Source organism: Carcharhinus amblyrhynchos, chromosome 6, assembly GCF_965287045.1.
Source record: "Carcharhinus amblyrhynchos chromosome 6, sCarAmb.v2.hapA, whole genome shotgun sequence".
NCBI classification, from domain to species: domain Eukaryota; kingdom Metazoa; phylum Chordata; class Chondrichthyes; order Carcharhiniformes; family Carcharhinidae; genus Carcharhinus; species Carcharhinus amblyrhynchos.
The window spans coordinates 27,307,731-27,421,452 of NC_137329.1; the positions used below are offsets into that span (position 1 = coordinate 27,307,731).

The 113,722-nt window shown below is 42.3% G+C and overlaps 1 protein-coding gene across 4 annotated transcripts; it reads left to right on the forward strand.

Moving 5' to 3' along the window:
- The first annotated feature begins 24,282 nt into the window (after positions 1–24,282).
- Positions 24,283–106,987, forward strand: phrf1 (PHD and ring finger domains 1). 4 transcript variants are annotated; one of them, XM_080190099.1, is made up of 18 exons: positions 24,283–24,394; positions 43,248–43,368; positions 52,799–52,939; positions 55,914–56,110; positions 61,570–61,653; positions 62,176–62,297; positions 72,271–72,362; positions 73,361–73,542; positions 76,652–76,790; positions 77,813–77,946; positions 78,027–78,214; positions 78,901–79,011; positions 84,993–85,150; positions 85,884–89,300; positions 93,192–93,346; positions 101,052–101,393; positions 105,389–105,517; positions 106,238–106,987. In XM_080190099.1, exons 2-18 carry the CDS (start codon positions 43,263–43,265, stop codon positions 106,388–106,390), a joined length of 5,850 nt encoding a protein of 1,949 aa, XP_080046225.1. In that variant the 5' UTR covers positions 24,283–24,394; positions 43,248–43,262; the 3' UTR covers positions 106,391–106,987. The 4 variants fall into 4 exon arrangements, 3 of the variants coding, with proteins under 3 accessions (XP_080046225.1, XP_080046226.1, XP_080046227.1); XM_080190100.1 differs by having other exon boundaries at positions 76,652–76,775; XR_013886795.1 differs by lacking the exons at positions 105,389–105,517; positions 106,238–106,987 and adding an exon at positions 97,392–97,477 and having other exon boundaries at positions 101,052–101,161.
- Positions 106,988–113,722: the final 6,735 nt, after the last annotated feature.

Genomic DNA, 113,722 nt, shown 5'->3' on the forward strand with positions numbered 1-113,722 from the left:
AGGAATCAGAACAGAGGCAGGCCATTCAACCCAACTGGTCCACGCTGGTGTTTCTGCACCACACAAGCCTTCCACATCTCAGCATATTCTTCCAATCCTTTCATCTTTGAGCATTTCTCCCGCTTCCCCTTAAATGTAATACTCACGTCACCACACACAGTGGTAGCGGGTTCCACATTCTCACTTCTCTCTGGGTAAATAAGTTTCTCCTGAATTCACTATTGGATCTATTAATGACCACGTTAGAGTTATGGTTCTTAATTCTCCCTGCATAAGTGCAAAGGTCTTCTCTACACCCAGCTGATAAAGCACTTTGATAATCTAAATGATCTCAATCAGATCACCTCTCAATCTTCTCTTTCATGGAGAAATATTCCTGATAGTTATAATAACCTCTCAGATCTGGTAACTTTTCAAATTGATGATCTTCCAATTGAAATGCTCTTAAGCTTCTCTGCTCTAAGCGCAAATCTAAATTCTCTAGTCATACAAACATACAAATTAGGAGCAGGAGGATACAATTCGGCCCCTCAAACCTTCAATGAAGTCATGATTCATCTGATGGGGCAGTAACTCCACTTCCCTGCCCACTTCCAATAACCTTTGACTCTCGTTATTCATGAATCTATCTACCTCTGCCTTAAAACTATTTAATGACACTGCCTCCACTGCTCCCGGGGCAAGAGAATTCTACAGACTCATGACCTTTAGAGAAGAAAATCTCTGTTTTTGATGGGAGACCCCTTATTCTTAAAACTGTGTTCCCCTAGTCCTAGTCTCTCCCACCATCCTTTCGGCATCCGTCATGATCTTATATATCTTATGCTTATGCACAAGATATTCAGCTAAATGGCCTGTAGTCGCCTACTTTCGGCCTCCCTCCTTCTTGAATAGTGATATTTTCCAGTCTGATGGGACCTTTCCAAAATCTAGGGAATTTTGGAAAATTAAAATCCTTTACATCTCAGTAACTGCAATTTTTGAAGTCCATCAGAATCTGGGGACTTGTCAATTTTTGGTTTGAATTATTTTCTCAGTACCATTTCCCTAGTGATTGGAATTGTTTTAAATTCCTCCCTCCCTCCCTTTTGCCTCTTGATTCACAATTATTTCTGGGATGGTATTTGCATTCTCTACAATGAAGCCTTGTGCAATATATCTGTTCAATTCATCTATTTCCTTATGTCCCATGATTAATTCTCCGGGCTCACTCTTCTTCAGAGAACCAATGCTTACTTTAGTTACTCTTTTCTTTTTTAAATACCTCTAGGAAATTTTACCATCTGATTTTATATTGTAAGTTTTCTTTCATATTCTGATTTCTCTCTCATTGTTCTTTTTGTCTTTTTTGCTGTTTTTTATATTCTGTCTATTCTTCTGACTTGCCACTAATCTTCAAGAACATTTTTTTGATACTATCTTCATCCCCCTCAATTAGCCACAGATGGGGTATCCCTGTCCTGAGAGCTTTTCTTTGTCACCAGAATGTATCACCCCGAATGGGTGACACAATGGTCAGTACTGCTCCCTCACAGCGCCCAGGACCCGGGTTCGATCCCTGCCTTGAGTCACTGCCTGTGCAGAGTCTGCACATCCTCCCTATATCTGTGTGGGTTTCCTCCGGATGCTCTGGCTTCCTCCCGTAGTCCGACAGATGTGTGGGTTAGGTGCATTGGCCATGCGAAATTCTCCCTAGTGTACCTCATTGCAACGTTAATGTAAGCCTACTTGTGACACTGATAAATAAGCTAACTAAACTAGAAATATCTTTGCTGAGTGTTTTGAAGTATCTCCTTAAATGTCTGTCACTGCATTTCCACTGATCTATCCTTTAATCTAATTTTCTAGCTCACTTCATACCCTCATAATATCCTTATTTAAGTTTAAAACATTAGTTTTAGACCCATTTTTCTGTCGTGAAAACTGTTTGCTTACGAGCCTCCCTGCATTCTTGAGTGTCTCATTACTAGAATCATTTGATTGAATCTCCTCTGCAACAGTCCCAAAGCATGGAAATCAAACTTAAATTATGGCGTGCCAAGAATTGATCATAATACCCCAGCTGTGCCTAATTGATGTTTTATACCATAACTTCCTTGATTTTGAACTCCGTTTATCTCCTATTAAACCCAAAGACCTATATCTTTTTAGCGGCCTTCTCAACTTGGTCTGTCACCCTCAGATATTTGTGCCTACATCTCCAATCTCTCAGTTCCTCCACCTCCTTTATAATTGCATCTCTTCATTCTTCCTTCCAAAATCTCATCACATTTTTCTGTGTTAAATTGCATGTCAGATTTCTGTCCATTTCAACAGTATACTATGTCCTCCTGGACTCTGTTATTATCTTCCTTATTACTTACTACATATCCAAGTTTCATGTCATTTGCTAACTTTGTAATTATATCTTGTATACTCAAGCGGCACACACATGCAGTCACACAATCACACAAAGTACACATGCAAACATGTCCAAATACACACAAATACATTCAGATTGACTGGCACATACATACACATGCACACGTAAACATGAAAATGTAGACAATTATTTTTCCAGTACCTTTGCAAGACTACGAATCATTGACAAACTTCCTCTCAAACTTCCAAAACTTCCTCCACTCACCTGAGGAAGGAGCAGTGTTCCAAAAGCTCGTGATTTTGAATAAACCTGCTGGACTTTAACCTGGTGTTGTGAGACTTCTTACTGTTCCTCTCAATAGAGAAGACAGAAGGTTCATGGTGTTGTTCATTGTTACAGGACCCTTTGCCTGAACGCTAAGGAATATCTGGACTCATGAATGACAATTCCACAAGGAAATGTTCAAAATTCCGATCTCCAGATGGGAATCCCGACTCCTGTCCAGCCTATCGTGCCCAGTTCTGTATGGTCTCAATTTCACAGCAGCAATATTTTCCTGCTGTATGCTCATCAAACATCGCTGTTGTTGCTGCTGGATATTCCAATTCTGTCTTGCCATCTTGCAACCCCTGTGGGTCATCCAAAGCTTCTGCTGCCTTCGTCTTAACTCGCATCCAATCCCATTCACACACAATTCTTGCTGCTCGCTGACGCACATTTGCTCCTGGTCAGACGAAGCTTTGGTTTTAAAATTCTCATCATTGTTTTCAAACCCCTCCCTCCTCCAGCCCTACGTACCTCTCAAATTGGTGTTCCTCCAAATCTGGACGCTCGCACACCCTGATTTTAATGTCTTCACGGTTGGTCAGCTGCAAGTTTTGGAATTACGTCCCTAAACTTCTCCCCTCTCTGCTGCTCTCTTCTTTAAGATTTCCCCATTAAAGATCTACATCTTTAATCAAGTTTTTGGTCACTTGTTCTAATAATATCTCCTTACGTGGCTTGGTGTCAAATTTTATTTTTTAATGCCCCTCTAAGGTGCCTTGGGATGTTTTAACACATTAAAGAGGTGCTATACAAAGGCAAGTTGTTTTTTTGCTGCTGTCGGTGCCTTATCCTCGAATCTCTGAATTGCTGTTGTCCTAAAAGCAAGTTAGCCGCTGTCACACGCACAGTGGATCAGAGAAAGCGCAATGTGCATGAGTCAGTGGCTCACCTACCCCTGGAGTGAGTGAGTCTGTAGTCCAGGCTCCGACATTGAGTTTCCCCTCCCTGCCCGTGAACTCCTCACTACAACCACCTTGCCAAGGATCTCCACCCCACCTCTCTTTCTCTCTCTGCCCCATGCCCTTTCTCTTTCTCCCCCTCTCTCCTTCTCTCTGCCCCTGCTCCCTGCCCCACACACACACTCTAATCTTTGGCCAGGCTCTCTCTCTTTTCCCTTCCCATTCTCCCTCACCCATTCTTCCTCCCTCTCTCGCCCTTGCCCACACCTTCCTCTCCTCACTCCACCTTCTTTTCAATCTTTACACATTCTCCCTCTCCTATACAAAACCGCTTTGCTCCCTCTGCCTTCACATCCTACCACTTCACTTGCCCCTTTCTCTCAGCACCAATCACTGCCTGGCCTTACTTTCTTATCCTACAGCTTCCTGGCTCTCATTGTTTTGTTTTGCATTCTTTTATTTCCCCCCACTCTCCTCTCTCAGCTTTTCTGTTTCTCCCCATCTTGTTTGTCAGCCCCATTGTACTTTCCCTCTTTGGTTCTGTCTTTCACCCTATTTGAAATACTGGGGGCGATTCTCCCATCCTGACCCGCAACTTTTCTAGTGTGAATAGCCGGCCTTGTTCCGGGATTTGCACATGCGCCAGGAATGCATGCACATCTCCCAAAGCTGGAGAACAGTTGGAGTCCATCGGTTGAGGGAGCTAGGTCTTTTCTCCCTGGAGAGACAAAGGATGAGAGGCGACCTGATAGAGGTTTATAAGATGTTGAGAGGAATAGATAGGGTGGATTCTCAGAGGCTTTTTCCCAGGGCTGAAATGGTTGCTATGAGAGGACACAGGTTTGAGGTGCTGGGGAGTAGGTACAGAGGAGATGTCAGGGGTAAGTTTTTCACTCAGAGGGTGGTGAGTGAGTGGAATGGGCTGCTGTTGGTGGTGGTGGAGGCGAACTCGTTGGGGTCTTTTAAGAGACTTCTGGATGAGTACATGGGGTTTAATGGGATTGAGAGTTATAGATAGGCCTGGTTGGTAGGGGTATGATTGGCGCAACTTGTGGGCCGAAGGGCCTGTTTGTGCTGTAGTGTTCTATGTCCAGACCAGCTGGAAACTGGCAGGAGGACAGGGAAGTCATTTGAATGTTTTTTTTAATGTATTTTATACTTCATTATCAGGGACTTACCGTTCCCAATTGAATCGCCCACTCGACCAGAAATACTTCCTTCTGGCGGGATTTAGAGTAACTCCCCACGTTCGGGGAACTAGCGGGAGATCCCGCTGGAATGAAGGGGGGGTACTTAGGGCCCTCCAGGCTGTCAGGAGCCGGGGAGGTGCTGGTGCCCCCTGGGCATGGGCACTCTGGCACTGCCCAAGAGGCAAAGTACCCATGCCCAGGGGGCACACTGGCACTGCCCACCAGACATCAGGCACTGCCAAGGGGGCAGGAGTCCCGCTGCCACTTTACATGGCAATCAGTCTGGGATGGAGGGAGGGCAGCAACTGGGGAGGGCCATGGGAAGGTGGGGTGGGGGGAGGTCAGTGGGAGTGGGAAGGGGAGGCGCTCCGGGGGGTGGGGGGGGGGAGGGGATGGTGTCAGGGCTGGCCCGGGAATTGTTCTGGGGGCCGTGATCAGACCATGGGGTGGATGGGGTACCGAAGGGGCAGTACTGTGGGAGTCCTGGACTGGCCAACAATCAAGTGGGCCAGCAAACGGGGGACACTAACAGATCGAGACCACTGCGCATGTGCTGAGTTCCAGAACTGTCAAACTCTGCCACGAATAGGCCCTGCCCCCTGGGTTTTTAATGGTACCCATGACTGGGACCTCTGCAGTGCATAGAGTGGGGAGATTAGAGAGGTAGAGAGTGTTGGGGACAGAGGAGGGATAGAGAATGTCGGGGGACAGAGAGGGATAGAGAGTGTCGGGGGACAGAGAGGGATAGAGAGTGTCGGGGGACAGAGAGGGATAGAGAGTGTTGGTGAACAGAAAGGGATAGAGAGTGTTGGGGGGGACAGAGAGGGATAGAGAGTGTTGGGAGAGTGAGAGGGATAGAGAGTGTTGGGAGAGTGAGAGGGATAGAGAGTGTTGGGAGAGTGAGAGGGATAGAGAGTGTTGGGAGAGTGAGAGGGATAGAGAGTGTTGGGAGAGTGAGAGGGATAGAGAGTGTTGGGAGAGTGAGAGGGATAGAGAGTGTTGGGAGAGTGAGAGGGATAGAGAGTGTTGGGAGAGTGAGAGGGATAGAGAGTGTTGGGAGAGTGAGAGGGATAGAGAGTGTTGGGAGAGTGAGAGGGATAGAGAGTGTTGGGAGAGTGAGAGGGATAGAGAGTGTTGGGAGAGTGAGAGGGATAGAGAGTGTAGGGAGAGTGAGAGGGATAGAGAGTGTTGGGAGAGTGAGAGGGATAGAGAGTGTTGGGAGAGTGAGAGGGATAGAGAGTGTTGGGAGAGTGAGAGGGATAGAGAGTGTTGGGAGAGTGAGAGGGATAGAGAGTGTTGGGAGAGTGAGAGGGATAGAGAGTGTTGGGAGAGTGAGAGGGATAGAGAGTGTTGGGAGAGTGAGAGGGATAGAGAGTGTTGGGAGACAGAGAGGGATAGAGAGTGTTGGGGGACAGAGAGGGATAGAGAGTGTTGGGAGACACAGAGGGATAGAGAGTGTTGGGAAACAGGGAGGGATAGAGAGTGTTGGGAGACACAGAGGGATAGAGAGTGTTGGGAAACAGGGAGGGATAGGGTGTTGAGGGACAGAGAGGGATAGAAATTGTTGGGGGGATAGAGAGTGTTGGGGAGAGAGGAGGATAGAGAGTGTTGGGAGAGACAGTGATAGATTGATAGGGGAATAAGGTTAGTGGGAAATAGGACGTATACAAACTGTACTTGCGGCACGGTATCCGCTCTTCCTGCCTCTTGTCCCTAAAGGAAGCTGCGGTCAGTGGCCGTTCCGGCCGCTTGTTCTCTCCCCACAGTTTTTCGGAGTAATCCTGGGAGCTGGTCCGGGATGCCTGTGATAGATACAGAGGGAAAGGGGTAGAGAAGCCTCCCCTCTGTCCCGATGTTTCACTTTGGGGCGGGCAGGCGGCTGGAGCAGTTGCCCAGAGAGCCGCCTGCCTCCCGCTCGCTGCATTACTGGGGGAGTGTTTGATCAAATTGACCCAATGCCAGTGCAGTGACATGCTGCACGTAAACCTCGGATTACACAACAGCAGGCAATGTGGCGTGGTCACCACTCTGTGCAGGGAGTGAGTCGAAACTCATTGCTTCTGTCCGCTACACATCATCCAGTCTGTGCAGAGTACACAGGAGGATCCCAAATACAGCCCCTCCCCATGAACAGTTCCTATATGGTCTGCATAAATTACTGTCTCAATATCTCGGCCTCATTGGTATATCTGTAGGAATACAAGATCATTTCTACTTGGTTCATTCTCTCACACCCATCTTGTTTTATAATAAAACTAATAGCTTCAGACAGGAGTAAGACTTACATTTATATAGCACCTTTCACAACCTTGGGACATTCCCAAAGCTTCCCAAGCAATACCTTTAGAAGTGCAGCGACTGTTATAATGTAGGAAACACACCATAGAATCATAGAATCGTAGAACTGCTAATGTGCAGAAGGAGGCCATTTGGCCCATCAAGTCTGCACCAAGTACAATCCCATCCAGGCCCTATTCCCGTAATCCCATATGTTTGCTGTGCTAATCCCTCTGACAGGGTCAATTTAGCATGGCCAATCAACCTAACCCGCACCTTTTGGACTGTGGGAGGAAATCAGAGCATCCAGAAGAAACGCACGCAGGCAGAATGTGCAAAGTCCACACAGAGAGACACCCAAGGCCAGAACTGAACCCGGGTCCCTGGCGTTGTGAGGCAGCAGTGTTAACCACTGCGCCACTGTGCCGCCTCAAAACCCTCCCTCAGAATTACCCCTCTGACAGTGCAACCCTCCCTCAGAATTACCCTCTGACAGTGCAACCCTCCCTCAGAATTACCCTCTAACAGTGCAACCCTCCCTCAGAATTACCCTCTGACAGTGCAACCCTCCCTCAGAATTACCCTCTGACAGTGCAACCCTCCCTCAGAATTACCCTCTGACAGTGCAACCCTCCCTCAGAATTACCCTCTGACAGTGCAACCCTCCCTCAGAATTACTCTCTGACAGTGCAACCCTCCCTCAGAATTACCCTCTGACAGTGCAACCCTCCCTCAGAATTACCCTCTGACAGTGCAACCTTCCCTCAGAATTACCCTCTGACAGTGCAACCTTCCCTTCACTCTGATATCACAGAGCACCCTCAGAACTGTCCCTCCAAGCAGTAGCTCCTTAGTACTGACCCTTCAGCAGTGCAGCATTCCTTCAGTACTCCACTTGGAGTATTGTCTTTGATCTTGTCCTAAAACCTTTGGGATAGAATTAAAACTCCGAACCATCTGAGCCAGAGGCGAGAGTTCTATCCACTTAGCCATGGTTGACACCTTCGGTCACCTATTGTTCCTAAGCCAGTTTTGAATAATCTAAGACACTGAACCCCATCTGGCTCCTTTTGAAACTCACCGCTGCTGTTAATATGTTCCAAAGACTATGTGAAAAAACAGCCGGTCCTCCTTCATTTTCTGAGAATTGTGCTGATGATATGAAATTTAATTGTGTGTTCAAGGGTTAATGTGTGGGTGAGTCGGTGAGTTCTGCTCCTGCATTGGTAGTTTCCCTAGGTCATCACATTCAGATATAGAAAGCTCAGCTCCTGTTCCTTGTTTCTGTTTGGTTACCGGATGGCCACTCCCAGATTTATAGTTCAACGGCTTCCGTGCAACTTCAACACAGGCTGATTGTTTTAAAAAAATCCTCAGCCTGGTTTCCTTAACCTGCAAACAGCAGCTGCGAGCATGTCCTCCGTTGGCTGAGACACATATTGGGATGTGCTGAGGTCATGGATGGCTGTCTATATAAACACAAGGAATATGTGACAAACTTTATTCCCAAGTGTGGAATTAGTCAGTAACTCTGTTCCAGAGTTATTCTGGTGACAGAAACTCTGGATCATGAGAGCTCTGAGCTGGGCACGCTGCCAGCACTTACTTGAACCCAACTGATCATTTGTATCCCACACGGGTTCTGTTTTCAGAGTGTTGCTTGTATCTTTTTCTCGTACTTTAATACACTCCAAAGATCATACCCTCCTACTGCCTCACAGCGCTAGGGGCCTGGATTCGATTCCCAGCTTGGGTCACCGTCTGTGCAGTGTGTGCATGTCCTCCCTGCATCTGCATGGGTTTCCTCCGGGTCCTCCGGTTTCCTCCCACAGTCTGAAAGACATGCTGGTTCGGTGCATTGACCCAAACAGGTGCCTGAATGTCGCAACTAGGGGAATTTCATAGTAATTTCATTGCAGTGTTAATGTAAGCTTTACTTGTAACTAATGTAACACTTTAAAACTTATCTCCTTTGCTTGGATGACAATTTTTGTCTGATTACTCTGCTGAAGTGCCTTGGAATTTTGTTTTAACAGTAATTTTTACATTCACAATGTAAACTCAAGTTGTTGCTGAGTCATTTTAATAATGTTTTGAGGTGTTAAATCAATGCAAATATTACTGTCTCTAATATTGCTGAAAAATTTTTAAAATCAGCAGTCTCTTCTCATACAATATAAATTGTTGTTCGCACATTACTGCTAGAGAATTCTTGTCAGCTATCTGATGATTGCAAACTGAAAGCTTTGATAGTATGTCTATTTTTTCAGTACTATCAAATGACTATTCATCTCAACATGTGAAAAAGAGCAAGCTTTGTTTACAAAACTTCACACTTCAGACATCACACTTTGTTTTAGCGCTGGGCGATTCTGAATCACAGCTAGAATCTGACCTGAATTTTCCAAGGAAAGAAAGGGAGAAACTTGCATTTATGAAACCTCTCCCACAACTGCAGGACATCCCAAAGTGCTTTTACAGAGAAAATGAAGCTGTTATGTAATGTAGTTAATGGTGTAATACATGAAATGGGAAATCAATTTGTGCACAGCAAGACCCCACAAACAGAAATGAAATAAATGGCCAAAGCATCTATTTTTAGGCATGGATTAAGGGATAAATATTGTCCAGGACACTGGGGAGAACTTTACTGTTCTTACTCAAATGGATCTTTAGACCCACTATAGAGGATTAACTTTTCAACGGACCATTTGGCATTCCCTCATCACTCAGGTATTGCTTAGATTGTGTGCTGAAGTTTCCTAACTTGCACTTGATCTCACAATATTCTGATTCTGAGATGAGAGCGGTATGTACTGAGCTGTGGCTGTGATTGCAATTAGCAACTATCTCCAAACAAACCATAGCCCCTGAGACTACATTTACAATCTGACATGGTGGCTTTCAAAGGACATCATTCCGCCTTCGAAAAAAGTGTGTTATGCACTAGATGACAAAATTTTTGTCCTTTTAAAACAGAGCTTCATCTAATTTATGGTGACCGACCAGAGATGGTATAAATATGACTAGACTACACCTCGTGCACATTCATAAAATCTGTCTGTCCATTAAATTTACATATTAGGTTCAATGAACCATTTACTTGGGAGCAGTAACTGAGTTATTTCCCATTCCTCCCTCATGGTTTTAGCTTCTCCAGAAGAGTAGGGATTTTAGTTCACAGGGGCAGTATGGTTGGTGCAGGTTTGGAGGGCCAAAGGGCCTATTCCTGTGCTGTAATTCTCTTTGTTCTTTGTTAGATTGGCTGTAACCGAATGCGTCTCACAGAATGTTCCTCCATACTCTGTATCAGAAATATTACTCTGAACCATAGAAGCCATACGATGCAGAAAGAGGCCATTTGACCCATTGAACCTCACCAACATCAATGCCTCCCCAGGCCCTACCCTGTAACACCATCTATTTACCCTGCTTGTCCCCCTGACACTAAGGGGCAATTTAGCATGGCCAATCAACCTAACCTGCACGTTTGACTGTGGGAGGAAACCAGAGCACTCGGAGGAAACCCACGCAGAAGTAGGGAGGACATGCAAACTCCACACAGACAATCGTTCGAGGCTAGAATTGAACCCAGACCTCTGGCACTGTGAGGCAGCGCCGCTAACTATTGTGCCACCATGCCACCCTAAATGGTCACTCTGTCCAGATGTGAGTTCCTTGGTGGGCCTCCAACCAATCTTCACATACCGGAGATACCTAGGGTGGGGAAGAGACACTACTAGAATGATCCCTGTGACAATCAGCCTTTGACGGCGAGCTGAGGAGAAAAGTAACATCCCATTAGTGTGGATGGGGTACAATTCCAGATCCCAGCAGTTTGATTCTGTTGTAAGGTCCCACCCTTGGAACGTTGACTCTCATTTTTCTCTCTCCACCGATGCTGTCTAACCTGCAAAGCATTTCCAGCATTTCTTGTTTTTAATTTCAGATTTTGAGCATCCATCGTATTTTACTTTTGTTCCAGCAGATTATACTGAATACGATAGTATTGTACTTCTATTACTGGACTAATGATCCAAAGAACATGAGATTAAGACTCACCATGACAGTTTCAGAATTTTAAATGGGTGGCATGGTGGCAGGGTGGTTAGCACTGCTGCCTCACAGCTCCAAGGACCTGAGTTCAATTCCCAGCTTTGCTCCTGTTTCCACCCACAGTCCAAAGATGTGCAGGTTAGGTGCAGTGCCATGCTCAGTTGCCCCTTAGTGTCCTGGGATGCATAAGTTAGAGAGATTAGCGGGGCAAATATGTGGGGTTATGGGGATAGGGTCTAGGTGGGATTGTTGTCGGTGCAAACTTGATGGACCGAATGGCCTCCTTCTGCACTGTAGGGATTCTATCATTGACTCAATTTTAAAAATCTGGTCAGGTGACCATGAAGCTGTGAGATTGTTGCAAAAACCCAACCCAAAATCCTTCATCCAGGAAGGAAATCTCATATCCTGACCTACTCTGGGTCTAATTGTGACTCAAGTCTCATGCCAAGATGCTTGACTCTTAACTGACCTTTGACAAGGCTCAGAAAGACACTCAGCTACACAAACCGGCTAACAGTGCTTTAAGATGAAGACACACTCCCATCTTTTTTCAAGATGAATAGAATGGGCAAATGTCACCTTTACCTGTGATACCCAAATGCTGATAATTTTTTTAAATGAAAGAGCAAAATACAAGGAAATTGGTCCCCATTGCCCCACCCATAGTCCACATACAATGGCCAATATTTAATGGGGTCTATAATTGTGGGAAATGTGGCAGGTGGTGGTGGTGGTGGCAGAGGTGGATCTTAACTGAGCGGGAGGAGCTGAAATCTCCCAATGATTTCCCCATGAGATGTGAAGGTTAGGTTAGCGGCACGTCAGTGGTGGGTCAGGCCTCGACATATTTACATCTCATCATTTTAAAAATTTTTCAAATTAACTCCTGCCTTGAAGATTAAGTCAGTGGAACATGGGAATCTCAAACCACCTGTTTCATGGCCGTTCAAAGGTGGCGTGCACTAGTTGAGTTTTGGATCTGAAATGAGCGATTGTTTCTGTGGAAATCTGCAGCTCAGGGAGAGGAGCATGAGATTGCCAGCTTGGTTGGAGGGTCAGGGGGACAGATTGTACGGTGTTTAATGTTGGGTCCTGGGTGTCAAATTGAGAAAGTTATCTGTCATGGGAAAGGTCCAATTCCAGCAGGAAGGCTGATGTGGCATGGAGAAGGTCCACTTGAAGGTAGCAATAATGGAAGATCTCAAAGAACTGGTCAAGGGATTGTAAGGACACATCAAGGACAATGCATTGGGATTGGGGTGGGGAGCTAGTCTAGAATGAGAGGAGAAATTGACAGAAAACAGAGGGTCAGGATAAATAGGCCCTTCTCTGGATGGCAAACTGTAACTATTGGGGTGCCGCAGTGTTTAGTTCTTGGACCTCAACTATTTGCATTCTGTAGAAATGATCTGCCAGCAGGGACAGAGTGTAACATAACAAAATTCATGGGCGATAGGTGGGAAAATAGGTGGGCAAGCAGGATGTGATGAGGAGATAGAATTTACAGATTAACATGGATAGGCAAGAAAATGGGCCAGAATCTGGCAGATGGAATTTCATGTGGATAGGTGCAAGGTTATTCATTTTGGCCGGAGAAAGTAACAGGGTGAATTATTATTTAAATGGGAAACAGATTAAAGTGTGTCAGTGCAAACGGATCTGAGAGTCCTTGTGCACAAATCTCAGAAAGTGGATATGGAAGTGCAGCACATAATAAGAAAGGCAAACAAAATCTTGGCATTTATTGCAAAAGGACTGGAATTTAAAAATAAAGAAGTGTTGTTACAATTGTATCAGGTGTTGACACCACACTTGGAGTATTCTGTCCAGTTTTGATCTCCTAATTTGAGGAAGGATGTGGTGGCACTGGAGGCAGTTCAGAGGAGGTTCACCAGATTGATTCCAGGGATGAAAGGGCTGTTGTACGAGGAACAGTTGAACAGCTTGGGCTTGTACTGGAGTTCAGAAGAATGAGGAGGCATCTGATTGAGGTATATAAAATGCTAAAAGAAATTGATAAGATGAACGTTGAAGAGATGTTCCCCTAGTGAGATAGCCTAGAACAAGGAGTCATAAATATAAAGTGAGAGGAAGTTCAAAACTGAAATAAAGAGAAACTGCTTCTTTCAGAGGGTTGTGAATCTGTGGACCTCACTGCCCTAGAGTGCAGTGAAGGCAGAATCAATCAACAGATTCAAGAAAGAGGTAGGTATGTTTCTGATGAAAAGCAGGATAAAGGGCTATGGGGAGCAGACAGGAAAGTGGTTTTGAGATCAGGATAAAATCAAACATGAAAGCGGGTGGCCTACTCCCACCCCTAGTTCCTATGTTCCTGTTAATGTATATAGTGAGGGGTGGGGAGGTGGGGAGAATAGGGTCAAAGGAGATAGATTCATATCTACTGCCATAGGGTCAGGAGTGGTAGTGAGAGGTTCAATGGGGATAGAAGGATGGTGGAGGGGTTTCAGGGGCAGAGGGTGATTCTTGTTCCATGGCTGGCCATTGCTTCAAACTTATTTTTGAGTTAACAGGAGTCCAGGTGCAAGTGGGAGGAGGTGGGAAAGTGAGTGAGAACACAGAAGTGCTCATGTCGTTGCCTACCTTCTTGACAAGTTTAATTTGGTGATCCACTATAGACATTCGCTTATCTTTTGATTTTATTTGATTTGATATATTATTGTCACAGGTATTTTTATAAAGTGAAAGGCATTTTTTCTTGCACATTATACTGAAAAAGCATACCATCCATAGAGAAGGAAATGAGAGGGTGCAGAATGCAGTTTTACAGTCATAGCTAGTGTGCAGAGAAAGATCAACTTAATCCGAAGTAGGTCCATTCAAAAGTCTGATGGCAGCAGGGAAGAAGCTGTTCTTGATTTGGTTGGTATGTGACCTCAGGCTTTTGTATCTTTTTCCCAATGGAAAAAGGTGGAAGAGAGAATGTCCAGGGTCCATGGGGTCCTTAATTATGCTGGCTGCTTTTCTGAGGCAGCAGGTAGTGTAGACAGAATCAATGGATGAGAGGCTGGTTTGCATGATAGGTTGGGCTACATTCACGACCTTTTGTAGTTCCTTGAGGTCTTGGACAGAGCAGAGCCATACCCAAGCTGTGATAAAGAATGTTTTCTCTGTTGCATCTGTAAAAGTTGGTGAGAGCAATAGCTGACATGCCAAATTTCCTTCGTCTTCTGAGAAAGTACAGGCGGATTGGTGCAGGTCATTGACCTTTCTCCTTCACTGGACCCCAGTGTTGCTCACCCTCTCTGTGATACCCATCCAACCTTGGTGTTCTGTTGGAGAGAACACCTCCCATCCTTCCCAGGCACCCTGGTGAATCTGCAGGAAGGTGCTGTCAAATCACTGAGGCAAGACTCTGACTAGGTTGAGACACATGTGAAGCTAAAGGGGCTTGGATGTGAAGTGGGACAGCCCAGATTGGGAGAGGTGCACCCTCGCGGAAGTGATGGGGGGGGGGGCAGGGGGAGTAAGGGTGTTGACGAGTTGCAGCAAGAAATTGAACACATTGACAGAACGGAATTGAGCATAGTAGCTGTGGCCGTGACTCGCTGTATAGTCAGGACGCTCTTTACCCTATCTGCACTGTCACCTTATGGGGTGACCACCAATGACACCCGCCTTCTCTGCATAATCACATGTCTCCCATACTAGATATCCAATCTTTCCATTTTAATTGTGTTATGTATCAGCTTCCGAAATGCAAGCAAAAGTGGTTCCCACTTCCCTTCACCATCGGGACCCACGTTCCCCTTATTAAATTCCGCCCTGGGTAACAATACTACATGACAAAGCAAAAAAAAATCCACTTTGTTCGGATGGTGCCAGAGTTGACATCAGTTTGAGACACTCTTTTGGAGCCTTACATGTGATAATTAAAGATAGAATATTAACATCTCCCGCAGTGAAATGTCTGTAAATAGATTAACTTCGGCCCGTTGCTGTTTATTTGTCTCTTCGATAAGTTACAAGTCATTTGCAATTTGTTTGAAGGCAGGGCGGAGCTGGTAGTACTTAGGGACTTGACTGGGAATTGTCAGCGAGTCTCATCATGTGGGAATGTTGATGAAACACCACTCACTGAATTGTCCACCTCTCCCATGTCTCCTCGATGAATTATTGCCATAACTCTTGCTCGCTTGCTGTTCCAAAGTTGTTCAGTCAGTGGTAGCCAGAAAGAGGGATTTCACTGATGACAAATATTTAAAACAGCAGGAAACCAGGAGTCAGAAAAGGGAGCCAGAGTTGATCACAGAAAGTGCAGGATTGAGCGAAAATAAGTTACAGTGCAGGAAATTCACCACGAATTTTTTTTCAACATCACACTGCGGAATGTAGAAAATATCTCAATGATTTGAGGCATTTGAAACACATCGTTGGGTTCAAAATAGCTCTGCATTGAAACAATTACTCTGACACAGCAGTCATTCTCCCATGGGGAAGAAAAAACTTCCGAGGGGGCTGGACAACCTTGCATCACTAGAATGAACTAATAATACAGACAGGATGTTCCCAAAATGTTGATCGCCTATACTCAGAAAGGCACATGGGGTCATGAAGAGGCCATTCAGCACCTCGAGGCTGTTTTATGGTTCAGTCAGCTCTGCATCTTAACTCCTACCCGCTGCAGTTGTTGTACATATTTAATTGTGTTTTTTTCATTCCTTGACGAAGCAAACAGCATCATGTTTATCTCCCACGGGCGGCACCCATGTTATACAGAGGATAGTTGAATATAGCGAGTGTGGTTATCAGTTAATTGGTTGATTTAAAAGCGAAATACTGCGGATGCCAGAAACAAAAACAAAAACAGGAAAATGCTGGAAAATCTCAGCAGGGTCTGACAGCATCTGTGGGGAGAGAATAGAGCCAGCGTTTCGAGTCTGGGTGACCCTTAGTCAGAGCTGGAGTGGAGAATTAGTTCATTGACTTTGTGCTGCTTAGGGAAAGTGCAGTTCTGGGACTGAACAAAATCATCTACTTTGCCATTCAGCTGCCGTCCTCACTGTTCCACACTGCGGAAATGGTCAGATATGTTTATGTGGAAAACATTTTGCTTTTGTCCTTTGATTAGAGACAATTGGTACAAGCTGCACTGATGTAGTGCCTTGAATATAAAAAAAACTCAAGGCTCTTCAGAGGGAAAGACAAACAGGGATAGGAAACAGAGAGGGGGTGCCTGAAGGCACGCTAGGAGGGTAAAATCTGTTAATAAGATGGGAGAGACTTGAGCAATAGGAACATTTAAAAATAGTTTAAAAATAGTATTCCAGCGTAGGCGGAGTGGGAAGTATGGAACAGATTTCTAAACTTCACCACCTTTTGCCTTTAGAGATGTTTCCTAATTTGCCTCCTGAAAGGTCCTTGACTCTCAAACAGCAGTCAGTCTATCTACCCTACCTGTTCCCATTAATATCTTGAAAACGTCAATCAAATCACCTCTAACCCTTATTCATTCAGAGCAACATTTTTACTCAGAAAGTGGTGAGAAAATGAAACTTGCCACCACAGGGCAAATGGTGGCACGGTGGCACAGTGGTTAACACTGCTGCCTCACAGTGCCAGCGATCCAGGTTCAATTCCTGGCCTGGGTCACAGTCTGTGCAAAGTCTGCACATTATCCCCTTGTCTGCATGGGCTCCCTCTGGGTGCTCTGGTTTCCTCTCACAGTCTGAAAGATGCACAGTTAGGTGCATTGGCCATGCTAAATTCTTTCTTGTTGTACCCAAATAGGTGCTGGAGTGTGGCGACTAGTGGATTTTCAAATAACTTCATTGCAGTGTTAATGTAAGCCTACTTGTGACACTAATAAATAAATGTTAAAAATAGCATCAGAGGTGCCAACCCCATTGCCTCCTAACTCAAGGACAATCTCTTAAAAGATTGAGAGATTTGATACAAAAATCATGTGTTGCAAGCTTTTTTTTCAACAATAAACATATAAAGCAATATAGATTGACAGTCAGTTTATTAACCTCATTAGAGGATTATTCAATCTCTCATAGGTTAGAGATCTTAACAAAAGCTAGATTACTGCATCTAAAATGCCTCATAATACACTTTAAAACCTACCTGTTAACCCCACATGTGTCCCTCACCATTTCCCGCCTACTCAACCAGCCAAGAAAATTGCCAGTTATGTCAGGATTGTAATATGTATCCAACCCTACCAGGAACTGAGGCTCCAAAAACTCCACAGCTAATGTATCTTGGATTAATGCCCATATTACAAAGGTAAACAACCAATGCCTAACTCATTGTAAAAACCTGCTCTCCAACTCTCACTCTTTAGGAATTCTGCTCTCTGCATGGATTTAGGTCCCCAAACTGCAGAAAAGTTGGATATCCAGACTCTATGGACTCCATCCTCTGTGTTGATGGATCCCACACTTTAAAGTAAACACAGCTATGAAGGATTAGTTGGACCTTGCTCTCTTTAACCAGAACTCTCTATAATATTTATTTTTATTCGTTTGCGGGACATGCTGGCTGGCCAGCATTTTATTGCCCATCCCTAGTTTGCCTGAGGGCAGTTGAGAGTCAACCACATTACTGTAGCTCTGAAATCACATGTAGGCCAGATGGGGTAAAGATGGCAGGTTTCCTTCCCTAAAGGACATTAATGAAACAGATAAATTTTTCCGACAATTGACAATGATTTCACAATGATTCCCGCTTTGACAAAGGGTCATCTGGACTTGAAATGTCAGCTCTTTTCTCTCCATATAGATGTTGCCAGACTTGCTGAGATTTTCCAGCATTTTCCTTTTTGAACAATGACTTCATAGTCGTCATTAGATTCTTAATTCCAGATATTTTATATTGAATTCAAATTCCACCATCTGCCATGGTGGGATTTGAACTCAAATCCCCTGAACATTAGCTGAGTTTCTGGATAAATAGCCTTGTGATAATACCACTAGACCATTAGCAACTGAACATGGGCTATAATTTCTTGGCTGAGACTGTGCTCTCTCTCTCTCTCCATAGGCACAATGTGGTAATTGTTTCCTTCTGAACTGCATTCAGAATAACCCTGACCTGTGGAAAAGCAAAATACTTCAGATGTCAGCAACCTGAACTGACAATGGTGCTGCACAAAGATGTTAGTGATGCTCAAGAGATCAGAATTGGTGGAGTGCAGATATCCCAGAGGGTTCTGGGCCTGGGTGAAATTACAAAGATAGGGAGGGGCTAGGTGCATGGTGAAGGGATTTCAAAATGAGATTTAAGAATTTAAAATTGAGGCATTGGTTATTGGAGGTCATAAGAATCACAAAGTAAAAGGAAACCACTTGGGTCTAACATGGAAAACTATGCTTTGATGATTGGATTATGAAATCAGTCAGTCAATAGAGGTACTTGGCCATCACTATTAATTATTGAGTGTGTATCAGGACAAGGTCTAGACAGTCCAGAATTAGTATTTTGTGATGCTTTATAGTATCTCTTGTTTATTTACAAGAACAAATGGTAAATTTTGTAGTAAAACAGTTTATTAAATAAGGAATGAAGTATTTCAGCAAACAGATGTGGCAGACAAAATTGAGGTTTGTGGGTGAGACCATGCCTGGATGTTACCGACATGACACTAATTTATGCTAATTTGACAGCACAGGCTGTTATTGGAATATAATCATTGAATGGTGACAACACAGGAATAGGCCATTTACCCCATCTTATTTTTGTTTATTCTCTTTAAGAGCAATTCAGCTAGTCCCATGCACCTATGAATTGCCTCTGCTGCCATTTGGTCACTTGCACCTTAGGAACAGATGATGGAGAGATGATATCACTTCTTACCCATATTAGGACAACATAGTGGTTAGCGCTGCTACCCCACAGCTCCGGGGAACTGGGTTCAATTCCTGGATTGGGTCACTGTCTGTGCAGAGTCTGCATATTCTTCTGCGTGGTTTTCCTCCGGGTGCTCTGGTTTCCTCCCACAGCCCAAAGATGTGCTGGTTAGGTGCACTGGCCATGCTAAATTCTCCCTCAGTATATCTGAACAGGTGCCAGAGTGTGGCAACTAGGGGATGTTCTCAGTAACTTTATTTCAGTGTTAATGTACACCTACTTGTGACACTAATAAATAAACTTTGAAAACAACGTTTTTCTAAACTCCCGAGATTGTGATAAAAGAAGGAATGGTCTTATGATGTGGAATTTGACACCACATCCCATTAGCACAGATGACCAAAATCAATCAAAGAGATAGATTTTAAGAAGGATCCAAAAGGAGAGAGAAAGGTTTAAGAGGGGGAATTCCAGAATTTTGAGCCTAGGAAGATGAAGGTACAGCTACCAACAGTGCAGCGTTTAGAATCAGAATTGGAGACATACTGAGATTGAAGAGTGTTGTAAGGCTGGAAGAAGTTACAGAGAAAAGGAGGAATGAAGCATGGGCAGACTGAAACCTCAAGGATTGCATAAGCTTTCATCCACTAATTTAGGGAGGAGTGTTGCTTTGGAAGCAGTGCAGAGAAAGTTCACTAAATTGATTCCTGGAATGAAAGGTTTGTCTTATGAGGAAATGTTATGTAGGTTGATCCTTTACATCTTGGAGAATGCAAGGTAGATGCTGAAGGAATGTTTCCCCTTGTGGGGAATCTAGAACTAGGAGGATCAGTTTTAGAATCAGGGATTGCACAATTTGAAGAAGGCTTTCTTCTCTCAGAGGATTGTTAATTTTTGGAATTCTTGAACCCTGAGAGTGATGGAGGTTGGATCATTGAATATATTCAAAGCTGAGTTAGCCAGATTTTTGATCTATGAGAGAGTCAAGAGTTATAACGAACAAGCAGTCAAGGCAGAAAAGTGAATCAGCCACAGTCTTACTGAATGGTGAAGCAGGCTCAAAGGGCCGAATGGTCTACTCCTGCTCCTATTTATTATGTTCGTATGAATCATAGAAACCCTACAGCGTGGAAGGAGGCTATTTGGCCCATCGAGTCTGCACTGACAACAGTCCTACCCAGGCCCTATCCCTGTAACCCCTCACATTTACTCTGTTAATCCCCCGACACTAAGAGACAATTTAGCATGACTAATCAACCTAACCCGCACATCTTTGGACTGTGGGAATACCCATACAGACACGGGGAGAATGTGCAAACTCCACACAGTCGCCCGAGGCCAGAATTGAACCCGGGTCCCTGGCGTTGTGAGGCCGCAGTGCTGACTGTTGCGCCACCATGTCTTAAGAATTTTAAAATTGAGGCATTGAGTGGAAGTTATTGCACATCAGCAAGAACGGGGTGATGGGTGAAAAATACTTTGTGCAGTTTGGAAATGGGCAGAAGAAATTTGGAGGACCTCAAGTTTACAAAATCTGGAATATGGGAGGTCAGCCAGGAGTGAACAGCAATAATCAAATGTAGAGGTGAAACAAAGGTCACCTTAGTCCCAGAGGACCATAGGCTGCTCTCCACTTTTGAAGGAGAGAGCTGACTGGTGGTGATTTAACCTGAGGGTCACCGCATCTCAGATGAGAGGTAAGGTTGAGAAAGTGGGGCCTTCATGAATAACCTCAGCCAGTACCCATTGGCATCACTCTGCATCACTAATCAGCCGTCCAGTCAATGGAGCTAACCGATCCTGACACAAACATGACGCAAATTTTGTATAATTCAGCCTGACAGTAACCAGGGAAAGGGATGGTGTGTGTGGCACAGGCATGCAGTTTGTGGTGGGTACAGATGACAATGGCTTCTGTCATTCCCATCTTTAATTGGAAGAAATTTCTGTTCATACAATACTGACTATCAGATTAGGAATCTGATAATTTAGAGACAGTGAAGACTTTATTATTAATTCAGGTGTTTAAATTGCTAAGATAATTCTGTGTGAGTTGGCATGTCTGATCTTAGGTACTTTTAAGGAGAAGCAAGATAAATGCATAGGGAAGAAAGTAATAGAAGGATATTCATAATTTCAGTTACCTAAACCCTAATTTCTGGATTTCCCTATACTTCTCCTGTCTACGACAACACAAAAATTATTCATATTCTCAAAATCTCACCATCAAAAATTGGAAAGCGGCTGCAAACACAACATCCAACTCTACAACAAACACTGCAACCTAATATTACCACAGATGATTGTGAGAAATTTGGGAAAAATGGGAAGCAACAGTTTCTCCTAATTTTAACTTCAGGAATAGTGCACAAGGCTTGAAAGTACTTCAACCCGGGGAAATAGGTCGGATACAAGAGCACTGGAAAGAAGGCATTGTAATAGAAAGGGTTCCACAACTAAGATCTTATAGAATTGAGACAGACCAGGGAAAAAGTAAAGTAAAATAGTAAAGTTTATTTATTATCACAAGTAAGGCTTACATTCACACTGTAATGAATTTATTGTGAAATTCCCCTAGGTGCCACACTCTGATTCCTGTTTGGGTCAATGCAGCTACCCAGCAGTGTTTCAGACTGGGGAGGGAACCGGAGCACACGGAGGAAACCCCCACAGACATGGGGAGAATGTGCAAACTCCACACAGACAGTGCCCCACTGGGAATTGAACCCAGGTCTCTGCCTCACAATGCCAATTGCTCGTTCTCCCTGTAATGTCAGAAAGAACCAAAGAGCCTGCATTTCATTGGGAAGGAAACCAACAGAACCTTGGACATGCTTTTTTTTATTTATTAGTGTCACAAGTAGGCTTACATTAACACTGCAAAAACGTTACTGTGAAAATCCCCTAGTTGCCACACTCTAGTGCCTATTCAGGTACATTGAGGGAGAATTAAGCATGGCCAGTGTATCTAACCAGCACACTTTACGAACTGTGGGAGTAAACCAGAGCACCTGGAGGAAACACACGCAGAGACAGGGAGAATATGCAGATTCTGCACTGACAGTTACCCAAGCCAGGAATCAAACACAGGTTCCTGGCACTGTGAGGCAGCAGCGCTAACCACTGTGCCACAATGGTTATTTAGATTCAGATGGGGACAAGGAACAAGCAGGAATACTGCAGCCAATCAGGTGGAAGACACTCCCAATCAAACAACATGAGTGCAGTTTGTCCTTAACCTCAAAATGAAATGAGGGCTAGATCATAGACATTGTTCAATGCAGCACAGAGATTGAGGCTAAAACATTGTCTGATTTCAAGAAGAAATTAGATATAGCTCTTGTGCTAAAGGGATCAAGGGATATGGGAGGAAGTGGGATATTGAACTTGATGATCAGCCATGAGCAAGGTGGATAGCGGAGCAGGCTGAAAGGGCCAAATGGCCTAATCCTACTTCATGTTTCTATGTCACCAGTGCCTGTACAGTTGCAGCAGGACCTCCCTGCTTTTATATTCTATCCCCCTCGCTATAAAGGCCAGCATCCCATTCGCCTTCTTGATCACCTGCTGCACCTGCAGACTGGGTTTTTAGGTGCAGCAGGTGATCAAGAAGGCAAATGGGATGCTGGCCTTTATAGCGAGGGGGATAGAATATAAAAGCAGGGAGGTCTTGCTGCAACTGTACAGGGCACTGGTGAGGCCGCAGCTGGAGTACTGTGTGCAGTTTTGGTCGCCGCACTTGCGCAAGGATATTTTGGCCTTGGAGGGAGTGCAGAGGAGGTTCACTAGGCTGATACCGGAGATGAGGGGGTTGGACTATGAAGAGAGACTAAATAGACTGGGTCTGTACTCAGAGTTTAGAAGGATGAGGGGGGATCTTATAGAGACGTATAAGATAATGAAGGGGATGGATAGGGTAGAGGTAGAGAGATTCTTCCCGCTCAGAAAGGACAGCAGGACTAGAGGGCACAGCCTCAAGATAAGGAGTGGGGGGGGGGGGCGCAGTTTAGAACGGAGTAGAGGAGGAACTTCTTCACTCAAAGGGTGGTGAATCTCTGGAATTCTCTGCCCGTTGAAGTGGTGGAGGCTACCTCGCTAGATATATTTAAGTCACGGGTAGATAGGTTTTTTGGTAGGCAAGGGAATTAAGGGTTATGGGGAGAAAGCGGGAAAGTGGAACTGAGCCACTTCAGATCAGCCATGATCTTATTGAATGGCGGGGCAGGCTCGAAGGGCTAGATGGCCTACTCCTGCTCCTATTTCTTATGTTCTTATGTAATCCTGGGAACTCTGAGACTTTGGTGGGAGCAATAGGAGAATGTATAGAGTTGGGGGGAGATATCCTGGGTTCAAATCCTGGCTTGGATCAGTGTGTGTGTGGAGTTTGTGCATTCTCCCTGCGCCTGCGTGTGTTTCCTCTGGATGCTCCAATTTCCTCCCAGTCTGAAAGACATGCTGGTTTAGCTGCATTGTAAAAAGTCTGACAACGCCAGGTTTCAGTCCAATCAATTTATTTGATAGTAAATTCACTAGCTTTCAGGAATTTACTATCAAATAAATCGGTTGGACTGAAACCTGGTGTTGTCAGACTTTTTACTGTGTTTACCCCAGTCCAACGCCAGCACATCCACATCTTATCTGCATTGACCATGCTAAATTCTTCCTCAGTGTACCTGAACAGGTGCTGGAATGTGGCAACTAGGGGATATTCACAGTAACTTCATTTCAGTGTTAATGTAAGATTACTTGTGACACCAATAAATAAACCTTAGATGTACAGTATTTTTCACTGTATGCTAATACGTGACAATAATCAAATCAAAGAGTAATAAATAAAAGCTGCTTCTCCCTGTCTATTGCTTCTCTCTGCCTCTTGTTTAATATCTCTGTATGCGGTTCGGTGTTCTACTTTGTGTTAAAATGCTATAATTATATTAAAGGCGCTATATAAATGGAAGTTGTTGTTGTTGCTGATATGAAGACGGTTCAAGAACATTCCAAACTCCCAGCTCTTTCCGCGCAGCCTCGAGGAACCCAATGACGTCAACACGGGGAGCATCGGGAGTGTTCGGATATTTCCGTCACATGCTCTCGGGCCCCTGGGCCGTTCGGATATTTCCGTCATTTCCCCACCTCCCCATCATTGTGCGGCGAGGCCGCTCGGCCACTTCCCTCACCCGCTCTCGGGCGCGGGGCCTGCTCGGCTATTTCCGCCACACACTCGGGCCCCGGGGCCGTTCGGCTATTTCCGTCTTGCCCCGCCGCCCCCCCATTACTGGTGCCGAGGCTGCTCGGCTGTTTCCGCCACCTCCCTCTCGGTGTGGTGCCGAGGCCGCTCGGATGTTTCCGCCACCCGCTCTCGGTGCGGCGCCGAGGCGCTGCGTTTGCTGAGGGGCCCGTGTGGCGACTGACTGACAGGAGCGTGTGCCCCTGGAGCTTCCACCCCGGGGACCTGGGAACGAAGAGAGGTGAGCGGGTGAGGTGGCCGATCGACCGACCCGGGGGGGAAGAGCCCAAGCCCGACCGGTCCAGTTGTTTAGGACGGCACAGCCTGAGGCCTACACTGCCTGGGTGAGAGAGTAATCCAGAGGCCGCGGTCACTGCCGAAGACCTGGAGGTGGGAAGGCCGGGAGTAGAGTGCCAGGGCCCCGCGCCTTCACCAGCCCCAGCTCTCTGCTGTGTGGGAGAAGGGCAGGCGGGGACTAGGAAAAGAGACTCCGTGCTGGAGGCCTAACTCTGGGCTGTAATCTCTATCCCTGTGAGGGGGACACTACAGGAACTCAAATCCCAGGCTCACACCAAAATAAACAGGCCTCCCTGCTCACACACTCAAGAGTTATGTGGGATCCCTCAACCTGCAGCAACTGTCCCCAGGCACCCACTGTCTGTCTCCCACTCTCAAATACGTATATTTGGAATTTCTGTAGAAAAGCTCTATTTATAGAGTTTCTGTTTAAAGTGCCTACATATTTCAAAGGGTCTCTAAATTGTATCTCTGGAGTGTCTACATAACATATGTTGAACCTTTCTCAAGTTCAGTTAAGGCCACAACTTAAGTACCAGTTTTGATCACCACATTTTATGCAGGCTGTGAAGGTCCTTGAGAGGAGATTTGCCAAATGGTTCCAGGGATTTTAGCTTCAAGGTTAGGTTTGAGAAGCTGGGTTTGTTCTTTCTGGAGCAAAGGAAGTTGTTGGGAGATTCAGTAAAGGTTTTCAAGGTTTTACCAGGTTTAGTTAAGACAGATATGGAAAAGTTGTTCTCTTTAGATATTGAACCATAGATTCTCAACAGTGCAGAAAGAGGCCATCTGGGCCATTGAGTCTGCACTGACTTGCCGAAAGAGCATCCCATTCAGGCTCTGCCCTATCCCCATAACCTTATGCAGCTGCCATGGCTAATCTGATTCACCTAACCTACACATTTTTGGATTGTGGGATGAAACTAGAGCACCCGAAGGAAATTCACGCAGGTATGGGGAGAACATGCAAACTCCAGACAGATAAGTCACCCAAAGCCAGAGTTGAACGTAGGCCCCTGGCTCTGTGAGGCAGCAGTGCTTGCTACTGTGCTGCCCAAGGGCAGTGGACAATATTCAAGATTTTGGGCAAGAGAGGAGGGAGGAGATGAGGAAGAACATTGTTGTACAGTGAATGATAATGACCTGAAACTTGCTGCAAATTAAGGTAGTGGAAATGGTGAAAATGATTTAAAAATCAAATTTGATGGGCAACGTGCAGGGATACTGGAATAGAGAGATGGACTGGGACCCATTGGACTGCTCTACAGAAAAACAGTAAGGTGTCTCACAACACCAGGTTGAAGTCCAGCAGGTTTATTTAGTATCATGAGCTTTCAGAGTGCTGTTCCTTCATCAGGTGATCACCAAAGAGATACCAAATAAATCTCTTGGATGTTAACTTGGTATTGTGAGATTTCTTACTGTGCCCATCCCAGTCCAGTGCTGGCATCTTCACATCATGGCTGCAGAGGAACAGCATGAATTTATGCCAGATAGTGTGCCATAAATTATATGGTTGGGGGTCTCTGTAACATGCATATGGAAATTTTCAATGTAATATACATTGTCTGGAATGTGTAAAGCGTCTGATAATGTATCAATTTGGGGTCTCTTTTCAAAAAAAAATGGAAGCCAGAGGTGAGAGAAAAGGGATTCAAGAGACAAAAGGGCAGACATATAATATGGTTAAGAAGGCATATGGGATTATTTATTAACCAAGGCATTGAATATAAGCAGAGAGGTTATGATGGAGCTATGCCGAAGGGTCATCCAGACTCGACATAAGTTGTATTCCCTCTCCACAGATGCTGTCAGACCTGCTGAAAATTTCCAGCATTTTCTATTTTTGTTTCAGACCATAAGACATAGGAGCAGAATTAGGCCACTCGGCCCATCGAGTCTGCTCTGCCATTCAATCATGGCTGTTATTTTTCTCATCCCCATTTTCCTGCCTTTTCTCCATAACCCCTGATCCCCTTATTAACCTGTCTCTGTCTTAAAGACGCTTGATGACCTGGCCTCCACAGCTTTCTGTGGAAAGAGTTCCACAGATTCACCACTCTGAAGAAATTCCTCCTCATCTCTATTTTAAAGGACCATCCATTTAGCCCTCTGGTTCTAGATTTTCGTACTAATGGAAACATTCTTTCCACGTCCACTCTATCCAGGCCTTGCAGTATCCTGTAAATTTCCATAAGATCCCCCGTCACCCTTCTAAACTTCAATTACAGACCAGAGTCTTCAACCGTTCCTCATAGGACAAACTCTTCACTCTAGGGATCATTCTTGCGAACCTCCTCTGGACCCTATCCAAGGGCAGCACATCCTTCCTTAGATATGAGGCCCAAAACTGCTCACAGTGCTCCAAATGGGGTCTGACCAGAGCCTTACACAGCCTCAGAAGTACATCCTTGCTCTTGTATTCTAACCCTCTCGATATGAATGCTAATATTGCATTTACCTTCCTAACTGTCAACTGAACCTGCATGTTAACCTTAAGAGAATCTTCAACAAGGACTTCCAAGCCTCTTTGTGCTTCTGATTTCCCATTTAGAATATAGTCTATGCCTCCATTTCTCCTTCCAAAGTGCATAACCTCACACTTTTCCACATTGTATTCCATCTGCCACTTCTTTGCTCACTTTCCTAATCTGTCCAAGTCGTTCTGCAGCCCCCTGCTTTCTCAATACGACTTGTCCCTCTACATGTCTGTGTATCATCTGCAAACTCAGCAACAGTTTCAGATTCTAGCATTTGCAATATTTTGCTTTTATATTAAGTATAAAATGCTGGTTATGCCACTGCTGGTGAACTGTGTGCACTCCTAGTTGCCTCACTATAGGAAGGAAGTGATTGTGGTAGAGAATGTACAGAGCAGATTCACCAGGAGGCTGGAGCATTTCAGCTATGAAGAAACACTGGATAGGTTGCAGTTGTTTTCCTCAGAGTTGAGCGGGCCGAGTGGGAATCTGACTGAAGTGCAAAAAATATTGAGTTAGGGTGAATAGGAAGGAACTTTTCCCCCTTAGCAGAAGGGTCAGTAACCAGGGGGCTTGGGGTTGTTAGGTGTAAGGCTTCTAGGAGATGCAAGGGAAAACCTCCCACTCAGACTGTGGTGGGAATCTGGAACTCACTGCCTGAAAGTGAGGTAGATATGGGAGCCCTCACAACATTTAAGATGTATTTAGATGAGCGCTTGAAATGCCATAACATACAAGGCTACAGGCCAAATGCTGGAGATGGGACTAGAATAGATAGGTGCTTAATGGCTGGCATGGACATGATTGGCCAAAAGGCCTTTTTCTGTGCTGTAAAACTCTATGATTATGAGATGCTGAAAGGCTGAGATGAATACAGATGGAATGGGAGGAGACCCATATGGAGTATAAGCACAAGCACAGGCTTGGGCTGAATGTCCTGATATCTTATGCAATGTATTATCCCTCCTTACACTACATTGAATCAATTGATTAAAAAAATCATACTGCACAGGAGGAGGCAATTGAAGCAAGCTGCTTACAAAGATATATCCAATGAGAGCCTTTCTGTACTGCACCATCTCCGACTTCCTCCCCAGATAACACTGCATAATTTCTCCTTTTCCCTTATTATCTAATGTCCTTTTGTAATTACTGTTGAATCTGCTTTTGCCAGCATTTCAGGTCCATATTCCAGACCATAATTCCATTATCATCTCCTTTGGAGGAAGGCAGATTGTAAAGATTTTTAAAAAATTCTTTTTTGGGATGTAGGTGTCACTGGCTGGGTGATAACTGACCTGTTATCTCATTTATTACCCATTTGTAATTGCCCTCGAGAAGGTGGAGTTGAGCTGTCTACTTGCATACTGGGGTCCATGCAGGTACACCCACGGTGCTGTTAGGAAGGGAGTTCCAGGATTTTGTTCAAGTGACAATAAAGGAATGGCAGTATAGTTGCAAATCAGGATGGTTGTATGGCTTAGTGGGGAGCTTGCAAGTGGGTGGAGTTACTAGATGATGTGGAGGGGCAAAGGGACTTAGGTTTTCTATGTGCACAAATCATAATGATACACAAAGACGAATGAAATATTACCTGTTATCTCACGGGACTGAATACAAAGGGGAGGATGTGATGCTTCAGTTTTACAAAGTGTTAATTAGACCCCATCTGGAGTAACTGTGTTCAGTTTTGGATACTAAACCTTATGAAAGATGCAGTGACTTTGGAAAGGATATGGTGCAGATTCAACAGGACGAAACTAGTTTCAAAGATTAAATTTGCCAGGACCACCTGAATGATCTTGGCTTGTGAACTCTTGAGATTAGAAAGTCGAGATGTGATTAAGATATTTCAAATTATAAAGGGATAGAAAAAGAATTTTTTTTCTTATGTGGGAATCAAAGACAAGGGTATGTAATGTTAATAGTGGAACCTGGTTGTTCATGGTGATGTCAAGAAGCACTTTTTCCACACTTGTGGATGTTCGGAACTCTTCTGAGGGATGGGAAGTGTGATCAGCTGAAATGTTCACGATGGAGATTAGTAGAACTTTGTTTGGTAAGTGTATCTAGGGGTGTTACGTAGACAACATTGCATCAACAAAGGCCATTTGGCCCTGCTGGTTTGTTTCTGTCCCATGCAAGTCTCCTCCCACCCTACATCATCTTTGTAAGAGTTAATGGAGAAAGAACAAATTTGCACTTTTCTAGTACTGTTCACTGCCTTAAACATTCACTCCTTCCACCATTGGCTGACAGTGGCAGCAGTATGCACCACCTAAAAGATGCACTGAAGTTACTTGCCAAGCCTCGGGGGCACAGTGATTAGCACTGCTGCCTCACAGTTCCAGGGACCTAGGTTCAATTTCCCAGCTTGGGTCACTGTGTGGTGTTTGCACATTTTCCCCGTGTCTGCGTGGGTTTCCTCCGGGTCCTTCGGTTTTCTCCCACAGTCCAAAGATGTGCGGGTTAGGTGCATCGACCATACTCAATTGCCCTTTAGTGTCCCGGGGTGCATAGGTTAGAGGGCTGGTGGGGTTACAGGGCTAAGGCCTAGGTGGGATTGTTGTTGGTGCAGACAAGATGAGTTGAATGGCTTCCTTCTGCACTGTAGAGTTTCTATGATTTTTAACAGCAACTCCCAAACATGCAACCTCTATCACACGTAGAAGGATAAAGTCAGCAGACTGATGGAAAAATCACCACCTGTCATTTCCCTTCCAAATTACTTATTATCTTGAATTGAGCTATATCATTGTTCCTTCACAGCTACTAGATAAAAAACCTGGAACTTCCTTCCTAACAACTATTCAGGACTGTAGCAGTTTAGAAGACAGCTCACCACCACCTTCTCAAGGGTATTTACAGATAAGCAACAAATGTGAGTCTTGCTACTGGCGATTGCACCCCATGAACAATTTAAAACATGACTCAAAGTACTCACAGCTAATAGTTTTGAAGTGTCGTTGATGTTGTAAAGCAGCAGCTAATTTGCAGATAGTAAGGTCTCACAAACAGCATGTGAAATAAATAGAGCAGGTAATCTGCTTTGGGTGTTCCTGGTCAGTTCACATGAGAACAACCCAGCTCTTACCAAATACTTCTCATTCACCTGAGGGCACATGGGCTTCAGTGTAACACGTCATTTGAAAGGTTGCAAACAACAATGTTGTATGCTTACAGTACTGCCCCTCTGATATTGTGGTGCACTCTCTACTGACCCTTCATGTTGCAACACTCTTTGAGTATTGCTCTTGGCAGTGAAGGACTTCTTCAGTACTGCCCCTCCAACAGTGCAGTGTTCTCCAGGTATTGACCCCCTGACAATGTAGTCCTCCTTCAGTACTGACACTTGACAGTGCAGCGCTGCTGTGTATTGATGTTCTGACAATGCAGCGCCTCCCCCAGCACTGGCCCTCCGACGGTGCGGCGCCTCTCCCTAGTCTTGTTTATATGGGCAAGTCTCAAGAGGGACTTAAACCAATGATTCGACTATTTGCGAGATCTGCCATCGAGCAAGGGCTACTACTTGGAGCTGTAATGATGCAAACTATTGTTTTTCATGGAAGAATGAACTAGATAGGTTGCATGCTTTTCTCCATTATAGTCATCTAACACTGGAATATACAGAATAGAAATATGCACACGCAAACCTGATTGTTTCATGCAATTAATTTGATTTACAGGAAGTAATTAATTGGGTGAAGTGGTCTAATGTTCTATATTTCTCTTCTAATTGAAAGACTCCTGAGAACTCTCACTGTTACCCTTCCCAATATCTCCTTTTGTTTTGGGGTGACTATTTTTATTTGTCTACTCCTCTGAAGCACCTTGGAATTTTTAATATATTAATGTTGCTATGTAAGTTCAAGCTATTGCTTAGGTGTTTTGAAAATGTATGAATGCGATATCAATGCAAATATTTCTGTCTCCAATATATTAAAAACAGGCAGCTCTGTTTATGGAGATTTCACACTTTAGTCATCGTGCTTTGTTTTAGTGCTGGATGTTTCTAACTCTCAGCTACAATCTGCCCTGCATTTTCCAAATAAAGACAACAAGAAACTCCATTTATATATCGTCTTTCAGAACCGCAGGGTGTTCCAAAAAGGCATACAGCCTGATAAGTGATTTTGAATGTAGTCACTGTTATGAAGGGAAACATGGCAACTAACTTGTGCATTAGCATAATCCCACAAAAAACAAAATAAATAATAAGGTAATTTGTTTTGGTGATGTATGTTGAGGAATGAATCTTGGGTTGGACACCATTAGACCTCTAATTGAACTGGTAGATGGACTTTGGTTCTCCAAATTATTAATCTGGCTGACATAATTGGTACGTTTGCGGTGACACAAAAATGGCTGTGTAATTGATAGTGAAGGGGATAGCTTTTGACTCCAGAATTATATCGTTGGTTTGTCTGAGTGGGCAGAGAATTGACAAGTGGAAATTAGTGCAGAAAATATGAGATGATGCATTTAGGGAGGGAAAAGAAATCAAGAAATTTCTTGGTCCAAAGATGTGTGGGTTAGGTTGATCAGCCATGCTAATGCGTTGTTGTAGTGGGGGGATTATGAGGATAGGGCCTGAGTGGGATCGTAGACTCGATTGGCCGAAAGCCTCCTTCTGCACTAGGATACTATGATTCTAAATTGAAAATGATTGAAGAGGTGAGAGACCTTGGAGTGCATGTCCACAAGTCCTTGAAGGTAGACAAGCTGGTCAAGAAAGCATTTGGGATGTTGTCCTTTATTGGATGAGGTATTGAATACAAAAGCAAGGATGTAATAATGGGACTGTGTTTAGGCCCACAGTTGGAGTTTTATGGACAGTGCATATTACCACCTTACAGGAAGAACATAATTGCTCTGGAGATTGTGCATATGGGATTTGCAAGAATGTTGCCAGGGCTTGAAAATTACAGCATTGAGGAGAGATTGGACAGGCTAAGTCAAGTTGTTTTTCTTTAGAACAGAGGAGGCTAAGGCGTAATCTAATTGAAGTGTACAGAATTATGAGGGGCTAGGTAGGAAAGACTTGTTTCCCCTAGCTGAAGGATAATTTACCGGGGATGTAGATTTAAGGTGATTGGTAGAAGGATTAGAGGGGACGTGAGGAAAATGTTTTCACCAGAGGGTGGTGTGCTCTGGAATTTGCTGCCTAACTTGGTGGTTGGGGCTGAAACGCTAATCTAAGAGGGACCTGAATCTACATCTGCACTGCTGTAACCTGCAAGGCAATGGACCAGGTGCTGGAAAGTGGATTAAAATGAGCAGCTTCCTGCTTTTTCTGACCGTTGCATATGTGATGGAATGAACGGCCTCTTTCTGTACCAGAGCTTTTCAATGGTTCTACCTCCTGCATTACTTTATCCATTGTTTCCAGTACTGTCTGCTAGTGACAGGCTGACCAGTATTCTGTCCTAATGTTAAATAGCTAATTTCTGTCTCCAGACACTTCCCAAATCCATTAATATCCCACATAGTCTATTCCACTCATTGGGGAACCGCTGAATGAAAAATTCCAACATCCACTTTATTCACCTTGGTGAGTCAACATTCATTATCATACATCTTGGTAGTTGTATGATAGTGGATTGTTGACTCACCAAGGCAATTCTTTATCAATTAGTTTATAACAGACCCAGAAATGTGGTGAGAAATACACCATAGTTGTGGAGAACTTGGAATCGTAGAATCTTAGAGTACCAATGGAGGCCATCTGGCCAACTGACTTTGTGTAAACACTTTGAAAAAGTTACAACTTCCTTGTTCTTTCCCTCCTAGACCTGAAAGTATTTACTCAATTCCCTTTTGAAAATTAGTTAAAAAAACTGCTTCCACCAGTCTTTCAGGTGGTGTATTCCAGATCATCATAAATCACTATATAAAAAGTTTCCTTTTCAACTTCCTCCTCTTTTGCCAATTACCTTAAATCTGTGTTCCCTAGTTGAAACAGACTCTATTTTTTTCCCCCTTATTTCTTAACAAAACCATTCTAAACTCTATTAAATCTCTCCTTAACCTTCACAACTTTTAAACAAAGCAGTTTACCTAGTCTCTAGCTAACTAAAGTCACTTATCCCTAATACCACTCTGGTAGATCTCCTCTGTGCATTCCCTGAGACTTTGATGTACTTTTTGAAGTGTGGTGCCTAAAATTGAACACAGTGCGCCAGCTGGGGACTAACTAGTGATTTAAGAAGGTCCACCAAAAATGGTCTTGCTTTGTCTCTAACAGAGCCAAGGATCCCATTTGCTTTTTTTTAAAGCAACTTCTCAGTTCTACCACCTTGGAAGATGTGTGTACACCCCATGTTCCTGACCATTTAAAATTGGACCACTTTGTTTCCTTTCTTGATGCTTCTCACAAAAGTGTCTTATTTCATCTGCCATGTCTCTGTCCATTTCACCTCTGTGTCCTTCTGAAGTCCGTTACAATTCTCCTCATTATTATATTTCTGAACTCGTGTCAGTGGCAAACTTTGAAATGATACCCTGTCTCCCTAAGTCCAGCTCATTAAAAACATTTTAATTAAAGTGGAGTAATCCCAAGACTAGGAGAGGAAACCCCTGGATGCTTCCCTACTGTCTGTAAAACAACTGCTCATCCCTACTCAGTGTCTCAGATAATTTTGTGTGCGTGCTTTCTCTGTCCCTTTAATCCCATGGGCTTCAACTTTGCTAACTAGTGTATGATGTGGTACTTTATGAAATGCATTTGGAAATGGGCAGCATACAGCCCCAACATGTTCCCCACAGGGGGAAATGTAGGAGCAATGGATTCAGGAAATCCTGGATGTCTAGAACAATTCAGGACTGGGTGAGGAAGAAGAGAAAGACTTTTAGCAAGTCCAAAGGGAGCAATTCAGCTGTGGCCCTAGAGGAATATAGGAAGTGCAAGAGGAAATTTGAGAAAGCAATTAAAGAGCAAAAAGTGGGCATGAGAAATTACTTGCCAACAAGATTTGGGAGAAGCCTAAGATATTTTATAAATACATTAAGGGAAAGAGGTTAACCAAGAAACAGGTGGGGCCTATTAGGGGACAATCTGTATGGAGCGACAAGACATGGAAAAGGTACTTGTCATTGATCTTTATCAGACAATGGAAACAGTAGGTACAGAATTCAGGAAAAGGGGCTGTGAGAAATTTGCAGTTTGACATAGGAAATGAGGAGGTATTGGAGGCTCTGAAAGGTTTGAAAGTGGACAAATCCCCAGGCCTGGATAAATTACATCCCAGGCTGCTGTGGGAGGTGAGGCAGGAAATTGCAAGGACTCTGACACAAATTTTTAATTCCTCTCTGGCCGTGGGGGAAGTCATGATGTGGAGATGCCACATTATGGGGAAAGCACAGTAAGAAGTCTCACAACACCAGATTAAAGTCCAACAGGTTTATTTGATAGCACAAGCTTTTGGAGTGTCACTCCTTCTTCAGGCAAGTGAGGAGTTGTGTTCACAAACAGGGTATATACAGACACAAACTCAATTTACAAGAAAATGATTGGAATGTGAGTTTTAACAGGTAATCAAGTCTTAAAGGTACAGACAATGTGAGTGGAGAGAGGGTTAATCTTAGGTTACTGAGGTGTGTATTGTTTCCAGCCAGGACAGTTAGTGAGATTTTGCAAGCCCAGGCAAATTGTAGGGCTTACAGATAGTGTGGTGTGAACCCAAGATCCTGGGTGAGGCCATCCTCGTGTGCAGAACTTGGCTACCAGTCTCTGCTCAGCGATTCTGTGTTGTTGTGAAGGCCACCTCGGAGAATGCTTACCCGAAGATCAGAGGCTAAATGCCCTTGACTGCTGAAGTGTTCCCTGACAGAAAGGGAACACTCCTGCCTGGTGATTGTTCAGTGGTGTTCATTCATTCGTTGTCATAGCATCTGCATGGTCTCGTCAATGTACCATGTCTCGGCATGTTCCTCCCTGCAGTGTATCAGGTAGACGTTGGCCGAGTCGCGAGAGTGTACCGTGTATCTGGTGGATGGTGTTCTCACATGAGATGATGGCATCCATGTCAGTGATCCATCACGCCTTGCAGAGGTTGCTGTGGCAGGGGTGTGTGGTGTCGTGGTCACTGTTCTCCTGAAGGCTGAGTAGTTTGCTGTGGTCAATGGTCAGTTTGAGGTTGTGCGGTTGTTTGAAGGCAAGAAGTGGAGGTGGGGGGGATGGCCTTGGCGCGATGTTCGTCTTCATTGATGATATGTTGAAGCCTCCAGAGAAGACATCGTAGCTTCTCCACTCCGGGAAAATATTGGATGAAGAAGGGCTTTCTGTTAGCCGTGTCCTACGTGTGTCTTCTGAGGAGGTCGGAGCGATATTTTGCTGTGGCATGTCGGAACTATTGATCGATGAGTCGAGCGCCATATTCTGTTCTTATGAGGGCATCTTTCAGCATCTGGAGGTGTCTGTTGCGATCCTCCTCATCTGAGCAGATCCTGTGTATACGGAGGGCTTGTCCGAAGGAGAAACTATGATATCTTCTCCAGAGCCTTCAACATGTCATTGATGAAGACGAGCATCTCACCAAGGCCAACCCCACACCCCCACTTCTTGCTTTCAAACAGACCATCGTCAGCAGCAAACTACCCAGCCTTCAGAAGAACAGTGACCACGACACCACACAACTCTGCCACAGCAACCTCTGCAAGATGCGCCAGATCATCGATGCGGATGCCATCATCTCATGTGAGAACATCACCCACCAGGTACATGGTGCATACTCTTGCAACTCGGCCAACATTGTCTACCTGATACGCTGCAGGAAAGAATGTCCCGAGGCATGATACGTTGGGGAGACCACACAAACGCTATAACAATGGATGAATGAACACCGCTTGACAATCACCCAGACAAGAGTGTTCCCTTCCTGTTGGGGAATACTTCAGTGGTCACGGGCATTCAGCTTCTGATCTTCGGGTAAGCATTCTCCAAGACGGCTTTCACAACACATGACAATGCAGAATCGCTGAGTAGAAATTGATAGCCAAGTTCTGCGCACATGAGGACGGCCTCAACCGGGATCTTGGGTTCATAGCACACTTTCTGTAACCCCGATGAATTGCCTGGGCTTGCGAAATCTTACTAACTGTCCTAGCTGGAGACAATACACACCTCTTCAACCTCTGCTTAATCCTCTCTACACTCATAAGAATGTAAGAAATAGGAGCAGAAGTAGGCCATCTAGCCCTTCAAGCCTGCCCCGCCATTTAATAAGATCATGGCTGATCTGAAGTGGATCAGTTCCACTTTCCCGCTTTCTCTCCATAACCCTTAATTCCCTTGTCTATCAGAAACCTATCTACCTGTGACTTAAATATATTCAGCGAGGTAGCCTCTACCTCTTCAATGGGCAGAGAATTCCAGAGACTCACCACCTTTTGAGTGAAGAAGTTCCTCCTCAACTCTGATCTAAACTGCACCCCGCCCTGCCCAATCTTGGGGCTGTGCCCTCTAGTCCTGCTCTTACATGTCTCTATAAGATCCCCCCTCAGCCTTCTAAACTCCAACGAGTACAGACCCAGTCTATTCAGTCTCTCTTCATAGGCTAACCCCCTCATCTCCGGTATCAGCCTAGTGAACCTTCTCTGCACTCCCTCCAAGACCAATATATCCTTCTGCAAGTGCGGCGACCAAAACTGCACACAGTAGCCCAGCTGTAGCCTCACCAGTATCCTGTACAGTTGCAGCAAGACCTCCCTGCTTTTATATTCTATCCCCCTCGCTATAAAGGCCAACATTCCATTTGCCTTCTTGATCACCTGCTGCACCTGCAGACTGACACTCACATTGTCTGTGCCTTTAAGACTTGATTACCTGTAAAAACTCGCATTTCAACCATTATCTTGTAAATTGAGTTTGTGTCTTTATATGCCCTGTTTGCGTACACAACTCCTCATCACCTGAAGAAGGAGCGACAATCTAAAAGCTTATGCTACCAAATAAATCTGTTGGACTTTAATCAGGAGAGACTTCTCTCGGTGGAAGTGCCAGAGGACTGGAGAATAGCTAATGTGATTCTCCCTTTCAGAAAGGTGGTCTTGGTGAACCAGAAAATTACCGGTGAGCTGCATGTCAGCGTGAGGGAAAGTATTGGAGAAAATTCTAAAGGAGAGAATTAGTCTCTGCTTGGAAATGCATGGGCGAATTAGTCAGCATATCTTTGTCAGAAGGAGTTCATGCTTAGTAAATTTGATAGAATTTTTTGAAAATGTGATGGAGTGTGTGGATGAGGGAAGTGCAGTTGATAAAGTTTATATGGCTTTTAGCAAAGCCTTTAACAAGGTCCCGCATGGGAGACTGATTGAGAAGGTTGAAGCACGTGGAATTCAGGCGAGATGAAGCCGAAACTGGCTAAGTAATAGGGCACAAATGGAAGTGGTAAAAGGCTGGTTCAGTGACAGGAGGTCAGTGTGCAGTGGCAATGATACATAAATGATATAGAAAATGTGAGGAGAGTGATAAGCAAGTTTCAGATGACGTCAAGTTTTCTAGGATGGTTAATAGTGAAGAAGGCGGCCATAGGTTACAGGAAGATAAAGCTGGGTTGGTCAGATGGACAGAGCGGTGGCAGGTGGTATTTAAGTGCGAGGTTATGCACTTTGGAAGAAGTAACAAGACAAGGGAGTATCTAGCAGAATAGCAGGACACTACGAAGCTCAGAGGAACAGATGGAACTTGGGGTACTTTATTCTCAGATTCCCGATGGCAGCAGAGCAGGTAAATAGGATAGATAAGGCATATGGGACACGTGCTTCTATCAGTTGTGGAATAGAATTTGAGAGCAGGGAGGTAGTATTGGAACTGTACAAAACATTGCTTAGACCACAGATGGAGTACTGTGTGCAGTTCTGGTCACCTCACTATAGAATGGATGTGATAGCACAGAGATTCACCAGGATGTTGCCTGGGATGGAGCATTTGATTATTAAGGAGAGACTGATGGGTTTGGATGGTTTTCTTTAGAGCAGAAAAGGCTGAGGTGGGTCATGATTGAGATTATGAGGTGTATGGACAGTGAATAGGAAGCAGCTGTTCCCCATGGTTGAGGGGTCAATCACGAGGGGGTATAGCTTTAGGGTAAGGAGCAGGAGATTCGGGGGATTTGAGAAAAAACGTTTTCACTCGAGGGTGGTGAGAATATGGAATGCACTGTCTGGGAAGGGAGAGGAGGCCAGAAATCTTATAACTTAAAAAAAAATTGGATGAGCACTTGAAACATAATATTCCAGGATATGGGACAAGTGGAGGAAAATGGCATCAATGTGACTTTGTGGTAGTTATTGTTGGTGCAGACTCGTTGGGCCGAAGGGCGTTTTCTGCACTGTATGACTCTGACTCAATAATCAGAGGTTCCTCTTGAAGAAGCCATACTTAGCATGTCATGTTTCAACATCAGTCCTATAATGACTCCAAAAGTGTCATTTTCTAAATGAAATTGCATTTGATTCATGTACTCATCATTACTCATTCGTAAAAAACTTACGACAACAGTGTGCTAGAGTATAATGACTCAATTTTTAAGTTTCTTGGCAATTAATTGAAATAATGCTTTTGTTCAATTTTTGTATTATTTCTTTTATTATGAGTTTTGCTGTTAGATTCATAGAATTTTACAGCCCAGAAGGAGGATATTCAGCCTGCTGTACTTGTGCTTTGAAAGAGATATCCACTTATTCCTGCACCCTTTAAAATCCTTAATCTTCAATTACTTAGCCCTTTCCCTTTTAAAAGTTATTGCAGATTCTGAATCCTTTGCTGTTTTTGATCAGAAATTTAAAGTCTGAACATTCCTCAGTTGGAGGAACAAATAAAAAACCTCCCATTACTCTTTTGCTAATGGTTTTATGTTTATTAATTCTGATGAGCAGCTCACTGGCAGAAATAGATTTTCTCAGTTCACCTCATCAAAACTTCTCAGGTGTGAACATCCAAGTCAGTTATATTTTGTATTAAATCAGTTGCTATGGGGCACAGCTTTAAGGTGCGAGGGGCAAGGTTTAAAGGAGATGTACGAAGCAGGTTCTTTACACAGAGGGTGGTGGGAACTCGTTGCCGGGGGAAGTAGTGGAAGCGAATAAAGTAGTGACTTTTAAGGGGTGTCTTGACAAATCCATGAATAGGATGGGAATAGAAATATATGGTACCCAGAAGGATAGAGGGTTTTAGCTAAGTCGGGCAGCATGGTCGGTGCGGGCTTGGAGGGCCGAAGGGCACATTAGCAAATGTGAGGTTATCCACTTTGGTAGAAATAATAGTAGGAGGGATTATTATTTTAAAAGGCGAAAAGCTGCAGTATGCTACGGTGCAGAGGGACCTGGGGGTCCTTGTGCACGAATTGAAAAAACCTAGTCTGCAGGTGCAGCAGGTGATCAAGAAGGCAAATGGAATGTTGGCCTTCATAGCGAGGGGGATAGAATATAAAAGCAAGGAGGCCTTGCTGCAACTGTACAGGGCACTAGTGAGGCCGCAACTGGAGTACTGGGTGCAGTTTTGGTTGCCGCATTTGCGAAAGGATATTTTGGCCTTGGAGGGAGTGCAGAGAAGGTTCACTAGGCTGATACCGGAGATGAGGGGGCTAGCCTATGAGGAGAGATTGAATAGACTGGGTCTGTACTCGTTGGCGTTTAGAAGGCTGAGGGGGAATTTTATAGAGACATATAAGATAATGAAGGGGCTAGATAGGGTCGAGGTAGAGAGATTCTTCCTGCTTAGAAAGGATAGCAGAACTAGAGGGCACAGCCTCAAAATAAGGGGGGGGTCAGTTTAAATCGGAGTTGAGGAGGAACTTCTTCACTCGAAGGGTGGTGAATCTCTGGAATTTTCTGCCCATTGAAGTGGTGGAGGCTACCTCGCTGAATATATTTAAGTCACGGGTAGATAGGTTTCTGATAGACAAGGTAATTAAAGGTTATGGGGAGAAAGCAGGAAAGTGGAACTGATCCACTTCAGATCAGCCATGATCTTGTTGAATGGCAGGGCAGGCTCGAAGGGCTAGATGGCCTACTCCTGCTCCTATTTCTTATGTTCCAGAGCTGTAATGTTCTTTGTTCTTACCTACACATGCTATTCGTGGGAAATTAATCTTGGCTGAGTTCATAGCTCCTTGATTTAGTCATTTTTAAAATTAGATATTGTAAAAAAAAGAGCAGTGATTCTCTTCATTCAAAAAGCAATACAAAGGTTTCCAAATGCTGAAATTGAACTCAGGTTGTGTGGGATGCTGTATCATATCTGGGCTTTTCTGCTTTGATGCAGACATACTTCCAGCGCATGAAGTGATAAGATGTGATGTTTAGATTTGCTGGATGTATCTGAAAATAGATTAAAAGATGATTTACAATGGGATGCTCTGGGAGTTGATGCACTTTTTTTTGACAGATTCTGAGTTTTTGTTTAAGTCAGCTCCATAAATTTAAAAGTATATATATCAAGGCAGATTGTAAATTGTGAGTCTGTCTCTTTTATTCTTTAATCTATAAAACCTGTAAATAAAAGTGTCGGATTGTATGTTGAATTTGCTGCTTTGCTCTTTATTTTCTTGATGAAATCCAACATTAAAGATATTTATCTGTTCTGTAGGACTTGTGGTTTATATTATAGGCTTCTTTCCATGTGCTCAGCAGTTTTTATTCATTCTGGTCTTCAGTCCTTCAGTCCCTCTATCCCTCTTTTCACCCTTTCCTCCCTGCACTGCAATTTAAGTGCAAGCTGTTGTAACACATTTAACCAGGTTAATCAGTAAAAAAGTGACATTTTGATTAACAAGAATATCAGTAAATATTATAATTAGTTCGGTACCTTAAAACATCTCTGCCTTTCTCTCCTTTAAAATAGTCTTAAAATCTACCTCCTTAACCAAACTTACATTCAGCAGCCCGAATATATCTTTTATTCATTCATGGGAGGTAGGCATTGTTAGTAAGGCCAGGTCCTTAATTGTCATTGACAATTAAATGATTGCAATCATGTGGTATGGGTGCTGTTAGGAAGGGTGTTTCAAGATTTTAACCCAAGGAACAAGATGGTGAGGTGCTCAGAGGAAAATTTGTACGTTGTGGTATTTCTATGTGACCTTGTCTATCTAGGTGATAGGTTGCATGCCCATAGAAAATGCTGTCGAAGGAGTCTTGGCAAATTGCAATTTATCTTGTTGATGCTACATGTTGCTGATACTTGCACCGTTGTGAATGTTTAGGATGGTGGGTGGGATGCCAATCAAGTGGGCTATTTTGCCCTGAGTGTTGTTGGTGTTGCACTCATTCAGCCAAGTGGAGAGCATTCCTTCGCACTTCTACCTTGTGCCTCATTGATGGTGGCCAGGTGTTATGGAATCAAGTTAAGATGAGTTATTTGGCACAGAATTCCTCTGACCTGCTCTTGTGGCATGCTGTTTAGTTGGCTGTTCATTTCTATTTAATGATGATTCCCCAGTATGTTGGTTGTAGGGGATTCAGCAACAGTAATGCTGTTGAAATGCTAAGAGAAGAGGGGTAGATTCTCTTGCTCATTGTCTGGCACTTGCAAAATACAAATGTTATTTGTCATTTATCAGCCCAAACCTAAATGTTGTCTGTGTCTTGCTGCATGCGAGCATAGACTGCTTCAGTATCTAAGGAATCACAAATGTAATTGAACAGTGTGCAATCAGCAGCAAACATCCCCTCTTTAGTTGTTTTGATGGAGAGAAGGTCATTGAGTAGCTGAAGATTGGGCTTTGGACTGTCCCCTGATGATATATTATCTCTATAATTACTTTGATCCATTTCGCTAGGTCAGATATTTAACACCACGCTATATTATAATCTGGCGGTGTATAATGTAACCAGTAACTGCAAGAAAGATATGAATTTTGTACGATTTCTGTTCTATAGGGTCTTTGAATGCATGACCAGCCTGCGGATAGCTTGTGCCCTTGGTTCTGAGAGTCCATGCTGGAAGTTGTGCACTGTCATCAGATTTCTCTGTCATCAAGCCTTTGTTGTTCTATATTTGTAGATTTTCTAGCCTTTTTTTTGTCTAAAAAGAACCCATATACTACTAAAGACTGTGCACTTGTATTTCTGTGGCACCATTCATGACCTTCAGAATGTTCTGAAGCATTTTAGAGCCAGTGACGTGCTTTCGAACTGTAGTCACACTGTTGAATCCAAGGACAAATATAGGCAGTTGTGCAGAGCAAGATCTTGTACCCAAGTAATTTATTTATTTTTATTGATATGGTCAGGGAACAAATATTTGCAAGGCACCAGGGAAATCTCTGCTTATGTCAAAAAGGTGTTGATGGATTCTTTAACATCTACCTGAGAGGGCAGAAGGTGCACCATCCTTTACCAGCCAAGGTGCTTTGGTCTATTCTGTCTTGGCTGAGGTTATCCAGAAATGGGACATAGTCAATGTGACTGTTGAAACCCAGAGAATTCAGTCTTTTTGCACTGACACTTCTTACTCATGTATTTGTCCTGTTTAAGTTTCATGAACTTGGAGATTTGGTGAGATTGTTTTCAGCGCTGTTGTAGCATTGATGGTTCAATCTTATTCAGAACTTCCCAGATCTGTTTGAACTAGAGATATTGTGGAACTAATGAGAACACAAACTTAACTGTTATCCATGTAATAAACCTGCTCCAGTCACAAAAGCAGAAATCTTTCTGTGCCTAAGGGATGCAGAAAAGAAGCAAGCCTTGAAATGATTTTTTTTTTTTAAAAATTGATTGGGCTCCAACTGAAATGTTGTGATCAGTTGTGGGTGATGTGCTTTGTGAAGAATGTCAAAGTCTTTGAGAAGATACCAGGAAGATTTATCAGAATGGTACAAGGGATAAGACATTGGAGAAGCTGTGGTGGCTTTCCTTCGAGCAGAGAAAATAATGGGGGGGATTTAATAGAGGTCTTCAAAATCTTCTCATGAGTAAATGAGGAAAATCTGTTTCCACTGGCAGAAAAGTTGATAATCATAGGATCCAGATTTCAGATAATTGGCTGAAGAGCCAAAAGGAGATGTGAGATTTTTTTTTACATGCAATGAGTCATGATCTGGAATACCGTGCCTGAAATAGGGATGGAAGCAGATTCAATAGTAACTTTCAAAATGGAACAGGGTAAACACTTGAAAAGAATCAAAAATAACGGACCTATGGAAAAGACTAATTGGATGATGCTCTTAAAGAGTTAGCACAAGTGTGATGGGCTGAATGGTCTCCCCCCATGCTGTATCATTCTGTTTTTATGACCATGATCAGACATTTGCTCTCTTTGGTATATTGCCTCTGTTAGATTTTAGTTAATGGAGACTTTTCCTTTGTTTCTTGCAGATATTCCAATTCTGAATGTACACTATGGATGACGACAGCCAAGATGAGCTGATTAATGTAAATGCAGCACTGGGAAAGGAAAGAGGAAAACGAGAAGTCATTTCCATTTTCAGTGATGAAGGTAATGTTCACTTAAGCAAAATGAGGTACTGGATGGGATATAATGGACATGTCAATGGGAAAAAGGTATCCTTGTTTTGGGTTGAGGGCCAAACATGCTGATTGAAGGCAATGAACAACTAAAGAGGGGGTGGTATTCGGGGAAAAGAGCTTTCAATGTTACTCTTCTCTTAGAAGGGTGCTGATACATCAGTGATCTTGACAAGCCTATAATGAGTTGAATTTTAAATATTTTATCATGCTCCGTATAGGTAAAATATCAAACTGAATTTTTAATTCTCTGTTTCTCTATTTTTCCCTTTATCTTGGGAAAATGCTCACTCTTGGGGTATGGCTCCAAGGCACTGGCAGTAGTTTGGATACTTTCCAAAAGTAGACTTTGTTCACATGAAGGCACAGGCAGAATGTATTGACAGGCTTCTGGAGCAGTCCACGGTAGGGAGACATTTACTTAAAATTGTTCAGGAGAGAAGTTAGAAACACTTGTTTTTGCAAAGGGTGATAGATGAAGCAGTAGATGCTTGATCGATTAATTTAAAATCTGAGATAGATTTTTTTTGCTGGTCAAAGCATTGTGATATATGGAGCCAAGGCAGATAGATGGATTTAAGATACAGGTCAGTCATAACACTAAATGTGAGGGGTATAATTGTCCCCTGTTCCTGTTCCAACTTGGAAAGCATCACCTATCCTGTTCCTGATCTAATATCCACACCTGGAGTGGAGATCCCTGATGACAATCTGGAAGGGGGATTCCAGTTGATCTTTCTCTTCATTAGCCCAGGACATTGCCTTTCCTGAGCCCACACAATCAGAATAGGCCAAGGACTAAACCTTAGAGTTTCTGGACTGTGGGCACTTAATTGTTCACAGCCATTAAAGGTGAACAGCCATTGGGATAATTAACCTCCTAACATCCCTAGTATCAAAGATACCTGCCTTCAGCCAATTTGATTCATTCCACATTATGTCAAGAACCAGCTGAAGGCATTGGATACGGCAAAAGTTTTGAGTTCTGACGACATTCCAGTAAATACTGAAGACTTGTCATCCAAAACTAGCCATGTTCCAGTACAGCTATTGCATTGGCATCTACCCAGCAAAGTGGTAAATTGCCCAGATATGTCTTGTCATGAAGAAACAACCACAAACAGGATAAATCCAACCCAACCAATTATTACTCCATCATTCTTGATCATCAGCAGAGTGAGGGAAGGGGTCATCACATTGCTGTCAAGCAGCAGTTGCTCAGCAATAACCTACTCACTGACTGTCAGTTAGAGTTCAGACTTCATTACAGCTTGGCCCAAATATGGACAAAATAACAGAACTGCAGAGGTGAGATCAGAGTGACTGCCCTTGATATCTATGCGGCATTAGGCATAGTGTGCCCAAGCAAAACTCAAGTCACTGAGAATTGGAGTGAGAGGGGAGGAATTCTCCACTGGATGAAGTCGTACCTAGCACAAAGGAAGATGGTTGACATTGTTGGAAGTCAATATACTTAGTGCCAGGATGTCACTGCAGGAATTTTTCAGGCTGCTGTATGAGGCCCAAACATCATGAGCTGCTTCATAAATTACCTTCCTTCCATCAAATGGTCAGAAGTGGGGATGTTTGCTGATGATTATACAATGTTCAGCATCATTTTAAAGTTTTTTTTTTAGTTAGTGTCACAAGTAAGCTTAATTTAACACTGCAGTGAGGTTACTGTGAAAATCCCCTTGTTGCCACACTCTGGCCCCTATTCAGGTACACCGAGGGAAAATTTAGTATGACCAATGCACCTAACTAACATATCTTTCAGATGGTGGGAGGAAACTGGAGCACCTGGAGAAAACCCATGCAGACATGGGGAGATTGTGCCAACTTTGCATAGACAGTGACCCAAGCCAGAAATCGAACCTGGATCCGTGACACTGTGAGGCAGCAGTGCTAACCATTGTGCCACTGTACTGCTCCCATTTGTGACTCCTCACATCAGAAGCATTCCACCTTTGAGCAGACAAGTGGAAAGTAGCATTCATGCCATGTTAGTGCCAGGCATGACCATCTCCAACGAGAGAGAATTTAGCCATAGTCCCAATGCCATTCCTATTGCTGAATCCCCACTTATCAGCATCCTGGGACTTACCATTGATGAGAAGCCGAACTGGCCTAGCCAGAAAAATACTGTGACTCCAAAAGCATGCCAAAGACTAAATCCTGCGGTGAGTAACTCACTTTCTGACTCCCCAAAGCCTGTCCACCATTTATAAGGCACAAGTCAGGACTCTGATGGAATACTGTTCTTGTCTAGAATGGGTGCAGTTGCAACAACACTTGGGAAGCTTAGTATCATTGAGGACAAAGCAGTCTCCTTGTTCCCATCCACAAACATTCACACAATCCACCATCGATGCACTGGCATCAGTGTGTATCATCTACAAGATGCACTGCAGGAACTCAAGGCTTCTGAGGCAGTATCTTTTAAACCCACGACAGCTACAGTCAGAAGGACGAGGTCAGCAGATGCATAGAAGTTCCTCCAAATCACTCACCATCCTGACTTGGAGCTATATTGCTGTTCCTTCATTGTCACTAGATCAAAATTCTGGAGCTCTCTCTCTAACAGCACCGTGGATGTACTTGAACCGCTGCGGTCCCGGTGGTGTAAGAAGGCAGCTCACTGTCACTCTCTCAAGCCAACTAGGGATGGGTGAAGCTTAGGCAGCGACGCCCATACCTCAAGAGTGTGTAAAATAAATTCTCGCCCTAAAGGTTTGGCCCCAATTATTAGAATATACTTTCTACTCCCAGAACTCCTCAACAAGTGAATCCAGTACCCCATTTGTACACTGTGTTTTCCTTACTATCTTGAAAACCTTGAATCAACTCTTACTGTTTTTAATTACAAGACATACAGCCCTTGGTTGTGTAATCACTTATCGTAATTTTATCCTTTGAATCCAGATATCATTCTGGTAAATCTACATAGCGTTCCTTCCTAGGCCACCATAACTTCCTATGGGGTGTTGCCCAGAACTGCTTATTTTATCCAGGTGTAGCCCAACTAGGACTTTGTATAGCTGAAGGGATGACTTCTACTCCCTTGTATTCCATTTCTCAAGATGAGACCAGCTTTCTATTCGCCTTTTTGAATATTTTCTGTACTTGTTCATGACATTTTAATGATCTTTGTGGCCAGATCCCTAAGTCTCTTTGGATTGCCTTTGTTTCTAGTTTTTCACCATTTCATGCCTACGCCAGCATTTAATGAGATCATCGGTGTTCTCGTTTGCCCCTCTTAATCCCTCACTCCCAGAAGATCAAAACTATCTGTCTAACTTGACCTTGAATGTATTTATTGACCCAGCCTGCAATTCCCTCTGAGGTAAAAAAATTCCAAAGATTATTGACCCTCAGGGAAGAAGTTCCTCATCTCATTCTTCAATAGGACACCCCTTGAGTGGAATTCTTCCCAAAAAGTATAAGTGTTGACTTTGTGGGAAAACTGGAGTACTCACGTGGTTTTTTTCAGTGGGAGTTCACACTAGAATCTCCCACACTGTGTGCGATGCACAGGCCACCAGCATGACTAATATTAGATTTCAGGGGATGGGGCCTAATCCCACCTAGGAGGCTGAAACCTGCAGGCTCCTGCACATACGCAGTGGTCCCGAATTGTCAGCCTTGGTGGCTGGCCAGCCCCCACCTCCTGCCGTCCTGTCCCGTCCCGTCCCATCTCGGACAGGACCACCCCCATCTATCTCAATGCAGATTGGCAGCGGAATCTCCCACCCCCTACTGATGAGCAGTGCCAAGATGCCTGGGCATGGTCACTTTGCCCCTTGGGCAGTGCCAGGACACCCATGCCCAGGGGGCACCTCTGCTGCCCTAGCCCCTGGGGGGGGGGGGGGCACAATTGCAAACCCCCTTGCAGCATTGAGCCACTAGTTCCCTGGGCTAGCATAGTCTCCACTGGAGTGAAGCACTCTGGCAGGGTGAGAGGGGTTAGCTGGTCAGCAGAATTTAGTTCCGGGCTAGCTAATAGCTTTTAAATGATATGTAAAATATCAGTTAGCAGGGCGTGAAAACTCATGAAAATTAGGGCAGCGGGATGGGAGAATCCCTCTCCCCTTATTTTTAAGACAATGCCCTCTAAATTTCCTAGGTTTTCTTGCAATAGAATCATCCTCTCAGCATCTATCCAGCCTTTCAAACCCCCTTAGAACCTTACGTGCTTCAAGTAGATGGCTTCTCATTCCTCTAAACTCCAGTGAGTATAGATGCAAACTGCTGAACCTTGTTAGAGTACCCCTTCATCTCAAGCATCAACCTAGTTAACCTTCTTTGAACTGCTTCAAATGCAAGTATATCCCTCCTTAAATAACTAGACCAAAACTGTATGCAGTGCTCTAGGTTTGATCTCATCAGTGCCCTATACAGTTGTAGCAAGACTTCTCTACTTTTCAACTCCATCCATCTTTCAATAAAGGCGTACATCCTATTTGCATTCCTAATTATTTTCTATATCTATATACTAACCTTTTGTGATTCAAATTTATCATTTAGAAAGAACTCCCTTTTATCCTTTTTAGGTATGTTGTGGGGTTCGCTGGAGGCTAGGTATTGCCAAAGACTTCAGCCAATACAAAGACGTATCTTTATTGATATGTATCGATCGATGGGAGAATGAGCAATGGGCAATCCAATGCCTCTCTAGAAGAGAAGGCTTTGAAATATTCCAAAACCACTCTGCGGTTACAATACTTCAGAAGATCAATTATATATTTCTCAAATTTACTTTTTTCTGCCTTCCATTCATTACAAACCAATCATTTTCAATAAAATCAATCATTGATAATACCTGTCATATACTTTAGCCAATTGCATTTTACTCTTTGACATAATGGGATTTTATTGGTCCGTAGAATCCAGATGCTTCCTACTGATGCTTCTTCCTCTTATTGCCTAGCAACACCTGATGCTTAGCTACAAAGATCAAAGTTAAGGTTCCCACCAACTCTTGCTTTGTCGAACCAGACAGATGTACTTTCTTACCTCTGAAGTGACCTGCCTTATTTGGGCAATGTGAACAACCCTATTCATAAAGGAGCTCTGAGAGCCTTACTGCTAGTAACTTTTGCTGATAGGAACGTGCACGTTCTGTAGTTTCATTGTTCTAAAGAATGTGGTTCCTGTCAATAAGCATTTCTTCTCATTAGGCTTTGTGATAACCTGCTTTTGGCTAAAGTGTACAGTTACTTCTAAAAATACAGCTAATACATTTTAAAATACTGAAATAGCAAAATGGGGACAAAGTAGAAATTGTTGAGAGTTCAAGTTTTTAGGTGTCCAAATCACCAATCCATGCTAACACTATAGTTAAGAAAGCCCACTCTACTTTCTCAGAAGGCAAAGGAAATTTGGCATGTCAGCTGCGATTTTCTCCAACTTTTACAGATGCATCATAGAAAGCACTCTTTCTGGTTGTATCATCACTTGGTATGGCTCCTACCCTGCCCGAGACGCAAGATACTACAAAGGGTTGTGAACATAGCCCAATCCTTCATGCACACCAGCCTCTCACCCATTGACTCTGTCTACACTTCCCACTGCCTTGGAAAAGCAGCCAACATAATTAATGACCTCACGCACCCTGGACATATTCTCTTCCATCTTCTTCCGTCAGAAGAAAGAAAAGTCTGAGGTTATGTATCAGCCGACTCAAGAACAGCTTTTTCTCTGCTACCATCAGATTTTTAAATGGATCCGCTTTGCACTAAGTTGACTGTAACTATGACTGTAGTGACCATAGCTATGACTGTAACACTACATTCTGCACTCTCTCCTTCTCTATTAACCGTGTGCTTTGTCTGTATGGCATGCAAGAAACAATACTTTACATCGTATACTAATATGTGACAATAATAAATCAAATTTAAAAAATATTTAAATCAGAACTGTTTGTTCAAATCTCATACTCAGTTAAATCTCATACTGTGTTCATACTGTTTTCATGCACACAGTTCCCCTGTTAGACTGAGTCTGATCTGAGGTCATTTCATTTATTGCTAGTATTAGTGACTTAAGTCACTGATTATTTGCAATTTCTCGAACCCATTATGAAGTTCTCCAACAAGATCCAAAGTGGGTTGACTTTACCTTTGTCTACATTGAAATTCATTTTCCATATGTGAAATTTAATACGGCTCGTCCTCTTGTTGGTCCTAGGCCATCTTGTTGCAGCGTACCACCCCAAACATACACAGTGCCTCCTTTGACAATGCTGATCTGCTTATTCCGATATTTATGAAAGTTGTTTCCCCTCTTTGCTATCTGCATGTGAAATCTCTGAATTTATGTGATCTTCACAGCTACTATCAGGAGGTCTGTAGACAAGTCCGACTAGAGTTTAAAATTGTTTTATCTTCCTTAATTCTATCCATAAAGTCTGCACTGCCTGCTTACTTCTCATTTTATCTTTGTTTACCAATGAAGTGGTTGCATAGGCGGCGCGGTAGCACAGTGGTTAGCACTATTGCTTCAGGGACCTCGGTTCAATTCCCGGCTTGGGTCACTGTCTGTGAGGAGTTTGCATGAACTCCTCATGTCTGCATGGATTTGCTCCGGTTTCCTCCCGCATTCCAAAAGATGTGCTGGTTAGGTGCATTGGCCCGAACAGGTGCCAGAGTGTGGCAACTAGGGGATTTTCATAGTAACTTCATTGCAGTGTTAATGCAAGGCTTACTTGTGACACTAATAACTAAACTTTAAGTGACTTCAGCTGATCCTCCTCAACTATTTTCCCTATCTTTCTTGTAGGCCTTATAACCTGGTATATTTAGTTCTCAGTTCTGACCATCCTGCAGGCCGTCTCAGCAGTGGCGACTATGCCATTCCCTCCAAGTTGAATTTGTGCCTGCGATTCAGTCAATTTGTTGTTTTTACGTAAAGAAGATTTCATTGGGCCACATAACATTTTGTAGATAAATGACTTTACGTTTTTTACTTTTCACTTTCTCTGTTGCACCGAAAGCACAATTTCTGACTGTTACTCTGTCCTCTACCATATTGCCTGTCTTTGATCGATTATTAATGCTATATTTTCCACGTGGACCCTCCTTTAAACTAGTTTAAAGTTCTTGTGACCACTGTATTTTTTCGTTTCACTACATCTTACGCCCAGTTAAATTTAGATAGAGCAGTACATTTTTGGCCTAGTGCTAGTACCAGTGTCCTATAAAATGTCATGTTTTTTTCCCATACCACTTCTCCAGCCTCTTGTTCACCTCCCTAGTCTGTTTATCCTCGCACCAATTTGTACATAGTTCAGGTACACAGATTTATGGCATGTAAGGAGATGCCTATATCTGTATTGGCTGAGAAGAGCTGTCCTGTCCAATCCCACCTTCCAGTTCTTGGCCTATAGCATTACAGTATCTTAAATTATAACCTTGGGGCCTTTTTTTAAAATTTAGCTTCTCATTCCTGATAATCTCTCAGTAGGTTATTTTGTCTACTCTTCCCCATGCTGTTGGTCCCAACATGAATTAAAACAAATGGATTTGGCTCTTCCCTCTGCAGTATGCTGTCAAGTTGTTCACCCTAGTTATGGGAAGGCAACATACTATTTAAGACGCTCAATTCTCCTTATAAAGGATTATATTGGCCCCTTTATTTATTGAATCAAACTTTGTGTGCCCTGCTTCATCAGAAACAATGTGATGAAAGCTGTGCACCAAACCATTCAGCAGAAGAAACTTTTCCCCTTGGAAAGATAAAAGACCAGGGAGCTTAGATTTAAGCTAAGAGGCAGGACGTTAAGGAGGGCTATGAGGAAAATCCTTTTCACCTGAAGGGTGGTAAGAGTCTGGCGTTCACTGCCCGCAAGGGTGGTGGAGGCAGACACCCTTATAACCGTTTAAGAAGTATTTAGATGTGCACTTGCGATGCAAAGGCGTACGAAGCTATGGACCAAGTGCTGAAAAAACAGGATCAGAATAATTGGGTGGCTTGTCTTTGGCCGCCACAGTTATGATGGGCCGAAAGACCCTTTTCTCTGCTGTTGACCTCAATGTCTATGTTTCTCTTTCATATGCAAGGTTATAGGGATAAGGCAGATGAGTGGGACTAGGTAGAATGCCCTTTCATTGGAGCCAATGCAGACTTGATGGGCCAGGTGTCCTCCTGCGATGCAATGATTCTGTGTTTTTATTTCCTTCGTTTTCTGTATTTTTCAGATATGCAGTGTTTTCTTTCTATTTTTGTGTTGCTTGCAGATCTCTCTGTAGTGTTTCCTATACCCAAGTCCAATGTGCAATGAGAAGAGAAACAGGTCTAATGCTGACCCCAGGGGAGACTCCTGTTTACACCACTTGAGTCCAAATGATACCCATTAATACCATATGGTTTTCTGTTCTTTAATCCATTCCCAATTTGCTACCTCACTGCCTTTAAAAAAATCCCACTATTGCTTAACATAATCAACAAGCCTCTAATGTGTCACCTCGCCATTTGCCAACGTGCACTGTATTTCCTGGTATGATATACTGATAATTCCTGCATGACTTTACATAATGGTTCCCGTTGTCCCTATGCAACCCTTGTATTGCTCAATGGCATTGATTAGAGGATAATACCTGGACAATTTTCCACTGCTGGGTAGATGAAAATTAGGAAAACTGATACCTGCGAAGTGTTGCAGAAGTTTGGAACTCTCTTCTATAAATGGCAATCGGTGTTAAATCCATTGTTAAGTTTAAAACTAAGACTATTAGATTTTTATTATCCACAGGTATTAAGGGATAAAGACATATGGATTAAATTACAGATCAGGCCTGAACTTATTGAATGTTGGAACAGCATCTAAGTGGCCTCCTGTTCTTCTATGAGCCTAAACTTGTTGACTTTCTTAAATATAAACTGAAATATCAGAAATATTCAGTAAGTGCATTTCTAGAATGGTTGTTATTCCAAAAATGTACAGTATTTGTTTTACATCTTCATTAGTTAATCTTGACAGCTCAATTTTTTTTAAGTTGCACTATTTTGTGCATGCATTCTCCCCTTATTCTTAATCTCAATGTGTTTGATGGGCCTAAAGGTCTCTTAATGCTGTAAAATGCTAGTTTCAGTTGACCAACCTTGCTCTCATAACTATAGTCTCATCCCTGATTGACCTGAATAGGTTTTGTTGATTAATTGTGACTAACTTGTAATATGTAACTGGAATATTTTGCTATGCAGTGAGTTTTTGGAAATATGGCCTTTTCTAATACTTATAATCTTGAGGTGCCTTAACTCTTCGGTTTTGATTGCTGTCAGTCAGTTTGGGCAGTTTTTACACCAGATGTGGTCACTGACATGGCCCATTCCCTAAGAAGTGTGGAGTGAAAGTCTAACTTCAAGCCTGCTTTTAAAATTCTGAATGTATGGTCTTTTGTTAGAGGAATCTGGTAGCGAAGAGGATGTAGATGAGGATGGTACAGATGACGACGACGATGATGATGAAGACGGAGAAGGGGCAGAAGATGATTTAGATGATGAGGATGATGAAGAGGATGAAGATGAGGAGGACGCAGAGGAAGGTATAGTTTATGTCTTATTCCATTTTTGGTTACAAAGGCAACACGCAGAGTAGGCAGAGCAAGTCCTTAATCCATCTCTTTGTTTGCTTCAAAAACCAGTTCAAATTCAAACTGCATTCAATTCATTGTCCCCACAAAAGAGACATGCTAGATCCAAGCTAACAAGAGCAGGCTGATCTCGGGCTTGATCTTAGTCAAAAAGCAGGGAAATGTTCACGATCTTGTAAGACTTGATTTGATTGATTCATGAGCGCATGCTTCATTGTTGATCTCATAAGTACTGTTAATCCGGAAGACATTCAACATCTGCAGGATCAAGCATTATTCAGGTATGTTACTTCCCTTGCAAAAACTATATTTTAATAAAGTTTCAAGCCTTGAAAGGAAATTTGTTTCGCTTTTCCTCAACTCTCCTTCCCTGAAGGATAGATTCCTACAAGAACAGGTGGCCCTGGTAGTATGTTTCAACAAGCTAGTTATTGCTGTATGTGGCTTGAATAGTGGGTAGGGTCAGCACCTGTCCCTGCTCTTATCTGTTTGTGTATGAGCGTGTACACGTATTCTCTTGTAGAAGTCACTGGTGATCCAGGGACTCTTAAAAGTATTTATTTTCTCTCCCCTCATCCTAACCTGTGGACTCTTAAGCCAGCTGTACCCAAGCTACAAATGGATAACTTAACACAAACCAGGACTGCCCTGGTACAGGACCACACAACGTGGAGTTAGAACAAAGAACAAAGAACAACCCAGCACGGGAAACAGGCCCTTCGGCCCAACGAGCCCGCGCCGCCGCGCCGCCGCATCGCCCTACACCTATTCTACCCTGCATGTCTACGAATGGGACCCTACTCAGTCAGATTCAGGGAAGAAATAGTGTCAATTTGGTGGAAACCAATTAGCCTAAGAGCACATCTTTGGGGTGTGGGAGGAAACCGGAGCACCCGGAGGAAACCCACGCAACCACAGGGAGAATGCGCAAACTCCCACAGACACAGGCCCAAATCCATGTATCTGCACAGCTAGCAGTGCTAGTCACTGAGCTGTTGTGGAGCCCGTCTATCGGTCCAGGATCAAGCACACACACCGACACGAAGTACTAGGCCACTCCTGGACTTCCAAGAGCAGCCCACGCACAACCCGCCGTGTGCATGCCCCTCGCTTGACACGAGGTGGACCTCCACCTGTGGAATAAAGACAAAACATATTAATCATACAGCCTGCCCTTCCGGTGTCTCCCGAGGTTTAACCCTATTTAATAGCCCCTACCATATCCCTCCATTCTCGTTTCACTCATGTGCCTATCTAACTGCATCTTAAACGAGTCCAACGTGCCTGCCTCCACCACCCTACTCGGTAGCGCATTCCAGACCCCCACAACTCTCTGTGTTGTTGGAAGTTGAGCTCTAACATTTGGCCATTCAATGCCTCTGCATTCTGTGTTAGTGTAGACAGCCTCCACTTCAGCCATGTTTAAAATATCCAAAAATTTGAAAACCATTGATTTCGAAATTGTCAATTGTTTCATCTTAAGCACTGACCTTATTTATTACAATAATAGCTGTTTTCACTGACCAGTTAACACCTTGCTCAAATGCACTGAAAGCAAGAGCAGTTGTCACCAGACCTCTTCAAGTTACTTTTTCCACAAACTGCAGGAAAGTTCCTTTCCTTATGTACTTTATCAAAACTATTTATTATCTTTAAAAACTTCTTTCAAATTTCCTCTTATCCTTCTCTGCACTTGTGTGTATTGCTGCAATTCAAGCTTTTCTTCAAAACTTGAATCTGCATTCATACTTTTGTCTACCTTCCACTTTTAAATTTCTACTATTTGAATGGATTGCTAATTTGCCTTGATTATCCTAGTGTAAATTTTGCACAGAAAGAGGCTGTGTCAATGCTGGCTGTTTGAAAGAGCTATCCGATTAGTCCCATTTCCATACTTTTTCCACATAATCTTGCTGTGGTTTCATTTTTGAATCTTTAATCCAATTCACTTTTGAAATGTTTCTAATGTGGAAAATTTTACATACACTTCTCTGCTGTACATTGGAATGCCCATAGCAGTATCCCATTGTAGCTTGATTATGTTGCTGTTCTATTCTGCCCATGAAACCCTTATTCATGTCTTTATTATCTCTAGACACACCTAGATGTCCTGGCTGATCACCCAACTTCCACCCCCTGTAAACTTAAGCCTATCTAAAACTGCTGCCCCTATGATGAGCTCAAGTTTAGAGGGCAGAAGATGTGAGGTCAGCCAGGAGATCTAGTGCCTAGAGATAATAAAGTGCATGCTGACCCTGCATTGGTTCCTGGCAATGTCGTAAATTTAAAATTCTCATCTTTATGTACCAATACTTCCATGGCCTTGCCTTTCCCAATCTCTATAAAAACCTGCTGCAGCCCTACTACAATCTGAGATCTCCATTTCTGGCATCTTCATTTTTCATTGCTCCACCATTGGTTATCCTATCTCCAACAGCCTAAGACCTAAACTCTGCAATTTCTCTCTTTCCTGTTTAAAAATGATCTGTAAAATTTGACCAAGCTTTTGCTTAATTACCCTAATGTCTCCTTCTGTAACCCAGTTTCAAAGTTATTTTGTAAATAAAAGCAGAAAGTGCCACAATATTCAGTAGGTCAGGCAGCATCTGTGAAGACAAAGGACAGGATGAAATGTTATAGACTAAAACATTAAATTTGTTTCTCTCCACAGTTGCTGCCAGACCTGCTGAATATCTCTAGCATTTTCTGTTTTTACTTCATTTTTCCAGCATTTTGCTTTTCTTTTGGTAATGCCCCTGTAAAGCAGCTTGGCATGATTTACTACATTAAAAGTGGTACATAAATTTACATCATAAACTTGTCTCCACTGCCATGCTTTGTGTAATTCAAGTTTACAATCTGAGGGTGTTGAGTTCAAAGGCCATTGAGTATGTTTAAAAAAAAACATTTTTTCTTTTGTCCCAAGGCAATGACGATGAGGAAGAGGCTACAGGGGGAGATGACACGGAGAAGGCCAGTTCTGGAAGGAAGTGGGCTAGCAGCTCTGATGATGAGGCTGAAAACTGCCCTATCTGTCTGAATACTTTCCGGGATCAGGCAATTGGAACTCCAGAAAGCTGTGCACATTATTTTTGCCTTGATTGTATTCTCGAATGGTCGAAGGTGAGTGCTGTGAACCAGGCTTTGTAGCCTGTTGAACTATTTTAAATGTCAACTATTTGAAAGGATCCCTAATCCACCTTCACTAAGACTGAATGCCTCTGAGAGGATCACTGAAGACTATAAAATCGTGCTGCACAGAAGCAGGCTGTTAGGCTCATTAGGTCAATGCTGGCCCTTTAAAGAACTATCCAAATTGTCCCATGCTCTTTCCCTCTTGTCTTGCTGTGGTTTCATTTTTAAGTTTTTAGTCTAATTTTCTTATGAAAGTTACTACTGAATCTGCTTATGCGCCCCCTCCCCCACCTCTTTTAAGAAGAATGTTCCGGATTGCAGCACTTGGCTGTGTAGGAGTAATTCCCCTCATCACTTTTTATTATTCTTTTGTGGGATGTGGGTATCACCAGCAAAGCCAGCATTTGTTGTCAATCCCTAACAGCCCTTGGACTTAGTGGCTTGCTTCTCCATTTCAAAGGGAAGTGGGGAGTCAGTTCCATTGATGTGGTCTAGAATCACGTAGGAAAGTAAGTTGTGAAGAGGACGGTAGGCTACAAAGGATTAAGTAAGATCTGACAATGGAGTATAATGTGGGCAAATGCAAAATTGCACATTTTGAAAGCATTTTACCCAAATCATGAGAAATTATAGTGGGATCTGGATGTCCTAGTACATGAATCACAAAAGATTAGTGTGCAGTTAAAGCAAGTAATTCGAAAAGCTAATATGTTATTGTTTATTGTTAAATGCAAGAGTAGTTATGGTTTAGTTATGTAGGACATTGGTGAGATCACATCTGGAGTAATATATGCAGTATTGGTCTCCTTATTTAAGTAAGAATTAAAATGCGTTGGAGGCATTTCAGAGAGGTTTACTAGGCTACCACCTGCAATGGGAGGATTGCCTTATGGGCAAGGTTAGGCTTCTATCCACGCAATGTAGTTTAGAAGAGTAAGAGGCAACATGATTGCAACATGTAAGATCCTGAGGGGTATTGATATGTTGGATGTGGAAAGGATGTTTCCTGTTGATGAATCTAGAACTAGGGAGTCACTGTTTAAAAATAAGTGATCTCCCATTTAACACAGATGAGGAGAATTTTTTCTTTCAGTGGAAAGTGAGTTTTCAAACTCACTTCCTAAAAAGGTGGAAACAGAGTCTTTGAATAAGGCAAAACTAGATACATTCTTGATAAGCAAGGGGGTGAAAGATTATTGGGGGTAGGCGGGAATGTGGGATTGAGGTTGGGATTGAGGTTATAATCTGATCAGCCATGGAGGAGCAGACTTGAGGGGCTGAGTGGCTTACTCCTGCTCAGAGTTCATATATACACTATCAAATCCCCTCAATTCTGAAAACAGGTTTGCCATTTACCTTTCTTGACCAGTGGTTAGAGTTACAAGTGGTATGGTTAGATTTTCAGAGAGCTTTTGATAAAATCCCACATAAGAGGCCAGTGTTCAAAATTAAAGTGCATGGCCTTGGAGGTAATATATTGGCATGGATTGACAATTAGTTGCAAAATGGACCTTCTATGGAGTGGTAGGCGATGACTAGTGTGGCACCACAGGGATCAGTGCTTGGACCCCAGCTATTCACAAAATAAATCAATAATTTGGGCGAGCGAACCAAATATAATATTTTCAAGTTTGCCAAAGATATGAAACATGGTGGGAATGTGAGTGGTGACGAGGATGTTAAGAGGCTTCCAGGCGATTTGGACAAATTGAGTGGGCAAATTCAGGTCAGATGCTGTATACCGTTGGTAAGTGTGAGATCATTCAAATGGGTAGGAAAAACAGAATGGCAAGTATTATTTAAATAGTGATAGATTGGGAAATGTTGATGTACAAAGAGTGTCATTGTACACCAATCGCTGAAAGCAAACAGATACAGCATGTAGTTAAGAATGCAAATGGAATGTTGGCCTTCATTGCAGGAGGACTTGAGTACAGGCACAAAGATGTCTTGTTGCAACTGTATAGGGCCTAAGTGAGACCACCAATGGAGTATGGTGCACAGTTTTGGTCTCCTTGCCTAAAGATATACTTGTCATAGGGGAAGTGCAGCAAAGGTGTTCGCCAGATTTATTCTTGGGATGGCACAGAACATAAGAACATAAGAAATAGGAGCAGGAGTAGGCCAACTAGCCCTTCGAGCCTGCCCCGCCATTCAATAAGATCATGGCTGATCTGTCGCGGCTCAGTTCCACATTCCCGCCCTCTCCCCATAACCCTTAATCCCTTCTCTCATCAAAAACCCATCAACCTGCGTCTTAAAAATATTTAGCGAGGCAGCCTCCACCACTTCAACGGGTAGAGAATTCCAGAGATTCACCACCCTTTGAGTAAAGAAGTTCCTCCTCAACTCTGTTCTAAACCGCCCCCCCTTTATCTTGAGGCTATGCCCCCTAGTCCTACTATCCTTTCTGAGCGGGAAGAGTCTCTCCACCTCTATCCTATCCATCCCATTCATCATCTTATATGTCTCAATGAGATCTCCCCTCATTCTTCTAAACTCTAACGAGTACAAGCCTAATCTATTCAGCCTCTCCTCATAGCTCAACCCCCTCAACTCCGGCATCAGCTTAGTAAACCTTCTCTGCACTCCCTCCAAGGCTAAAATATCCTTGCATAAGTACGGCGCCCAAAACTGCACACAGTACTCCAGCTGCGGCCTCACCAATGCCCTATACAGCTGCAGCAAGACCTCCCTACTTTTATATTCAATCCCCGTCGCGATGAAGGCCAGCATCCCATTCGCCTTCCTGACCACCTGCTGCACCTGCAAGCTGGGTTTTTGCGACTCATGCACAAGGACCCCGAGGTCCCTCTGCACCGTCGCCTGCTGCAGTTTTTCTCCACGTAAGTAATAATCCTTCCTACCATTATTCCTACCAAAGTGGACCACCTCGCACTTGCCAACATTAAATTCCATTTGCCATTTCCTGGCCCATTCGCACAGTTGTCATATGAGGAGAAATTGGATTGAGTAGGCACGTATGCACTTGAGTTTGAATGTATGAGAGGGAATCTTGCTGAAACGTATAAAATTTTGACAGGACTGGACAGATTGGATGTATGAATGATATTTCCTCTGGTTGCGGAGATGGGGAGGCTGGTCTAGAACAAGGGGTTATAGTATCAAGATACAGGGTAGGCCATGTAGGACTGAAAGGAGGAGAAACCCCTTCATTTGGAGGATAGTGAAGCTTTGGAATTATGTACTACAGAAGGCTACAGAGGCCACGTCACTGACCAGAAGTCAATAGATTTCTAAGGCATCAAAATATATGGCGAGAGCAGGGGAGAATGGTATTGAGATAACATCAGCCATTAAATTGAGTAGCGGAGGAGACTCAGAGCCGAATGACCTATTTCTGCTCTAATTTTCTGTGCTTCTAAGAGGTGATCAGAGGTTGGGAATCCAGTGGCGAGTAACTCACATCTTGATTCCCCAAGCCAGCATCTATCTACAAGACACAAGTCAGGAGTATAATGGTATACTTATCACTTGCCAGGATGAGTGCGGCTCCAACAATACTCGAAGCTCGGCAGCACTTAGGAAAAGCAGCCCTTTTGATCAGTATCCAATACATCACCTTAAACATTCACCATAGATGCACAGTGGCAGCAGTGAGTACCATATACAAGATGCTCTACAGAACTCGCCAAGCTTCTCTTAACATCACTTTCCAAACCTGCAACTACTAGAAGGGCAAGGGCAGCAGACCCATGGGAACATCACCATTTGTAAATTCCCCTCCAAGCCATACACCATCCTTACTTGAAACTATATTCCAGTTCCTCCACTCGCTGTGTCAAAATCCTGGAACTCTTTGGGTATAATTTCACAAGATGGAATGTGGCGGTTCAAGAAGCGCAAACAATCTTTTCAAGGGCAAATAGAGATGGGCAACAGATGCTGCCTTGCCAGCAGCACTTGCATCCATGAGAGTCACAAAGATGACTTGACACACTCCTCTACATTTCATTTCATCGACCACATGTTTGCCCAATTCAGTAGTCTGTCTGTATCGTGTGAAGTTGCTAATTATTCTCCTTACTGCTTGTACATTTTTGGATTTTATGTCATCTGCCAGCTTTGAAGTCATGGCCTCTCTATTCAAGTGCTAGTCGTGAATAGATATCAAAAAGAGCATTATTACCAAAATGAACCTTTGGTGAATACTGCTATATATTTACTGTTCATTATTGCTGTCTGCTTTTTGTATCTGTTGTATGAATGGTTGTGCTGAAGGAATTGAATTTAATGATTTTAAAAAAAGCAGTTTATTGTTTGCTAAGCTAAGTTTTGATTTAGTTCCCTTTTTTTCAAGTGTGCAATCTACAAAATTTAAGAAAGTTTCTCCATGCCAAATGGTGTGTGTGTGGAACCCAGTCCCAGAGAGAAAACCATTTTGCATTCCAGTGACACCTTCAACAAGGAGGCAGAATGATGACTGTTGTTAATGGTGGTTAAGGGTTTGCACAACATGACTTATTTTTTAGTGATTTGGCGATAGAACTCTTTTGTACAATATTACCAATGTATTTCTGCACTAGCGATGGGATGTTAGTGCAAATCAACTAATTTTCAAGTTCCCATTACAGAAAAATCTGATAAAATTGGAAGCGACACTGAGAAAACATTCTTAACTGTTATACTAACTGGTGTATTTTATATTTTCAAATGAAATTATTTTTTATAGTAACCCTGATCAATTATAAGTGACTGCAACTAACCTTAAATGATATTCACAGCAAGAAAGAGATGTCTGATGCATGTGTAGTCAGCCAGAGATTATTCTTTTCACATTTGCTCCTTAATTTGAAAGCAGTACGGCAATGGTACTTCCCTTTTAGAATGTCAGTCATGCCGCAGTGGGGAGCAGTCTTGCCTTGAGTCAGAAGATTGTAGTTTCGATGTCCACTCCAGGGCAGTCAGATAATCCAGGCTGCCACTTCAGCACAGTACTGTGGGGATGCTGGACATGCTGTAAGTGTGGTGTTTTGAGTGAGTTATTAAACCAAGGTTCTGCCTGCCCCTTCAGCTGGATGTAAAAGTCCATGCAGTATTCAGAGAAGAGCAGGGGATTTCCCCTGTTAACCTGATAAATATTTATCCATCAACCACAATTACCAAACCAAATGAATTCATCACATTGCTGTTTACAGATCTTAGTGTGTGCAAGTTGGCTGCTGCATTTCTTACATTGCAACAGTGACTGCACCTTGGCACATCCTGATGTCATGAAAGAAGCTATGTAAATGTAAATTCTATCTTACTTTACTTCCCATATGCTGGAAGTGCAGGCATTGAGGGTGTCCTATAAAGCCACTTGCCATGTGATGTTAAGCATCTATAAGTTCTGTCATAAAGTTCCAAAGCAGATGAATTAGTTCACAATTTTGCAAAGGAAAAGAGATTGCTATGATGGTTTATAAATGTTATTTCTCAAACAGAATGCCAATTCGTGTCCTGTTGATCGAATTGTCTTCAAACACATCTGTGTTCGCACACATTTTGGAGGGACAGTTTTAAAGAAGGTGAGATGGAATGGCATAATCATGCTTGTATAAAAAAAAGGCTTAATTTTCCCCTCCTGCTAATGATCAAGGTGATGTGGTTTGGAATTGAGGGTGGGTGGGGTTACAGACAGTGCCCTGCGTGGTAGGAATCTCAGGCACTTTACACAAATGTCTGAACCTGGACAGTGAATGCTCTGAGGGCATCATAGGTGACCTTGACTTTACCAGGCACCAAGTTGTGTCCAGCTCCAGCTATCACAAGTGCCTAACGATAACCCTTGGGGTTAACTAGGTCCGTTGAAACTATCCTTGCTTATATTGTACAAGTGAATGTAGTGCACTTCCTGGCGTTATTACTAGCAACTGTGACACACGCACAGGTCCACTTACAGCTGAACTCAATTGAATGGAAATCACAATTCACCTCTCCCTAGTCTTCCTTGGTGTCACATGTCTGGTGTCATTGAAGGGGAGGGAAAGGAAAATGGTAGCTTTAATAAGTCAAACATTTAGCTGCTACAAATTCCGCTTCTTTTGAAGATTGCAGCCCAAAGCCCTGATAAAGGCAATGATGAGGAGGAAGAGGACGTGACAAACTGTGAGGTGTGTGGACGAAGTGACCGGGAAGATAGCCTTCTCCTCTGTGATGGTTGTGATTCAGGGTATGTAATCAGCTGAACATGATAACTTAAAGCTATGTTTGGAAACAGTGATGATTCAAATTGCTTTTGTTATAATGACAGCCTGATTTTCAGTACATCCAAACGTTAGCTCTATAATGGCTGGAAAATGTACTGCTGTCGGTTCTAGAGAACCTCCTCTTTCCCTGTCATCTGTTGTTTGATCTTTGTGCAGTATTTGTGGTAACACAGCTTCAGCTAGTGAATGTATTAAAAGTTGGGATTTCTTCTAAATTTAAAAATTCTTCCTCAGAATAATGGGGTTCAAAAATGTTGATATTCAGGGTATGAAATATACAGTAATAACTATTATTTACAATAACACTCGGTGAATTGCAAGTATCTCCCTGATAATTCACGCATTACAGTTATTGAGCTCCTGGTTCACGACTGATCAGGCCTTGTTGAATTAATGCTCATTTTATATTTCTGCCTGAACCCAACTCTGTGAAAATCCACATGATCCATAATGCCACTTTACTCAATCAGCTGCTCTTGCTCCTTGATATCCACAGTTTTAACAAGAATAACTTCCCAATTAGCTTCAGCTTGATTAAACTGTCAAATCGTTCAACTAGAGGCAGTTACTGAGATTAATGAATTAGGGGCTCCTACAGGTGACGTTTTTACTTGGCCTTGGAAGATGTCTCCAGGGAGGTCAGCTGAGGGATCTAGGGGGCCAGGACAAAGAAATCTTGTGACTGAATCCTTACCAGCTAAACATCTCTGTCTGGTAAGTTCTAATTCCCACTGACCGACTGAATGTTGAAGCCCATTTGATGGGCATAAGCTAAAAGTTAATATGCAGAACACCAGACTACTTAATTACCCCTTTACCTACAAGTACAAAGCATCAGGTTAACAGTTGCTGCTGGGTTAGGGAATGCAATGAAACATGATATGCTCAGGCAACAATGCCACCTTACTGGCTGTAATCTGAAACTACAGCACCATTGTGACTTGTTTACATGGAAAATTCCCGTTCAGACTGGTTACAATGTTTTCAATGTCACAGTGTTGAACTAAGAAACATGACCAAAAACCGTTACAGCAGGAATGGAAATTTACCATTAGGGAATGCATGGATATATTTGACTTCTAATATTAGTTCATCTACAATGGTGTGTTACGCATGCAAATTCAAAGTTTAATATAATTTTCAGTTAAAGTGGTGTCAGATAGAATCCCTACAGTGCAGAAGGAAGCCATTCGGCCCATCAAGCTGCACCAGCAACAATCCTACCCAGACCCTATTCCTGTAACCTGCCACTCCCCTGACACTAAGGGGCAGTTTAGCATGGCCAATCAACCTAAATCTGCACATAACATAAGAAGTAGGAGCAGGAGTAGGCCATCTAGCCCTTCGAGCCTGCCCCACCATTCAACAAGATCATGGCTGATCTGAAGTGGATCAGTTCCACCTTCCCGCCTGCTCCCCATAACCCATAATTCCCTTGTCTGTTGAAAATCTGTCTACCTGTGACTTAAACATATTCAATGAGGTAGCCTCCACCACTTCATTGGGCAGAGAGTTCCAGAGATTCACCACCCTCTGAGTGATGAAGTTCCTCTTCAACTCTGTTCTAAACTTTGGAGTATAGGAGGAAATCGGAGCTCCCAGAGGAAACTCACGCAGACACGGGGAATAATGCACAACCTCCATACAGACAGTCGCCTAAGGCCAGAATTGAACCGAGGTCCCTGGAATTGCTAGCCACTATGCCATCCATGTGTCACTGTGCCACCCATGTTAGAGAGGGAGGGTAGTTGTATTTTGGCTAGTTTGAGTCAATACTTCCCCATTTTAAAAAATTATGCAATTTCTTGGGCATTTTTATGACTAAATTCTACTGGCACAATTACGAAGGAAACTGCTATGTAAACTTCCCATGCCATTATTGCACTTAGATGATTATTGTGAATCCACTGAGGGGCAAGGCAGGAATTGCAGTGTGATAAACTTACATAGGCAGCTGCCATTATAAAAACGTACATGGGAATTTATAATGATCAAGCAACAAGAAGTGTGTGCAAATGCATCATTTTTAAAATAGATTGTATTTAAGTTTTGCGTTATTTGTAGAAAGACAGAATGCAAGCCTGCTTTTGCCTCCAAAAAGTTGAAATGTACAAACTTCTCCTTCCTAGATTTATATTTTTATGAAAACGGTTACTAGTTTATAGCAAGGGATAACGAAAGGTTTTTCTGGAACTCTGCATAGGCAAATTGTGCCTATGCCTGGTGCAACCATTCTGATTTCTCATTATGATCTTTTTGGTGGTAACATAATCTATAGGATCATGGCAAATGTAGTGATAGGAAAAGCTGTAACTCGAGAAAGATGGGTTAAATAGTTTCTGTCTCAGTGGTAGACTTGCCTATATAATGTAAACATGTTTGTCTATATATGATGTGATTATAATATCATAATTTGAATTCTCAAAGAAGCTGGAGCATTTACAGTAAACTTCTTGAAAATAGATATTAGGAGCAGGAGTAAACCTTTTGGCCCTTCGAGGCTGATCCTGTATCTCAGTGCCATGTTCTTGCCATCTCCCCTTGAAAACCTAAAAAAATTATCTGTCTCTTTCTTGAATACATTCAGTGACTTGGCCTTGATAGTCTTCTAAGGTAGAGAATTTTTCCTCATCTCAGTCTTAAATGGTCTATCCAATACCCTGACAGTGTTCCTTGGTTCTAGATTCTGCTGCCAAGGAAAACATCCTCTCTGCATTTAGTCTGTCCGGTCATGTTGGAATTTTACATGTTTCAATCAGATCTCCTCTCCTTTTAAACTCTAGTGACGACAGGTCCAGAGAGCCAAACTCTCCTCATAGGACAGTCTTGCCATCCCTGCTGTCAGCCTAGTGAACCTTCGCTGCACTCCCTCTTTCTTAGGTAAGGAGGTGAGCTTACTTGTGACACAAAGTTTCAGTGTCACAGGTGAGTTTGCATTGGCACTGTAATGGGGTTGCTTTGGGGGTTCCCTGGTTGCTGCACTCTGGTGCCTATTCGGGTAAATGGAGGGACAAGCATGACCTATGTACCTAAACAGTGCTTTCTGACTGTTGGAGGAAACCAGAGCACCCAGAGGAAGCCCACGCAGAACTGAGTGACTTGCTCGGCCATTTCAGAGGGCTGTTGAGAGTCAACCACATTGCTGTGGCTCTGGAGTCACAATGTAGGCCAGACAGATAAGGACAGCAGATTTCCTTCCCTAAAGGACATTAGTGAACCAGATGGGCTTTTACAACAATTGGCAGTTCTCATGTTGTGTCTTGTGAGCTGGGTACTGGTAAAATCTCCTGCCTCGTGTACAATGATAGTATAATTATTGAGAACAGCTGTCAATTCATTGTCAAAAAAGACAATGGTGTCGAGGCGAATACTGAGATACAGGCTATTAGGTTAGACAGGATTGAGGTACATAAGAAGGAGGTGTTCGCTATTCTGGAAAGTATGAAAATAGATAAGTTCCCTGGACTGGATGGGATTTATCCTAGGATTCGCTGGGAGACCAGGGAAGAGATTGCAGAGCCTTTGGCTTTGATCTTTAGGTCGTCATTGTCTACAGGAATAGTGCCAGAAGACTGGAGGATAGCAAATGTTGTCCCCTTCTTCAAGAAGGGTAGTAGAGACACCCCTGGTAATTATAGACCAGTGAGCCTTACGTCTGTTATGGCCAAAGTTTTGGAAAGGATTATAAGAGATAGGATTTATAATCATCTAGAAAGGAATAATTTGATTAGGGATAGTCGACACAGTTTTGTGAAGACTAGGTTGTATCTCACAAACTTTATTGAGCTCTTTGAGAAGGTGACCAAAGAGGTGGATGAGGGTAAAGCAGTTGATGTGGTGAATATGAATTTCAGTATAGCATTTGATAAGGTTCCCCATGGTGAACTCTTGCAGAAGATATGGAAGCATGGGATTGAGGGTGATTTAGCGGTTTGAATCAGAAATTGGCTAGCTGTAAGAAGACAGAGGGTGGTGTTATAAATGTTTATAAATGATGTGGATGAGGAGACATGGAACGATGGGTTAGTAAATTTGCAGATGACACTAAAGTTGGTGGAGTTGTGGACAGTGCCGAAGGATGTTGCATGTTACAGAAGGACATAGATAAGCTGCAGAGTTGGGCTGAGAGGTGGCAAATGGAGCTTAATGCAGAAAAGAGTGAAGTGATTCACTTTTGAAGGAGTACGGGAATACAGCATACTGGGCTAATGGTAAGTTACTTGGTAGTGTGGATGAGCAGAGATATCTCGGTGTCCATGTGCATAGATCCCTGAAAGTTGGCACCCAGGTTGATAGGATTGTTAAGAAGGTGTATGGTGTGTTAGCTTTTATTGGTAAAGGGATTGAGTTTCGGAGCCATGAGGTCATGTTGCAGCTGTACAAAACTCTGGTGCGGCCCCACTTGGAGTATTGCATACAGTTCTGGTCGCTGTATTATAGGAAGGATTTGGAAGCATTGGAAAAGGTGCAGAGGAGATTTACTATGATGTTGCATGGTATGGTGGAAAGGTCTTACGAGGAAAGGCTGAGGGACTTGAGGCTGTTTTCATTAGAGAGGAGAAGGTTAAGAGGTGACTTAATGGAGGCATACGAGATGATCAAAGGGTTAGATAGGGTGGACAGTGAGAGCCTTTTTCCTCGGATGGAAATGGCTAGCACAAGGGGACATTGCTTTAAATTGAGGAGTGATAGATGTAGGACAGATGTCAGAGGTAGGTTCTTTACTCAGAGTCTAGTAAGGGTGTGGAATGCCCTGCCTGCAACAGTAGTGGACTCGCCAACATTAAGGGCATTTAAATAGTCATTGGATAATCATGTGGATGATATTGGAATAGTGTAGGTTAGATGGGCTTTAAATTGGTTTCACAGGTCGGCGCAACGTAGAGGGCCGACGGATCTGTACTGTGCTGTAATGTTCTATGAGACCAAAACTGCATGCAGTACTCCAGGTGTGATCTCACCAATGCCCTGTTTGCCTGCAGTAAGACATCCCTGTTTCTGAACTCAATTCCTCCTGCAATGAAGATCATAAAATTTGCCTCCCTAGTTGCTTGCTGTGCCTGCTTCTCAACTTTTGTACTTGGACACCCAGATCCCTTTGTACATCCAAAATTCCCAATATACCACTATTTAATTCCCTTAGTATGTTTTACAAAGATAGTCATCCATTATCTTAAAGGGTTATGTTAACATATGTGACTTGTTCTGTTAAATTAACAAATTTACTTTAATGTTGAGAGTGGTGACTGGGGACACCAACTTGTGATGGGCCTTAGAACTTTTGCACGTGTGCAGACAGGGAATGGGTTCCATATGTGCAGATGAAGTTAGTGTGAAAACCTGGAGGTGACTGGAAGACATACCATCAAAAAGTGTTACAGGCAGGGAATAGGGAGAGGGGATAAAGGAAAGTCTCAAAGTAAAAGTGTCAGAGATGGGATGGGGACAGGAAGAAGTCTCAGTTCAGTTAAAAAGGCTTCAAATAGGGGAAGGACTGTGAATTGCAGAGTTAAATTGAAGAAGGCTCTGGAGAAACCCTGAAGATCAAAGGGGGTAGTCAAAAGGTTGATAACTCTTTGCTGAAGGCTGTCAGTGCAGAAGCACCTCTGTGGAGCAGTAGTGTTCTGCTTGGCGCAGCCAAAGATTTGAGGTTGTGCTGCTGCTTGACTGTATATTCAGGAATCTTGGGGAGTGGAATCTTAGCGATCAAAACCTTATGAGGTGGGCATAGTTGATGCTGCCTCAATTGGAGTAATCTTTGGAGGGAATTCCTTGGTTAGATCTTCAAAAATGAAGACGAGAATTCCTTGTGAAAGAGAGTTTGTGAGATTGGTTGATTCACACTGAAATCTGGGTGGGTGTTGATAAATCCATGGACACTGTCTTGATCACATCTTTCATTTATTAGACTTTCTGTTAATTTACATGTACCTCATATTATCTCTGAATGTTAAAAGTGCAAGATATCTGACCGTGTATAGTAAAATTTGTTTTTCTTTGTTCAGAACCCATGGAATCTTGTGACTTTATTCATTTGAGTTTCAAATTTTGTCTACTTTTAACAAAACGTTATCAATCCCTAACTGGATCTTGCCAAATTCCTGGGCATCCAGTCAAGGATGATAACAGACTGGTTTAGTAATCTAGAGGCCTGAGCTAATGCTCCAGAAACACGTGCTCAAATCCCACAATGGCAAGTTAAATTCAATTAATCAAATAATATTTTGTGCGCAATGTTAGCACTGCTGTGTTGCAGAGTCAGAGACTGGGTTAAGTTGATTGGTCATTCTAAATTGGCCCTAAATGTCAGGGGGAATTAGCAAAGTATATATGTGGGGCTCCGGAGATAGGACCTGGCTGAGATTGTTATCGGTGCAGATCTGACCTACTATCTCCTGTGTGGCTTAGTGGCATATTTGATTTACAGTTCTTCTGTTGAGTGCATTGGGATGCTTTATTAAGGTAAGGATGCTATTTAAATACAAGTTGATGTTGTTAGGCGCTAAACAACCAAGTGTTTCCAAAATATATAGATGACTGGGACTGGAGAAAAGTAATACACTACAGTTCCCTAGAATGGGCAAAATATTGCAGCTGCTGGAATCTGAAATAAGAACAGAGAAAGCTGGAAAAACTCTGCAGGTTTGGCAGCATCAATAGGGAGAGAAAACAGAGTTAACGTTTTGAGTCCATTTGGTTCTTTATCAGAACTGAAGAGAGGGGGAAATGTGTTAGGTCTCGAACTGTAGCTGTAAGAGATTGCAACAGTCTTGTCTCTGTCTTTATAAGTTAAGCCTTTTAGCCCTGGTATATTTCTGGTGAATGTATGCTGCACCCCCTTAAAGGCTAATACATCCTACAATGAACGCAGTACTCCAGATGAGGCCTGTTCGTTGTGGTTTGTGCTGTTTGAAAATTAAAATGTCCCACCGTAACATTTTAATGGAGGAAGTTAATCTGGGGAAAAGACTGCGGTGTTTTACTCAAAAGAAATGGGATAATTCTGAGTGTCATTATATAACTTCTAATGTGATGTGTTAGCGATAATAATGAGTGGTGAAAATCTCTGGTTAAAGTAATATGTTCAACAGAGTTTTTGCGGCATGTTTTCCAATTATGATCTGATCAGTCTCCTGCTCATATTGCGGCCTATAAGAAGGTGTGTTTGCTTAAAAGTTCACCCACATATTTTGCAGTGACAAACTCTCAGGATTGAAAATGACTGAACTGAGCAACAAGTAATGAATCGCAAAACATTTTTAATATCTAGCATCCCTTTACATTCTAGTACTGTCATGACTGTATTGCCAACGGAGACTGAATGCAGTCATATCCCTTTCCTCCTTTTCTGGAGGCAAATGATCTAGTCATGCAGCCCCATTATGCCATGTGTCAGCATTCTCTGACATTGGAGAAAGTGCTCTGCCTGATAATAGAAGTTGTGCTGTTTGAATCACTGCTCTGCTGCAAGATTCTGCACAAGCACTCTTACCTATTATTTGAGATCTGAAGTTGGCCTTGATCCCATAGGTGGGGTGAAATTCCATGAAATGGCAGTCCCAATATGTGTACATCACTTTAAATGCAAGAAATCATTGTGGAGCCATTGGAGTTTCCAGACAAGATCGTCATTCATTCTATTTTGCCTGTGCAGACGGATAAGGCACTAGCCTCCTAAGCCAGAGATTGTGGTTTCAAGTCCCAACTGAGGTGATATGTTATGAACTGCTCCCTTACCTGGGTCCCAAGTCAGGGACCCGGTTCGATTCCTGGCTTGGATCATTGTGTGTGTGAAGTCTGTATTTCTCCTTGTCTCTGCGTGAGTTTCCTCTTGGTGCTCCAGTCTCTTTCCACAATCTGAAAGGCATGCTTTGGCCATGCTAAATTCTCCCTCAGTATACCTGAATAGGTGCCGGAGTGTAGCGACTAAGGGAGTTTCACAGTAACTTTATTGCAGTGTTAATGTAAGCTCTCCTGTAACACTGATAAATAAATAAACAAACAGACTTGGTGTTGCAGCATTTTTCAACGTGCCCTATTGCATGGCTTTTTCACTCTGAACCCTGCCTCTGCTTCAACATTTATAACATTTTATCTCAAAAGTTCCAAAATCGGGGAGACATAAAGTGAAGATGTAGAAGTTTACGTTTATTTTAGTGCATTGGGTGAGTCCGTAGAGAATAAACAATTACACAGTTCAACATGTGATGTAAAGTTAAACTGGAAGAACTGGCTGGTTTGTCATTAGAGAATAGATTGAGATGATGGCATGTTGACGAGAGGTGAGGATAATTTGGAGCAAAGTAGTTTTCACCCTAGCATTTATTACAGTGCCTTAGAGACTGATGGCTTTGAAAAAAGGTATTTGAGTTTGCACTGACTGACCAAAAATAATTGCACAACAAAATTTCAGGTTTTAAAATCTTTACTGTAGCAAACAAAGTGCAAGCAACATCAAAAACATTAAACGCCTAATATATTAAATAACAGAAAACATATCTCTTGTCAATTTCTTAACTCGATTGCTAGCTTCACACTGCAACACTGTGGCACGCTTTCCACAGGATTACAGTCCTTACAGGACTCAATCGCAAGTTACCCCCAGCTTCCAGCATGCTTGCATCTCCTCTTTCACCGAATCATAACATCCAGTGAATATTGAAGATCCTTTAACTCGGTTTTCCAAGAAATCCCGAACTGACTTCCAGCAGCACAGCCCACCTCAGTGATTCCTTTCCTCCTGCCATGCCAGGATGAATCTTTCAGAGTTCTTCAGTTCAGCCAGTTCTTCCTCCTTGATTAGAGGGCTTTCTGCCATCAGCCTTCCACCTGGTAGCTAACAAGAACAGCTCTTTCCCTGCTGCTGACGGTCACTGTTGTCTCTCTGTCTTTATGATAGACTCTGTTGTCTGTGTTCCTGTTCGAAGTCTTTGAGACAGGAAGTCTGCAAAAACAAGAACAAAAACCTGGCACTTACATTTCAATAGCATTCGACCTAGATCTTGACCCCATAACCAGCCAATAGCCATTGGACAGAATTCAAAGCAAATACATGACTTTTCATTACTCCATTTTATCATTTGTTTAAAAAAAAGTTTAAAACATAACCATTCTATTAAAACAATGAATTCGAGTTAATAATCCTGAATTGGCTATCAAAAGCTTCACTCACACACCCCAAAAATTGGGGTGATAAATACAGCAGATATAGCAACATGGGAAATAAAGGAGGCAATTCAACCCCTTGAGCCTCATTCATCATTAAGTTGGATTGTGGGCAAATTGTACCTCAGCTCTATTTGCTCCATATCTTTTCACATCTTAAAAGTTTTATCCAGGAAAAGGGAATCATCTCCTGACAATCAGTTGTCTAAAAATGAACTTGAGTAACAGCTGGCAAAAAGATGAGGTTGAAAAATGCCTGCAACGCAGCAGAGACGTCTACTTAATGATTTTATTTGGGAAAACTACTTCCTTTCCTCCACACCCTTACAACAGTAGACATGGTTCATCAGACACTGTGTAAAACACACTGATTTATTTTACACTCAGCTGATGCTTGACCATCTTTTAAGTGCTGCTAGCTAAACTCAAATCACGTTTTAAAAAATTAATTCTCAGGATCAGGGCATTCATTGTGTTGAGAGCTTTCTTGAACTGCAGCATTGAAGATGTTCCCTCAGTGCTTTTAGATAGGGAGTTCAGGATTATGAACCGGCGATGATGAGGATGATAGGAGACCTGGAGGTAATGATGTCCCCATGTGCCGTCTGCCTTTATTCTATGTGATGAGCCTGAAGATTGAAGTCGCATTCTGGGAGAGAAAGCATTTGGTGCTTATATTTTAATTCTTTAAGGTTATGCTTGTCTACATGTTTAACGGTAACTGTTCTCACATGAATATATTTGCTGATTCAAACGCTCTCCTTTTTCTAGATACCACTTGGATTGTCTCACTCCTGCCCTTGATACTGTTCCAGTAGAAGAATGGTTTTGCCCAGAATGTGCTGTTAACAATCCAACAGATGGTAAATGAAATTAGCCATATCATTTATATTTCGGAGGGACAAGTTTCTTTACTTTAAGCTTGTTGAGTTGTGTGTGGAATCTGTGCACAATGTTGGACTGGTTGTGGTGCTCGGCTAGCAACCCAGAGGCTGGGAGTTCTGTGAAGTGAGGCTGCAGCATGCAAAATTATCTATTGAAAACCCAGTAATGTCACAAGTATAACTCTAAATTGAAGAGTTTTTCTGATGAACTTGCATTTCAAATACATCAAAATATAGGAGTAGACCACTTGGCTCCTTGGGTCTATTGTACCATTCAAAAAGACCATTGTTGATCATTATCATAACTCCATTAATCTATCAGTTTCGGTTTTGAAATGTTCAGTTGACTCCCTTGAGTTTCAGATTCCCATTATTCTTTGGACGAAGGAATGCTTCCTGTTCACCCCTAATTTTAAGATTTTGCCTCCTTGTTCAGGACTTGTCCCATCCCAACAAGACAAAATAATTTATTTCTACCCCATCATATCCTTTAATCAACTTAAACATTTAATTTAAATCACTTTTTTAACTCCTATATGTGAGAGAATTCAAGCCCTATATTAGATATAGGGCATTTAAATGTATTTGGAAATCAAATGTTGTGACACGTTCTAAATGATAGAAAATGTAGTGTTCATGAATCGGTTTATGCTGGATTAGATATAATTTGTGATTGGCAAAAGTATCCTCAATAAAGCAACTGGAAACTTTTTACTATGTTAAAGACACTGTGAATGTAAGTTGTAATTCAGTTTGTGTCCTAATTAACTGATCATTATGCATAAGACATTTTATCAGCCCAAAAAATGAAGTTTGCCTGAGGATATGTCCTTTCAGGTCAGCCTCCCAGTGCACTGGGTTATAGAGCAACAAGCTGGACTGCTCGTTACTCCAAATTAAAGCTTGTGAATGGAACAAAGTTGATCAGAAATGGCATTCTAGGCATAACAGTTGATTCTATTTGCCTCTGGTTACAGATGTTGAGGAGATTGATGATGAAGAGGTTGCCTTTCTTGTTGCTGATGCAGCACAGGAACCCACTACTTCCCGGTTACGTCCATCTGCCAGACGAACTCGTGCTATAGCAAGGACTCGTCAGAGTGAAAGAGTTCGGGAAAATGTAAACCGGAACAGGATTACCCGCGCGCATCAAATCGAGGTATGCTGAATTTCCCAGTGTAGAACTACACAGCTCAGAGATACACCTGGATGATACAAAGCTAAGATATCACAGTGGACATGATGCAGTGATGTGTTCAAATATACTTTAGGTATGTCCATGTCTGTGCTCCTGCAGGATTATGCTCTGTTGGGAAGTAATGAATTTAAGACTGTATTAACACCCTTGTAACTAGATGTTGTCGTAACCCAGAAATTCCTGAAATGATCTATGTAAAATGATGGATTTTGTGGTCAGTGGCAAAGCTGAGGTACTCCTTTCTAATGTCCAAAAAAGATTTCCACAATCTAGTAATCTTTATGGCATGGCTTTTACCTTTTCTGATGTTTGAATCTTGCACGAAGTTAAGGGACTTCCCAGCTACAAGGCAATGTTAATGCTATCAAACAGGGTAAGCGGCCAATCACTTTGGAGTATTCCCACAGACAGAAAACCAGGAAGTAAAATGGACTGATTATTCTTCAGTTGTAATTAACTTTTACATAGACTGAAGTAAAGATTCGGACATACGCTTTAGAAGCTGAAATATCGTGGACTTAAAAAATAAGTTAAACTTGGCATTATTTTAATCAAAATGGAAACGTTTAACATTATCCAAATATAGGGCGGTTCTTCAGTAGTTATGACTTGGCACCCCATTAAAATGTAATTAACAAAGCGTGATGTTTGAGTGCTTTAATAGCGATATTATAGCATCAGAAGGAGAGTTATTGTCAGTTCAATAATTTCCAATTGATACAGTCTGGGGACTTCAATTGCACGCCCTATTGCGACAATCCAGTCCACATCCAGGAACTTTGTTGTAAAGTAGATTAAATTTGAAATGCCAGCTACCTTCTAAGATAATAAAGCCAGAGGATTCCAAGGCTTTAAACAAGAATTTTCACAAATTACTATCAACAATGCAAATAGCCAATGCTATCTATCTTATCCTTTAAAATCAAGAGTTAACATGAGGTAAACATTAACAAGAAAACTGCGGTCAAACACACCACAAGCTGCACATTAAATGGTAGACACAACCAAGACAGGTTCTACAAATTTTCTCAGTAAAGTAAAGCAAAGTTAATTAGCCAAAAATAGGCTTATGTTACCACTGCAATGAAGTTATTGTGAAAATCCTCTAGTTGTCACACTCCTGTGCCAGTTCAGATACACTGAAGGAGAATTTAGCACAGTCAGTGCACCTAACCAACATGTTTTTCGGACTGGGGAGGAAACTAGAGCACCCAGAGGAAATCCACATAGACATGGGGAGAGCGTGCAAACTCCACACACACCCAAGTCGGGAATCAAACCCGGGTCCCTGGTGCTGTGAGGGAGTATTGAACAAAGAACAACACGGCAGGGAAACAGGCCCTTCAGCCCAACAAGCCTGCGCCGCCATTTTAACATTGAGTGCCCTCCTCTACCTATGACCTTTGTCTATGCCTACTGGGGGAGATTGAGGGAAGGCTAATTTAGGGACAATTTGTTACACCAATCAGCCTAAGAGCACATTTTTGGGGTGTGGGAGGAAACCTGAGCACCCGGAGAAAACCCACGCAATCACGGGGAGAATGTGCAAACTCCCGCAGACACTGGCCCAAATCCATGTATCTGCACAGCAAACAGTGATAGTCACTGAGCTGTCGTGTTGCTAACCACTGTGCCACCGTGCTGCCCAGCGAAAAACCCAGATGCCAGTGATTACAGTGATTGCAAAAATTCTTGTCTTCCTCATGAGGAATTTCAGCTCTTTCTTTAGAATCTAGCCTCCATTAGCAGCTGCTGCAACTCAACCTTGAAGCTCCCTTCTGCCTGAAATGAATTGTCAGGCAAGTGGACTGCAGTAGATACTGCCCCAACGACTGCTTGTCCCAGCTGCTCAGTTATATTGTCCCAGGCTCTCTGAATTTCTCTGAATCTCAGTTCCCTATGGGCTTCTCTGGATAATTAAGCACTAGGAATGCTGTTGACTGTCAAGAGGAGATGGTTAAATTTGCTCTTGTTTGGAGATGTTCATTGCCTAGCACTTGTGTGACATGAGCGTTACTTATCACTTATCAGCTCGAGCCTGAATGTTGTCCAGGTCTTCCTGTGTATGGACACTGAGTGCTGAGAAGGCATGAATGGTGCTGAACATCAGCAAGTACCCCTGAGGAAAAGTGATTGATGAAGCAGCTGAGAATGATTGAGCTCAGGACACTATCCTAAGAAATACCTGTTTGACTTCCAACAACCACAACCATCTTCATTTTTTCTAGTTTGTGTCCAACCAGTGGAGTGTGCCTATTGATTTCAGTTTTGACAGGGCTCCTAGATGCCACATTTGGTTACAAACTGCCTTGATATTACTCACCTCACCTCATCTCTGGAGTTCATCCTTTTGACTGATTGAACCAATTTTCTAGTGAAGTCAGGACCAGAGTTGCTCTAGTGGAACGCAACTGAGCTTCAGTGAGCAGGTTATTGCTATGTAAGTGCCACTTGATAGCAGAGTCGACAACACCTTACATTACTGATGTTTGAAAGTAGACTGGGTTCGTAATTGGTTTGTTTGTATTTACATTGCCTTTTGTGGACAGAACTTAACTGGGCAATTTTCCATGTTGTCAGGTAGATGCCATTGTAGCTGCACAGGAATAGCGTGGCTAGATTTGGAGAAAAAGTGTTCAGTACAACCGCCAAGATGTTGTCAGACCCATAACCTTTGCTTAATATCACATGGAATGAATTGATTTGGCTGAAGACTCACCATTTGTGAACTTGTAGACATCTGGAGGAGGCCAAGATACATCATTGCTCAACACTTCTGGCTGAACATGATTGGAAATGCTTCTGCCATATATTGGAGGGGCAAAGTATGATTTGTGCCAAGTAGTTGTAAGCTTTATTTCTGATCAAAGCCATTTTGGTTTCCATATATGCCTAGGTATCATGGTAGTTACAAGAGGTTTATGTCCTTTATCAATCTTGGCACTGTGTCATACCAAAAAAAAAATGAGGAAACTGATTACAACTGCTGGGACTCACTGAGTGATACAAAATAAGAGACTGAATGTGCTTGTAGATTTGTTGTGTAACCAGTGCTGGTTTTTACCTGCAGCATGTACCACAGTACCTGATGAATGCAAGTCTGCTAGATGAAACAATTGAAACTGTAGTCGCAGGCTTAAACACAGCTGTGTATCATCGGCCCCTCACCCCACGAACTCGAACCACAAAGAAACGTAAGAGAAGAACAGGTAATGATGAATAGCTTCGGCTGTCAAAATGTTTGGAATAAAAAAGCCCATGCCTGCTGTATTTTCCCATTCCTCTCTACCACTAACTCCTCCATCAAAGCTTACAGCTCTCAGCCATTAATTCCTCGTCAAAGCTTATCCTTCTTTCATATTAACTCTCCCATCACTCTTCAACCATTCACTCTCCCATCAAAATCTATTACTCTCAGCCATTATCTCTCCTGTCAAAGCTCATCCCTCTCTCACATTAACTCTCCTGTTAATGTTCATCCCTCTCAGCCATTAACTGCTCGATCAAAGCCCATCCCTCGTGGCCATTAACTTCCCTGTTGTAGCCCATCCTTCTCTACCATTAACACTCTCATCAAAGCCCAGCTTCTCGGCCACTAACTGTCCCACCAAAGCGCACAACCCTTGCCCGCTAATTCCCCCCATCAGCCTATTCGTTTTGATCATTAAGTGTCCCATTAAAGTCCATTTTGTACATTAGCTGCCATTTGATATACTTGCCAAAGTTGTCGCCTTGATTGCTTTCTATGAATGTTACATAGAATATACAACACTGAAACAGCCAGTATTTGGTCCAATCAGTCCAGCAACAGATTATTCTAAACATTTAGCGGTTGTGTAATTTATTTTTCTCTAACGTTCATTTATTTTATTTTACTCTTAGACAATAACCAGATTGTTATTTTTAAGTACATCAGTTATATCTTTTTAATATTTTTAGTATGTCACTGAGGCCTTCCTTTATCTACCCCCTTACTAGCTAGTGAAGCCCAGATGTTTTGGTGAATTATGTGGAACGATTAATGTTCATAACCTGGAATGGAATCAGCAGGTGTGGGAGGGTAGGGAGCATGAAATGGGTATGAAAAGTTGTGTTTTAAATGTACCTAGCTCTGCATTGATATGCCACAGAATGGAAATTGATGTAAAGACTGTAATTTCTAACCTTGTGGAAGCCTGTCACGCCAGCTGAATGTGTGACTTGTGATTTATTCTTACTGGGGTCTCTCCAGGTAAAAAGAGGAAAAGAGCTGGAACAAAGAAATCTTTCAGCAAAACCAGCCTGGCATCGGGAACTAAGGCCAGCGGAAAGCCTACGCGAAGACGTAGGAGAAAAGTGAAGAGAAGGAAGGGAAAGAAGGCAGCGGTGAGAGCAACATTGCTGCTGTTATGTACTGTAGTTCTGAGTTTTCAGATGTCGGATAACATTTTGTTGTTTTTAAATAGATTAAACCGAGTGTCACTGCACGTTCACGCATTGCAAAGAGCCTTGGCCTTGGTAAGCCTGTAAATGGGATTTCAGTTCCTTCTGTGTACAGGCCGCTGGAACCTTCCCTGAGGACCATGAGAACAGATATTGGAGCAGCTTCATTATCTGTGTATGGTGATCCAAATGACCTGGATCCATTTGAAAGGTTAGTTTTCCATTATTGTGAATCTTCTAAGATGCTTTTCAGAGTTTTGAGCACAGACCGTGGGCTGGCAACTCGGGAAGAGTTTTCAAGAGCTCAGCCAGGAAGGGTGAGGGCTCTACGTTTGGGAATGGAGCACAGGAAGTTTGGGAATGTTCAAGTGACCAGAGTCAAATAATTAAAACCCTGGACTCTTCCTCAGGGAAGTGAAGGGGCAAGGTGGTGGCTGGGGGTGGGGGGGCGGGGGGAGGGGAGAGGAGAGGGTGAGGGGAGGGGGATGAGACCACGGATATGTGTGCGAGAAGAATTTTGCAGGTGAAGGCACTGGTGGCAGGTTGCCTACTCCAGAGGATGGTGGATGCTCTATCATTGGGTATGTTTAAGACTGAGACAGATTATTGTTGTCTCAGGAAATGGAAAGATATGGGGAGCAAGCAGGAAAATGGAATTGAGGCAGAAGGTTGGTTGTGATCATGTTGAAAGAGGGACAGGCTTGGGTGGGGTGGGAATAAGTGAATGCTTTACTTCTGTTCCAATTTCTTATGTAAAGCTTCTTAAGGCTTTCTTTTACATTGAAGGTACTGCACACTTTGGATATCAGTTAAATAGCAAATGTTTTAGGCTTCATGAGGAAATTAAACAATGTAGAAATAAATGTTAGTTTTTAATGCTGCTGAACCTTTGGACAGGGAAGCTTCAAGTCCCAGGTCCCCTCTCAGCAACAAGAGAAGAATTCTTTCCCGCTCAGCCCTCCGGTCTCACCGGCCTGTAGCTCGACCCATCTCTGTAAAAATCTCAAGGTAGGAAATGCCATTGGAGTTTTGTTGAGTAACATCTTTCTTTCCAAAATCAGTGTTTGCTGTTTCTAATTATTTTCTTTCTGAATATTGCAATATTGAAAATATTGCCAAAGCTCTTTCAATCATCAGGACAAATCTAAGAGCGCCAAATTTCAAATGTTCACAATGATTTGTACCAATAGAGAAAAGGACGTTAATTGATCGGCAAGTGGACACTGATTGCTGAAGGCGCTGTCATGGAGAAAGCAATGGAATGACAGGCTCTCCAAACTTTTGGGCAATTCAAAGATGGCACAAGTCTCGAATATATTCCTTTCCTTTGCACGTGAATGCAAGTTGCTTCCAGCAACCATAAATGAGTCATGTTATGACAAAATCTTAAATTAGTTGTGTAGTTATTAGTGCACTCCAGATTGTTCACAAAGTACAACCAATTCAGCACTCTTTTTTTCTTACAGTATAAGTTTGAAATATGACATTCTTGCATTTATTCTGATGATTTCAAGACAAAAAACTTTGGCAACATGTTTCTTTCCAGAAATATTTTATTTTTGGTTTGGCTATTTAGCAATTTCATCTTTTGTTAATGATTCCAATTTTTTTCATGATGAAGATGTTAAGCTAACTGATCTATTATTACCCAGGTTAATCATGCCTTGCTGCTTTACTTGTGTTAGCCACTCTCCAGTCATTCAGCTCACCTCTACCTTCAACAGACTATTAGCTTTTAAACTAAGGTCTCTGGTTCCTTGGATTTATCCTGTCAGATTGTAAAACTGTCCTCTTTAACTAACTTACAAAGTAGCACAGAGATTTACAGCACAGAAGAGAGCCACTGGGCCCATCACCTTTGTGCCTATTCAGAAAGAACTATCCAGTCAAATCCCATTGTTAGTCACAGCTCCTTAAGTGCATATCCAAGTGTTTTATTTTTAAATGTGATGAAAGTTTCTGCCTGTACCTTTTAAGACAGTGAGTTGTAGACTCCACTGCTCTCTGGGTGAAAATATTTCTCCTTATTTCCTCTCTGATTCTTCTATCAATTGCTTTAAATCTGTGCCCCCTGTTTATTGATGAACAAAGTAGGTTTTTCCTATCCATCGTATATAGGCACTTCACAATTTATACAGCTTAATTAAATACCTCTTAGTCCCCTTTATTTTAAAGAAAACAGCCCCATCTATTCAATCTTTAGTCATAGTTTATATTTTCGATTCCTGGCAACATCATTGTAAACCTCTTCTGCACACTCTCCAGTGTAACTACCATACATCATGCAATGCCATGGTCAGAGTTGTACACAGTATTCTAGCTGCGGCTCAATCGTATATAGCGTAACCTCTCTGCTCTTATTTCTTACCAATTTATTTATCTGCCCTGATACCTTCAGGGGATTGAATTCCATTTGTCAGTTTTCTGTCCACCTGACCAGCTAATTAATATCTTCCTGCTCCCTATAGCTTTCTTCCCCACTAACAACCACACGCTCATCATCTGCAAACCTTTTACATTTAAGTCTGAAACATGTAGTATCCAATGAACATTAAAGGATGTAGCGCAGAACCCTGTGGAATCCCACAGGAACCTCCCTTCCAGCCATTAAAAACACCCATTCACCATAACTCTTTGCTTCCTGTTTGCCAATTTTGGATCCAACTTTCCACTTTCCCTTGGATCCCATAAGCTTTTAATTTGCTGACCAGTATGTCATTTTAGACCTTGTTAGGTCTTGCTGAGACCTCCCTTGACCACATCAAATACATTATCTTCATTTATCCTTCCAGTTACTTCCTCAAAAAAAGGAAACCATAAGTCAGATATGACCTTGCCTTTACAAAGATATGCTGACTGTCCTTGATGAATCCTTCCTTGACTCTCTAAATGATTATTTATACCATCTCTCAGAACTTTTTTGTAATAATTTGCCCGTCACTAAAGTTAGACTGGCTGATCTGTAATTTCTCTGCTTTGAAACAATGTTAGCATTCTCCAGCAACATAGCTCTAGCTAGAGAGGATTAGAACTATTTTCCTCCTTTACTTTACAGCCTCCAATACACTTAATCTGGACTGAGTGATTTATACACTTTCAAGGTTCCTCACCACCTTAATTTTTTCCTTTTTTGCTCCTGTTTTTTCCATTCAGTATTTTGCACTCCTCCTTAAGTACAATGTCTGCTTTGTCCCTCTCTTTTACCAAAACAGACCCAAAGAACTTATTAAGAACCATGCCCACACAGTTCACCTCCATACATAAGTTAACGTTTTGGCCCCACTCCTAGTTATCTTCTCATTATGCATCTATAAAATATCTTTGGGATTTCCATTATTTTACTTGCCAATAATTTTTCATGCCCCCCCACCTTTTGATTTCTTAATTTACTTTTTAATTTCACTCACTTATCTTCTATACTCCTCTAAGTTTTCAGTGGCACTAATCTGTTGGCATCTGACATACAAATCTGATTTTTGTCCTTCCTTTCTTTATGATTTTTGAGATATCTAGATTTAGGAGTTCCACCCTTTGTTTTAAACCCTCTTTATCTCCTCCTTGAGAACTTCCCACTCCCTTGGCACTTATTTACCTTTGCAGTCTACTTTTCAGCTTAGTAAAATTAGCCTTTCTCTTATTTCAAACTCCTGATCTGTCTTTATCCTTTCCCGTGACAACTGCAACTCAAACTAAGTTAGACTCACGGCCACTTATATGCTTTTTTTTCCAATACCCCTTCCGTCTATCCAGCTTCATTCCCTCAAACCTAAGCCCCGAATTGCTCCTTCTAGTATATCATCCCTTTTCACAGCTGTCATTCTTTATTTATGATGTGGAGATGCCGGTGTTGGACTGGGGTAAAACAGGAAGAAATCCCACAACTCCAGCTTAAAGTCCAAACAGGTTTATTTGTAGCAAAAGCCGTAAGCTTTCAGGCTGTCCCGAAAGCTTGCGGCTTTTGCTACAAATAAACCTGTTAGGACTTTAAGCTGGTGTTGTGGGATTTCTTTCTGTTTTCATTCTTTATTTAACCAATATTGCAACAGTTTCCCCTCCTACAACCTCCACACTTTTTTTAATCCTTGTCTCTGTCCCATCTGAAAACACTGTCAGGAATGTAAATTTGCTATTCCTGCCCTTTAAGCCATGTTTCTGTAATAAAGAATGGTTTTGCACTTAACACTTAATCTGTTACTGCCAATATTTATCATTTTACTTTTGACCAATTCAGGATTTTCTTTTTCCTTAATATCCTTCTCTTTTGCATAAACTGAAGTGAAATACTTATTCAGTACTGCTGGCAGTATCTGTTCATTCTTGACCAACTTGCTGTTCTGTCCTCTCCAATCCCACATCATACTTTAACAATATTGTAACTACATATTTAAGTTCAAGGTTGAATGTTACTCTCTGTTCCCTTTGTGGAGTTTCATTGGATGCTGTCCATAAAAACCCTAATTTTAATGTCATAGAATGATTCAGTACAGAAAATTGCCTAAACTGTCTGAAAGAATAATCCGATTAGTCCCATTCCTCCTGATCTTTCCCCACAGCTCTCTGAATTTCTTCCTTTCAAAGTACCTTTTAGATTACTTTTTGGAATGGATATGATTTTGTAAGAAACCGTTAAATGTTTAAAAAAGAAACTCAAAAGCCAATCTGAGCTTTGCCACAAGATTTTGAGGTTTTTAGGCAAAAACAAACTTTATTATATATAAAGAGAAAGTAGACAAAGCAGCACCACTGACTTAACACTACAGGCAATCAAGACTAAAACTTAGTTTTCCTCTTTACTTCTTCCCCATTCTCCACAAAGAATTTACCTATCTTGCAAAACTTGAAGGTTCATTCGCTTTTTCAGGGACAAACACAAAGGTATGCCACAGCTCTCTGGAATGCACCTTAGTTCCCCTCTGTGCACCAGCTCCTCTGAGGTAAGATTCTACTGGGGCACTTCCATTAGCTTTTTTTGGCTACACAACCCATCATGTTTTCAGACCTGTGGAAATCTCAGCTTCTTGTTCAGGTTGCTCTCAGATACCTAACTGCCTTCCCACAGCTTTCCAAGCAAATCCTGCTGATTGCTTGCTGCTACAAAATTCTGTAAGGATCATTGTAGATTATTCCACTAACCACAAGCTAGAGCAAATCTTCCAGCTGTTCTTCTTTCATGAAACTGAGATAAAGCTCCAACCACATTATTTACAATGAGCTATGAAGTTAATATTTCCTCTGTTTGAAGGGCAGGCCTAACTGACTATGATCTCCTATTAGCTGTCTTAGTCTGGAGTGGTGCAGCAGACACTAAAGCAAAACTCCATCTGCTTCTGTCTGTTCTCAAGTTGAGTTGCGTGTTTCTGTCAGCAAACACACGCTTACATTAAATGAAATACATTTCTATCACTATGTCAACATAACACAGTTTGGGATGGTTCAAACACAAATTATTTTACCTTCAATATAAATCTTTGAGTTTGCAATCCATAGGAATAATTTCTGTCTCTAATGCTACTTTACTACCCTCTTTCCCAGAATTGATGCAGAGTTGCTAATGTATAGCTTAGTTTATGGAAATACCCTGGCTCCACTGAGAGGTAGCCATGATGTGGAGATGCCGACGCTGGACTGTGGTAAACACAATAAGAAGTCTCACAAGACCAGGTTAAAGTCCAACAGGTTTATTTGATAATAAACACCACGCTCTGTCCAAAGAGTTCTCTCCACTCACCTGACAAAAGAACAGTGTTCCGAAAGCTTGTGGCATTTACTATCAAATAAACCTGTTGGATTTTAACCTGGTGTTGTGAGACTTCTTACTGTGTCCACCGAGAGGTCCAGAAATCGGTCACTAAGTTTCTATTCTAGTTTTCAACTCTGATCTTGTAAGATAAACCTGGGCTTCTTTGATTTTTCTTTATGTTCAGGTTGTTTACCAGTTTCTTAACCAGGCTATTCCATTCATCTTAACACTTTATCACCTCCAAACTAAAGAATATATTACTGAAACTAAAGATTATATGCCAAAACACATGAATTATGGACCAGATATTTGCAACAAAAACTATTATTGATTTGCTTCCACCATCCTTTTCAGGAAGCTCATTTTGGATCATAACTTGTATTTTTTTCTTAATTCCTTACAATTTTTTGCCAATTATTGTAGATTGAGGACAGAGGGATACAGTCCCTGGAAGGGTAGGGGGTTTTAGTTAAGTCAGCCAACATGGTCAGTACAGGCTTGGAGGGCCTGTTCCTGTGCTGTAATTTTCTTTGTTCTATCTGTGCCCTCTGATTACCAACTCTCCAGTCAGTAGAAATAGGCGCCTGATTTACTCCATAAATCTTCCAACATCTATGAAGAGAGAAACAGTTCACATTTTGAGTCAAATATAACTCTCTTTCTGGAACATCATATTCAACTCAAAATGTTAACACTTTGTCTTTCTCTACAGATGCTGCCAGGCCTACTGTGTTTTCCCAATGTGTTTTGTTTTTATGTCAGACTTCCAGGATCCGTGGTGTTTTGTTTTTACTTCATTCTGATTTGCTCTACCAGAACCTTACGTAGTTCCCATTGGAGTTGTTTGTTCTCAGTCTGTGGTGACCCCTCGGGTTTATGGTGTACCACATTGGATCATATTGTAGTTATTGAACTTGAACTGCTGAGTTTTAGGACTAAGTGAATCCAGCCTTAATTCTCGTGTTCAAGCCAAGAACCTTGGCGGCCCATTGGCAGATTGTACGCAATCAAAGTGATTGAAAGGAAAAACTCCTGTTAGCATTATTGCACACTTGGCTATCTGTGTAGGTGGTCAGTGACTTTGCAGTTCTGTGTTCTTCTAAAAGACGTGCATTGCCACATGTCTCCTAATAAGTTGAAAACTCTAATTGGAACAATCTCAACTTTCTGCTATCAGTCTTGCAGTAAAATAGTCAGACATGATTTAGTCCTATGTCTAAACAGTGATTAAATCTTATCTTTATGACAGGAATGGAAGACTTCCAGTTGTTGCCCAGGAGGCAGAACCAGAAGCCACATCTGTACCAGATGTACTGGGAAGTATCCTAGCAGGACAGGATGTCTTGCTGATGGACAGTTCCAATGTTGTGATCAATAGGGATGGAAGTCTAAAGCCTAAAGATCGAGGTATTCTCTGAAATATCAATTCGTTTATCTTAAGCTAACTCCTGTTTATGTAGTAAAATGGTACTGATCAATTTATTTTCTTTCATGATCTTCCTAACGCATATTAGTTATCTGGTTTATTGCTTCCATTGCCTCACTAAGATGATCTACATAAACCTCCCAATTTAAGAACATAAGCACAAGGAACATGAAAAGGACATTCAACACTTCGAGTCTGCTCCACTATTCAATAAGATCATGGCTGATCTCCTCCTTCAACACTATTTTCCTGTGCTATTCCTGTATTCCTGGATGTTCTTAAATATGTAGAAATCTATCAATCTTAACTGTGAACATGCTCCACAATTGAGTCTCCATAGCCCTCTGAGAATTCCAAAGTTTCACCACCCTCTGAGTGAAAAATTTCTCCTCATCTCAGTCCTAAATGATCTGATGCTTATTTTGAGACTGTCTCCATTGGTTCTAACTATGTCACCACCCACAACCACCAAAGGTAACATCCTTCATTTATCTACCCTCATTATCTTGAACACCTCTATTGAATCTCCCCATAACCACTCAACTCTAAGGAGAATCAGCCCAGCTTTTCCAATTTCTCTCTTTATCATTCTAGTAACCTGTAAACCCCCTCCAAGGACTTGACATTCTTCCTAAAGTGTGCCCAAAAGGGCAATTCATTTGCATGTGTTGTGTAATGTATTAATTTTACAATTTCTTTCTGCTATTGCATCAGGACAACCTGCACAGTCAACATCAAGTAGCAGCAGAACCGGGGAGACTTCTGGTAGAAGTTTATCCACAAGTGCTTGCATCTCAGGGAACTCTGTAAGCACCTTGAAAGAGGATCAGGATACTGCTGGTCTTGCTACCACTGCAAAGCAATTCTTGGGTACATTACCATCTACATCTGGTTTAACACCTATGCCAAGGCAACAAACAGCTTCCAGCAATCTGAAACCTGCCTTCTCGGGAACATTTACTCCGATGCCTGAAATATCAGTTGGCCCCAGGCCAGGCGAATCTGTTTCCTTGCTTAATACACAAAGGACAGGAACATTTAATAAAAGTGCTGGGGACAACCAGAAGAGCACCAGTGGGTTTACACCTTTCAAATGGTTAAATAGTGCCTCCAATTTGCATTTCAAAAGCAATATGGGCACACTGAACAGAGTTCCACCCAAGTCACCTGTTCGGAGACTTGATATATCAGAATTCCCCAGGATACCAAAGATCAAGAACCAAACTAGTAGTTTAGGGTTGCAAACTGGTAACAAGCAAAATAATGGACTATCTCGAGCCTGTGTAAACAGATTCACAGGCAATGAACAGAATAACCAGTCCACAAAACCTATGGAATTGGGAAATAGTGAGATGAATAGTGAGAGACCTGTCCAGCAGAGGCATCAATCTTCTACCACCACAAGTTCGGCTGGCAGTTCCAGTACTTTCCGAGAAAAACTCCAAGCTCAAGACTTAGTATCCAGCACGTCTGGACAGAGTGGTACAAAAGTGACAAGTAACGTTGGACATTTGACAAGGTTACCCAGGTTGGATGCCTATGACCCTTTTGAACCCACAGATGATGAAGTTCAGCATTGTAACAAAAAAGACAAGAATGCGTTACGATTGAAATTCACTATAAAGAAAGAAATAGACGAGATATATGATCCTTTTGAACCTACTGGCTCTGACCCATCATCAACTAATTCCACTCCTGATAGGAATAAGTCGCGATCTGAGGGTGAGTCCCCAGTGCCCAGTCCTGGTAATGACATTTCTGAAGGTGACGAACACACAACTAATACTTTAAATCATTACTTTAATACTGATACTTCACAGTTGTCTTGCACACAGCCAACAGAGCCTTGTAAAATCAAAGCTGAAACTCTGACAACAGAAAAACCAACTAACAGGCCTGATGGTTGTAAATCTTTGTTCCCTGAGGCAGAAGCTATTAGTGAATCTCAGGCTAATATCAAAGATGAGGACATGCAATTAGATATAGAATCGGATGTGAAGAACTGGGACAAAACACGCACAAACCAAGCATATTGTAGTTTTACAACAATGGCTGAAGACAAACCCAGACCTGAACGGCGGACGATAAATACAGAAAATGATGTTATTATTTCTTGTGTGTACTCTGATGAGGGTACCTTGCGAACTGTCAGTTGCGTGAGAACTGATGCAGATACTTCATCAGAAAATGAACTAAGAAAAATAGTGAATAAAGAACTCCACACCAAATCAAAGGTTCGCTCAAGATCACGATCGAGATCAAGTTCCCACAGCCACCACAAATGCAAGAGCTCAGTATCTGAAGAGCGCAAGGGTTACAGGTCAAGGTCGCGGTCAAAGGAACGGAAGAAGTTGAGGTCCCACTCGAGAGAACGACGGAGATCAAAATCTAGATCAAGGTCTCGCTCCAGCAGCTCTGAGAAGTTTAAAAGGCGAAAATCTAAACTGGAACGGAGTAAGGAAAAGAGAAGACGACGTTCCAGATCAAGGTCTCGAGAAAGGAGATCGGGCAGTTCCTCTTCTGGCACATCTACAGGCAGTCACAAAAGAAGAAGGAAGATTTCAGGATCGAGGGACCATAAAGGCTCCTCCAGACACTCTTGGAGCAGCAGTGAGAAAGGAAAAAGGAAACAGTACCGACGGGAGCCAAGCCGGGAACATTATGATAGACGGAGCAGAAGGTCAACCTCCTGGTCCAGGGAGAGAAGGCGCTCGAGATCATGGTCCAGATCCAGAGATAAGAAAAAAGTATGGCCTCGATCTAGAGAAAAGATGAGATCCTGGTCCAGATCTAGTTCTAGAGAAAGGAGATCATGGTCTAGATCTAGCTCTCGGGACAAGAGAAGATCACGAACGAGGTCAAGTTCCAGAGAAAAGAGAAAATCAACCAGGTCGAGGGAAAAAAGAAGATCCAGGACTCGTTCTAGATCTAGAGACAGGCGAAAACCCAGAACTCGCTCAAGAACCCGTTCAAGATCTAAAGACCATAGTAGATCAAGATCGAGAGATAGGTGCCCACAATCAAAATGGCAATTTCCAGAAGTAGGGAAGAAGCAAACTTTCTTTCAAGAGAAAGTAAAATTTGACGAGAAGGAACAAGAGCAAAAGAAAGCTTCAACTTACAGAGATTACGAGCCTTCAGAGAGGGAAGCCTCAGTAAAGAAACCTCTTATTTCTTGTGATGCTCAAAGTTTGCAGGAAAGTAACTTTATACCAGTTATTCAGAGCCTATCCAGTTCAGTATCCATTAAAGAGGAATCAATACCGTACATGGACGAAGTGCAAGAAGAAACAAACCGGAAAGAACTTCCTGAGCTAAGGAAGGACTCCAACTACAAAAGTGCGAACGTAGGAGAAAATATTACTGATCCTTTTGTTGAAGTTGACCACATTTGGGAAAGTAATGGATCCAGCACAAGCCAGGCTGAAATAGTGACACAAAGTCCCACTGTTGTGTCTGAGTGTCTCCATATTAAAAGTCCTTGTTACCAAGAGCCTGCTGTTTCAGATGAGGTTTCTATTCCTTTAATATGCCTTGGCAAACAGGAGGAGATCCCCCTTTTGTCAGTAAATGAAGAAACAGACTTGAGACCTGAAGCTGAACTTATTCACGAACATTCGCCCGTGAAATCTGACACACTCTTGCCTATAACTGAGAATTCCACCACCGCTGATTCAATAGCACCCGTAGAAGATCAAGGAGAATCTGTGGACACGAGTATGGTTGAGGAACAGCAAAACTCCAACACTCCGGTTGATGAGACAGTGAATTTACCTAAGAATGAACACCCAGAGAGCTCTGCAATAAGTACATCATCTCAGAAGGATGAGCTAAACCAGGAGACTGTGTCAGCTGACCTTGGTTCAAACAATGTAAATAAGGAAGAAGAAACACAGAGTGTTGTGATGGGAAATGACTTGTCGGAGAGTAAGCTAGAATCAGTGAAAACAGAGAGCAGCAAGGAGAATGAGGAAATTCCCCTCCTGGAATCAACAGAGCCTGTGAAAGTCAAGACTGAAACTGAAACAGCTGTACAAAGCACTGTGGTGAAAACCAAACCCCTTGTTAAAAGAGTGACTTGGAACCTGGAGACAGAGGAGAAGGATGAGACTTCCTCTGGGAGATCTACAAGTGAGTATAATTACTACTTGTATTTTACCCTTTGAATGCTGGTTGCACAGACAAATTGCAGACTGTCTCCCTTTTCAGATCGCACTGAAGGCCAAGGTTTAATGAAATGTTATAGGATTTCATGTTAATACTATCTTGGTAACATTGAGAAGGATTGCAGTGTTTACTGTGAGGTATGTTCTTCACCAGTGAAGCATTATGAAGTTAGATAAAAGTCTCTTTCCCAGTTTCACAAATTTCTCTTTGGCATGAGTTTGCCAGCATGAATTTGTATTCCATTCAGAAATACTGCCACAGGTTTTGAGGGACACTGAAATGTCAGTGTTCACTGTCATTACCTCTTTGAAGCTGCCTGCAGTTCTGACAGTCTGTAATTGTAAATTAACATGACGATCCTTCAGTTGCAGTCTGTCACTTCTCTGCTGCACTGTGCATAGATTTAAGCAAATGGTACAAGAGCGAGGAATGCGGTCTTGGGAAAATTAGTATATTCTGTTGATTGCTCTTCCTAAAAGAGAATTGCATAAATACCTGAAAGGGGAAATCATTGCATGACTGTGGTGCAAGAGCAGAGAATTATAATTCATTTGATAGCTCTTTCAAAGAACCAGCAAGGCTACGATAGGCAGAATGGCTTTCGTCAATGCTGTAAACTTTCAAGTTGCGTCATCCTTGAGCTGGGAGTCCAGCTCATCAGTATGAAAGGCAAGGCTGAAGCATATGTAATCTTCAACCAGAAATGCCAACCGGATGATCCACCTCAGCCTCTTCCTGAGGTCCCCAGTGTCACAGGTGCCAGTCTTCAGCTTATTCCATTCACTTCATGTGACATCAAGAAACAGCTGAAGGCACTGGATGCAGCGAAGGTATGGGCACTAACAGTGTTCCGGCTGCAGTGTTGAAGACTTATGCTCCAGAACTAGCTGCGACCCTAACCAAGCTATTCCAATACAGCTGTAATACTTGCATCTCCTTGGCAACATGAAAAATTGCCACCATCAAATAGAGGGAAAGTTCTGTCGTCCATGCTATCAAACACAATTACAGAACAATAACTTGTTCAGTGATGCGCAGTTAGAGTTCTGTCAGCACCACTCAGCTCCTGACCTCATTACGACCTTGATCCAAATTTGGACACAAGTAGCTGCAGTCAGGATGTGAGGTGAGAGTGAGTACACTTAAGATGAAAGCAGCATTTGATCAAGTGTGGCATCAAGGACCTGTGGCAAAAGTGAAGTCCATAGGAATCAGGGAGGGGGGACCATCACTAGTTGGAGTCGTACCAAGTACAAAGGAAAATGTTTCTGCTTGTTGGAGACCAGTCAGCTCAGTCCCAGGATATCGCTGCAGAAATTACTCAGGGTAGTGTTCTAGGTTCAGTCACCTTCAACTGCTTCATCAATGACCTTCCCTCCATCATAAGGTCAGGAGTGAGGATGTTTGCTGATGATATCACAGTGTTCAGCACTTTGCCCCCTCCCCCCCACACCTCTTCGCATCTGAATTGCTTCTTAAAATAATCCCAGGGTTTTATCTCCACTATCCAGACTGGTGATTGCACTTTATACAAAGAAGAATTTCCTGGTATCAGTCTTCAAAGTGCCCTATTCCAGTTTAAAATCTGAATCAATCTCCCTCTGCTTCCTCTAGTCATTGCCTCAAACTTTGACCAAATTTCTGGTTGCCTGATCTAATGCCTTTCATAACAGAAAATGTTGGAAATATCCAGCAGGCCAGGCAGCATAAATTCTGATTGAAGGACATTGTCCTGAATTATTAACTCTATTTCCCTCTCTACGAGATGCTGTCTGATCTGAGTATTTCCGGAATTTTCTGTTTTTGATTTAGTGCTTTCAGAATCCATAGTATTTAGTTCTAATGTCTGTGTGTGACTTGAGTCAATTCTTGGGGCGGCACAGTGGCACAATGGTTAGCACTGTATCTCATAGTGCCAGGGACCTGGGTTTGATTCCCAGCTTGGGTCACTGTGTGGAGTTTGCATGTTTTCCCCATGTCTGTGTGGGTTTCCTCTGGGTGCTCTGGTTTCCTCCCACAGTTTGAAAGATGTGCTGATTAGGTACGTTAACCTGAACAGGCGCCGGAGCATGGCGACAAAGGGAATTTCGCAGTAACTTCATTGCAGTGTTAATGTAAGCCTTACTTGTGATTAATAAATAAATAAGTCCTGTGAAGTGCCTAGGGACATTTTTGTAACATTAAAGAAACTATATGCCTACATAAAATAAAAGCAGTTTTGAAGACTCGTACAGGGTTGAAATAATAACTGTTTCTCTCTCCACAAAAGCTGCCAAACTTCCTGAGTTCTTCCAACATTTTCTGTTTTTGTTATATTCATGTGTTTTGTCTCTTTTAGTTCTGATCTAACATTGTAAATCAATTTTTTCTACACTTAACAATTGTATATTCCTTTAAAATATCTCCCTGATCTGCTCCCCTCCCCTTTCCAATCACTATAGCCCAAGCCTCTCCAGTTTTTCCTCAATGTGGAGTTGCCAGCGTTGGACTGGGGTAGGCACAGTAAGTAATTTCACAACACCAAGTTAAAGCCAACAGGTTTATTTGGTAGCACAAACTTTCGGGGCGTTGCCCCTGATGAAGCCCAAACCTGTTGGACTTTAACCTGGTGCTGTGAGACTACTTACAGCTTTTCTTCAATAGATCAGACTTCTGGCTTCTTTCTGCACGGTCAGCATCAGTGGAATATCTCCTTTATTTCATGATGGCCAGAAATTGATCCAGTGCTTCAGCTGTGATCTGATATGTACAGTCTCATTAGTCCATTTGGGCTGTAGTTCAGTATCCTGGTAATTACTGCTCTGCTTAGTACTTGGTTCACTGTGACTGGAAGGGCACTTCCAGCTCCATTCACAGAGCAAGAATGATTCGCTCTTATTTTTGTTCATCCCATGTGTAGCATTTACCTTTCTGTGCATTAAATTTCACCAGCTGCTGTTCTGCTTATTTTATCTATTTTATTCAACTCATTCTGTAATTTCAGGACTGCCTCATTCAATCCCTCTGCCCCTCATAGTCTGGCATTATCTGATTATTAGATCCTTTTACATTGAGTTGCTAACTCCAGGTTATTAATGGTAGGTCCCAGCTGTCTATGGATGTCTCCTAGTTGTGATTGTCGATATCTGCCATCTTCATATCTCCCCTGCAGATGTCCGTGTAACTGAGGTTTGGACGTCCAGCAGGTCAAGACTCACTGACCTGTTCACCATACAGATCTTTGGCAAGATGGCCATCATTCATCAATTCTGATGAAAGGTCACAGAAACTCTGTACTCCCTCCATAGATGCTGCCAAACCTGCTGAGTATTTACAACATTCTCCATTTTTATTATACAAACTAGGGTGGTAACTCGTGGAATTTAGATGGTTATGAGGTGGTTTGATCAAAGCATTCAGGATATTGAGAGGAACAAATAGGGTAGATAGAAGTAAACTCCTAGTTGTGATTGTCGATATCTGCCATCTTCATATCTCCCCTGCAGATGTCCGTGTAACTGAGGTTGGTTGGGGAGGCTAGGCCTAGCGAGATACTGGGAAGTAAAAAATCATGTGACGAAACCTCCCTGGGCAGACATTGAATTTTGTCTCGCTGTGCATGCAACATTTGTCAACCTTGATGATATCCAGCATGACATCTTGAAGAGAGACGATTACTCAGCACGAATACCAGCTGCAGACATTACAACATGCTAGCTTGAGAATTGTTGGACGAGCATAAGATATTAATTCTCACATGCCTATTTAAATCTGATGTATGTTAACACATTAAGCATTGTAAACATGCTGTTCAGATTAGTTGCTGTTGCAAGATTTGGCTTTGGATTTAAAGCTGTCCTCTGTGTTTGTTTACAGGGACTCCGTTCTATAGGACACACAGATTTAACAAAGAAGCCGTCTGGAAAGCTCCAGAAACAACTCAACCACCAAACCAGGTGCCGATGTTCCAGCCCCCAGCAGCCAATTTTATGATTCCTCCTCCAATTTTCCCCGGCCTGTTTCCACCTCAGGTTAGTATCAGCTCTGGCATATTTCTGCTTCTGCAGTGATTATAGTGGTTAATGACCATGGATGGCACATTGGTTAGCACTGCTGCTTCCCAGCGCCAGGTACCCGGGTTCGATTCCCAGCTTGGGTGACTGAGTTTGTGTATTTTCCCCATATCTGCATGGGTTTCCTCCAGATGCTCCAGTTTCCTCCTACAGTCTAAAGATGTGTGGGTTAGGTGGATTGGCCATACTAAATTGCTGTTCAGGAGGACTAGCTAGAGTAAATGCGTGGGGTTGTGGGGATGGGACCTGTGTGGATTGTGGCCGGTGCAGTCTCGATGGGCCAAAAGGCCACCTCCTGCTCTGTAGGGATTCTATGATACCAAAAGCAAATTTTTAAATTCCTTTCTAGACCAATTACCTGTGTCAAATTCCCTTTCATTTGAGTTAGAGAAAATTTAGGAACCTGTATCAAACTTGTTCTACTGGTCAGTGAGATCATGACTGATCTGTGCCCTCCATCCAACCCTTTTGACTCATGTCGTAAATACCCTTGGCTAGCAAAAAGCTATTGATTCTATAATGACTGCAATGCACGAGTGTTGAAGTTTTATTGTAATTTATTGTCAGTTTGCTTGAAATGATACATGTGAGATGATCTTTTTAATCTGTTGTAGCAATTAATTCGGTCATTTGTGACAATTGTCACTGAAAATCTATGTGAGTTCCTCTTGGATATATAGTGCTGTTCCTTCACTGTTGCTGGGTCAAAAATTTGAAATTCTCTTCCTTACAGAACTGTGGATGAATCTGTAACACAGGGTCTGTAGGAATTTATAAAGGTGGCTCATTAGCAGTTAGGGATGAGCAGTAAATGCTGGGCTAGCTAGCAATGCTCACATTCCATAAAGAAATAAAATGTTCAAAGGATGTGATCAATAAAGTTCACAACATGTATAAGGTTACGCCCAACCAACATCACATTGTGTTGTTAAGTTTAGGAAGAGAATGGTTGGGCAATCGAGCACCATACCTAAACAAAAGATAAATGGTTTTGAGAACTCTGCTTTACTGGTGTATTTTCTTTTTCATTTGCTGTAATTTAGCTCACCCCTGCCTCTTAACCACCCAACTCTCTGCACTAGACATATTCTCAGACCTGTGTCAGCTGTTCTTCAACTGGCCACTAGGAGGTGTGTGAGATTGAAAGGATTGACTTAATCTTTTGACAAACTTCAGGTTTGTTTTATTATCAGAAGGGGATAAAGTTATAAATGCCTAGGTGGCCCTATCATAGGCATGTGGACAGAGGACGCTTGCATTCCTTTAGTCAAGGCCAGATTTTAACCCAGTTATATTTAAAATGTGTATATGGAAGGTGCAGTGAATTATTACATCCTCTTCTCACTTTGAGTTTTATTGGGGCCCATGGAATGAACTTTTTATTGTGAATAGTATGAGGTTTTTAATTTTTTTGTGTTGGGGAGTGGAACCATTCCTACTTTGTACACGCAGTGTTAATATGAAGTGTTGTTTCACTAAGAGTAAAGGTCTCACCATGTGCCTTAACACTAGCACTGTGACTGCACCTTTTGTTTCTGTTTTCCACTCCTGAGTATTCTTTGAGTGAGACATCCAATTAGTTCTATGAGTTGGAGGTGTCCATCCCCATTAGGAGCTGAACTAATAATGTTCCAAACTCATTTTGCATAAGACAAGAGATAGTCACCCAGTTGGGCTGGGCAGATTTTGAAGCTAAAATCTATGAAATGGAAAGATGTGTGTGTATCTGTATCAGTGATGCACGGAGGAAAATGGGGCAGTCTCAACAAACTTTCAAACAAGTTTGGGCTAGGATCTGTAATACCCTAACTATGTTAGGGGTTGTGAGTTTTAAGCAAAAAGAAATAGATGTGCTTTGTGCGCACACACTCAAAATAACAACAGCTTTATTGCAGGAGCCATTGCCTATACAGAGTAGAAAGTGAAACTAAAGCCTGTGAAACACTCCAATGACATCACCATCAAATCATATTACTGGCTCTTAAAGTGATCATGCAACCACTTAAATATATAGCAACCCTCCTCCTTTACTTCTGTGGTCATGACAACAAATTACTATGATGTTATACACAGGATCAATAATGCTCTAGACACAATACAATGCATCATTAATCATTATTCACAATTAATAAGAAAGTAGATCAGGTAGATTTCTATTCCTGTTTGGTTGTATGCGACATTCTGGAATTTGGCTGTCCTTGACCCTAGAAGTATGATTTACAAGTTCAGCAGACTCTTTTCTTGGAACTAATTCTGCATCATTCTCATGTGGTATAGTAGCATAAACACAATCATCAGGCATCTTGGATTCAACTAAGGCTTTCATAGTTGTACTCACAAAACTAGGGACTAAAGAAGTAGGTACTTCTGGAGATTACTCTAAGAAATCATTTTAAAATGATGACAATTGGTCAATATGGCATCACCAAATTAGTTAATCTTTAGATTAAGCCACGTAAGGAATTGGACTTGTTTTTGCTAAACTATGCCTGGTACCTTTATCTCTTTCTGCTAACGATCTCCTTGTTGAGATGAGCGCTTTGCCTTCACTTCTCATCTGGCAACTTGAGATATTTGTTGATGCTCTACTGTCTCTGAAGTTTCTGGAGGTAATAACAAATCAAAGTAGTTCTCATCTTTCTCTTTAAGGGTTGTAATGCAGGTGAATTTTGAGTAGTGGCATGAGTAGTGTTTCTATAAGATGCCGAAAAGCTTTTCACGTGACATTGTAATGAACTTTGCTCTCTTAAAGCTTTTAAAGAATGTTTCCAGTATTGTACAAATCTTTCAGCTAATCTATTGGTTGATGGATGTGAGGTGCGGATTTTATATGCTGAATACCATTTACTTTGAGGTAATCCTCAAACTCTTGTGAAGTAAACTGTAAGCCATTATCACAAACACTTGTTTAAAAATTTCGTCAAAGTTTTCAAATGGTTTGCTCAGTTGTAGTAGATCTCGTAATTTCTGGCCACTTTGAGTGTACGTCACTTGTGACTAAGAGCATGTAACCCTCAAACAAGACCAGCAAATCTAACTGCAATTGTTGCGATGGGATTTTAGGCCGCTCCCAAGGAGGTAAAGGAGACAAGGATGGTGCATATCTTATTTGTGTGCAGGATTGACACTGTCCTAACTTTTCTTCAGTCTGAGCATCCAGACTCTACCACCAAAAATGTTAATTATTTCATCCAGACTATACCAGGATTTCCTTATGTAGTTGTTCAAGAACTTTTTCATGCAGACTAGGAGGACTGATTACTTGGATTCCCCACAATAGACAGGCTGGACTGTCAACTCAAGCTTTCTTGAAACAGGTGATTTCAAATTATGTGTACGATGCGCTCCAGCTATGGTTCTTTTTAATAGCATATCCAACACCTTCACCAGCACGGGATTGTTTCTGGTATGTCTCCAAACTTGAGAAGCTGTCACAGGCAAAAGATTTCTAGGGCAAAATAAAGAATAACAGAACTAGATAGTGGCATCTGCTCAATGTACTTTTAAGCATAACAACAAATTTGTCATTTTATGAATCCTAGAAAGCACCTCAATTACATCATGGCACAGTGGTTAGCACTGCTGCCTCATAGCGCCAGGGACCCAGGTTCAGATCCTGGCTCAGTCACTGTCTGTGCGGAGTCCGCATGTTCTCCATGTCAGCATGGGTTTCTTCCAGGTACTTCGGTTTCGTCCCTCAGTCCAAAAGACTTGCTTGTTAGGTGCATTGGCCATGCTAAATTCTCCCTCAGTGTGTCCGAACAAGTGCCTGAGTGTGGCAACTAGGGGATTTTCACTGTAACTTCATTGCAGTGTTAATGTAAGCCTATTTGTGACGCCAATAAATACTTAAAATGCTTCAAAAAAAAATCATTGGAAGTGATGCTATTAAAATAGAGTCCATCTTTGTACTTGATTTATATAGGCCTTTACTGTCAATAACGTGACCCAAATACCCTACTGACGTCTGGAAACAGTCACATTTTTCTTTCTTGACACACAGACCATGTGCTTGATGACATTCCAATGTGGATTCTAAATTATTCAACTGCTCCTGTTCACTGGACCTGTAATTAGAATATCATCCAGGTAACATTGTACACTAGAGAGACTATTTAAAATCAGATCCATCGATTTTGGAATAGGGCTGGTGCAGTTGTTATTCCAAAAGGTAGTTTTTTTTTATAATAAAAGTGACCTTTATGAATAACAATGGTTGAGATTCAGAACTATATTTATCTGTAAATATGCATGTGAAGGATCAATCTTGCTGAATTTCTACCCACCTGATAATTGAGCAAACAAACTTTGAATTAAAGGGAGCAGATATCGACCAGCACACAACACTGGATTTATGATTGTTTTAGAAACACCACAAATACAAACTGAACCGTCTTGTTTCATGATAGGTGGCACAGTGGTTAGCACTGCTTTCTCACAGTGCCAGGGACATGGGTTTGATTCCCAGCTTGGGTCACTGACCGTGCGGAGTCTGTACATTCTCCCCGTGTCTGCGTGGGTTTCCTCCAGGTGCTCCAGTTTCCTCCCACAGTCCAAAAGATACGCTGGTCATATGCATTGGCCATGCTAACTTCTCCCCCAGGGTACCCAAACAGGCGCCAGAGCATGGTGGCTAGGGGATTTTCACGGTAACTTCATTGCGTGTTAATATAAACCTACTTGTGACACTAATAAATAAGCTTAAACTTATAAACTTAAAAGGTACAAAGGAGGTACTCCAGTCACTCATTGTAACCGCTCTAAGATACCATTGTCTACTGATTAACAAATCTACTCATTTTCCTTTGACTTTGGGATGAATTGCATATGTCACTACTCTTGCTTTGAGACTTTTTGGTTGATTATTAGGCGTAATCTTGAGTTTCACTTGAATTCCCTCCATTGAACTCGGTGCCCCTACGAATACACTCTTGTATTTACCCAGAAGATGCTGTAGGTCGACCATTTTGTTGACAGCACTCCAGTTACACCTTGTCTTCTCCAACCATGATCTCCCAAGTAGATCTGGAAAATTACCTCAAACCACATGGAAAGGTAACTCACTGTTCACACACTCTACATTGACAGTGATGTCGCCTCTTAATGGCACCATTTCTTCTGTGTATGTCCTTAAAATCAAATCATCTGGTTTTAAAGGAAGCTTTTGTTGGTGTGTAACCTCAAAAATTAAAGACATAGCACACCAATATCGACCTCATCCTAATAGGTTGTCCACTTAACTTCGGAATCACCCAGTATCTATGTGATTCATCCTGTAAGGATAAGACATTCTGTTGGAGCTTTTCGTCATATTTCTGGACATTTTCTTCACTGTCATTATTGCTTTCTTCCACATTGGAAATTACTTTTGAGAAGGCAACTTGTTCTTCATGAAGGTATCCAGATTATTCTTCTCGGGAAGCTGGTCTAGCCCAACAAACTTTTGCAATACAAATAATTTTGCTGCAGTCGTTGCATTGGCTGTCCTTGCTTCAGCATTCACTCACTGAATGGCCCATTTTGGCACGTCTCTTGACATGCTTGTTGCTGTTTTAACTTCTTATGAGTAGTTCCCAGCTTGTGGATATTCATTCCTGCACCAAATTGTGAAGCCTCTTTATTGCATCGACTCTGATTTCTACTGTCTTTACAATCAAAACATGTTCAATGAGCAATCTTTGGATAGTCTGATATTGGAGACCACAAACTAGATGATCTCGAAGAGTATCTTTTAATAACTCACCATGATTTGCCAGCCTTTTCAAGGATGGCTACTGAGCAATGCTTTTGCTTTCCAATTGATTCCTTCAATGGAACTGTTCTGCAATGGTCTCCACACAATTGTGATTATTTTTAAAATCTCAGTTGAATAATCAAGTGAAACTGCGCCCTGCTAAATGTATCCAATTAACTGATGCAGAAGATTGACTTCATTAGTGAGTTGAAATTACTACTTGAGCTCGTCAAAATAAATCTGAGATGAGAAGGAATTTTTTCTGAAATTTGTTGAACTTTGGAATTCTTTTCCATAGAGAACAGTGGAAGCTAGATCATTGAATATATTCAAGGCTGCATTAAACAGATTTTTGATCAAGGGAATCGAGGGTTATTGGGTGGGAGGCAGCAGGCAGGAAGGTGGAGGTAAGGCCAGAGTCTGATCAGCCGTGATCTTACTGAGTGGCTGAGCAGGCTCAGGGGCTGAATGGCCTACTCCTATTTCTCATCATCTTATTTTATTCTAGTTATTACTCCAGCATCAGTGATACCAAGAGTAATAGTACTGTTGCCTGTGAGTCTAAAAGTTACAGGTTTAAGGTCCACTTCAGGATGTTAGCAGTTAACCTGGGGTGACATTGGAGTGTAATGCGAAAGGAATACTTCTTCAGTATTTTTCCTGCCCAGGTGCAGCGTTTCATTAATAATGTACCTTCACTGCAGGACTCCTTCAGTATATTTTTTTCCAAGGGTGCACCACTTCCCCTACATTCTTACAGACAGTGCAGTTTTTCCCAGATATGGTCCCTTCAGGGGTGTAATATCCTCTCAGTACTGATCCTTGGACAGCGCAGCAGTCCCTAGCACTGATCTTCAGACAGTGCAGCACTCCCTTGGTACTGCCTCTTGGACAATCAGTGCTCTTCCTCAATATTGTCCATCAGACAGTGCAGCGATCCCTCAGTTCTGCCCCTCGGACAGTGCAGTGCTCTTCCTCAGTACTGTCCATCAGACAGTGCAGCGCTCCCTCAGTACTGTCCGTCAGACAGTGCAGACTTCCCTCAGTACTGACCTTTGAGCAGTGCCATGTTGCCACAGTACTGGCCCTCGGAGGGTACAGCACTCCTCAATGCTGAGCTTAAAGTGCTGTGGTCCCTTAGTATTGCCACTCAGTAGTACAACACTCTTCCTCAGCATTGATCCTCTGATAGTACAGTGCCCCCTTAGTACTGGCCCTCTGACAATGTAGTGCTCTTCTTCAGTACTGACCCTCTCTCAGTGCAGCGTCCCCTCAGTACTGACCCTCTGAAATTGCAGCGCCCCCTCGGTACTGGCCCTCGGACAGTGCAGCGTCCCCCTCAGTACTGACCCTCGGACAGTGCAGCGTCCCCCTCGGTACTGGCCCTCGGACAGTGCAGCGTCCCCCTCGGTACTGGCCCTCGGACAGTGCAGCGCCCCCCTCGGTACTGGCCCTCGGACAGTGCAGCGCCCCCCTCGGTACTGGCCCTCGGACAGTGCAGCGCCCCCCTCGGTACTGGCCCTCGGACAGTGCAGCGCCCCCCTCGGTACTGGCCCTCGGACAGTGCAGCGCCCCCCCCCCCCTCGGTACTGGCCCTCGGACAGTGCAGCGCCCCCCCCCCTCGGTACTGGCCCTCGGACAGTGCAGCGCTCCCCCCTTGGTACTGGCCCTTGATCCTGCATGTTCCGTCAGGAGTGTCAGCCTCTGATTTATGTTTAAATATCTAGATTGGGATTCTATTGCAAAACCTTCTGACTCGGATGCAAATATCATACCTACTGATCCAGGAATGATAGTCTTTGGCACTGTTTTTGCATGAATGTTTATATTGAGTATGGCCCAGTATTTTGTGAGTGCTTACCTGTTGTCTAATTGGTCCAATCGTTTAACTGTTGTGCATTTCTAAGTCTTTTTCTTTCACCCTTTTAGGCATTCAACCAAGTCAACATGCCACCACCGCCGCCACCGCCACCTTTCATGCCACCTTTTCCACCGCTACATCCACCTCCCTATGCGCCAGTCAGCCAACCTACAGTTCCGTACATCGTGCAAGGGAGTATCCCTCTCATTGGTTCCACCGCTGTGCCTCCATTACTTCCACAGCCCACTTACCAAACTGCTGCTCCTGCTCCTGCACCTCCTGCTCCTGCTCCTGTTCCTGTTCCAATTCCTGCTGCTTCTAATTTCGTTGCTGAAATGCAAGTGGTGCAAATAGAAGGAAACCTGGAAGCTGATAACAAGTCCTGCGAAGACAAAGCTCAAAATGAGAATGTAAGAGAGTTTGACCACAATTGCAATAACTCTGCATCCATCAAAATCTCCTTGATGGGGGCTGAAACCTGTTGCTTATTTGTATTTTTCATAACACTAGGATATAAAAGTTGTGTCTGAAAAGTGCTTCTTTTTGTAATGATGCTGAACATGCTGGGTCTGTGTTTCATGTATGCCTGTGCAAGCGTTGCTTTATTATGTTAAAATTGTGATTTTTTAAGAAATTGTGTCACCCAGTTTCTCCAAGTAGGAGTTTCTGTTTCATCCTCTCAGAAATGCATACCTACATGACTTGCACCAAATACTAGAGAAGTCCCTATTTCTATACTCAAACCCTCTCGCTATGAAAGCCAACATACCATTTATCTTCTTTACTGCCTGCTGTAGCTGCATGCGACTGATGCTCAAGGACATCTAGGTCTCGCTGAATATCCAACACTCTCACCCTGTTTTTGCTGCCTAAGTGGATAACCTCACATTTATCCATATTATACTGCATTTCCCACTCATTCAATGTGTCCAAATCATGCTGAAGCATCTTTGCATCCTCGTCACAACTCGCCCAACTTTTTATCATTTGCAAATTTGGAGATTTGGTTCTCTCCTCCAAATCATTAATATATGTGAACAGTTGGGGTCTTAGCACAGATGTCTTTGGTACCATACTAGATACTGCCTGTCAGTCAGGAAAAGACCCATTTATGCCAACTCTTTGCTTCCTATCTGCTAACCAGCTTTCTATTCATTTCAAGACATTACATGCAATCCCATGCACTTTAACTTTACGTACGGTCTGTGATGTGAAACCTTGTTGAAGGCCTTTTGAAAGTCACCACATATCACGTCCATCAGTTCTGCTGGGTCAACACTACTAGTTACATCCTCAAAGAATTCCTTAGGTTTGTCAAGCATGTTTTCCCTTTCAGAAATCCATAATGACTTTGTCTGATTATACCACTGCTTTCCAAATGCTGGTGCTATGAAATCCTTGAAAATGGACTCTTGCAACTTCCCTACTACTAGTATTAGGCTCACAGGTTCCCTGTTTTCTCTCTACCTCACTTTTTGAAAAGCAGGCTTACATTAGCTACTATCCAATTTGTAGGAACTATTCCAGAGTCCAGAGAATTGTGGGAAATGACCACCAATGGATCCAGTATTTCTAGAGCCAGTTCCTTAAGTCCTCGGGGGTGAAGATTATCAGGTCCTGGAAATATATCTGCCTTAAATTCCATTAATTTTCACAAAACCATTTCTCTACTAATACTGATTTCATTACCATTTGACTGTTTGTAAGAGCTTGCTGTGACTACCATGTTTTCTACAGTACAACAGTGACTGCACTTCAAAAAAGTATTTAATTGGCTGCAAAGTGCTTTGAGACTTCTTGAGGTTGTGAAAAATACTATAGTAAAGCAGATTTTTACTTTTAATTTTTGCTTACATTCCTTCAGTGTTGATTCATTGTTTCTGGAGATTGCCAGTCTGTTTTTAGGCAGTCTTAGCCTTTGCCTGGAGTATAACTTCAGCTGTTGCTGAAAGTGATTTTGGACTTCATATGGTTGAAGAAATTACAGCTGAGGAGGCCATTTGACCACTATGCTTCTATCATTGCTTTACCAAAATTATTTTTAAAAATGATAGGGCATCGCTTGCATGGCCAGCAATTATTATTCCATCTTAGTTGCCCTTTATGAAGCTGAAACCCCCCCTTGAATTGCTGCAGTTTTTGTGATGAAGTTGCTCCCTCATTGCTCTCACCTGTCTCTAAATGTTTTTGTCACCTTCTTCTTCCTAAATCCCAGAATTGTCCTGATATTCTGAAAGCAAGATCATGTGACTGTTAGACCCCTTGACTTGGACACATTTGGTGTTTTTTCATCATCACTGGGTCAAAATCCAGAAACTCCCTACCAAACAGTGCTGTGGAACCAAATACCAGATTGCAGCAGTTAAGGATACCCAGCGATGAGCAATAAATGACAGGCTTGTTGCCTGCATCATATGACAATTATCCACTCCTATTTCTCCCTTAACCCTGTGATTAGTACAGAGCCATAGTCCACACAATTCTACTCCCTGAAGCTCTGTCATGATAACTCTCCATCTTTCTTTCCACCTTTTAAGAACCTCTTCAGGGGGTAGGTTGTCTACCAAGCCTCAGTCATGCGATTTTCCTTGGCACAGTATCCCTAAGGCCTAGATGGGAAGCTCCTTAGAATTTTTCTTTGCTTTAGTTAATGACTGTTTGTGTGTAACTGAAACACAAAAACAGAATTCTGAGTTCTTGGAAGAACTTGCCTTAACTTATCTTCAATAAGGCATGTTACAGCCTTCTGGATTTAACATTGAGTTCAACAACTTCAGACTGTACTTCTCTCCTCTACCTTCATACCATTTTTTGTTTCTGTCAAATTATTTTCTTTTTTTCCCTTGATTCATTTCTGTCTCAACTATTCCACTTTCCATCTTTTTCTCCACCCCCAAGCACCATCTTCTCCCCCTGCGCCCCCCCCCCCCCCCAAGCAAATCTCTCTAGGGCCATCTGTTACCTTTGACAGGTTGTCACCGCTTACCTTTGTTCAGTCATCCTGATCTCGGGTGGCATAGTGACACGTTGGTTAGCACTACTGCCTCAGCACCAGGGACCGGGTTCAAATTCTGACTTGGGCCACTGTCTGTGAGGAGTCTGCACATTCTCCCTGTGTCTGCTTGGGTTTCCTCCAGGTGCTCTGGTTTTCTCCCACAGTCCAAAGCTGTGCAGGTTAGGTGAATTGATCATGCTGAACTGCCCCTTATTGTCAGGGGGACGAGCTAGAGTAAATGCATGGGGTTAGAAGGATAGGACCTGGGTGGGATTGTGGTCATCGCAGACTCAATGGACCGAATGGCCTCCTTCTGCACTGTTGGAGTCTATGATTAATGTGCTACTATCAGCAACCTTCTTAGCCATGACCACCACCATTTACATCCCCTTAGTCATTTTGTCCATGACATCTTTGTCAATCTTTCCTTAGCCCTCACTGTTCCACTAATCCCCCACCTCACAACAATATGAACCTCATCCTGTTTTTAGTTTTCTTCTCCTATGTCACAGTTATCCAGACTTTGAACATTACTTCTGCTGTCTTTTCACAGATGCCATCAGACCTGTTGAGATTTTCCAGCATTTTCTATTTTTGTTGCAAAGTCAGCCAATTAACTTGTTTATTAGAAAATAAATACTTGAATTTATAATGTTTTTAATGGTCACTGAGCATCTCAAAGCACTTCACAGCCAATGAAGAACTATTTGAAGGTGGTCAGTGTTGTAACCTAGGATATGTAGCAGCTAATTTGCAGTCAGCAAACTCCAAAGCAGAAATATGATAATTGCAATCTGTTTTTGTGATGTTGATTGAGGGATAAATTGGCCAGGAGAACTCCCTTGCTCTTCTTTGAAATAGTGCAGTGGACTCTTTTACATCTACTCTAAGTATACAGATGTGACCTTGGTTTAACATCTCATCTAGAAGACAACATCTCTGAATGCAGTGTTCCATCAGAACTGCTTTGGGGTATCCATCTTGATTTTGTGGGACTTGAACCCAGAACCTTGTGATTCTGAGGCAAATGTGGTACCAACTAAGCCATGGCCAATATGCACATCAAAAGTTTTCTTTATCTAGAGAATGGTGAAAATGTGGAACTCACTACCACAACAACTAGTTGAAGGAGTAGTATAGCTGCACTTAAGCAGAAGCTAGGTAAAATACATGAAGGAGAAAGGAAGAGACGGATATATTTAATGTAGTTAAATTAAGTGAATACAGTGGAGGAGGCTTGTGTGGAGCTTAAACAAGTGATTAAATGGTCTGTTTCTATGCTTGTCTATTTTGAGGTCATTGAATCCAGGAGGAATGTTTCTCTTAGGATACAGTAAATAGTGACGGCACTGGAATTATATGACCAGTTAGAAAAAAAATGCTCATTAAATTATTTTCTTTATATTTCAGTACATAAAGAAGCTTCATGTACAGGAGAGGGCTGTTGAAGAAGCCAAATTAGCTTTAAAGCCCTATTACCAGAATAAAGAGATCACCAAAGAAGAGTACAAAGAAATTCTACGGAAAGCAGTGCAAAAGGTAAAGACACATTAGAATGAATTTTTAAAACAGTCCCTGAGCCAAGTGTCCTGATATGGTGTTAATAGCAGGCTGCTTTAGAAAGGCCAGTTGAAATGGAAATACCTTTTTAAATGTAAAATCGAATCAATTTTTTACAAAAACAACTAATGAACAATGAACAAATTGAATTATGGGGATTGCTCGCTGTTAAAGAATGAATTAATCTGATAACTGGGCTAATAATCAAGAGAATTAGTGTCTTAAAATCCCATGAAGGCCATTTGAGAATTTGGAAATTAAAAGCTGGTGTCAGTAAAAGTGACCATGAAGCTGTCAAATTGGCTCGAAAATCTGGTTAGTTCACTAATGTCATTTAGAGAAATTGGCCATCCTTACCTGCCCTATGTGGAAAAACGCAAGGTGTATTTTTAAATGTACAGCAAATCCTGTTTAGATTATGACCGAAGTAGCAGTCTTGTAGCTTGCCTGGCCAGTGGGTTGCGAGGGGTGGCCAATTTGTACATGTTCATTGGAAAATATATTTGAAAGCCATTGCTCTAGATTATGGGCTGAAGCCTTGTAATGAGACTTGAGTCCTCAAACCCTTTTACTCAATTTTGAATACTGTCAACTAAGCTGAAGAGGTAAATTAGTGCAGCAGAAAGAGTTGGGTTCAGAGTTGGAATGTTTCAACACAGTTTGAAAGATGTGGCCTTTTACTTTAATCTTGTATTGCAGATCTGCCATAGCAAGAGTGGTGAAATTAATCCAGTCAAAGTCGCTAACCTTGTGAAAGGTTATGTAGAGAAATACAAACACATCAGGAAATACAAGAAAGGAGCGGAGGGGGAAAGCAGCAAAGAAACAGAGGCAAAGCCGGAAGCAAGCTGAAATGCACGAAACCTGCAAGGACAATACCAGCTTTGGTTCATTGTACGGTTTCTCCTGTGAATGTGGAGGACACTCCGAGACCAATTCAAACAGGCAATGTTGGCTACAGCACCGAGACACTTTATATTTCATGGTATCGTCAGTCAATGTCTAAATGCGCCTGGGAGAAAGGAAAAAAAGGCTAGAAGATCTTCAACTGGAACCTTCCTGCCTATTATCTTTTCTTTTGTACAATAGAACAAAATTTCACACTGTGACTGTCTATCCTGCCATGAATCCGGTTTATAGACATTGTTTGCCTTTAGCATAATGTTCCTTTACTTAAGATCAATTGAATACTTGAAGCTCCGTTTAGTCAGTCTGATTGTGCCTATAAAAGGTAAAAGTCTAAATAACTCGGGTTTATAAAACATTGGTCACTTTTTTCAAACAGTCTTTCTATTTTTTAGGTTACTCGTTTCTGGGTAAATCATAACATATTTTGGCTTTTCAAAATCTGCAAAAGGATCATCAGTGCTCTAAACTGCTTGTCATAAATTATAATTTAAAAGCCATATTTGCATCTTTTATTGCTGTAAATAATATCCAATTAATTCATTTGTCAGAGAAATGGAGTGTTTTTTTCCTCCGCCACCTCCCCCTGCCCCCAGTATGAATAATTATGGGTTTGTGATGATAAAATGCACTGTAAATGGTATTCATGCTGGGTTTATTCTTTCTGTTTGCCCTGCGCTTACACAAACCCCAACTCAAATTAGAAAAACAATGCATAGAAACACCATGCTGGACACTCATTGGAATTTCCAGATTGACTGAAGAGGAATAGTCAGTCCTTCTGTGCCACCTGTCACTTTAACACAATAGGCAATGGTCCTGGGACTTCAGATTTTCCTAACATTAGGAGCAAAGAATTCAGTCAGCTCCTTAAGCGTTACTCAGAAACAGGAGGAGGTCATTAAGGCACTCAGACTTGTTGCACAGGAACAAGAGGAGGAGCAGGATGAATAGTTCAACATTTAGGCCTGTTGCACAGGAACAGTAGGAGGTCACTTCAGCCCCTTAAATGTACTACACAAGAACATGAGGCCCTTCATGGCTGAATTAAATCTCCACTCCATTTACACACCATTGTTTCAAATCCCTTGACACCCATACCCAACAATATTTCAGTCTGAAGGCTCCAATTGTTGCCCAACTTCCACAGCTTTTTGGCAAGGAGTTTCCAGATTTATTCTACTCCATCATATTCTCTAAATATAGCATGTTTTAATTATCTCAGATGTGGTCATTATTTAATGGTCAGCCGTATGAGACCGGAGCTACACGTAGATCTTGGTTGGCTATGGAATGACAGGTTCTCATCTCCCCCCCCCCCCCCCCCCCGCCCCACCCCACCACCCCCACCAGAAGGTCATTAGTTAACCAAAACAAATAAAACCAGAAAATGCTGGAAATATCATTCGGTATGGCAGGGTCAGTAGAGAAACAGAGTTAATGTCTCAGGTTAATGGCCTTTCATTAATAACTGCTCACGTTTGACCTTGCCTCATTTGTGAACCAGTTGGGTTTTTCATGGTTATTTTCAGATTGACAACCCATAAATTACCAGTTTGTATTTAAAGTCAACAAAACAAATAGAATTGTTAATTAAACCGTAGCATTTATTATGCCAGCTGTATCTTCCATTAACTTTTAACTGGTCCAGAATCCTCCTCCCTTCATCCTTCCTGCACTAATTCTAAGATGTCAATTTCATCCTCATTCACAAATGCTGCCACACTTTTCCTCACCTCACTACCTCTTGTCACTGCGTCCATTCTTGAGCCCCAAGTCCATTATTGCTCTAATTCTGAATCCTGTGCATCTTCCACCACCTGAGCAATGCAACAAAGTTTCTTAGGGCTTCCATATCAACTGTCTCACTGGCTGTTCAGTGTCCACTTTCACTTCTCTGTAAAGGGCCTGGGATCGTGTTTCTAAATTCAGGGCCCTTTATTAGTAGAAATTGATTGTATTGTCCACATTGCTGAACATGTGTCACAGATTAGTTTTCCTTTTTGGAAATTGCGCTTTTATGCCATTTTCCATTTTTTTAAGAGGAAAGCAAGATTAGTCGGTTTAACAGCAAGGGTGCATTTGTAACTCTTCTGCTTGCAAGTCAGGCAACAAGAGATGTCTTTGACTTTAAGGAGGTGTAACATTTGACTAATTGCGCAAGATTTTACTTCAGAAAACACAATGTTGAGTGTTTATCTGGAAGTTTAAGGTTTAACCTTTGGGTTATTTGCTTTGCTCCCACTGCAAATACTTTCTCTGCCCCACTGTGGACATTGCATTTTATGGAAGTTTACTTGTTATCAGTATGCATTACATTTACTAATTTTTTGCATTCAAATGATGCAGATGTAATTGGGAGACAAGAGAATGTTCCATTTTCTGATGGAGGCTGCAATAGGATGAAGAATCCAATCAGACTCTTGCTGTTTAACTAGCTTTTATGTACTTCTGTCCAGTTGGTTATTTTTCTGTTAAAAGGCACTGTGTACCTGACAGTACAATGGCTAGATGCCCAGCACTGAAGGGTTAAGTCTCTGACCCGTCCAGCATTAGCTGACCACAATTAGAGCTGCTTGTGTCTGGGATAAGTGTCCCCGATCAAGCAGGGGAAAAAACATAAACAGGTCTGAGTTTCTGCTCCGGATCACTAGCTGAGGGCAGGAGCAGAAGTAGCTGTGATTCAATAGCCTCTTGGGTGGAGTGTGGCCATTTCAGACCTGCAGGAGAGTTTGCAACTGTCCCTTAACAAGCAGAAAGGTATAAAGTGACCCGAGGATGTTGGCATATCACTCACCATCTTCAAACAGGGATAAATTAGTCACTACATATGCCTCATCAATTGATATTCAAATCCCCTGGGTGAAATGCTAGAGTTGTGCACTGCCCTCGTTTGCATCAGAAACTGTGCTATGTACAGTTTTAGTCGAATGTAATGAGGGTGCCCAGACTTTATGGAGATGGTGCAACAAAGTGCTTAATCCTTGGTGTTGACTAAATGAGCTATGAGAAATAACCAGACTGGTGTGTCCTCAGAGGTTGTAATTTACTGTTTATAGATTTACCAACATTGAGTGATGAGGTTTTGGCACTATCAGCTTTCTATGTGCACTTAAAAAAAAATGCCATTCTTAGCAAGGTTGCTTAATTTTCAGTTCCTGAATATCCCACTATCAGCAGGAACATAGAGTAGTCAACTAGGAACAAGGGACTTCAACAATAGTCTGATCAGATAGTTCTGAGTAAGTTACAAACAACTTTTTGACATGTTTGGCGGTGGGGAGGGGAAATCAAAGAATTTTTAACAGTCTTGGAATTTGCTTTCTTCTTTTCATTCAAGATGCTGTAGGGAATTTGCAGTGTGGACAATTGAGACATTTAAATTTTTTACATCCAATAATTCTACAGATTCATTGCTGACTGCTTTGGACTTAGCCATTGTGTGTGAAAACAAGCTTTCAGTAGAATTTTCAACATTACGTTTACTTTGATTTATTGTTAAGGAGTGGTTTAAGTTACAAAATGTTGAAAGTGTTGATTTCAATTCCAATGCCCTGTTAACCCAGACATCGATTACAATTCTTTATGTCCTATTCTGGTTCATCGTTTTTTTTTAAAATATGTTCAGTCTTGGGATGCGGGCAGTGCTGGCAAAGCCAGCAGTTTTTTTCGCCCATCCCTGAGCAAGAAAGCTCTCTATGCTGTTGTATTAGCAGTTTAATAACCTGAGTTGCTTGCTAGGCAGTTACATTGATGTGGGATTAGAGTCATATAGATTTCTGTAGCTGAGAATAGCAACTTGCATTTATCCAGCATTATTAAGATAAAACATCCAAAGATGCTTCATAGGAGTGGTTAGTGACACCAAGCCACATAATGAAACATTGGGACAGGTGACCAAAAGCTTGGTCCAAGAGATGAGCAAATTTAGTCCTTTTTCACTGCCCGTATCCTCATAATTTGTCAATTTATTTCAAAAAGCTACAATGGATTGTGCTCCCCACCGCACATGTAACACTTCTCCAAGAAAAATAATTCCCAGTCTTTCCATTGCTAGCTTTCTGCCCTCTATCCCAGACTACATTTCATCCAAAATGGTGAATTGAGTTTTCTGATTTGGTAATTGCAGAGTCTTTGGTGCCAATTCCCATTTTAAACTTCTATTTTGTCTGCTTTGGGCCAGTGAGAGTGCTCACTGTGTAAAGTAAACGTTTATTAGCCACAAGTAGGCTTACATCAACAGTGCAGTGAAGTTACTGTGAAGATCCCCAGAATAGTCCCAGGACTTTGCTGTACTATTTCCAGCACTGAGGATTATTGCAGGACACTAGTTGCAGTGGCACAGTTTAATGCAGCTGAATATTTAATCATATCCGAGTTCTATCAGCTTCTCACTGATAAGGTGAAGGAATCTGTTTAATTCTGCAGGAAGAGCTGAAACCTTTTTTTTAAAAGAACAGGATCTGTTTTTGCAGTCAAGAGTTATAGATTCTCCCATTGATAATTTTGAAAGTGAAGTTCCCAGGGAGTGAAACAACATTTCAGAGTGCAGTTAAAAGCCTACTACAGGTCTGGAGTGACATGTAGGCCAGGCCAGGTGGGGATGGCGGATTTCCTTCCCTAAAGGACATTGGTGATATCTGGGTGGATTTTTACAACACTCCCGTGTTTCATGATTGCCATTACTGAGATTAGCTTTTAATTCTCAGATTTATTCATTAATTAAGTTTACGTTCCACCAACTGCTATGGTGGAATTTTGAACAAGTGCATCTTGAGTATTAGTCTGACCCTTTGGATTATTTTTCAGTGTTTGATTTGATTTACTGTCACATGTATTAACATACAGTGAAAAGTATTGTTTCTTGCACACTACACAGACAAAACACCTTGTTCGTAGAGAAAGAAACGAGAGAGTGCAGAACGTACTATGACAGTCATGGCTCAGGTGTTGTTAGCTCTACACTTCCTAATTTGACCTAGAGTTTGTTGTTATTAATAATGGTGAAACCCATTACAACACTGAAATTAATGGCATCCCAATATCGTGGAAATCCAGATGATGACATCTGTGATTTAGTTATCCATATCCAAGAATATGGATAAAAATCTCCACTTTTACCTTCCTATCTTACTGCAGAAAGCAGAAGACTAATGCAACATGAAAATTGGATTTATTGGTCTAATGACTGGATGACTAGGGAGGGTATCTGGAGATGTGATCAAATTCCTGAAGTCCTGGATAAGTATGTATGACAATTCCAGCACATGTTCAAGGATTTCCAGATACAAGTAAGCAGCTGTGTGAGGGAAGGATGAAAGTTTTGAAGCCAATATTCGACTGCACTAATGATTGACACTGAGCCCCTTAGTCTTCCTGAGTGTCGTTGATGTTGTAATTGAGCAAGTGAGACAGGAAGTACCGCGTTTAATGATGTTTGCAGATGACATTGAATCAAAAGTTGGGTATGATGACAACATGACATAGCATCTAAAGAACAGGAATAAAGCACTGGCAGACAGAGGTGTGAATATTAGTAGACCAAAAACCCAAATTACAGACTGACAGTTTGAGCCCAGGGAAAAAGATTAAAGTGAAAATGTAAAGATTTGGGGTGAAGACCTGGAGAATGTGAGTTGTTTCAAGTGCCTGGAGTCAGGGTGACAGAAGGTGGAAGTTTAGAAATGGAAATTAAACAACAGATGGGCAGTGGAGTTATGTAATAGAAATGTATCACTGAAACCGAAGAATCTGCAAACTAGTAGGGAAGGCAGTGACATAGTGGTTTTATCACAATCCAAAGACCCAGGGTAATGCTCTGGGGATTCAGGTTTGAATCCCACCATGGCAAATGGTGAAATTTGAATTCAATAAAAATATGGAATTAAAAGCCTAATGATGACAATGAAACCATTGTTGATTGTCATAGTGGCCCATCTTGTTCACTGGTGCTCTTTGGGGAAGGAAATCTGCAGTATTTACTAGGCTGGCTGACATGATTTCATGGTCAGATATCGATGCCCATATCCCACAAATGAATAAAAAAAGAAACGGGATCAATGAAAATTGTATTGAGCATCGGAGAAAGTAGCAGTGAAGAGATGGAACTGGTCTCCTCATTCGTTGTGAAGAGAGAAAGAGAAGACTAAAGGTGGTGAAGTGAGTGATGGAGATGGAACAACCGGAAAGAGGAAGGCTTAAGCCTAGAAGTAAAGATACCATGGTGAGAGATTTAAACATAGCAGGATTGGAAGAAGAATGGGTAACTGACAGGATGAGGATAGAGAAAGGCAATGAACCTTTACAGTGGCAGGGTGGCACAGTGGTTAACACTACTGCCACCCGGGACCAGGATTAAATTCCAGCCTCGGATCACTGTGTGAAGTTTGCGCTTTCTCCTTGTGTCTGTGTGGGTTTCCTCTGGGTGCTTTGGTTTCCTCTCACTGTCCAAAGATGTGCAGGTTAGTTGATTGGCCATGCTCAAATGACCATAGTGTCAGGGGGCATTAGCAGGGTAAATATTTGGGGTTAAGGAAATAGGGCCTGGGTGGATGTGGTTGGTACAGACTTGATGCGTTGAATGGCCTCCTATGTTATCGGGATTCTATGATGAACCAGCATTGCGATGACCCTGAGTAATATGAGAAGTCAAAAGAAGGGAGGAGACTTATTGTAGGAAAGCTTGAAAAAAATTATACGAAGTGTACTGGGTTTATTATACCATTCTAACTGCATAATTACTGCTAAACATTCTCAGAAGCTAATTTTATATTTACGGAATGTCAAGTTTCTTAATTAAAACAAAAAAATTCACACTTTTTTATTTTCTAATATGAAAACTGAAATTCAAAGTGAAGCTTATTAATTGCACTGATTCCGGGTATGCTGTATGTAAATCTTTCAGTGTAATTAGTTGCCTACTGGACGGCATCATTTCCTCTTGACTTGACATCAGATTTAACCCTTTGTAACGAAAACCAAATCCCAAAGATCACCAGAACTTTGTGGCCAGCTTACTTCCTGGTCGGTGGTGAGCACTGTTATTTCATGGCTGATAGCAAAACCTAGCCTTGTGTGTTTCTCTCAGGGTTCACTCATCCTAGTAACAATGGCTATCATCTTCTGGCCTGCCGAGATGGGACCCACTGGGGGGAAATCAGGCAGGTTAGCCAAAGATGCGTTGACTTTTAGCAGGTCTGGAAGATCCTGGCAGTGAGCAGGTTTGGAAAATCCCAGCCAATGTCTCCAAAAAAGTGATGGTGATGTGAAAAATCTGGA

Coding starts and splice junctions, on each gene's coding strand:
- phrf1 (XM_080190099.1), top strand. CDS start 43,263: ATGTACACTATGGATGACGACAGCCAAGATGAGCTGATTAATGTAAAT. Junction 78,215..78,900: donor GACCTGGATCCATTTGAAAG/GTTAGTTTTCCA, acceptor ACCTTTGGACAG/GGAAGCTTCAAGTCCCAGGT. Junction 79,012..84,992: donor ATCTCTGTAAAAATCTCAAG/GTAGGAAATGCC, acceptor TCTTTATGACAG/GAATGGAAGACTTCCAGTTG.